Raw genomic sequence first — 131,047 nt, 5'->3', positions numbered from 1 at the left:
CATTGGGAACGGGGTCAATCAGCAAAGACATCAAGTTGCAGCTGAAACAGTACCTAGAAGATCCTGGCATTCTGGACAAAGTCCTAATTGAAAAAATGAATGAGGCAGGTAGTTTGGAGTCAGAGAGCGAACCGAAGTTAAAGAAAGGCTCTGCTCCTAAAATCACCAAAATTAGTCAGCTGAAGTTGGAGACCCCCGGTGGCAAGTCCGAAGATCTTCATGGAGACCCTCCAGTGCCACCTCCGAAAGGGAACCTTAAATCATTAACAAAAGAGAGGACTACCAGCGCTGACTGGGAGGAAGTAATAGGAGAGCTGCAATCTGAGTTGATTGAGGTGAAAAAGTTGATTTGTTCCAGGCCAGAAACTGTATCCCTCAGACCCACGAGTGGGTTCCAAAGCAGAAGATACCCGTATTGTGAAGCGTGCTGTTCATTAAATCAGAGTACGGTGTGTGTCCACTGTCTAAGAAGGACATTATGCCAAGGAATGCCAATGGTCACGGTCATTTGGGTTAAAAGACAGGAGGTTGCCAGTGCGGGGCGACTGGCAATCACGACACGGAGAAGGCCCCATAACCAAATCCAAATCTCACCAAGCCCCAGAACGAAGCATGAGGTAAAACGGCTGCGTCCGTACTATCCCCAAGTGTGTTCCCGTCTAGAACGGCTGCAAGAGAGACAGGGGCATCAGTTATTTAATGCCCAGTATGGAGGTCAAACGATGTACTCCTGGGAGGAGGGTTCCTAGGTCAGTAAAGATAGCCTCATCAGCCTTATCGATGAAAGGTGCTTTAAACAGTGCCAGCTAGATGGACTCCTGGTAAAAGCACTGTGGGACACAGAAGCCCAAGCGAGTCTTTTAAATAAAGAATGGAGAAGGCGCTACCTGCCACATACCTGCCTTCGGTCGCTAAAAGAACTCTTAGGACCAGTGGAACTCCACGGCAAAGCTGTCAACCAGACCAAAATCCCTTTCGTAGGCTGGGTGGAAGTGACTTTCCAACTGAGGGCCACAAAGAACAGCAACACCATTCAGCTTTTGGTACCTTTTCTCGTGACCCGTGATCAGAACGTGGCAGAGGATCCTATCCCTGATTATAATGTAATCAGTGAGGTCATCATGAAACACAAGTCAGGGACTCTGGTGGTGGATGCAATTGCCACATCACTTGCCATACCCAACGCCGTGGCGGAAAATGTGATTCATTGAGTAAAGAAAACGCAGAATACAATTTACCTAAAATAAGTAAAGGTAGGCTGGCGCCCAACCATCATCCCTGCAAACCAAATGGTGGGGTGAGGTGTGGAGTCCGGGTAGAACCAAGAAGAAAAGTCCAGAAAAGACTGTTTGTACCAAAAGACTCCTCAGAACTTCCAGAAGGCCTAGTTCAAGTTGAAACTGTGCTTACGCTTCCTACTGGTGGGTTTGCTTGAGTGACAGTACCGCGGATGAATACTATGAAACACAAAATTAGACGGGATCCAAAGACTGTGTTAGGTCACCTTGAAACCATTAAAACGGTATATCCAGCCAGTGTCAGATCCGCCCAGTGATCTACCGTGAATTCAGTCTCCCAACCAAGGAACAGGAGTTGCCCAGGGGAGGAAATTGCATGACCCACCTCAGGCTCCTGGGATTACCCAGTATCCCTGGAACACTTGTGTGCTGAAGATATAGCGATAGCAAAACACATGCTAAGAGAAGAGTGTCATGCATTCTCTAAAGATGACTCTGATATAGGCTGTATCCCGTTGTTGCAATTGAAAATCAATTTGAAAGCCATGACCCCAGTAACCAGAAGTTACATGTCTGTGCCGAAACCATTACACCGTGAAGTGAAAGAGTATTTACAAGATCTAATCAACAGAGGTTGGGTCCAAAAGTCAAAGTAGTCTTATTCCTCTCCTATTGTTTGTGTTAGGAAGAAGGACCGTACTTTGAGACTCTGCTGTGATTACCGGGAACTAAACCGAAAGTCAGTACCTGATTGGCACCCGATACCAAAGATTCAAGATATGCTGGATAGCCTATCAGGAAGTATTTGGTTCCTTGTCCTCGATCAGGGTAAAGTATACCATCAAGGGTTTGTTGAAGAGTCCAGTAGACCATTGATAGCATTCATCACAACGTGGGAGTTATATGAGTGGATCCGCATACAGTTTGGGCTCAGTTAAGCTCCAGCAGAATTTCAAAGGAGCATGGAGACCTGTTTGGAAGGATTGAGGGACGATATCTGCCAGCTGTACTTCGATGACAATGTGGTACACAGCAAAACCTTACGGGAGCATGTTGAACACGTGAGGACCGTATTACAGCTGTATCAACAACACAGAGTTAAGTTGACCCCAAAGAAGTGTGAACTGTTCAAAAGGCAAGTCCAGTTTCTAGGGAAAATTATGCCCGGAGAAGGATATACCATGGACCCAGCAGAAATCGCTCCGTTACTGGCCTTAAAAGACAAGCGGCCCTCTACTGTCGGGGAGTTGAAGCAGATCTTAGAATTCCTCTCCTACTATTGTACTTGCATTCGGAACTGCTCCAGGATTGCTGCCCCACTATACCTCCTCTTGGGGGGGACAACAGAGTCAACAACACCCACGGAGAAAAAGAAGAATGCGGGTAGGACCGAGCTTAAAAGAACAATGCTGTTTCGTCCCAACAGCCCATACTCTGGACAGCAGACCACCAGGAGGTATTGGAAGAACTAGTAGACTACCTGGTAAAACCACTAATCTTGGGATACCCTGATTTCAACTTACCATTTGTTCTTCATTGTGACGCTTCTCAAGTTGGACTGGGAGCTGCCCTGTATCAGCATCAAGATGTAAAATTGAGAGTCATCGGCTACGGTTCTAGAATGTTGACAGATGCCCAGAAGAATTACCATCTACATTCTGGAAAATTGGAGTTCCTGGCATTGGAATGGGCTATCTGTGAACGATTTAAAGATTATCTCTACTACAGCAAAGAGTTTGAGGTATACACTTGTGGAGGTTTCACCAATTTAAGATACACCAGGTAACTGCTCTCCTCTAAATTAAAGATGTCCGAGTGCATGCAAAGAAACTAATTAACCAAATTTGCGAATCTGCTTGAAAAACTTCACTCAGAGACTGAACCACACAAAATGGCATACTTTATTACATAGACATGGGGTTATATAGTATTCTACTTCTAGGTGGGATTAGTAAAATTAATTGCTTTTTCTGATAACTTGGCACACTGAAATTTGCTCATCCATGTATCTCTTGGCCTCAGTAACACCTTAGGAATTCTGATGGGAGGGGTGAGTTTGTCTCTCAGCGCCATCTTTGCCAACTCGACATGAATCTCTCTGTTATCAGCCATGCACATGCATACGTCATTCCCAGGAAATCATTTAGTTGTTCGTGTCTACAATAAGAATAGAAACTATTAGTTATATATTCATTAACTATTAACATAATCCATGTGCATATACACATTTGCATACATACATACATATAGATTATTCCATCATCTTTATATTAATTCACACTGATTAGGTAATCTATTAAAAGAAACTAATTGATTTTCTATAATATATATATTTTACCTTGACACACTGACAACAACCCTTTGACCTATGTCCTCACTACAGCCAAACTGAATGCAACGGGTCAGAGATGGGTCGCTGAACTAGCTGACTTCAATTTCAGCATCAAGTACAGGCCAGGAAAATGCAATGTTGATGCTGACGGATTGTCGAGAATGCCACTAGAGCCTGAGGAGTTCATGTAAGAATGCTCGGAGGAAGTCAGTCTGGGAGCAATTGAGAGTACTACCCAAGCAGTGCAAGCTTATCAAGAGGAAGACACACCATTGTGGTGTCCGTTGACGGTGGAAATCACCATAAAAGCAAGAGAACAAGATCACCCCCTGTCCATTCAACACACAACGGGAAGGTCAGATAATTGGTAGAATACTACTTTATGTGGACTAAAATCGGTTTTCAAGTAAATGGGAGAGAAATAATGAGTCACCAGCAGTATCTGTTTTAGTTAAAGAATGGACAAAGCTCTACCCCAGTGAAGACAGTATCCTGTTTCGTAAAGGAGGACAAAACTGTCAGTTGGTACTACCCAGAGTATTCCGTAAATTGATCTTCTAAGAACTCCATGAAAACATGGGACATCTGGGAGTGGAAAAAATAACCAACTTGATCCGTGAACGTTTCTTCTTGCCGTACATGCAGAGAGATATTGAGAGGTACGTGACCAGGGAGTGTGGGTGTCTGAAAGATAAACATCCCAACACATCAACCCGGGCACCTATGGGCAACATCAAAACTACGTATCCATTTGAGATGGCCTCAACAGACTTTCTACGTCTCGAGGCGTGCAAGGGTAGTTACAAATACATATTGGTGGTGGTGGACCATTTTACTCGATTTGTCCAAGAATATGCCACCACCAATAAAGCTGTTCGAACAGCGGCAGAGAAGATCTTCAATGATTTTGTACTGAGATTTGGGTTCCCTACGAGGTTACACCACGACCAAGGAAGAGAATTTCAGAACCAGCTCTTTGCCAAGCTAGGAAAGAACTGTAGGATTCAGAGATCCCACACAACACCCTATCACCCAGAGGGTAATGGACAAGTGGAACATTTTAACCGGACATTAATGTCAATGTTGGCACTTTAACAGCTGACAAGAAGAAAGACTGGAAGAGTTCTATGTCAAAAGTGGTACATGCCTATAACTGTACAAAGAGCAATGCAACGGGTTACTCACCCTTCTTCCTATTGTATGGACGATCGCTAAGACTGCCAATCGACATCATGTTCTGTACTCTGGTGTCAGAGATTTACAATAAGTTCATAAATGGAAGGAACGGATGGCAGAGGCACTACAGATTGAAGCTCCGTTGGTGGATAGTGACCTTGAAAGTTCGGATGAAGAAGAGCACACTCTTGTATTTCTCGGACCGGCAAGGAGAAGGATGTACCATCCTCAGGAGAGTGAACTAAGTCCCGAGGCTCCAGAGTTTGTACGAAGGAGTACAGATGAAGTCTAATTCAGATTTGATGATTAAACACCGGTCACTGGAGAGACTGATCGATACTCAGGAGAAGCGGAATTACCAGACCATGTGGAACCAGGCGATTCCGGAGAAGTACAGGAACTTAGAGAGGCAGTTCCAGGAACATCTGAGGAAGCACGGGAAATGAGTGCGGCGGAAGACACTCCTGTGACCGAAGAACCCGTGGTATCTGAGGAACAACCCACCAGGAGAATGTCGACTCGAGAAGTGAGGAGGCCCGTAATGCTGACGTACGAGACACTTGGTGAACTGAATCAAGTGCCAAGGACTGTCGACTGGAAACAGGTATCTCTGCCTGTGGACCAGGTAAGCCCACTTGAGTGGTATTCAGCACCGAGAGGCAGTATGGAAGATGTTGCCTGGTGGAAAGACTTGTTTTCATGCTTTGATTTTCCTTAAAAAACTTTGTAGAAACAAAGAATTGTTAAGGCCTAGTGAGAGAGAGAGCTGGTTGAAGTCATACGAAAAGCTCCAGCTGAAGAGACGCTGATTGTGTTAATTGTTTATTTCTTACAGGAGTACTACAAGAAAAAGGTTGTAGAATAGGTGGTTATAAATGTTTATAAATGTTATGCCAATTTGTATTTAAAATTACTCAACTGTCACCACTGTCTCTATATTGGTCAGATTGACCAATTAAGACGAATGTCAAGGAGACATTCAAAAAGGCGGGAAGAGTGTGACATGCAGAAGTAGTGCTGTTTCTTCAAAAGCATCCAGCAACTGTTACAAATAACACAAGCACAGGAGACGGGAAGTATTGTGCTTCAGAAGCATCCAGCAACTAGAGTGGTTAACACAGTCACAGGAGACAGGGAGTGTTTTAGCAGAGCCCCAGGGGGATTGTGGGGAACTTGTTATTGTAGTTTGGCTGAAGCCGAAGAGAAAGTTGGTGTGTTATCTAGATCTGACAGAAGGCAACTGAACAGGATTCAGATCAGGAGAGAAACTAAACACAGGTCAGATAAACTCCCTGAACTAACAGTGCAGAGTATTATCAGGCAGGAAGATAAGGAATGGAAGGGATTGTGTCACAGGGATCATCTCCCTCATCAAACCCTCCCCCCTCCATCTCCATGCAGGATAAATAATGCTGTGTATTATTGTGTCCTTGTGAAGGAAAGCCTGTGGTTGTGTATGCATAGAATTGTGCTGCTAAGAGATCTAATCTATGCTGAATTATGCTACTGAAGGGACTGTAATACTGTGCCTTGTGAAGAAACTACTGTATTGTTACTGGAGCCAGTTGCTCAAGAAACTCAGACTGTACTGTAATGAAGATTGTTGCTGTAATATCCCTGAATTGCTCTGGCCGTGCTTCAGATTAAATTCCACTGTTAAACTGTTGAAAAAGACTCTTGTCAGATGTGTCTCATCGGCAAGTGAGTTCATCGTGTGCCTAAGAGAAGCTACAGCCTATGGTCGCCCTGAGTAACGGTTCCCCCAGGATTCCAAAGAATTCATGAAACCCATCTCGTCCTATCTGAACCTAGCGGCGTGCGTGTAACAACACTGTATACAGCAGAATAGGGTCTATTGCACGTTCTGTCAGCTGCTGTTACGGATTTCCATACTCGTAGATATCATGGCTAATTTTTTTTGGTCTTAATCCTGATTATTTGCTTAAAAAGCAATAGAGGACACCATTTTACTGCTCCATTTGCTTGTTAGCAGAATACAGATAGATTTTTTTTTTTTATTTTATTCACATTGCTGTATTGTGGACGCCGAGAAACTTGTCCATCATCACATGTGATCCAATATTACTGCTTTAATAATCGCGACACTTTTTGGAGCGTGCCAAATATTACACTCCAGTTAAAGTCTGCCAGTTGTGTGTTATTCAACCTATTCACACTTATTCGCTGACCAATACCATATCTCTAACGCCACTGCCTAAAACCGTGGTCATCAGACGGGATCAGATATTACTGCGCTAATAATCCAGAATTTTTGGGGAGCTTGCCAAATATTACACTCCATAAAATCTGCCAGTTGTGTGTTGTTCAAATCTATTCACACTTGGTCGCTGACCAATATCATACTAATAGAACCCTGCCGAAAACCTTGCCTAAAACTGTGGTCATCAGACGTGATCCCATATTACTGCAGTAATAATTGTGACATTTTTTGGAGCGTGCCACATATTACACTCCAGTTCAAGTCTGCCAGTTGTGTGTTGTTCAAACCTATTCACACTTGGTCGCTGACCAATATCATACTAATAGGCCACTGCCTAAAACCGTGATCATCAGACGTGATCCCATATTACTGCGCTAATAATTGTGACACTTTTTGGAACGTGCCAAATGTTACACTCCATTTAAAGTTTTCCAGTTGTGTGTTGTTCAACCTATTCACACTTAGTCGCTGACCAATACCATATCTCTAACACCACTGCCTAAAACCGTGGTCATCAGACGTGATCCCATATTACTGCGTTAATAATCGTCACATTTTTTGGAGCGTGCCAAATCTTACACTCCATTTAAAATGGGCAAGGCACGTGGCAGCAAGGGATGGGGAAGTGGACATGATGCTGATGGTGTACGCAGAGGCTGAAGCCATGGGCAAGATGAAACTGTGCCTGCTGAGGGAGCACCACAAACACCCACATCATGTCGATCCAGCTTCCTGTCCTAATTTCTAGGGGGCTGCAGAACACAACTATTGAAGCCAGAGTAGTGTGAAAAGCTTGTTGGTTGGATAGCAGATAATGCTTCAAGTCAGTTTGCCACCCCCACTACCCGGTCTTCCACACGGTCCAGTCTCAGTAGCCATGAGTCTTGACCACATATTTCTCACCTTGATCCTCCTTACTTCCACCATGCCAAGTGCCCGGGGACAAGTGATCCCACACTTGGACACTCCGAAGAGCTGTTTACTTTTCCATTTACAGTTGCGGGCCTCTCACCCAGCCCGCTTCAAGCAGGGCAAGAGGAGATCGCATGTAGCAATGCCCAAATATTTTGAGCAGCCACGGTCACATGAAAGCGAAGGTGGGAAAGTGCAATTACTGTCGCAAGAGGTGGATTATGATGATGACACACAATTGCCAGCAAGTCAGGAGGAGCCCCAGGGTGCGTACGTGGAAGACGAGGTGGTGGATGATGAAGTCACTGACCCAACCTGGCAAGGTGACATGCATATCGATGACAGCAGTACAGAGGGTGAGGAAGGCGTAGCACCACAACAGGCAAGAAGAAGCAGTGTGGTGGGCACAGACACAAGGCAGACAACTGTTCCCATGAACACCAACACGAGGGAAGTTGACAGTCCAACTGTTAAGTCTTCCAGAGTCTGGCTCTTTTTAAAAGACTCTCCAGATAACCCCAAAAAGGCCATTTGCAAAATCTGCCATGCCAGCATCAGCAGGGGCAGTAAAACTACCAGCTTGACCACCACCAGCATGCTCAGGCACATGACAGCAAAGCACCTGACTAGGTGTGCTGAACGCCTGGGTTCACAATCAATGTCTGTGGGAGACACCACTGCCTGTTCCACTGCACGCCAGTCCCTGTCCATGGCACAGGCGAAGATGCCTCCTGCCCTGCACTTGTCATTGCACACTCGCAACCACCACCATAAGCAACCACGTCCACGTCCTTGTCGCAGTGCAACGTTCAGTTGTCCCGACTCCAGTTCTTTGAACGCAAGCGCAAATATGCAGCCAACCACCCACAGTCAACAGCGCTAAACTGCCACATTTCCAGACTGCTTGCACTTGAAATGTTGCCTTTTAGGCTTGTGTAGATGGAATCTTTCCGCAACCTCATGACGGCGGCCGTCCCTTGGTACTCGGTCCTCAGGCGCCACTATTTCTCTCGGTGTGCCGACCCCAAATTACACAAGCACGTGTCCCAGAACATTACCCGTGAAATGCTCACAATTAAAGAGGAGGCATTGCAGGCAGAGCACGATGAGATGGAGCAAGGAACCATACAGGGTGATTCCAAACAGCCTAGCCTCAACTCATCACAACGAGGATTGGATGATAAGGAGGAGGAGGAGGAAGAAAAGGAGCTGGTTTCTTGCGCTACAGACAGTACTACCCACACAACTGTCACACCGTCTGTTCAGCGTGGATGGCCTGAGGAGAGGGAGAACAAGGAGGAGGAGGAAGAGGAAAGCATGGACAGTCGTCCTCTTGGTCAAGACAGGGAAGTCTTGCCTGTTAGCAGTCTGGCATACATGGCTGAGTTTATGTTCCGCTGCCTTTCCCGTGACCCTCGCGTTGTACACATTTTGGGTGACCGTAATTACTGGTTGGTCGCATTTCTAGACCCATGCTACAAGGAGAACTTTCTATCTCTCCGTCCCGTGGCGGAGAGGTCTAGTAAAATGTTGCAGTACCATAAGACCCTTGTCGGAATTATTAAAAAAATTCCCATCTGAAAACGCTGGCTGCAGAGGTCACAGTTCCTTGGACAACCAAGGAGTACAGAGTAGAGAGACACAAATAAGATGCAGCTGAGGCAGGGGAACACTGTCAAAAGTCTGGGACAGTTTCCTCCGACCCTCCCAGTTTACAGGCCCTAATGCGCAGGGTACTTTCACAAGGAGGGAACATTTTTGGAAGATGCTGAAGGACTACCTTGGCAACCGTACCAGCATCCTCCATGACTCCTCTCTGTGTCTTACAATTGTTGGGTATCCAAGCTGGACACGTGGCATGAACTGTCTATCTACACCTTGGAGGTCCTGGCAGCTAGCTAGAAGGGCTGGATTGGGCCAGATTTCTCAACAACACCACCAGATGATAGCATCGAACATAAACTCAAATCCAGTGGTTACTTTTTTGGGGATCTATATTCCAATGCACCCCATCACAATCTAACAAGGGTATACGCTTAAAGGGGTTGTCCACTACTTATTATCCACTCCCCAATGTATCCCCCCAGGACCCATAAGTATCTCTGTAAATACCCTGTGTTGCAGATAATGCCTGTGAGCGACGCTATCACTGGCCGCTCACAGGCATCACGTGACCCCCGGCTGCAGCCGGCGCTGACATCCGCTGACGTCATGACAAGTCCAAGCTGCAGCCGAGGGTCCCTCTCCTGCATTCCACTGGTGGATGCTGGGATGTGGGCGGGGTTACCCCGCACGTCACACCCAGCAACCACCGAGCGCTCTCCCTCTCCCCATTCATTGGGAAAGCGGGCGGTGGATGCTGGGTGTGATGCGGGGAATAACCCCACCCACAAAACAGCAGCCATGGCTGGGACCCCAGCTCTGAGTCACGCCTCACTTGTTGTGACGTCAGCGCGGGGTCACGTGATGCCTGTGAGCTGCCGCCTATAGTGCCGCTCACAGGCAGAACCTGCAACAGAAGGTAATTACAAGGACACTTATGGACCCCGGGGGGATAATTTTTTTTAAGGTTACTGATTAGAGACGAACAAATATTTCAATATTCGTTTCGAATTACGATTGCTGTTTTTGCAATATTCGCCAATGTAATTGTCCAATATTCGCCAAACATTGCCGAACGTCATTGGATTCAATGGGGGCCAAAAGCTAACGCATACACCAACTTCAAATGGGACCAAAAGTTGCCAAAACATATCAATTCAGGGGCAGACACCAGGAAAGTGCCATCCATTGACCCAGTAAGTAAGTAGTAAAATTATTATTTATTATTATAGCGCCATTTATTCCTTGGCACTGTACATGTGAAAATAGGTCACCGACTGGTACAAGAAGAGAGAGTACCCTGCCCGTGATGGTGCACCGACAGTCTATAAGGGATGGGTGAGGATACAGCTGGTCATGCAGCGGTATGGTGGAGCGAGGGTTACTGTAGGCTTGTCGGAAGAGGTGGGTCTTCAGCTTCCTTTTAAAGGTTTCAACAGTAGGTAAGAGTCTGATATGTTGGGGTACTACAGAGTTAAAGGGTAGGGGGATGCACGGGAGAAATCTAGTATGCGATTGTTGGAAGATGAGATATGAAGGGAGTAGAGAAGGAGATCTTGTGAGGATCAGAGGTTGCGTGAAGGTATGTACTGGGAGAAGAGGTCACAGATATCTGGAGGAGACAGGTTGTGGATGGCTTTGCATGTCATGGTTAGGGTTTTCAACTGGAATCTCTGGGCAATGGGGAGCCAGTGAAGGGATCTCATAGATTGCAATCTTATAGATTCCTGAAGCTAGTCCACAGTAAAAATGCAGCCATAGAGTGTCCGGGAACCTTCCCACAGACTTTTCTTAGCCAGGGCTGCTGAGCCCACCAGAGAACCAGAGACTTCTCCGGTAGGCCCTGACTTCTCCTTCAGGACAGTTTATAGTGCAAACCTTGCAGGTCGTGTTGGTGATAGAGGCCACCATCTCCTTAGCTTGCTGATGGTACTTTTCTGTGGGAATCTGCTTGGCTCCTACCAGCCTGGAATATTTCCAGTCAACTATGACACGATGTCATGGTATTAGCAGTGCCTCCAGTACCAGTACCAGTAACAATTTCCTTCTCAGGAATTTTATCTAGTAGACTGAGTGGCTGCCTAAATACATTAGTTTCTCACAAAGGAGTTAAAGATACTGAGTGGCAGTAGGTGCAAGTTTCTCCAGTATGTTAGATATAAGAGGGCAGCACAGTGGCTCAGTGGTATCACTGAAGCCTTGTAGCGCTGGGGTCCTGGGTTCAAATCCTACCAATGGCAACATCTGCAAGGATTTGCATGTTCTCCCCGTGTTTGTGTGGGTTTCCTCCTCAGTAAAAAAGCAGCCATAGAGTGGAACCTTGACACAGACTTTTCTTAGCTAGGGCTGCTTCTCGGCAGGGTTGGACCAGAATCCTTCGGTGGGCCCTGGCTTCTCCTTCAGGGAAGTTCATAGTGCAAACCTTTCAGCTGCTATGGGGCTCTTGAACGGGGGAGAAAGGTGGGCCCTCAGAATCAAATCCTCTGGTGGGCCCAATGTTCTTCAGTCTGACACTGCTTCTTGTATTTCACCACAGCCATATTCTTTAGCTCGGTGAAAGGACTGGCATAGAGGGAAACCGTATCTACTCCAGCTGTCATTTCTCCCAGGAAGTCCTCTAATGCAGCTTGTTTCATAAGCGATGGCAGCCCATCCACACAAAGATCTTTCTTTGCGCCTTGAATTTCAATGACTTCAGAGATGGGCAATGGCATGATCTGCTATACGGTTTTGAGAAATAACATGCATAGCACGTCTAATCCACAGTAAAAAAGCAGCCATATAGTGTCTGGGAACCTTCACACAGACTTTTATTAGCCAGGGCTGCTTCTTCTCAGAGAGTTGTATTTCACCACAGCCATATTCTTTAGGTCGGATGAAAGGACTGGCATACAGGGAAACCGTATCTACTACGGCTGTCATTTCTCCGCCACCAGGTTCCAGCCATAGTCACACATTAACATGCCTGGCTGTATGTTCACTAAATTAGAATATCATCAAAAAGTTTATTTATTTTAATTCTTCAATACAAAAAGTGAAACTAATACTGTATATTATATAGAGTCATTACAGAGTGATCTATTTCAAGTGTTTATTTCTGTTAATGTTGATGATTATGGCTTACAGCCAATGAAAACACAAAAGTCATTACTGAACATACATTTCAGTAGGCCAACATTTCGGATTTTAAAAACATTTTTCAAGCTGTTGTTATAAAGTATTCTAATTTACTGAGATGACTTTTGTGTTATGTAAGCCATAATCATTAACATTAACAGAAATAAACACTTGAAATAGATCATGTTTGTAATGACTCTATATAATATATGAGTTTCACTTTTTGTATTGAAGAACTGAAATAAATTAACTTTTTGATGATATTCTAATTTAGTGAGAAGCACTTGTAAGTGACTTGGCAAACTTTAGACTTTTTCTTCAGGGAACTCGTGCAGTTGCAAGCTTTCCTTGATGGTAGCTAGGGAAAACTGGACGTGATGGAAACCCAAACCTTTCTTTTTCTATTTTTTTTGCAGTTATATTTACATTTTTAACACTAGAAATTTGTAAAATGGAGAAAGCTTAGAAATTTTATATCAAGCATTGATGATTTGCAATTCAGAAGCCTGTCGCCACGAAGGGACATAATTGTATTTTTGCTCATTTTTATTGATTTACATCTGCTGCCAAAATAACAACAGAACAACTGTAAAAGAAATTTTCTGCATAAGAAAGCATAGTTTGTCATTTTTGCCTTGAATCCCACATAAGCATTATAAGAGTAATAATGTTTTATCATCCTTTTTATTAAACATACAATATCAGTGTTGCTAAGTTTTCTCAAGCTGAGAATTTCTGTTTTTGATTTTCTATTCTTTTTGCAATAAAAACACAGTGATAAAGTATTAAAATAACTAATAATATTTAAATACAGTTGTTTTATCAATCACATTACAATTGTGCATTTCTTCTGTATCTTAGAAAATGAAAGTATTGAACTACTAAACTAATTTGTAAGAGCTAATTGCAACTTCTCTATAGTATTTAAGTAATGATAATTTAAAAACCTTGCTAATAAAAGTGTTTGCAGACCACGAGGCCGCTATAGGGTCTGTGGGCAAACACAATCTAGTGTAGGAGTTTTAGAGGTGTCTGTAAGCAGCTAGAATTTTATTATTTAGTTCTAGTTGAAAAAAAATGGGATTTACAGATCTCTAACCATGAACGGACATACCATCAACTATAAAATCAGCAAGGAGCTATTGTCATAGATATATATGAGATGCATTATGATTAGCTTTTGGACTGTAAAGGAACTATTTTTTCACAGGGGCTTTTGCTGTCTGTGTCCGCCCCTGGCTCTGACTATATGTCTTCTAATTTGTCAGCACATAATTTTACATCTACTTAAAAAAAATAATAAAAAGGCAGAATGACATTAACACTAACATCTGCCCTATAGACCACAAAAGATGCATCAATTACCTCTTTATTGCTCAAGACCACCCCAATTTATACTTTGTACCCACAGAAAAAGGCCAATTTGCACCACCAACTTAGTGTCTCCATGTAAAAAAGATATGGAAAAAAGACACTGATAAACATTAAAGTGGCAGCAATAGCAAAATTTTACCATGATCCAATGGCAATGAGACAACTGCATTATGATGCATGGACATCATACAGCTGGCACTTTTTATTAGGGACACTCTGCTACCCAATTGTGTATGAAGACTGTTTATAGAGAAACTCTCTTGACATAGCTATGAACAGGAAAACAGTTCAGTGATCGACAGTCTTCCCAGTAGTACTGTGCATGCAGAGATAGCTACCAATCACTAGTATGACCGCCCACTGGACTCTTACATATAAACACCAGGGATTTCAGTGATTAAATTACAAAGTTATACTGACTCTTTCCAACAACTTGGTCTTCCTTTCCTGGTGCGGTCCTCATGTGGGCCAGTTTCTTTGTAGCGCTTGATGGTTTTTGCAACTGCACTTGGGGACACTTTCAAAGTTTGCCCAATTTTTCGCACTGACTGACCTTCATTTCTTAAAGTAATGATGGCCACTCGTTTTTCTTTACTTAGCTGCTTTTTTCTTGCAATAATACAAATTCTAACAGTCTATTCAGTAGGACTATCAGCTGTGTATCCACCAGACTTCTGCACAACACAACTGATGGTCCCAACCCCATTTATAAGGCAAAAAATCCCACTTATTAAACCTGACAGCGCACACCTGTGAAGTGAAAACCATTTCCGGTGACTACCTCTTGAAGCTCATCAAGAGAATGCCAAGAGTGTGCAAAGCAGTCATCAAAGGAAAAGGTGGCTACTTTGAAGAACCTAGAATATAAGACATATTTTCTGTTGTTTCACACTTTTTTGTTAAGTATATAATTCCACATGTATTAATTCATAGTTTTGATGCCTTCAGTGTGAATGTACAATTTTCATAGTCATGAAAATACAGAAAAATCTTTAAATGAGAAGGTGTGTCCAAACTTTTGGTCTGTACTGTACATTATTTGGTACACCTTTTTATCTTCTTTGGTACAGTTTTTTTTATGATGTTATCACCCATCACTATGTCATTTTATGGATTTTAATTTTTTGTCTTAAATTGATTATTTTACTTCAGCACAGTCATTTTTTTTGTAGATTTTGTGTCCAAAAATTCATTTCTAAAATATGAATATGCTCCGTCTGTAATTTTATATGAACAAATGTTTCTGTCAACGATCTCTTCTACTATGGGTAATTTTACACACATAACTTGTTGAAAGAAAATAATACAAAAGTATCCATGTAACATTTTAAATGTTGTCCTTTAAGTGCTTCTATTAGAAGTAAAGGATACAATTGTTCTCAATGTGTATGATGGATTTGTAGCAGTATATTTAACATCCCACTATCATCCATCTATCCGTGCTACTTTTGAAACACCCACTCCACTTCATATTACATAGAACCATTTAAATCAAGTTTTTAAAAATAAAAGTCAGTTTCATCAATACGTTTTCAATTATTCTGCTATTGTACATATAGCTAATAGAAACATATTAATCATGTGGGGTTTGTTATATAAGCTTTTCATAAAATACATGTGAATTATGTAGAGAGAAAGTGTTTAACATTTGCCATTTTAGAGTTTGAATATTGTGTGTGTGGGTGCCTTGATTGCTTATTGCACAACATCTTAGCTAATATTTTATAAATGTGTAGCACTTTTAAATCAGACTATTTAATAATATTCAATAGTGAAACGTCCACCATAACAAAGCTGGCATATGCCTGCACAGCGCCCATGTGGTCAATTTTGAAGATTAGTCTTAGTCATCCAGGTTACCAATGGAAAAAAGAAGACAGATGGAGAATAAGGCTATGTGCACACTGAGTTTTTTTGAGTTTTTGGAGCAGAGACAAAGCGGAAACTCTCCATATCCTCATAAAAAATTTACAGTTTCTGCTCCAAAAACTTCTGAGAAAAGACTTAGTGTGCACATAACCGAAAATGGTAAAAAAAAATGCCACAATGGCTAATATGTACTAGACCAAGTGCACTCACAGCTGAATTTATTTCTAGGTTTCCCCAGGAAGCCCAACCTGGCTACAATTGCTTTCCGAATTTACTACACCCATAGCTATATACAGTAACACACAATGATTTTCTGCTGATTTTGAGCCATTTATTCAGTGGAAAATATTTGCAACATTCACATGACTTTTAGGCTGTGTACTCTTGGCCATGTTACAGATCCATGTTATATAATTCTAGAACTCACTGCCCATAGACTACTATCAGGGTCGGAGTTAGACAAAGAGTGGCTATGGGCAAAATTAACGCAGGTATAAAAATATTTGCTGATTTGCCGCCGATTTTTGCTGCGGATTTGACTGACTCAATAGGAGTCAATGGGTCAAAAACATGTCAAAAACGCACAAAGAATTGCCCGCAAGAGACTTCTCCTCCCATCATCCTACGCCGCTCCTGCTGATAACAGTGGTGCGGCTGAGAGGAGAAGTAGTCTCCTCAGCCGGCGTCTGTGCGCAGTGTAAAAAAAAAAAAAAAAGTTAAAATAAATTGCTATAAAAAAACCCCACTTCATACCTACCGCCGTCATCATGAGTGTCCCACGGCGATCCAATCACCCGGCAGCACTCTATACACGCGATCGCTCCTGGCAGTGTATATTGTTGAACTGCTGGGACAGAAATCACTTGAGTTCATCAGCTGATGATCAGCTGAGAGCTCCGGTGACCTCACGGCACCGGTGCTGCTTGAGAATTTTCTGAAAAAGTGAAAAACTTGAGTTGCAGGCAAGCATAACCTCACTCCCAAATCTTTATAACTTGTGAGGTTTCCCACTTGTCTGCAACTCAAGGTTTTCAGTTCTTCCCCTCGAGGATCAACATGGAACTCATATACTATGAGACGCTGCTAATATATTAATTCTGAAGGAAAAGTTGGACCCCCTGAAGAGGAGGCGGAGTCGAATGCATATTAAAGAGCTTCCTGTTTCATCTGGTGCCCATCCTGTCATGGGTGTGTCAGAAGTGACAGACAGTCGCCCTGCAGTTGGTTGCAAGAGATCTCTACGTTTGGCATTGCAGACACCTTCTTAGAGGCTGTCTCTCTAGGACCCAACGGCTACTTTCCTCTGGCTAATTAACACCTTGGCCTGGGTGTATAAACACCTGCTGTCTGGCAGAGGGAGGTGCCGGTGATACTCACATTACCCTTTGTGAAGGCTCAGAGCAAGTTCTTTACTTCATCCTCTCTGGAGCTATGTGGATGGGTGTTAATCTCTCTGAAGTCAGCTAAAAGCTAAGCTATCTTCCCTTGTTGGTCCCCTTGTTGTCTTTAGTGGTCAGTGGGGATCGACTAGCGCTCATCCCCCTCCCTTCATAAGCCAGGACTCAACGCCAGGGAAAGACAGGGCAAGGTTCGCGTGCGGTGATTGGTGAAGAGCCAATACAGGGACGTTAGTGGAGACAGGGTGATATTAGATCAGCCTAGGAGGTCTCCACTCCCCCCTTTCCCTAGAGTCTGGGCTCCCTTTCCCTCTTCCTTTTATGTTGCACTAAGTCTTTCCCACACTTTGCGTGATATTATCGCCGGCCGAGCACATTTTGAAAAGGAAAAAAAAAAAAAACCTGACACTTTGGTTTCTTTTTTGTGTGTGTTTATTTTTTCCTTTCTCCTTGGAATGGATTCAGTTGCAGAGCTCGCAGATTGGCTGCACAGTCTGTCTCTGGAGGTGAATGACCTTTGCTGTGAGATTCAGCAGCAGCATCAGCGGCTACAGGTCGCCAATGTGAGGGACTCTGCAGGTAGGCCTGTCCAGCCTGAACCCAAGGTTGCCCTCCAGGACAGGTTTTCAGGAGGTAGGGACAAGTTTTTTGTATTCAAGGAGGCCTTCAAACTGTATTTTAAACTTCGTCTTTACTCTTCCGGAAATGAGGAGCAACGGGTTGGAATTGTGATCTCTCTACTGCAGGGAGATCCTCAGTCGTGGGCATTTTCTTTATCGCAGGACTCGATTTGTCTCCAGTCTGTGGAGGGATTTTTCTGGGCTCTGGCCCTCATCTATGATGACCCTGGCCTCGCCTTGGCTGAGTCTAAGCTACGTCGCCTTCAACAGGGGAATCGGTCAGTGGAGCCGTACAGTTCTGAATTCCATGGATGGGCAACGGATTCTAAATGGAATGACTCAGGCCTTAGAAGCCAATTTTGTGAGGGTCTTTCTGAAAGGTTGAAAGATGCCTTGGCAGTATACGAAACCCCTCAGTCCTTGGAGGCTGCCATGTCATTGGCCATACGTCTTGATAGACCCCTTCGGGATAGACAGGTGAGACCACCTTCTCCGGGGCCTGCTTGTTGGGGTTATGTATCTCTACCGGGGGAATGGTCTGGGGGTGAACCAGTACTGAAGGAGGTGGAGGAACCCATGCAGGTGGGGGGTGTCTCTGCATCATACATTTCCCCGGACATTCGCAAGAAAAAAGACTTATTTTTTTTGTGGGAAAAAGGGACATTTTGTTGGGACCTGTCCTTCAATTGCTAAACAAAAGGAGACTTAATTAACTCTTGGTAGTCTGGAGTTAGATAAACAAGGGGTGCATTTGTTGCCATCCTGCAGATCCCGCTTTGACCTGACAGCAGAGGTGGTGCTAGAGAGCAAAACTGATAACATTTCTGTGCTTGTTGACAGTGGAGCCGGAGTCAGCATGGTTGATGCTGAGTTTGTGAAAACTCATGGTCTTGCTTGCTGTACTTTAGCTAAACCTATTTCCATCTTCGCCATTGACTCGGTGCCACTTGCACAGAAAGCATTTACTCAGATTGTACATAATGTAAAACTTAGGGTGGGGTCAGTTCATTGTGAAATAATCCCTTGCAATGTCCTTGACAATCTTCCCACACCTATTGTTTTGGGTATTCTTTGGCTTGTTAAACATAATCCGTTGGTGGATTGGCAAGCCGGGGAGATTCTTGAATGTGGAGATTACTGCCATGAGAAATGTTTAGATATTTCCCTTGCTACTGTCTCTACGGAAATATTACCTGCTCTTCTACCTGGTTTTGAGGAGGTTTTTTCTGAGAAGGGGTGTCAGGATTTGCCTCCTCATTGTGCATATGACTGTCCTATTAACCTGACCCCTGGAGCTAAACTACCAAAGTCCAGACTATATAATATTTCTGGCCCTGAGAGACAAGCCATGAAGGATTTCATTGCGGAAAGTCTGGAGAAGGGACATACCAGACCCCCATCTTCGCTCGTGGCTGCAGGGTTCTTCTTTGTGAAGAAAAAAGATGTCGGTCTACGTCCCTGTTTAGATTTTCGGGAATTAAATCAAATTACCATCCGTGATCCATACCTTCTTCCTCTGATTTCTGATTTGTTCAGCCAGGTTGTAGGAGCTAAGGTATTCTCCAAGTTGGATGTAAGGGTTAGAATCAGAGAAGGGGATGAATGGAAAACAGCATTCAGTACCCCTGAAGGGCATTTCGAGAGTCTGGTTATGCCTTTTGGTTTGACCAATGCCCCTGTGGTATTCCAGCATTTCATAAATTATATTTTTCATCATTTGGTGGGGAGGTTTATGGTGGTCTATCTGGATGATATTTTGGTTTACTCACCTGATTTGGAGACACATCGGGGGCATGTTAAGCATGTGCTCCAGATATTAAGGGATAACAAACTTTATGCCAAACTGGAAAAATGTGTTTTCGCTGTTAAGGAGGTGCAGTTTTTGGGGTACTTGTTGTCATCTTCGGGTTTTCAGATGGATCCAGAGAAGATCCGTGCAGTCCTTGATTGGGACCGTCCCAAGAACCTGAAGGCTCTACGTTTTCTGGGCTTTACTAATTTTTACCTGAAATTCATGCAAAATTACTCTGAAATTGTGAAACCCCTTACTGACATGACTAAGAAGGGGTCTGATTTTTCCAAATGGTCGGATTCCTCTCTCCAGGCTTTTTCTTACTTAAAGAATCATTTTGCCACTACACCTATACTCAGTCAACCCGATGTTTCCCAGCCCTTTATTGTGGAGGTTGATGCGTCGGATGTCGGGGTTAGGGCTGTGTTGCCTGAGGGGTCCGTCCCCTAGTAAATGGCGTCCATGCAACTTCTTTTCTAAAAAATTGTCTTTGGCTGAAAGAAATTATGATGTGGGTAATAGGGAACTTTTGGTGATCAAATTGGCCTCATTGGTTGGAGGGTGCTGTCCATCCTATTACTGTTATTACTGACCATAAGAACTTGTCATATCTCCAGTCAGCTAAGCGTCTTAACCCTAGGCAAGCCAGATGGTCCCTGTTTTTTACTAGGTTCAATTTTGTTGCCACTTTTTGTCCAGGGGTCAAAAATGTCAAGACTGATGCTTTGTCCTGGAGCTTCCCTGGTGGTGGTGACCATGAGAACCCTGCCCCGATATTACAGAAAGGGGTAGTCATTTTGGCACTGTATCCTGAACTGGAGGGTGAGGTGTTGGAGGCTCAGGGGGACTGCAGGCAAAACGGTGGTTTTGGTGGTTGTAGATAGGTTCAGTAAGATGGTTCACTTCGTCGCATTACCTGCACTTCCCAATACCAAGACACTTGCTCAGGTGTTCATAAATGAGATCGTGAAGCTTCACTGGGTTCCCTCCAATGTGGTGTCAGATCGGGGGACCCAGTTTGTTTCCAAGTTCTGGAAGGCATTCTGTTCTCTTCTGGGGGTGCAGGTGTCCTTTTCCGCTGCCTTCCACCCTCAGATGAATGGACAGACCGAGCTTGTTAATCAGAATTTGGAGACCTACTTCAGGTGTTTCGTCTCCAAAAATCAGAGGATTGGGCAACCTACTTACCACTGGCAGAATTTGCCATTAATAATCATCATCAAGAATCCACTGGCAGGTCACCGTTTTTCGGTGCATACGGTTATCACTCACAGTTTGGTACCTTTAGTGGGGGAGGAGCTTCAGGAGTTCCTGAGGACGAACGGTTTGCTTCGTCGCTCTCCTCGGTATGGCAGGGTATTCTGAGTAATTTAAAGATCATGGGAGACAGGTATAAACGTATTGCTGACAGAAAACGCTTGCCAGGTCCGGACCTGAGTATGAATGACTTTGTGTGGTTGTTGACCAGGAATATAAGATTGAAAGTTCCTTCTTGGAAGCTGGGACCTAGGTTTATTGGTCCTTATAAAATAACCGCTGTCATTAACCCAGCAGATTGTCATCTTGAACTTCCTCAGGCCTTTAAGGTCCACAACGTGTTCCACAGGTCCTTACTCAAGAAGAATGTGGAACCTCTTGAGCCCTCACCTCTACCACTGCCCCCAGTAATGGTTGATGGTAATCTGGAATTCCAGATTCCGAGGATTGTAGATTCTCGTCCCCAATGTTGTTCTCTACAGTACTTGGTGCACTGGAAGGGTTATGGTGCAGAGGAGAGGATATGGGTTTCAGAATCAGAGGTGAACACTCCCAGGTTGGTTCGTTCATTCCACGCCTCTTATCCTGAGAAACCCGGTCCTGAGTGTCCAGAGGCCACTTGTAGAGGAGGGGGTACTGTCACGGGTGTGTCAGAAGTGACAGACAGTAGCCCTGCAGTTGGTTGCAGGAGATTTCTACATTTGGCATTGCAGACACCTTATTAGAGGCTGTCACTCTAGGACCCAGCGGCTAACTTCCTCTGGCTAATTAACACCCTGGCCTGGGTGTATAAATACCTGCTGTCTGGTAGAGGGAGGTGCCAGCGATACTCACATTACCCTTTGTGAAGGCTCTGAGAAAATGCTTTACTTCATCCTCTCTGGAGTTATGAGGACGGGTGTTAACCTCTCTGGAGTCGACTAAAAGCTAAGATATCTTCCCTTTCTTGTTTCCCTTGATATCTTTAGTGGTCAGTGGGGATCGACTAGTGCTCTTCCCCATCCCTTCCCTAGCTTAGGAACCTGCTGAAGGTATCATTATATTTCTAGAATATCTAGTCACCTTTTCTTATGTAATTCTTTTTAGTATTAAGCTCAGTGGGATTAGCTACAGATAATTCAGTACTTTTCACAGCATGAGACATTTTCTTCTCCTATATTCATATTTGGAAAAACTTCCAGAAGGTCATGGCTCTTTCTTCTTTTATAAGGAGGTTTAACTGTCAAATCTTGTTTTGCCTGACATTAGGTATCAGTACATATTGCTGCGAATGCCTATAGATATAAGCTTGTTGGCATATCAGCTGAGAAATATCAGTCTAAAGTAATATTTTTTAAATAATGTAAAATCCCCAGTTCAAGACCTTTAAAATTATCACTGCAGCCTATCAATGACATACAATATATAACAAGACAAGTTGACCAACACCATGTTAAATGTTGTGCGTATATTCTCAGAGAATCCAGTTTATTTGATAAAACTCGTACAATAACCACAGAAAAAATCCATATTTTAAGAAATGTAAGACTTTATTTATGGTGACCATAAAACATTTTACAATAATTTGGTTTAGATTTATAGCAATCTTTACTATGGAACCTAAAATCACACTATTTAATTGTTTATATAAGATCAGGTTAACAGTATGTTTGATCCCCACATCAGTGACTCCGTCGGGACTTACTGTATGCTCGTTTGGCCATAATTTTTGGCCAAATATACCTAATTAAGGCAGGCACCAAAACGTGGTTGACTGCGTTTTGATTTAAGAGAACATGTCTGAAAATGATGTCCGACAGAGCATACATTGGCACCATCTGCATCACTACAGTCAGTGGCCCCATCAGCATATACACTCAAATCCAGTGTTCCAGGGATTCAGAAGTAAGGCAAATCTGAGCCACTGACGTCGGAATCAAACGCAATGTGAACTCGGTCTAAAGCATAACTGAGGGGTTCAGTCATGGATTCAGCTTTTAAACCATATTATATTTTTATCAATATACTATGGAAACCATGTATACTGTTGTCAAGCAAAAGAGTTCCCAACTTTGGCGTGAATTGTTAAATGGAATGTGGCTAAACTCACAGGACCATATGAGTAACATTGTAATGACTTACACAATACCTTGTGCAACCCTTGATCTAAGGAGTTAGGCTGTGAATATTAAAGGGGTTGTTCAGTTTATAATGAAAAGTCTGCATTTACTCTGTGTGACTCCAGACTTTTGAATCCTCCCAGAGCAATGCCATTCTCTGCCCCTAGAGTGGCGGTCAGGTATGCGATATACATACTCCCGGGCAGAACCTGTCCAGTGGGCGCGGCTTCGCTCAATACATATGTATCGAGTGAGGCCGCGCCCACTAGATGGATTCTGCCTTGGAATATGCATATCGCATACCTGACTGCCTTTCCCAGGGCAGAGAAGGGCAAATCCCCGCAGTGCACAGTGCGTTGCTCTGGGAGGATTCAAAAGTCTGCAGTCACACAGAGTGACTACAGACTTTTCATTTTCAGACTGAACAACTCTTTTAAGATGATTGATGCCTCAAACAAAATTACCCCTTGATTTGTGGTTTGTCTTCAGTTTTGTGCTGATACTTTTCACAACACAGAAATCTAAAACTGGGTCTAATTAATGATATATCCTGTATAATAAGCCCTATTACATTGTCCTACAAAACTGCAGTAATAGAGGAATACAAATTTTACATTATTTGTGTGAGAAGAAAATTTGAAGGAAGGAACTTTCCATAGCTGATCTCAGTGCTCTGAAAACTGTAATGTAGATTGGAGGTTAACTTAAAATTACATTGTGTGCATATTATTAAATCAAAGGACAATTACTGTTTATCATATTGTATTTTTTCTTTCGTTTACCATCATACAGCCTTGGTTTGAATATGCTTAATGTTTTACATATACAGTGTGATAACTATCCCTATTAGATTGCTCTACAAAAATGTAATAATAGAGGAATATAGGTGTTACATTTAAAGGAAGGTAACATCCCATAGGTGATCTCTGAAAACTGACTGCTAAAACTTACATAGGAAAATAATCCACAGCAGTAGCTGTCAATTTATTAAATCCTTGTTACTCAAGGATGCATACCGTATTTTTCGGACTATAAGACGCACTTTTTTCCTCCAAAATTTTGGAGGAAAATGGGGGGTGCGTCTTATAGTCCGAATGTTGGGGGGGGGGTGTATGTTTATGTGTGGTGTGGGGGGAGCGGTAGCGGTGGAGGAGCGGGGCACAGGAGGCAGCAGCCGCCTGCTGCAGCCTACACTGTCCCCGCTGCTAAAGAAAATGAATATTCATGCTCCTTAATAGCGGTATACAGTGTAGCCGCGTTACGGCTCCTGCTGCTGCCAGCTATCTCCTGTGCCCGCTGTTAAAGGGCATGAATATTCAACCTCTCTCCACGCCCATGGGCGTGGGGAGGGGGTGAATATTCATGCCCTTTAATGAGCGGGCACAGGAGATAGCCGGCAGCAGCAGCAGCCGTAGCGCGGCTCCGCTGTGTGCCGGCTATGAAGGAGAGTGAAGTCACTGCTCCCCGCGCACACAGACCCGGCGTGGTGAGCAGTGACTTCCGGCAGCTGATCTCTCCTTGTGAGCCGAGCATGGCAGTGACATCATGCATGGCTCACATGGAGAGATCAGTGCAGGCAGACAGGACGCAGCGCTGGAGGAGAGAAGAGAGGTGAGTAGGAGTGTTTATTTTTTTATATGCAGCCTGATGGGGATTAGGGGGACCATGCATACTAGGACAGGGATTAGGGGTGCCATGCATACCAGGACTGGGATGAAGGGTGCTATGCATACCAGGACAGGGATGAGGGGTGCCATGCATACCAGGACAGGGATAAAGGGTGCCATGCATACCAGGACAGGGATGAGGGGTGCCATGCATACCAGGATAGGGATGAGGGGTGCCATGCATACCAGGATAGGGATTAGAGGTGCCATGCATACCAGCACAGGGATGATGGGTGCCATGCATACCAGGACAGGGATGAGGGGTGCCATGCATACTAGGACAGGGATGAGGGGTGCCATGCATACTAGGACAGGGATGAGGGGTGCCATGCATACCAGGACAGGGATGAGGGGTGCCATGCATACCAGGATAGGGAGTAGGGGTGCCATGCATACCAGGACAGGGATGAGGGGTGCCATGCATACCAGGACAGGGATGAGGGGTGCTATGCATACCAGGACAGGGATGATGGGTGCCATGCATACCAGGATAGGGATTAGGGGTGCCATGCATATCAGGACAGGGATGAGGGGTGCCATGCATATCAGGATAGGTATGAGGGGTGTCATGCATACCAGGATAAGGATGAGGGGTGCCATGCATACCATGATGGAGAGATGCCAGGCATACCAGGATGGGGATGGGGGCCACGTATAAAAGGAAGGGGGGTGGCATATATACCAGGATGGGGGATATTGTCAGAATTGGGGGACATTACCCCTATACCAGTGTCAGCAGAAGACCCCCTCCCCCTTAAAAGTGCATCATGACCACATTTTTTGCTTAAATTTTTATTTTTTTATTTTCCTCCTCTAAAACCTAGGTGCGTCTTATGGTCCGAAAAATACGGTATATCTTTTCTAGCAAAATAACAGGTCCCAGGAAAAGCACTGGTTGGAATGTTTCAAACATCAATGGTTTTGTATTTGGAACATCAATAGTTCCTACTAAGTTAGAACCAATGAGGTGTTCAAACAAATCAACAAGTGCTTCCCCTGGAACTTATTGCTCTGCTAGACTTGATATTAAAAGTTCAGTTCAAACTTAGAAATATATGTAAGGATTTAATACATTTACTTTTTAACACATACCGCTCCTGCTGTGGATTACCTTCAAGTCTTTAGGATCAAGAATCATGGGCATGTGTAATAACACAGATTAGCAGACTACTTATTTTACTTGTGAAACTTAGATTGGACTATCCTGTAATTTAAAAAGCAACCATATGTTTTCTACTTAATCACCCTTCAATCATTACAAAGTTATGAAGTGCTATTTCAATATACAATTCATGCTCCTTTAAAGCTGCTTTCAACTGCTGCTCAGCAAGATCCCTACACTATATTTAGTAGTCTGGGTATGGGACTTTCCCTATCTGAGCCTCTTAGCTTATATTGGTTGAATATAATGCACAGATCTTGCTAATCAGCAGTCGAAGGGAGCTCCTAAAAGAGAATAAAGTGAACATTGAAACAGTGCCGAAGGATAGTGTTTAAGACAGAAGGAGGCATAATAACATAATGAAGTTTATTGAAAGAATTCATAACTTTGAGACACCTGGAGGATAATTAAATAAAAAAAAGTTGAGTTACTTTTTAAAGGTCAACTTCAAACTACAGTAGGTATATTTTATAAAATATAAAAACAATTACCATTTGTCTTATTGTAATTTTTCCATTTACCATCATGTATTCTTGGTTTTAATGGGTTAATAAAGTGCAAAAATACAGTCAAGAGACAATACAGAGTTATGTACATAATGTATACATTTACATATGTTCAATTTGGCTGAAGATGGTGTTTACAAATGTCCACACTTGACCCCAGCATCTTCAGAATGGTCACAGTTGTGGACATTCCAGCGGATATAGGAGCACTGCAATAGGGAACTTTCATTTCCATGACACTTAACATTGTCAAGGAATATAATGCCAGTGCCCTGTCCATACCATGCTTCTCCCCATGCTGTCATAGCTGTTCCACAGCCTAAAGAACGGCAAACCACTTTTGCCGCCTTTAGGTCCCATGCATCATCACATACAGTTCCCCACTGTAATAAAAAAAATATTTCCAAACGTCCTTCACATCGATGGCTTCCATTCACTAACCGGATAGACCCTGGAAACACAGAGAAAAATGTGTCATTTTGTAATTCTAATGGTTGCATATTTTTGTAAACTTCTATTTCACCTTTAGTTATCTTCTGACATTTCAGAGATGTCACATTAATGCTCTGTATCGGAGATTGCTATGAAAATTTTCTGGAACTGATGGGAGTCACAGCTCACGGACATGTCAGAAGATAATTAACGGTTCAATGCTCCTTAGAGTAAAAATTTTTAAAAGTTTTAATACTTCAACAGCTAGGTTATAAGAATATGTTAATAGTCAACTGTATCCAGAATAAATCATTTTATTGCTATTAACAATTGTGCCTTTATTGTAATTTGGCAATTTGTAAAAAAAAGGAGCTATCACCAGGTTTTTGTCACCTAATCTGAGAGCAGCATAATGTAGAGACAGAGACCCTGATTCCAGCAATGTATCATTTACTGGGCTGCTTGCTGTAGCTTTTATCAGCGGGAGATTATCACTAGAGGACTAGTGAACCTGCTGCCATATAATCCTCCATATTCACGTGCTCTGTATAAGCCGGCCCCCAACACTGATTGGCAGCTTTCTGCCTATGCACAGTTTACACAGAAAGCTGCAGAGAATTAGATCTGCAGCAGATAATACAGTGATTTTAGCAAAACTGCAGCAAACATTAAAGTAAGTGATAGATCACTGTAATCACGGTCTCTGACCCTACACTTTGCTGCTCTGAGATAGGGTAGTAAAAACCTAGTGACAGATTCCCTTTAATAACTATTGATGTCTGTTGGATAACTCAGATCTTTATGTCTACACTTATCTTTACATAAAAGGGGCCTCTCTGTGCCTACATTTGAAAAACGATTAACTTCTTTTAGTAAGAGGCCATGTACATGCCAAGGAGCCTTACCCAGAAGTTTAGACCTGATTCCTTTAGAAAGTCGGGTTATTTAAATAATGTAGTTGGCACTAAAAAGCATTTCTTTTAACATTATTTGAAAGGGGTTGTCAGGACTAAAATATTATCTATCTATATTAGAGGTCATCGATGTCCGATCAGTGGGGGTGCATTCACCTGAATAGGAAAAAAGCGAGAACCAAGGAATGGACATGGACATTAAATAATGTATGGAACCATGCTATTCCGGCTCTGTACATTGTTTACATCAGCTGAAACAGACAAAAGCTGATAAGTAGGATTGATGCTAGACCCGCGACAATCTGATACTGATGTGCTATCCAGTCAAAAGTTCATTAATATGTCAGTTCCGGAAAAGCTTTTCAAATATACTGTATTACATTTAGAAAAGTATTTTTTTTTAGGTTAACAATTTTTAAAATAAAACCCATAGGATCAAGTGGGCAGGTGATCTTGAAACTGTTGATTAGTGATGACAATCTTGGATATAGATATCAGTTGGCATACGATGGGTTCTTGGATTCAGAAGATCTACTGCAGTAATAAGTCATTTCAGATTTAAAATATTATAGAATTAATAATTTTAGCAATGTAAAATAAAATTTTAATTCTCTATAATAGGGACTTTGCTTACCATTTGAAGACAAGTCCTATTTTAGGCCCCCACAACACAATCTTTTTTATTAGTTTTCATCAGATCTTTTGATTGTTTATCATGAATGCATTCTAAGAGCCATCAATTTTTAGTTTTCCATTCACAAAGCTGTTTGAAGGCTTGTTTGCAGAACAAGTTTTAGGTTTTATTCTTACCATTTTAGGCTACAAAAATGCACCCTGCGGTATAAATAATTTGTTAATTTTTTGTTCGTGTCAGTACAATTATACGAATATTAAACATGCTGAGCCTCTAGCTGCCGTCAGAACCCATGGACCCTCTGTAACACAGTGGACTGACCAAGGGAACCAGGTACTTCTGTCAAACCCTTACTTGCCACCTATTCAAGTTAGGTACTCCAAGCATACTCTTTCATTAACTGGTATCTTCTAATTGTCTTCCTAAGGGCCACCACTTCCTCCTGCTACCAAATTCAGGCCACATTTCTGCCATAGGTCACGTTACACTCACCTCCATTCTATCTATATGGCATGATATTGTCTACTTGGACATCAGGACACAAGTCACAGGAGAGAGGAAGCCGGAAACTACTTCACTCAACAATGATGTCAAGTGAGCACTTTGGAATTTGTTCCACACTGCAGACTGAAATGTCAGCAACTGTGATATCGTTGCGGGGCCTACTAATCAGTGGAAATGTCGAGAATTCCGCAGGTAATAGGAAGTACACTGTGTTCTGGTCCAGCTGTGACGGAGTACTGTAGGAGTACTGACCAGGGTCCTGAAAATCAATTTGCTCAACTCTAAGAGACTCCATTCCATACATACCATCTTTTGGAGGTGTTGCTGATTTAGTTGTCACATCAAAACTGCTTTCTTTGAAAAACAATTCAGAGTCTTTCACACCTAAGAAATGTAATATATGGTTATTTTTAGATAGAATAATGATGACTAGATATGTGATTTCAACATTCAAGGTCAGAAATAATTTGAGCCTCTGTGCTCTGAAAGCTTGCATATATATATATTTTTTCTGGTTAGCCAATAAAGGTATCACTCCGTGAATACTTTTGTCATTTTTAAGCATAAAAGTATTTACATTGAAGGCTAGAAATAAAAATATACAGCATATTGTGCTATTCATAATCTGGACATGGACATTATTGAAGTGTGCTTCACCCAAAGCACATTTATTTAAGAATACAAAGAAGATTCATTGAAGGGAATGTCTCACAATGTTTTGTTTTTATTTATAATTATTAATTATATTTGCATTTATTTTTAAAACAAAATAAAATGAACTGTTTTACCATTTATTTTTTTTATCAGTTTCTTTTCTGCAGCCATTGGGGCCGCCATTTTTACTTGCTTTTGTGCAGGTGTCTGAGCATGACATTTACACACAGCAAATACAGCAGCCCCTGGCCATAGAAAACTGTGGGTAGTGTATGACCGGATCTCCTATACTTTGGCTGCATCAGCTGTAAACTGTGCACGCACATTGGGCTGCCCAGTTCACAGATGTCTGAGGAGCAAGGTGCCATTTTATTAGAGCCCAGCACAATGAGCTGAGCTACAATTTCCACATGTCACCGTTTACGCAGTGTTCAGCAGTGTGCAGTGATAGGAGGTCTGGGCAGCGGCGGTGAGAGGAGGTCCAGGGTAGCAGCGGTGAGAGGGGGTCAAGGAGCAGCGGCAGTGAGAGGGGGTCCAGGGCAGTGGCTACTAATGCTATACTATCTAGCTGTTCTCACAGCTGGAGGAAGTTGTTTTACTATATAAGCATACGGAGCGTCAGCTCCATAGACTTACATCGTAATAGCAACTTCCGGCTCACACAAACTGCAATGTGATCCAGCTGGTCTGAATCACCTTCATATGACTGAGGGGACCAGAGCAGCGCTGTGAACCAAGTGAAGACGGCGCTCGGTGAGTATATCAATACATTTCACTACAGTACATACAATTTTACGCTGGTTGAGGGAATAAAAAAATTATTGGGAGTTTTTCTTTACAAATAAATTTAAAAAATGAAAATACTTTCTATCGCCGCAGTCTATCAAAATTTAAATTTACGATATATACTAAAGACAGAAAAATAGTCAAAAAGCCAGAACGGATTTTTCGGTCACCCCGTCCTCCCTAGCAAAGTGCAATAAAACCATCATATGTACCCTAAATAAAAGCATTAGCTTGCCACACAAAAAACAAATTGGCACCCCTGCAATTCTGTCAGATAATACTCAGTTTCTTCCTGAAAATTATTGCAATCACAAATTCTTTGGTATTATTATCTTCATTTAATTTGTCTTCAATGAAAAAACACAAAAAGAATTGTCCTAAAGCCAAATTGGATATAATTCCACACCAAACCTAAAAAAGGGGGTGGACAAAAGTATTGGCACTGTTTGAAAAATCATGTGATGCTTCTCTAATTCGTTTAATTAACAGCACCTGTAACTTACCTGTGGCACCTAACAGGTGTTGGCAATAACTAAATCACACTTGCAGCCAGTTAACATGGATTAAAGTTGACTCAACCTCTGTCCTGTGTCCTTGTGTGTACCACATTGAGCATGGAGAAAAGAAAGAAGACCAAAGAACTGTCTGAGGACTTGAGAAACCAAATTGTGAGGAAAGCATGAGCAATCTCAAGGCTACAAGTCCATCTCCAAAGACCTGAATGTTCCTGTGTCTTCCGTGCGCAGTGTCATCAAGAAGTTTAAAGCCCATGGCACTGTGGCTAACCTCCCTAGACGTGGACGGAAAAGAAAAATTGACGAGAGATTGTGCGGATGGTGGATAAAGAACCTCGACTAACATCCAAACAAGTTCAAGCTGCCCTGCAGTCCGAGGGTACAACAGTGTCAACCCGTACTATCCGTCGGCGTCTGAATGTAAAGGGACTGTATGGTAGGATACCCAGGAAGACCCCACTTCTTACCCTGAGACATAAAAAAGCCAGGCTGGAGTTTGCCAAAACTTACCTGAGAAAGCCTAAAATGTTTTGGAAGAATGTTCTCTGGTCAGATGAGACAAAAGTAGAGCTTTTTGGCAAAAAACATCAACATAGAGTGTACAGGAAAAAAAAAGAGGCATTCAAAGAAAAGAACACGGTCCCTACAGTCAAACATGGCGGAGGTTCCCTGATGTTTTGGGGTTGTTTTGCTGCCTCTGGCACTGGACTGCTTGACCGTGTGCATGGCATTATGAAGTCTGAAGACTACCAACAAATTTTGCAGCATAATGTAGGGCCCAGTGTGAGAAAGCTGGGTCTCCCTCAGAGGTCATGGGTCTTCCAGCAGAACAATGACCCAAAACACACTTCCAAAAGCACTATAAAATGGTTTGAGAGAAAGCACTGGAGACTTCTAAGGTGGCCAGCAATGAGTCCAGACCTGAATCCCATAGAACACCTGTGGAGAGATCTCAAAATGAAGTTTGGAGAAGGCACCCTTCAAATATCAGGGACCTGGAGCAGTTTGCCAAAGAAGAATGGTCTACAATTCCAGCAGAGCATTGTAAGAAACTCATTGATGGTTACCGGAAGCGGTTGTTCGCAGTTATTTTGGCTAAAGGTTGTGCAACCAAATATTAGGCTGAGGGTGCCAATACTTTTGTCTGGCCCATTTTTGGAGTTTTGTGTGAAATGATCAATGATTTGATTTTTGCTTCATTCTCTTTTGTGTTTTTTCCTTGCAAGCAAATTAAATGAAGATAATAATACCAAAGAATTTGTGATTGCAATCATTTTCAGGAAGAAACTGAGTATTATCTGACAGAATTGCAGGGGTGCCAATACTTTTGGCCACCACTGTATCTCCATCGATGGTAAAATACGACGGGTTTCAGAAAATGGTGCCACAAACCAAATTTTTTTATGTATTTATTTTTTAAGCTTCTGATTTAAACTAAAACAAAAATCAGTACAAGTTTGATATCGCCGTAATCATACTGACGTGAAGAATGATAACAGGTCATTTTTATCATGCAGTGAATGCTGTAAATAAAATTCCCCCACAAGGAAGGAATTGTGTTGCATTTTTATACTGCACCATGTGGAAGGGGCGCCATTCTAATTTTCACTTCACTTCGCAGAAAAGTCAGAATCAGCGCTAACTAGAATCTTTAATGATACTGTTCACATATCAATATCACATTAAAGTCACCAACAAAATGACTCCGCACTGTGATCCTAAACTTCATCCTCTCTTATCCTTTTGAAGGGGAGGGGAAGAGTGATGTCACACACGTGACGAGATCCAGCCCACATTTATTGCAGTCGTATTGTGAGTTATCAGTGGACTAGGTTTTCCTGAAAAAAATGAACAGCTGCTCCCCCAGTGTTTAAAAGTTGAAAATATCAAACTTTTTTAAGAATTCAATATTTAAAAAAAATTAATACATTAATACTTTTTTTTCAATTGATATTTTTATGACACATTCCATTTAAATAGAACACTTTTAAATGAGTTTTACCACAATAAAAATGGATCTGATCTAAAGGCACTTGGAAAAATAATACACTTCTCAAATAGAATTCAATCAATACCTGAAAGGCACCCTTTTTCTATGTCAGGCTTGGGGTTCATTCAAATGTCAGTTTTTTCATGTAAAGTGCTATTCGTGTTTCTCACAGATAGCACTTGTACGTATTGATAGTCTGTGGGGCTGTTTACATGTTCGTGATTTTTTGTGGACTGAGTTGTTCATGCAAAATCACGGAGAATGTTCCGATTGTCGAATCAAACTCAACAATATGAGTCTCTGAGCGTGTGAAAAAAATCAGACAGCACTCGGATGCCATCACAGACAGTTTTCATAGACAGTTAGATAGCAGAACCGAACCGAAAAAAGGAGGTCAGTCTCATAATAATGGTGTCAAATAGAATAGTACCTACAGAATATATTAACCAGAAGAGCAACCAAAGAGGAGGAGAAAATGATTTGTGGTGCAGCAATAATTTCTTTATTCAGTATTTAAACAGATGATATATACACATAGTGGACAATCTGCTAAGAGGATATAAAGATCACCCCACTTAATAGCCTCTCCATGTAATTCCTAGTGCAATTGAAGGTTAATACACTGGCAACAATAGTTGTATATCAGACCTAATAGGATTATATATGTGAGTAAGCAAACATACAATCTTAAAGAAGTTGTCCACTACTTTATAAGAAGCCTCCAATGTATTCCCCCGGGGCCCAGAAGTGTTTTTGTAGATACCTTGCGGTACCTTTTCTGCCTCTGAGGGGCGCCATCACTGGCCGCTCAGAGGCATCACATGACCCGTCACTGTCACATCAAGTGAGGCGTGACATCAGTGACGCACTCTCCGCGGTGGACGCTGGGCTGTGGGTGGGGTTACTCCATGCGTCACACCCAGCATCCAACGCACGTTTTCCCAGTGAATGAGGAGTGGGAGAGAGCGCGGTGGATGCTGGGTGTGACGCATGGGATAACCCCGCCCACAACCCAGCAGCCACTGGTGGAACGCAGAAGAGGGACCTCCGGCTGCAGCCTGGACTTGTCCTGACGTCAGCGGATGTCAGAGCCGGCTGCAGCCGGGGGTTACGTGATGCCTGTGAGCGGCCAGTGATAGCACCGCTCACAGGAAGAAAAGGCACCACAAGATTAGAGAAACACTTATGGGCCCTGGCGGAATACATTGGGGGACCATATAAAGTAGTGGACAACCCCTTTAATCTCTGGAGGGGAGCAATTATCTAACATATGAGGACTCTTTAGGTTGTTAAGTTAAATAAAAGAAGGTGGAAAAAAAGTTTTCACATTCAAGAAAAACTGCTGAAAATCGGATTAAAATTTTGATGAAACTTGGATGACCCCTTAATGAAAATCTGATGAAAATCATTGATGAATCTCAGCCCATATTTCTAGCACGTAAAAAAAAATTGATGCCTGAATGAAGCCTTACCTATGTAGCCTGATCACTAGCATTCTAAATTGCTTCAAGACATATGAGAACACATGTGTAGCATGGTGTAGGGCAGTAGCTGTGGGTGAGTTACTCGTCTTCCATGCCGCACCACGCTACATGAAAATGAGGGGCTTGGCTAGGTGTGTGTGCTCTTGTTACCTGAGCGATATCTGAAGACCGCATGCTGTCATTGTATTTGTCAGGCCAGGACCAGATATTACAGAGATGAGTGAGGGAGACCAAAGTCAATATATAAACTTATTTTTACTGAACATGAACTTGATAAGAATTATGTATATCAGATTATAGGCACAATTCTTTACAAATTAAGCAGACATGGGCACTTCTCAGTTACATTTAATGACACTTAATTTTCCTTGCACTTCATACTCCTGCACCTCATGACAATCCGGCAAACTATTATGGAAGACTTCATCTTCCCCTGTAAGGGCCACACGGGTCGATGTGTAACGCTACGGCCGCTCACAGCCACTTTCAGTTTCCAACAGACTAATGTGGACCTTGCTGTTTGAGGTATGTCGGTACGACTCTTCACTAGAACCTTGGAAGTCCACTGCTCTCGGTAGAAGAATTTATGTCCCAATATGGCGACCATAGCTTCCTTTCAATATAGACAATTGAGCTTCCTTTCACGGTAGACAACTGTTCACTGGCGTCCTGCTAATACAATTCGTTCTCTGCCTTCAATCACCTTTAAGTGGGCCTTTAGTTCTGTACCATTTAAATGGCCTCTCTGGCTGCTTCGTCTTCGGCCGGGCCAGCACTGCAGCAGTTAACTTCCCTGTGCTGGCCCGGCCACGTCACTGCTAGGAGACGTCACGCAGTGCGCACCTGGCCTGCAGTGCTGCACCGGAAAAAAGCAGGATGACTGGAGCCGAGCCGAGCCGGGGGATGGCGAGTGTGTGTGTGTCTGCGTGTGTGAGTGTGTTTGTATGTATGTATATGTATGTATGTGTGTGTGTGTGTGTGTGTAGGCAGATATCATTGTATGATGTCTGTTTATATGTATTTTTGTGTTTCAAATGTGTTTATGCGTGTATGTATATGTCTGTATATGTTTGTGTGTGTGCGTGACTGCGTGCGGCCTCCTGCTGAGAATAAATGGCGCCGTGCGGCCTCCTGCTGTCTCTGGGGGGGCGCCGTGCGGCCTCCCGCTGTGTATAGATTGCGCCATACGGCCTCCCGCTGTGTATAGATGGTGCCGTGCGGCCTCCCGCTGTGTATAGGTGGCGCCGTGCGGCCTCCTGCTGTGCATAGGTGGCGCCGTGCGGCCTCCCGCTGTGTATAGGTGGCGCCGTGCGGCCTCCCGCTGTGTATAGGTGGCGCCGTGCGGCCTCCCGCTGTGTATAGATGGCGCCGTGTGGCCTCCCGCTGTGTATAGATGGCGCCGTGTGGCCTCCTGCTGTGTATAGATGGCTACGTGTGGCCTCCCGCTGTGTATAGATGGCGCCGTGCGGCCTCCCGCTGTGTATAGATGGCGCCGTGCGGCCTCCTGCTGTGTATAGATGGCTACGTGCGGCCTCCCGCTGTGTTAAGATGGCGCCGTGCAGCCTCCCACTGTGTATAGATGGCGCCGTGCGGCCTCCCGCTGTGTATAGATGGTGCCGTGCTTCCTCCCGCTGTGTATAGATGGCTACGTGCGGCCTCCCGCTGTGTATAGATGGCTACGTGTGCTCAATATTGAGTCATACAATTAATGTAAGGCTATGTGCCCACGATGCAGAAATGCTCCGGAATTTTTTTGAGCGTTTCTGCATCTCCCTGGCAGAAAAAACGCATGCGGATTATACATGTGGATTGTACATGCGGATTGTACATGCGTTTTTCCTGCCAGGGACTTGCGGATGTGAAGCGTTCTTCACATGCATTTCCGCATGCGGGTTGACAAGCGCTTTCCAAGCTATTTTAGCATCACTTGGAAAGTGCTTGACAACTTGGTCACACTATATAAATCCATGCAACCGGCATGGATTTATATAGTTTGACCGTAAAAGAATGGTAAAAAATAAATATATAATTACCTTCTGATGGCCTGCCGACGTCAGCGGTCGCGTGACCCGTCACATGACTAAATGACGTCACGGCAGGTCCTTTTCAGACCATCGCGAGCTGCCGGCAATCCAGGACGCATTGGATAAAGACACCGGGGGCCATCAGAAGGTAAGTATAATATTTATTTTTTATTTTATTCTTTTTTTACAGGTTCTATGGTACCCGGGTCCGGAGGAGAGTCTCCTCTTCTCCAAACCCAGGTACCATCCGCACATTGAAACGCATGGATTCTGCATGTACAGATGCAGTGATGAGGATTCCATGTGTTCCAATGCAAGTCAATGGTGGCGAAAGCGCCGCGCTTACGCAAAATAATTGGTTGTGCTGCGGATTTTTCCGCAATAATAATCCGCAGCGGAAATCTCCGCAGCATGTGAACAGCACATGCGGATTATCATTGGGGAACATGGCAGGCCTTCTACCATGCGTTTTTTAAGCGTTTCTGCAGCGGAACTGCCGCTGCGGAAACGCTTAAAAAACGCATAGTGGGCACACAGCCTAAAAAAAATTTATTATAATTAATATTGTGCCAAATTAATTTCACGTGAACTATCACATGATCTATCACAGGGGATCATGTGACATGTCACGTGATACATCAGGTGTGTTGTGTGTGTGTGTGTGGGGGGGGCGGCCTGCACCTTCTAAACTGCCCGGGGCCCTTGATACTCTTAATCCACCCCTGATCAAGATACAAAGGTATGCCTGATGTAGAAAAAGGGTGCATTTCTGGTATTGAATTCATTTTCTGAAGTGCATTATTCTTCCAAGATCTTTTAGATGGGATGCATTTTTTATGGTGGTAAAACCCTTTTAAAGCACCACTCCAGTGTTTTTTTTTAATGCAGAGCTGTAGTGGTGTCGCTAATCTAAGTTCCCTGCACTTAGTCTAATATGTACCAGCTGCCATCTTCATCTTTTATCGATGTTGCTCCGGTCAGCCTCAGCAGTTTGTGACCAGCCGAATTGCTCCATTGTTTGTTGGGTGAGCCAGAAGTCATAACTCAGCGTGAGTCTATGAGAGCCAGAGCATGGCTCTCATAGACTTACATTGAGAGCATGTGACTGTTACCTCTGAATTCCAGTCAGTCAGAAGTTGGAGTCATGAGATGGCGGATCAGGACTAGAGCAGCGCCAAGAAGAGCTGAAGACAGTGGCTGGTTAGTACAAGTCTAGGTTAAGGGAATTTAGTTTAGTAGCACTACTCCGGCAGTAAAATTCATATATACATATAAATGCAAGAATGTAGAGTAGTTCACTTATTAGTGTGGTACTGTTTGCTCTAAAGCTACTTTCTTTGTTCTTAAAGTGTTCTTTTTATGTCTGAGCTTGACAGATCTGGCCCTGAAACACCATGACACCATTGAGAAGAACCAGGGGCAGACATAACGCCAGTGCACCCTTGCCAGGGCCTTACATAGTGTATTCTCGTTATTTTTGTCTGTCACAGCGCCCTCTTTTATTACAAAGTTATCTCTTGTTAGTTATAAAATGACTGTTGATGGAGCAGCCGGTGACCAGAAGACCAGTTCATCAGTCTCCTCCATCAGAAAAGAAGTTTTCCCATGCTCCATCAGCCATCATTTCATTATATATCTAACAAGAGAAGACGGTATGTAATAAAGAACAGGGGGCTATAAATAATCCAATAGGTAAGGGACGGTGCTGTACATAACAAGAGAGGGCACTGTGTAATAAGGGGCGGCAATGTACATAATAAAGGAGACTATGTAAGAGGTGTATATGTGTGTGTGGCTATAGATAAATCTGTAGCTTTGTCAACCATAAAAGGTGGGGGGCCCAGACACATTTCTTGCACAGGGGCCCCAAGCAGTTAGTGTCCCTCCCTGAGAAGACACAATATAGTAGGCTACATACACGTTGCCTTTTGGTTATACAACCGGCTTATGAATCATATAAAACATATTTACCTTGACAAATTACACCTGCATCTTCATGATGTCCACAATTATGCTGCCCCCAACCTAAGTTGAAGCATTCGATTAGATCTTTCTCTGTACCAACACAATCTACATTATCAAGGAGGATGGGACCACTTCCATAGCCAAAATAACTAAGAGTTGTAGCCACAATGGCGGGACCACAACCCATCTGCTTGCAAACCACCTGTGCGTTGTTGTAATCCCAGTCATCATCACATACAGTTCCCCAAGTATTCTGATAGAGAACTTCCACTCTTCCTTGGCAACTGCTATTTCCATTTACTAGTCTAATACTGCCACCTGGTGGGTAAAAGTGAAGAACAATTAATATAATACAATATGTTAGTTTTTTTTATACAGAGCTGACAGTTTTTACCTACATAAGAATGTTTATTTTATTTAGAACAATTAGTATTGAACAATTATTCTAAATTTGTGGTTAATTGTTTCAATTATGATTATGCTTAATTAAATGTATAATTATGAAAATGCAACCTTGCATAATTTCCTGACCGCATTGAATACTGTTTTTCCAAAAACAATAATATGCCTTTATTTTTCTTTTGCTTCTGTAATGAGGTTCAGTTGGATGTATGAAAGAAGCAAGACAGAAAATAGGCTAGCCAACGCAATAATTCTGTATATTGCCTTCTTTATATTGTTACTATTCTATGTACAGTATAGACCAAAAGTTTGGACACACCTTCTCATTTAAAGATTTTTCTGTATTTTTATGACTATGAAAATTGTACATTCGCACTGAAGGCATCAAAACTATGAATTAACACATGTGGAATTATATACTTAACAAAAAAGTGTGAAACAACTGAAAATATGTCTTATATTCTAGGTTCTTCAAAGTAGCCACCTTTTGCTTTGATGACTGCTTTGCACACTCTTGGCATTCTCTTGATGAGCTTCAAGAGGTAGTCACCGGAAATGGTCTTCACTTCACAGGTGTGCCCTGTCAGGTTTAATAAGTGGGATTTCTTGCCTTATAAATGGGGTTGGGACCATCAGTTGTGTTGTGCAGAAGTCTGGTGGATACACAGCTAATAGTCCTACTGAATAGACTGTTAGAATTTGTATTATGGCAAGAAAAAAGCAGCTAAGTAAAGAAAAACGAGCGGCCATCATTACTTTAAGAAATGAAGGTCAGTCAGTCCAAAAAATTGGGAAACTTTGAAAGTGTCCCCAAGTGCAGTTGCAAAAACCATCAAGCGCTACAAAGAAACTGGCTCACATGAGGACCGCCCCAGGAAAGGAAGACCAAGAGTCACCTCTGCTTCCGAGTCACCAGCCTCAGAAATCGCAGGTTAAGAGCAGCTCAGATTAGAGACCGGGTCAATGCCACACAGAGTTCTAGCAGCAGACACATCTCTTCAACAACTGTTAAGAGGAGACTTTGTGCAGCAGGCCTTCATGGTAAAATAGCTGCTAGGAAACCACTGCTAAGGACAGGCAACAAGCAGAAGAGACTTGTTTGGGCTAAAGAACACAAGGAATGGACATTAGACCAGTGAAAATCTGTACTTTGGTCTGATGAGTCCAAATTTGAGATCTTTGGTTCCAACTACCGTGTCTTTGTGAGACGCAGAAAAGGTGAACGGATGGACTCTACATGCCTGGTTCCCACCATGAAGCATGGAGGAGGAGGTGTGATGGTGTGGGGGTGCTTTGCTGGTGACTCTGTTGGGGATTTATTCAAAATTGAAGGCATACTGAACCAGCATGGCTACCACAGCATCTTGCAGCGGCATGCTATTCCATCCGGTTTGGGTTTTAGTTGGACCATCATTTATTTTTCAACAGGACAATGACCTCAAACACACCTCCAGGCTGTGTAAGGGCTATTTGACCAAGAAGGAGAGTGATGGGGTGCTACGCCAGATGACCTGGCCTCCACAGTCGCCAGACCTGAACCCAATCGAGATGGTTTGGGGTGAGCTGGACCGCAGAGTGAAGGCAAAAGGGCCAACAAGTGCTAAGCATCTCTGGGAACTCCTTCAAGATTGTTGGAAGACCATTTCCGGTGACTACCTCTTGAAGCTCATCAAGAGAATGCCAAGAGCGTACAAAGCAATCATCAAAGCAAAAGGTGGCTACTTTGAAGAACCTAGAATATAAGACATATTTTCAGTTGTTTCACACTTTTTTGTTAAGTATATAATTCCACATGTGTTAATTCATAGTTTTGATGCCTTCAGTGTGAATGTACAATTTTCATAGTCATGAAAATACAGAAAAATCTTTAAATGAGAAGGTGTGTCCAAACTTTTGGTCTGTACTGTAGGTAATTGGCTTCTTTGTCTTGGGAAATTGAGGTCTGTTTAAATTGATTTATAGTAATTACAAAGACGCTTAGTCAAGCTAAAGAAGACGCCATTAGAAATCCTTTCTGACATGATAATTGATCTTGTAACCCTAAAAGCAGGGATACACATGCTTCAATCTATTATAAGCTCTACAATGTACAGTATAAGTCATTTTATGTATGAATCTCATGAGACCAAATATGGACCAAACAGTTCTCTACAAATTGAAAATTCTGTTTTAAAATAAATAATACCATTTATTATGATCTGGACTGGATTGGAGGTTTTACTATTGCAACCACTAGAGGTAGCAGAGGCAGGTAGCGAAGTTAGTAGGGAAGCCAGAGTTCGGTACTCAGGAGACAGCAGTATGGTATGGTATGGAGAACGACAAGGAGCAGGTCGAGGAGGAGGACTAGGAGATAGCTAGTATAGAGCTGGGAGGTCAATAATCTCACAAGGAAGGAGGTACCAGGCCAGGTTTATATAGGGTGTTCAACAGGGTCGGACTGGCCCACCGGGGGACCAGAGGATTCGCCGGTGGGCCCACGTGCTGGCACTGTTAGCTGTCTACAGCATCAGGCACAGCAGTGATAAAATGCCGGCTGATCGGAACAGTGTTTAGTTCAGGAGACATGAGCTGCAGCCTGCAGGAGAAGAGAGAGATTCACCGACAGCTGCACCGCTCTCCCTGGTTGTTCCAGGTGTGGTAGAGCAGTGATCAGGATCCAGCAGGAGTGATCAGCGTTCTGGTCAGTATGAGGAGTGAGCTGCTGTCTGCAGCAGAAGAGATTCAGTGATCCGTGCACCGCTCTCCCAGGATGTCTGATGCTGCTTGGAGGAGCGGTCAGCAGTACTCAGCGGCACTAGTACATGACCTTCTGCAAGCACGGTAGCTCACATGTGTCAGTGCTACTGATTGCTATTCATTGTAACTCCCAGCATTAGACAGGGGTCACTGAATCTCTTCTGCTGCAGGCAGCAGATCACTTCTCATACTGGTATAATGTCCCCCATCCTGGTATAATGTTCCCCATCCTGTTATAATGTCTGCCATCCTGGTATAATGTCCCCATTTTGTAATAATTTTCACATTCTGTGTCCCTTCCGTTCTTTTCCATCACATTTTAAAAATAAAAAAATGATTATTCTTACCTTCCTCCACTCCCATGAAATGTTTCAATATAACAGTATTGTAGTATATAGAGGAAATAATGATCTCATCTGAATCCAGCCTAATGCAGGACTTCACAGGAGTATCAAGATGGGAGCACACAGCTGCTTGGTAACATGCCCGCTGTATAATGCAGTTGCCATATGTTGTGTGTGACTGACTGAGCTCTCCTGTATGACCCCTGATTCACTGAGCCACCCCTATATCACCCCTGACTGACTGAGCTCTCCTGTATCAACCCTGATTCACTGAGCCCCCCCTATATCACCCCTGACTGACTGAGCCATCCTGGTATAATGTCTGCCATCCTGGTATAATTTCTGCCATCCTGGTATAATGTCCCCCACCCTGGTATAATGTTCCCCCACCCTGGTATAATGTTCCCCCATCCTGGTATAATGTTCCCTCACCCTGGTATAATGTCCGCCACCCTGGTATTATGTCCACCATCCTGATATAATGTTCCCCCACCCTGGTATAACATTCCCCCATCCTGGTATAATGTTCCCTCACCCTGGTATAATGTACCCCATCGTGGTATAATGTCCCCCATCTTGGCATAATGTCCCCCATCCTGGTATAATGTCCTCCATCCTGGTATATTGTCCCCCATCCTGATATAATGTCCCCCATTCTGGTTTAATGTCCCCCATCCTGGTATAATGTTCCACCATCCTGGTATAATGTTCCCACACCCTGCTATAACATTCCCTCATCCTGGTATAATGTCCCCCCACACTGGTATAATGTCCTCCATCCTAGTATAATGTCCCCCGTCCTGTTATAATGTCCCCCATTCTGGAATAATGTCGAACATCCTGGTATAATGTCCAACATCCTGACATAATGTTTCCCCATCCTGGTATATTGTTCCCCCACCCTGGTATAATGTTCCCCCATCCTGGTATAATGTTCCCCCACCCTGGAATAATGTCCCCCATTCTGGTATAATGTCCTCCATGCTGATATAATGTCCCCTATCCTGGTATAATGTCCCTCATCCTGGTACAATGTTCCCCCATCCTGGTATAATATACTCCATCCTGATATAATGTTCCCCCACCCTGGTATAATGTTCCCCCATCCTGGTATAATGCTCCCCCACCATGGTATAATGTCCCCCACCTTAGTATAATGTCTGCCATCCTGGTATAATGTCCCCATTTTGTAATAATTTTCACACTCTGGGCCCCTTCTGTTCTTTTCCATCACATTTTAAAAAGAAAAAAATGATTATTCTTACCTTCTCCACTCCCATGAAATGTTTCAATATAACAGTATTGTAGTATATAGAAAAAATAATGATCTCATCTGAATCCAGCCTAATGCAGGACTTCACAGGAGTATCAAGATGGGAGCACACAGCTGCATGGTAACATGCCAGCTGTATAACGCAGTTGCCATATGTTGTGTGTGAAGTGGGCTCTGCTCCTGAGCCAACTCCACACATGGAGATCCTGCTGTAGACGTACTGGTACTGTACGTTCATCTGTGCCAAGGGATTAATGTTTCAAATAGATTTTATGTACACTGCTCAGAAAAATAAAGGGAACACTTAAACAACAGAATATAACTCCGAGTAAATCAAACTTCTGTGAAATCAAACTGTCCACTTAGGAAGCAACACTGATTGACAATCAATTTCATATGCTGTTGTGCAAATGGAAATGACAATAGATGGAAATTATTGACAATTATAAGACACCCTCAATAAAGGAGTGGTTCTGCAGGTGGGGACCACAGACCACATCTAAGTACCAATGCTTTCTGGCTGATGTATTGGTCACTTTTGAATGTTGGTTGTGCTTTCACACTCGTGGGACCATGAGACAGACTCTACAAACCACAGAAGTTGCTCAGGTAGTGCAGCTCATCCAGGATGGCACTTCAATGTGAGCTGTGGCAAGAAGGTTTGCCGTGTCTGTCAGTGTAGTGTCCAGAGGCTGGAGGCGCTACCAGGAGACAGGCCAGTACACCAGGAGAAGTGGAGGGGTCCGTAGGAGGGCAACAACCCATCAGCAGGACAGATACCTCCGTCTTTGTGCAAGGAGAAACAGGAGGAGCACTGCCAGAGCCGTGCAAAATGACCTCCAGCAGGCCACAAATGTGCATGTGTCTGCACAACCGACTCCATGAGGGTGGTATGAGGGCCCGACGTCCACAGATGGGGGTTGTGCTCACAGCCCAACACCGTGCAGGACGCTTGACATTTGCCACAGAACACCAGGATTGGCAAAGTCGCCACTGGCGCCCTTTGCTCTTCGCAGATGAAAGCAGGTTCACACTGAGCACATGTGACAGACATGACAGAGTCTGGAGACGCCGTGGACAGCGATCTGCTGCCTGCAACATCCTTCAGCATGACCGGTTTGGCAGTTGGTCAGTAATGGTGTGGGGTGGCATTTCTTTGGAGGGCCGCACAGCCCTCCATGTGCTCGCCAGAGGTAGCCTGACTGCCATTAGGTACCGAGATGAGATCCTCAGACCCCTTGTGAGACCATATGCTGGTGTGGTTGGCCCTGGGTTCCTCCTAATGCAGGAAAATGCCAGACGTCATATGGCTGGAGTGTGTCAGCAGTTCCTGCAAGATGAGGGCATTGAAGCTATGGACTGGCCCGCCCGTTCCCCAGACCTGAATCCGATTGAGCACATCTGGGACATCATGTCTCGCTCCATCCACCAACGTCACGTTGCACCACAGACTGTCCAGGAGTTGGCGGATGCTTTAGTCCATGTCTGGTAGGAGATCCCACGGGAGACCATCTTCATCAGGAGCATGCCCAGGCATTGTAGGGAGGTCATACAGGCACGTGGAGGCCACATACAATACTGAGCCTCATTTTGACTTGTTTTAAGGACATTACATCAAAGTTGGATCAGCCTGTAGTGTGTTTATCCACTTTAATTTTGGGGGTAACTCCAAATCCAGGCCTCCATTGGTTAATAAATTTGATTTCCATTGATGATTTTTGTGTGATTATTGTTGTCAGCACATTCAACTTTGTACAGAACAAAGTATTCAATGAGAATATTTCATTCATTCAGATCTAGGATGTGTTATTTGAGTGTTCCCTTTATTGTTTTGAGCAGTGTATATGCATGGAGAGAGGATCGACCTCATCCCAGCCCTGGTGGTCTTAAAAAAGGCATGGAATAAATGAATTTATATTGCAACCTTTTTATATGCAAAAAAGTAGTAATTTGTACAAAATTATATAGTTATGCAAAATTTGACACACTGGACGGCAGCTCTTTTTTTAACATTGAGAAGTGTGCTACCATGCTTAAAATGTTGTGCTTATATAATTTGAACCTGTAACGGGTCTGGGAGGTGGAACCTCTGAGCAACTATACAAGGGGGCAGTCCTTGTAAGGAAGCGGGTGGCTCCCAGGGAAGGCGGGCAGGTAGTCACGGCTAGTGACGGGGACAATCTCTGGGTAGAAGGGCAGGAGGTCACGGCAAGTGACGGGGACAGTCTCTTGACAGGCGGGTGGTCACGGCAAGTGACGGCAGAACCTCCAGGTAGGCTAGCAGGCAGGTAGCAGGTGGACGCTCCCAGGTGAGCGGGCAAGAGTCTCTGGACAGGCCGATGGTCACAGCAAGTGACGGCTCCAGGTAGGCTAGCAGGCAGGTAGCAGAGGAGCTCTCCCAGGTGAGCGGGCAAGAGTCTCTGGACAGGCAGGTGGTCACGGCACGTGACGGCAGAGCCTCCAGGTAGGCTAGCAGGCAGGTAGCAGGTGAGCGCTCCCAGGTGAGCGGGCAAGAGTCTCTGAACAGGCAGGTGGTCACGGCAGGTGACGGCAGAGCCTCCAGGTAGGCTAACAGGCAGGTAGCAGGTGAGCACTCCCAGGTGAGCGGGTAAGAGTCTCTGGACGGGCAGATGGTCACAGCACGTGACGGCGGAGCCTCCAGGTAGGCTAACAGGCAGGTAGCAGGTGAGCGCTCCCAGGTGAGCTGGCAAGAGTCTCTGGACAGGCAGGTGGTCACAGCACATGACGGCGGAGCCTCCAGGTAGGCTAGCAGACAGGTAGTAGGTGAGCGCTCCCAGGTGAGTGGGCAGACTGATCCATAGACAGACTGGCAGGGCTGGTAGGCAGACTGTCGGACCGCAGATAGATAAGTAACAGGCAGGAATCTGGCAGGTGACTGGCAGGTGACTGGCAGGTATCTGGCAGGTAACTGGTAACGGGACCTGAGGGCTGAAGCAGAGTTGAAAGGCTTTGCAACAACATTGCTCGGGCACCTCCATTTTGGAGGAGGTGCCTTATATATGGTGAGGTCCTCCGGCCATTGGCCGGGGACTCCTTAGGACGGCGCGCGCGGCCCCTTTAAGAGAGGGGGAGCGCGCGCGCCCTAAGCACAGAGGCCGGGAAGCAGCGCGCGCTGCCAGCAGAGCGGGAGGAAGCCGCCGGGCACGGAGCGGAGAGGTGAGGGGAACGGCGTCCCTGCCTAGCAGGAGGCAGGGACGCCAACGCTACAGTGCCCCCCCCTTTAGGCCCCCCCTTTTTTAGGCCAGAGAGAAATTTAGCAAGGATGAGATGGGCATGGATGTTCTCCCAGGGCTCCCATGTTCTCTCCTCAGGACCAAACCCCTTCCAATCTACCAAAAAAAAAAGTCTTTCCTCTTACCCTCTTAGTGGCCAGAATACTCTCTACCTCAAAGACGTCTTCAGCGGAAACCGGAGCAGGAGGAGTACCTGGATTGTTGGAAAAAGAGTTAAAGACAACGGGTTTGAGGAGAGATATGTGGAAGGAGTTGGGAATCCGTAAGGTGGCCGGGAGTTTTAATTTGTAGGCCACTGGATTAATTTGCCTGAGGATTTCGAAAGGACCGATGAAGCGAGGACCTAACTTGTAGGAGGGTATCTTGAGCCGTACATGTTCGGAAGAGAGCCAAACCTTGTCTCCCGGACGGAATTGAGGCGGATCCAGACGTCTCTTATCAGCATATCGCTTCATCCGCTCGGAGGACAGAAGAAGTGCAGACCTAGTACTCTCCCAAATGGTAGAAAACTCGCTGACAAGAGACTGCGCGGCAGGGTTGTCCACAGAGGCGGAGACAGGAAACGGAATCCGGGGGTGCTGGCCATAGACAATAAAGAACGGGGACTTGGAAGAGGATTCGCTCTCGTGGTTATTGTAAGAGAACTCGGCCCAAGGAAGGAGGTCCACCCAATCAGAATGGTGGGCATTAACAAAGTGCCGGAGATAGCTGGTAAGGATCTGATTGATCCGCTCCACTTGACCATTGGACTGAGGGTGGTAAGCGGAGGAGAAGTCCAGGGTGACGTCCAGCAGTTTACATGTGGCTCTCCAGAAGCGTGAGGTAAACTGAACCCCTGGATCCGACACGATGTGGAGGGGTAGGCCATGGAGACGAAAGATATGGCGGATAAAGTCCTTAGCCAGCTCAGGTGCAGATGGAAGACCAGGCAGGGGAATGAAGTGGGCCATTTTAGAGAAGCGGTCCGCGACCACCCAAATGACAGTACACCCGGCAGAGACAGGAAGATCGGTAATGAAGTCCATAGCGATGTGTTGCCACGGGGCAACAGGTATGGGAAGCGGCAGGAGATGACCAGCTGGTAAGTGTCTGGGAACTTTGTTGCGGCCACAAGATGAACAGGCAGAGACGAAGTCTACCACATCCTTACGCAGGGTAGACCACCAGTAATGCCGGGAAATGAGTAGGAAGGTCTTTTTTTGGCCGGCATGGCCAGCTAGTTTAGAAGAATGACCCCAGCGAAGAACCCTCTCACGGTCTGGAGGCGCCACGAACGTCTTGCCGGGTGGAAGACGAGTCAAATCCAAGGGGGCCACATTCATCACCTTGGAGGGGTTGATAATGTGCATAGGCTCCTCCTCTTGGTCGGAGGACAGGAAGGATCGGGACAAGGCATCAGCTTTGACATTTTTGTCCGCCGGGCGGAAATGAAGGATGAAATGGAAGCGGGCAAAAAACAAAGACCACCGGGCCTGACGTGGATTAAGTCTCTGGGCATTTTGGAGATATGCCAGGTTCTTGTGATCCGTGTAGATGATCACCGGGTATAGAGCCCCTTCAAGCAGGTAACGCCACTCCTCCAGCGCCAATTTAACGGCTAGCAGTTCTCGATCTCCTATGGAGTAATTGCGCTCAGAGGAGGAGAAGATTTTAGAGAAAAAGCCGCAGGTTACCATTCTCCCGGAGGAAGACTTTTGGGTGAGCACTGCTCCGGCTCCAGAGGAGGAGGCATCAACCTCCAGGTAGAACTGTTTGTTGCAGTCCGGACGGTGCAGCACAGGGGCTGAGGAGAAGGCTTGTTTCAGGGAAAGGAAGGCCTCCTCAGCTTCGGATGATCATACCTTGGGATTTGCTCCTGTTATGTTCTGCTACCAGAGCTAAGGAAAGAGAGGAGATCTGTCCCTACGATAGAACTCAGCTTAATCCCTACGATGTAACAGGGAACCTGATCCTGCGATCAGACCTGCTAAAGTCCTAAGCTAGTCTGTACGGAGACCTATAGATGTGAGGAAGGAATCCCTACAAGTACTAAGGACTGGGAGGAATATGGGACACCTCCTAACAGAAATAGTAGCAGACAGACGAACAAACAAAATATATAGAACATAGAGGTCAGTAGACCAAGCAAACTAACAGAGCAAGACACAGAGCACAGGCTAGCTAGAAAGTAGATATACAATGAAGTCCAGCAAAGCCAGAAGGGCGGAGCAGGATTAAATAGGCCAACAAGGTCATGTGACCAGCAAAGGAAAAAAAACTAAGAGCAAGGTTCTAACAGCTCCCTTACGGGTGAGCGCAGATATGAGCGCAGTCCGTGACGAGAAGTGAGGAATGAAGAGACGATAGTAATTAGCGAAGCCCAGGAATCGCTGTATCGCCTTCAAGCCCTCCGGACGGGGCCACTTTAGGACAGCAGAGAGCTTCTCGGGATCCATTCGCAAGCCTGTCTGGGAGATAACATAGCCCAGAAAAGGAAGAGAGGTCTGCTCAAAAAGGCACTTCTCGTATTTAGCATAGAGGTGGTTCTGCCTGAGCCTAAGCAGGACCTGACGAACATCCCTCCGGTGTGTGGGAAGATCCGGAGAGAAGACCAAGATGTCGTCCAGGTATACCACCACGCAGGAGTAAAGAAGGTCACGGAAGATGTCGTTGACCAGTTCTTGGAAGACGGCGGGAGCATTGCAGAGACCGAAGGGCATCACACGGTACTCATAGTGTCCGTCCCGGGTATTAAATGCTGTTTTCCACTCGTCTCCCTGACGGATACGGACCAGGTTATATGCTCCACGTAGATCCAGCTTGGAAAAGATCCTGGCGCCTTTAAGGCGGTCAAATAACTCAGAGATGAGCGGAAGGGGGTATTTATTTTTAACCGTGATCAGATTGAGTCCTCTATAGTCAATACAGGGGCGAAGCGAGCCATCTTTTTTTTTGACAAAGAAGAATACGGCTCCAGCCGGGGAAGTAGACTTCCGGATGAATCCCCTGGCCAGATTCTCCTCTATGTACTCAGACATGGCCCGGGTTTCTGCCGCAGACAACGGATAAATACGCCCACGGGGTGGAGTGGCGTCGGGTACCAGGTAGATCGGGCAATCATATGGCCTATGAGGTGGCAATGTCTCTGCTTCTTTCTTACCGAAGACGTCAGCATAGGGCCAGTAAGGAGCCGGAAGACCGGGTAAATTAGCTGGGATAGGTGGAGGACGAACCGGACGAACCGGAACCAGGCAGGTCTTATGGCAGGCCGGCCCCCATCGGAGTACTTCACCGGAATGCCAGTTCAACACGGGTTCATGTGTCTGGAGCCAAGGTAGACCTAGCAATAGGGAGTGGGAGAGTCCGGACAACACATGGAAGGAGATTACCTCAGAGTGCAGCATTCCCACCTGCAGGGTTATGGGTTCCGTGACGAGCAGGATGGTCACCGGAAGGAGTCTTCCATCCACGGAGGCGACTGACAAAGGTTCAGCCAGAGACTTGGTGGGAATACGGTATTTCTCAACCAGGGACTGAGAGATGAGGTTCCCAGCGGACCCAGAGTCCAGGTGGGCGAGTTCAAAGTGACGGTTCTCTCCCCAGGAGATAGATACAGACAAAGTCAGGGTTGGAGAGGACTTATTTTTGTCTAGGGCGACCTCTCCGAGCGGTCCTAGACACTGGAGTTTCCCGGCCTCTCCGGGCAGGAACGAATCAGGTGCTCCTTACTGCCACAATAGAAGCAGCTCCCCTCGGCTCGGCGTGACTCTTGGCGAGATTTGACCAACTTGGTCTGGTTGATCTGCATGGACTCGAGTGAGTGCGCCCGGGGAGTGACAGAAGAGGAGACAGGTTTCTGGAAAGTAGGCGCTAGGCGGGGAAACCTTCTCTCACGGGTGGTCTCTTTGGTACGTTCTTGAAACCGGATGTCAATCCGGGTAGCCAGAGACACCAGGTCATCCAGGGTGGTAGGAATGTCCCGACCGGCGAGCTCATCTTTAATCCGAAAGGCCATCCCAGAAGACGGACACCAGGGCCTCATTATCCCAGGCAAGCTCAGAAGCGAGGGTGCGGAATCGTATGGCATATTGGCCCACGGTGAGACTCCCTTGGCGGAGACGTAGCAAAGAGGAGGCAGATGAGGTCTTTTGTCCCGGTTCATCGAAGACCCTTCGGAAAGCAGTGAGGAAAGACGACAGGTCGGACACCAGGGGATCCCCTCTCTCCCACAGAGGGTTAAGCCATGCCAGTGCCTCCCCAGTGAGATGGGACATGATGAATGCCACTCTGGCTCGGTCGGAGATAAACTGGTGGGCCAGGAGTTCAAAGTGCAGGGTGCACTGGTTTATGAAGCCCCGAGCTTGAGCGGGGTCGCCTCCGAAGCGAGGAGGTGCAGAAAGCCGGGGACCGGGGCAGGATGCCATGGTATTGGTGGGCAGCGGCGCTGCCGGGTTGCGAGTCAAGACACTAGCGGTGGTTGCTGGTGGAGCAGTCAGAGTGTCCAGGCGAGAGTTGACGTTCCGCAGGTGGCTCAGGATGGACTCTTGTTGGGACCTCTGACGGGACAGTTCATGGCATAGGTCCGAGAGCGAGGGAGTTTGGGTGCCACCGGGTTCCATGGCCCGAGCAAACTGTAACGGGTCTGGGAGGTGGAACCTCTGAGCAACTATACAAGGGGGCAGTCCTTGTAAGGAAGCGGGTGGCTCCCAGGGAAGACGGGCAGGTAGTCACGGCTAGTGACGGGGACAATCTCTGGGTAGAAGGGCAGGAGGTCACGGCAAGTGACGGGGACAGTCTCTTGACAGGCGGGTGGTCACGGCAAGTGACAGCAGAACCTCCAGGTAGGCTAGCAGGCAGGTAGCAGGTGGACGCTCCCAGGTGAGCGGGCAAGAGTCTCTGGACAGGCCGATGGTCACAGCAAGTGACGGCTCCAGGTAGGCTAGCAGGCAGGTAGCAGAGGAGCGCTCCCAGGTGAGCGGGCAAGAGTCTCTGGACAGGCAGGTGGTCACGGCACGTGACGGCAGAGCCTCCAGGTAGGCTAGCAGGCAGGTAGCAGGTGAGCGCTCCCAGGTGAGCGGACAAGAGTCTCTGAACAGGCAGGTGGTCACGGCAGGTGACGGCAGAGCCTCCAGGTAGGCTAACAGGCAGGTAGCAGGTGAGCACTCCCAGGTGAGCGGGTAAGAGTCTCTGGACGGGGAGATGGTCAGAGCACGTGACGGCGGAGCCTCCAGGTAGGCTAACAGGCAGGTAGCAGGTGAGCGCTCCCAGGTGAGCTGGCAAGAGTCTCTGGACAGGCAGGTGGTCACAGCACGTGACGGCGGAACCTCCAGGTAGGCTAGCAGACAGGTAGTAGGTGAGCGCTCCCAGGTGAGCAGGCAGACTGATCCATAGACAGACTGGCAGGGCTGGTAGGCAGACTGTCGGACCGCAGATAGATAAGTAACAGGCAGGAATCTGGCAGGTGACTGGCAGGTGACTGGCAGGTAACTGGTAACGGGACCTGAGGGCTGAAGCAGAGTTGAAAGGCTTTGCAACAACATTGCTCGGGCACCTCCATTTTGGAGGAGGTGCCTTATATATGGTGAGGTCCTCCGGCCACTGGCCGGGGACTCCTTAGGACGGCGCGCGCGGCCCCTTTAAGAGAGGGGAAGCACGCGCGCGCGCGCCCTAAGCACAGAGGCCGGGAAGCAGCGTGCGCTGCCAGCAGAGCGGGAGGAAGCCGCCGGGCACGGAGCGGAGAGGTGAGGGGAACGGCGTCCCTGCCTAGCAGGAGGCAGGGACGCCGACGCTACAGAACCAAATTTATCAATAGGGGCTAAATTTTATAAATATGGAATAGTGGAGTTGAAGAATACACAAGATTTGGCTCAAATTACACTATTTTTGATAAATGTGAACCATTGTGTTTTTATGTTACACCACAATATTAGCATGTTTTACCACACAATTGGTGGGCTTGTATTATTTCTATGTAGCTACATAGTGGGCCCCAGTAATGATTTTCTCTGGTGGGATCAAGGTACTCCGACACTGGTGTTCAATCAGGAAATTACAAGATGAAGCCTATCAGGAACATCACAGGGTGGAGCCACTCATGAACAACACAGGTACTGGTATCTGAATTACCATGGAACTGTCTAAAGAGCTGAATAGCTCAAGTGGAAGATCTTCTGCCTGGTGCACAGGAGTCGCTGGGTTCGAGTCCTGACAAATTATTGTAGATAATTACATCATGGACACATCTAAAGGCTACCAGTTTGGAAAAAACTTTTTCATATTTAGCTAATATTTTACCACAATATAAATACAGTGACAATCAGCATTTCTCATAGCTGAATGGGCGGTACTATTCTCATCAGTTAAAACTACATTTCGCAGCAGCACCTTGCTTCTCAGTGTTTCAGACCTCTCTTCTCTCTGTTCTGTGATACTGACTAGCCTTATCTCTCTGAATTATAATCAAACAAATCTATATAATTCATCTTACGCTTCTGTGCACTCTCTGCTCCGGTACAGTACTCTGCCTTTACGATTTTATCTTCTGCCGTCTATATCAGTATAGCTGTCTGTGTGGTTTTAGATCATTATTAGCTGGTTTCTAGCAAAGCTCAACTCTCCTGCACTTCTTTTGTTTGCAATTACTTGGTTCTGCAGAGTCTAACTGTGTTTGATGCCTGCTGCCGACAGGTCAGTCGGGTGAAACTCCAAATGCTGCTCTGTTGATGCACATGGCCCTGCCGCTTCCCATAACATCATCCCTCACAGAAGTAGCTCCATTCTAAACACAACCCAGAGAAGAGCTACGCTGGCAGCTGAAAAAATGTGCACTGTGCCTACAGCAGAATGGTTCCAATGGCAACTGGAGAGTAAATAGATCAAAACGGGGCAGATTCAAAACTGAGTTATAATGCCACAAATGAATAAGTATATGTGTACATTATTATAAGACCACGTTGTGATTCTGGGAATAATCCTTTAAGTTTTAACTCAAAGAAAGGGTCATGCGGGAAACACTTCACACCCCCAATCTCTGAAGTCTATATTCCCTAATGCTATACAGGACTTTTATTTGAAGGACTAATAAGGCCTGGGTCATAACCTGGTGATGCTGGGCTCTATTTTAATGTTTCTAATAGAGCCCACAGCTATGACATGTATATTATTGCTGACTTCCTTCATGGCAGACTGGTACCTTAGCACTTTGAAGCAGCAGAGCCTGGTTGCAAATGCTAATTGTCCATACAATTTTGCCAGTATGACAGCACTTTTACCTGCTAAACCACACTAAATAACAATAATATTTTACTGTCAAAATGTTGTGACCAATTAACATTATATTTAACCCCATACCCCATACACGGAATATTATGATTACTATATATCGGACATTATCCACAGCTCACAGATTTCCATCTCATGTCCTTGAATATTTCAGGCTGATTTCTGCATGAAAATCATCAATTGTTGGACTGGTGATATTAGTAAAAGTTGGTAAGTATCCCAATTCAAAAATACAAATATATAGAATAAATGTGCATGTCTCTTAGGTTTCTAATATTATATAGGATTGGAGATATGTCTTTACTTTTTGTATTCAGTAGCAAAGGATAAAAATATTAGGAAAAAAGGTAAAAGATAAAATAACTTACTTATCCTCCAAGGCTGAAAAAATACTGTTGTGATCAAATCTGTCTCTGAAGAAGGTTGACTTCCTCTCCATGTAACTATAAACAGTGAGAAAAAGCAAAGTAAAGTGTGTGTGTTATCAAATATACCATAGAAATACATATAGTTAATATGTCTAATTTACCTGTGGCAGTGTCAGTGAATGACTCTGCAGTGTCATGGTCCATAGGACTGCTGCTTGGAGTTGTAGTTAAAATTCCCAGACCTGGACAATAGTAAATCATTACTCAATATCAAGAGAAAAAAACTATTATGTGAATTAAGATATTTCAGTTGTTTTATCATACAAAAATGGAAATATATTGAATTTATAATTTGCTCTACAGTATGTTTTGTTTATTCTATGTCATGTTTGATAAGAATGTATGCATTGGCAAAGTGTGCGTACAGTTTTAGCGTGCCCTCTACTTTTTTCAATGTTTTGCTGAAGTCTGACATTTTTACCACTTTAATAAAAAAATTATATATTGTTATAATACTTGTGGTAGATCGCTGCACACGGAGGTAGACACAGGTACGCCGTCTCTTTAAATCTTTGGTTGGTTTATTATAATGTGGCATAAACCAACCTTTAGTCTGTAAAAATAAACACAGCCTGCTGGGCAAAACAGGAAAACAAAGCAAAAATGGTAACACAAAGAACACAGTTCTTGTAGTAGCAGGGATTCGCCTGCTGAGAGTTCAGCAACTCCACATGGTTCAGGAACAAACACAAGCTCCCTTCTGGAGCTTACTTCTCCAGACATTGAACTCTGAATGCCTCAGCTGGCCCAGTATTTAAACACCCCCAGACCACACCCTGAAGCGGAGATATGGTGAATGACCTCCCACCCTTCACAATGGCCATTCACAAAAACTACTCCCTTTACAAATGGACTTAACCCCTCTCAACAAATAACATGCTGGAGGAAACTTAATGGTTTTAGTTCACTGAGGCTAACAGCCTCAGGGAAACATATCTCCCCTTCAGCACTTTACCAGTGACTTTGTCACATCCTGTTTTTTTTAGCTTTTTATTTCTAGTATTTTTTTTGTGTTTTTCATGTGACTATTTCATTTCTCTAGCCCTAAATTTAACCCAAAGCCTAGCCCTATACTTAATCCTAACCCTAATCCTAATATTAAACCTAGCCCTAATAATAACCCTAGCCTTAAACCTTAGCCCTAACCCTAGTTACAAAAGTAACCCTAGTTGGAAAAAGTATGTAAAATTTATTGTAATAATCAAGGGGGGAGGATTATGGATGGGGAAACTTTTACATTTTTGGAAGCTCTCTCCAATAACTCTCTCTGTCCTTTCACAAAATTACAAGTCTGAAAGGTAGAAATCTGAAAGAGAGCACAGTTCAGCCAATGTGTAGTCCACATGATTCAATACTGTCTCCTCAACCTCTGTAATCTCAGCAGCTTATACAAAGCACAGAAGTCATGACAAACTCATGTTGACTGCGGCACTTAGCATGGGAACTTGAGGCATCGACTGAGATGACAAAGCAGCAGCTGGTTTCTTTATTCCTTTAGCTTGCCTGCCGCTCTAAGAAGTTGTGCTTCTTCTTAGGGCCGCATCCAACAAGCTAAATGAGAAGAGAAAAATCAAAGCTTACTGCTGGTCTTCTGAATCATCAGTGGAGGTGGTCCAAAATTTTGTACCCCCATGGAATTTGCCAGCTGGAGAAACCACCCGCATGATATCGCACTGTACCCATCAGTATGGCTTAAATTGCTGAATTGCTGCAGTTTGGATACGGCATTGCTTGGAAAATACAGCAGCTCATTATTATCTAGCAAGCAGCTCAGAAGCTATGCCATTTCAATAGTGACATTAAGTAATATAGTAAATACGGTAATTTGTAAATGATCTGCCTTTGCAGCACTACTAATAATATGCAGATGCATACTCCAATGGAAAGAATCATCTCAAATGTGTGGTGGATTTTACTAAATTTGTAAAGATTCCAGTTCTCACACTGGCGGCTATTAGAGCAGTCAGAGTAGACTGACACTAATCTTTGTTGAGCACTTGTTAGTATTTTTGTATAGATTGTAACAGAATGAGAAGTGTAATTTCATTATTATTAGATGGTGAATTTGTTCTTAGATATTTCTATTGTACTGATGGTGGTAGAACAGTAGCTCTATAGAGTATACGCACAGGAAATGCTTCTTTATCGGTGCATTTTGCAGTGTATGTTTACTGTAATTTCTAGGAAAGTGCCCAAAGTATACACTTGACCTTTATTAGGATAGACTATGTTGATGCTTCTATTTTCTGGCTCCATGGGATAGTTCAGCAGCCTATGCTATTCCATAGGGTAGCATGTAGTAAAAAAATATATATTGATTTTATTTTACTATGGGTGAATGATGTCACTGTATTGTATCTGTCTTAGGCCTCCATTATCTCCTTAGCAACATGGAGCGGGCTCAGTAGTTGGACCTGCTCAATGCAAAACTGGCAATGAATACATAGCTACATTCAAGAGTAATGGAAGAGTTCAAAGCTATCTGTGATCACAACAGTTTAAACTCTGAAATGCCACTGTCAAGACTGACAGTGCTATTTGAAAGGCTTTAAAATAGTTGTCATCACTTCTGACAACCATTTGCTCTCATGAGATGCAATTGCAGGCAACCAGAGGCCTACTCACCTACTGAAAGCACCAAGGACTGCCAACAATTTCACAGTATTGTGATTGCGAGAAATTACATGTTCAAGTCTTCTTGGGGATTAATTGAAAAGGGCATTACTAAATATTTTTAAAAATAGCAAAATGTAAACATTAAGAAAAAAAATAGATATTTTTGTCTGTATAATTACCCAACTATTATATATTAAAAATATTTATCCCATAAGGTGAAAGATAAAACAAACAAAAAAAAACACCTGAAATGATTTTTATCAGTCAACACCCCCCCCCCCAAAATGCAATTCAGCACTGAAAATGTCATAGGTACCCCAGAATGGTATCAATCAAAACTACTGCTTAATGCACAAAAAACAAGCTTTCACGCAGATTCATCGACGGAAGAATAAAAAAGTAAAAAAAAAATGTTGACATAAACCAAATTTTTATTACAGTTCAGAATTTGAATTTTTTGTTACTGACATGACCGCAACTGACCTATGCAGCAGATCACTTCTGATCATGTCACTGCTCATCAATCCGGCTCTCACCCTGTACTACGCGAAACCCAGTGGAGTACAGCGTGAGATCCAGCAGTGGCTGCTGCTCCAGTCTATGGAGCCCCGATTTCTGAACGGGGCTCCATATACTGGAAGAGTGAGACTGGGATCGTTGTGGGACCTCCATGTGGACTACGGTGGACCGGTGTGGGTTTTTTAATAAATGGGTGAGAGGGAAATTGTTGGGGAGGTTTTTTTTTCAAATAAAGATTTTTTTGTGTCTGTTTATTTCTTTTGACTACAGGGTTAGTAATGGGGGTGTCTGACAGACGCCTCTCCATTACTAACCCGTGGGCTTGATGTCAGCGCCAGCTGCGGATATCAGCCTCACAATCCCATTAGTCCGATTGCCACCGCACCAGGACAATCAGGAAAAGCCGAGGCTAAGCAACAGAATTGGAGCATCTAATGGATGCGCCATTTCTGGAGTGGCTTAGAGCTGGCCTTATTAGGCTGGGAAGGGGCCAATATTCATAGCATTTCCCAGACCATTAATATCAGACCCTAGCTGTCTGCTTTGCATTAACTGGTTATTAAAAATAGGAGGGACCCCACATAATTTATTGGGGGTCCCCCCATTTTTAATAACCAGCAAAGGGAAAGCAAACAGCTGGGGGCTGATATTAAAAGGCTGGGAAGATCCATGGATATTGGCCCCTTCCCACCATAATAAGACCAGCTCACAGCTGTCTGCTTTTCCTTGGCTTGTTATTAAAAAATAGGGAGGACTCCACGTCGTTTTTTTTATTTATTTATTCATTTTACACTGTCCCTCACTCAAGCAGCGTTGCCACCTGTGAACCAGCAGTTATACAGGCTGGATCACTCGTGGCGTCGGCCAATCACAGCCATGCCAATTTTTGGCATGGCTGTGATGGCTCCGGAAGTGCCCACAGCTCAAAAGCTTGTTGATTGGCTGCACTGCAGCCTTTCAACAAAATTTATTAAGCATCCGGACTCTGAACAATTCTGGGAGAAGTACGTGTTTGGAGTTCAACACCGGACACTAGGTGTCCAGTACGAACCCTGAACTTTACAGTTCGGGTTCACTCATCCTTATTTAATATATTCAATGTGTCACTTACCAGCACAGATGATTCCAGCATCTTCATGGTGGCCACAGTTATGAATTCCCCAGCCAAGACTATAGCAAGCAGATAGGTATGACTCTGACCCATCACAATTCACATTGTCTAGTAGTATTAGACCAGTTCCATATCCAAAGTAAGCATTGCTTTTATAGTCCAGGGCTTCGCCACAGTTAATCTGTCTGCATACAACAATTGTATCCTTCATTCCCCAGTCATCATCGCATATTGTCCCCCAGTTACCCTTGTAGAAGATTTCTACTCTCCCTTGACATGAGTCAGCGCCATTAACCAATCTTATACTGCCATCTCCTGAAATGATATGCAAGTAAAGCAGTTATGGTAATATATAGAATATAAATAATGTAAACCAAAAGTTAACCATAGAACTCACATGTGAACCCAGTTTTGGCAGAGATAGTGGTTACTGAGATAAGTACATATACAGTCACGGCCGAAAGTGCTGGCACCCTTGAAATTGTTCCTGAAAATAAAGTATTTCTCCCAGAAACTTATTGCAATTACGCATGTTTAGTTATACAGTACATATGTTTATTTCCTTTGTGTGTATTGGAACTAGTGATGCGCAAACGTGCTTTGATAAGGTGTTATCCGAGCACACTCGAGTCCTAACCGAGTATCTTTGGCGTGCTCACTAATTGGAACGACAACAAAAAAAACGGAGAAATAAAAAGGCATATTGGACATAATTTCACACAAAACCCCAAAATTGGGCCGGATAAAATTGTTGTTACCTTTCCAAAATTATGGGCAGACAACTTTGTTTCAAGCATGTGATGCCCTTTCAAACTCAAATGTGGAAAGTAACTGGTGTGGCCAATATGAAAAAAAATCACACCTGAAAGCAGATACAAAAGGGAGACATTGACTCAATCTTTGCATTGTGTTTATGTGTGCCACACTAAGCATGAAAGAACAGAAAGAGGATAAGAGAACTGTCTGAGAACGTAAGAACCAAAATTGTTGAAAAATATCAACAATCTTTAGGTTACAAGTCCATCTCCAGAGATCTTGATGTTCCTTTGCCCAACAGTGCGCAACATAATCAAGAAGTTTATAACCCATGGCGATGTAGCTAATCTCCCTGGATGTGGACGGCAAAAAAAAAATTGATGAAAGGTTGCAACGCAGGATAGTCCACATGGTGGATAAGCAGCGCCGGTAAAGTTCCAAAGAAATTCAGGCTGTCCTGCAGGTTCAAAGTGCATCAGTGTCAGTGAGAACAATCCATCGACATTTGAATTAAATGAAATACTATGGCAGTAGACTCAGGAGGACCCCACTGCTGACACAGAGGCATAAAAAGCTAGACTGCAGTTTGCCAAAATGTACACGAGTAAGCCAAAATCCTTCTGGGAAAGTGTCAAGTGGACAAATGAGACCAAGATAGAGCTTTTTAGTAAAACACATCATTCTACTGTTTACCGAAAAAAGGAATGAGGCCTACAAAGAGAAGAAAATAGTACATACAGTCATATATAGTGGAGGTTCAAAGATATTTAGTGTTGTTCTGCTGCCTCTGGCACTGGGTGCTTTGACTGTGTGCAAGGTATCATGAAATCTGAAGATTACCAAAGGATTTTGGGTCACAATGTACTGCCCAGTGTCAGAAAGCTGGGTTGCGTCCTAGGTCATGACTCTTCCAGCAAGATAATGACCCAAAATATACTTAAAGAAGCACCCAAAAATTGATGTAAACTAAACATAGGAGAGTTTTGAAGCAGCCAGCTATGAGTCTAGATATAAATCCCATTGAACACCTGTGGAGAGATCTTAAAATTGCTGTTGGGAGAATGCACCCTTCAAATATGAGAGACCTGGAGCAGTTTGCAAAAGAAGAGTGGTCCAAAATTCCTATAGAGAGGTGCCAGAAGCTTGCTGATGGAGTGGTAGGTTGACTCACTCGGCTTTTTAAAGCGTTAGACACAGGAACCGTTTCAATTTAATGTCCGGCTGGTTTATTGCAGTCCTAATAAATCACATCACCAGAAAACTTAAATACAGTCTCTGTCCGGAACAAGGTAAAACATAAACAATAGTACTAGTTAGCCCACCTGGCTTAGAGTCAAGCGTCCATGTCTTTTTATCAATGGCATTCAGTCCAGGAAATCTGCAGTCTCCATACATCCAGCATGTGTGAGACAAAACAGCTCTCAATTTTCCCAGTGAATCCCACACAGGGGTGGAGATATGGTGAGCAGCAGTTCAGCTGCTCTTAATTAACCTGTCATGGCTGATTAACCACTTTTAGTCCTATATGCACTAAAACATTACTTCAAGTTTATCTCCCAACCACTAGGTATCAAAAAGCTATCCTACAATGGTTATAGGAAGTGATTGATTGCAGTTATTTATTCCAAAGGGTGTGCAACCAAATATTAAGTTGAGGGTGCCAACAATTTTGGGGTTTTGTGTGAAATTATGTCCAATTTGCATTTTTTCTCTCTGTTTTTTTGTATTGTTCCAATACACACAAAAGAAATAAAAACATGTGTATCAAAAAACATGTGTAATTGAAATAATTTTCTCAGAGAAATACTTTATTTTCTGGAAAAATTTCAAGGGTGCCAACACTTTCGGCCATGACTGTATACACTATTGGGCATCTTTATCAATACAGTTTCATCCTTATAGATAAACTTAGGCAAACCGACCATAGTGGTATCTTATTATTAGTGATGAGCGAGCACTAAAATGCTCAGGTACTCTTTACTTGAATTGAGCACATCTTACTACTCGGGTGCTCGACTCGAGTAATGAGTATAATGGAAGTCAATGGGAAACTCTAACATTTTTCCAGCAGACCCTCCCAAGAGGTCTAGGGGGCATTAAAATCACTGAAATTGATAGAAAAAGCAATGGGAACAGCATGGGGAAGATGCCTGGACGCATCTCTGACTCTCAGGTTACTGCTTGGAACAATGTTGTCAGAGTATTATGCCACTTTTGTGGACTCACAATAAAACATACCAAACAGAAGATGGATTTTACATGAAAAAAGGTTAAGAAACATTATTTCCAGTATAATGACTTGTATATAAGGCAAATAAAAAAAGAGAGGAAAAAATACAAAAAAAACAAAAACGCCTCCTCCACCCCTTAGGCCAGGCTTGTCAAACTCAAATATACATTGGGCCAAAATTAAAACCTTGGACAAAGTTGCAGGCCAACCTTGATATTTATTAAAAAAAAGTCTACAACTGAGGAAGTTTTTCTTTATTAAATATAATAAACTTTTTTACATGGAAACAAACTTAAAGGGGTTGTCCCACAAAGTACATTTTAATTAATAGATCTTAGGATTAAATAAACACATAATCACAAATGGGGCATACTGGAATAATATGTTATTTAAAGCAATAAAAAGCATGTGGCCTCATTTAAATACGTAATAATAAAGAATAAACCTTGAAGAATACAGATAATAAAGTATGATGCAAACAAAAGTGCCACCAAGCACAGTATTATACCCCTACAGTGAATTCCTCTGCATACACGGTATGATGACCCTACTGTAGTAGGATTCTCCAACTGTAATCGCCACATAGTGCTCCAAACAGCATAAGTGCCCATATTAAAAAAAACAAAAACAAATACTCATATCTGCCTTTTCCCCCACTGATCTAGTGTTTTCATGGTGTCTTCAGATCCTCTAATCTTCTCAGTACACCGGGTGCATTGTAATGACGTCATTGAGCCCACTGCACTGAGACATCAGACGCGGAGGGGGAATGATGTGAGAGGGAGCATCAGCTGATGCTCCCTCCTCTATCATTGCTTTCAATTGATATAGTTGAAAGTGCGATGACGGGATGGGGACCCACCCGGGTGGGGGACCCACCCAGCGGGACCCACCTGGCATCGCGGGACAAATATACTCACCCTGCGGGCCAGACAGGGGTATCATGCGGCCCTTGCTCCAAATTTTTGGAGGGCCATCAGGCGGCCCTTGCTTCAAATTTTTGGAGGGCCATCAGGCGGCCCTCAGTCATAAATTTTAGAGGGCCATCAGGTGGTCCTCACACTAAATTAATTTTCAGGGCTACGCATTTTATTTTAAAAAATAACACCATAAAGTTTGTAGACGGGAGCACCACAAACACAGTTATCCATGAGACCTAGCTTCCTGTCCCACTTTGCATTGGGGCGCTGGACACCATCTTGAAGCCAGAACAGTGCAAACAGGTGGTCAGTTGGATGGCAGACAATGCTTCCAGTCTGTTTCCCATCATCACCCTGTCTTCCACACGGTCCAGAACACCCACTTGTGCCAAGTTCCCAAGCCAAGGGTTAGGTGTTCCCCAGTGTGACGCATTTTTAAAGAGAGGACAATAAAAGAATTTGAAACCTGTGCCATAACAAGATGAGTAGGGGCCAGACCAATGCCAGCCTGAGCACCACCAGCATGCTCAGGCACATGTCATCAAAGCACCCGACTATGTAGGCCGAACGCCTGGCACACATTCAGTGCGGGTGACAACACTGCCTTTTCCTCTGTGCTAAGTGCTTGCCAATTCCCTGCCCGGGGCGGTGGCGCGGATGCCTCCCACCCTGCACCTGTTGTTGCACATTCACAAGCACTATCAGCAACCACGTCCAATTCCTTGATCCAAAGTGTGTTTTAGGTTGCTCCTGGGGACAGACATTGAGGTAGTTTTCCAGGGCATCCAACAGGGCTTGTGTGAATGGGCACTGCCAGAAGAGATGCAAGGCTGTTTCCTCAGCAAAATGGCATATCGAGCAGTACCTAGTGTTACACAGTCCACGGGCATGCATGAAAGTTCTCAGGGGCAGACCTCCCTGAATAGCCATCCATGTGAGGTCTTTGTGCCCGTTGATTAATCTGCTAGAAGGCACTTTTTTCAACACAGTCTCGGCTGTGGCCGCAGAGAGCCCTGGAATAGACTCCCTTTAGTCCTTGGCTCGGATAAGCTTATGGATGGTCTTTGGTTTCTTTCCACACATCGGGCTTGAATCCCTCCAGTTGGTGTTCCCTGACAAACTTGAGCATCTCCTGATAGTACCATGGGATGTCCCAGTTGCAAGGATAGGAGCTGTCCCACTTTTCCTGTCTGTTCAGAGTGGATGGGCTGAAGAGAAGGAGGAGGAGAGGGAGGAAGAGTAGATGGAGAGTCGTCCTGCTGGTGGGGACAGGGAAGTCTTGCCTATGGGAGTCTGGCGCACATGTCTGACTTTACGTCCCACTGCCTTCCCAGTGACCCTCGCGTTATACGCATTTTGGAAAACAATGATTACTGGTTGTTCACCTTTCTCGACCCACGCTACAAGGAAAACTTTCCATCTCTCCTGTGGCAGAGAGGGCTAGTTAAATGGTGCAATACTAGAAGGCACTAGTCTAACAACTAGTACAAAAATTCCCATCTGACCACGCTGGTGGCAGAGATCATATATCCTTGGGCAACCAAGGAGGAGAGTCGAGGGAGACACACCCCAGGTCCCACAGAGGCAGGGGTACACTATCAAAGGTCTTGGACAGTTCCATTAGATTCTCCCAGCGCCCAGGCCCTGATTCGCAGGGTAGTCTGACAAGCAAGGAAAAGTTTTTGAAGATGGTGAAGGAGTACCTAGCCGACCATACCAGCGACCTCCGTGATTCCTCTGTGCCGTACAAGTATTGGGTATCCAAGCTGTACACGTGGCATGAACTGGCCCTTTATGCCTTGGAGGTGCTGGCCTGCTCTGCAACTAGCGTTTTGTCAAAGCTGGGTTTTAGTGCCACTGTGGGCAGAATAACTGATAGGCTCATCCGCCTGTCAACTGAAAATGCTGACAGGCTGACTCTTATCAAAATGAACCTGGATTGGCCCAGACTTTGCAATCCCACCAGATAACAGCTGATAAAGCCAATTCAAATGTTTATTTTTTTCTGGTGTATTTCCCACCCAAAAAAAGAGTATACGGTTCTTTGTTTCTTCTTTTTCTTGAACTCCTCCTCATCTAATCCAAAACTATCCCTCCTTCAGCACCTGTCCCTACACTACGCTAACAGCGGTATTAATAGGGAAAAGAATAGATGTAACTCTGATAAGGACTTTTGGTTTTAGGTTGCAGCAGTAAGGACTGTAAGGCAAAAATCCCTGGCTAGATACCTGTAATACGCTATCCAGTCTCCGCCAGCTAACCCTACACGAATTGCAGATTGCAGATAAGAGCATTATTAGAGAATAGAATCTATTTAAATTTGTCCTGAAAGGACCTTTTCTTGTATGTGGCAGCACGAAAGACTAATGCAATCAACACTGCTTAAATGTCTCTAAAACACTATCCCTAATTCACCAGCTAACCCTACACAAATTGTAGATAAGAGCAGTATTATTAGGGAATAGAATCTATCTGAATTAGCCCTGAAAAGGACTGTTGGTTTAATGTAGCAGCACCAAGGACTGAAACTCAATCAACCCTACCCTTAGTGCCTCTAATACACTATTCCTACCCCAGCAGCTAATCCTACCCCAATTGCAGCTAAGAGCAGTATTATAGAATAGAATCTATCCGAATTAGCCCTGAAAAGGACTGTTGGTTTAATGTTGCACCAGCAGGTACTGGAATGCTATATAACACACTGTCCCTTCTGCAGCAGAAACTCTCCCTACACTATTTCCATGTACAATGCTCCCAACATGGCATCACCAGGTCTTATATAGATCCGATGACGCTACGCAATCACAGTAATGCCAGTAGACAACATGGCTACGGCAATACAGTGATTGACAGGCAATCCCCACTGGTTTAGTGTCTGAAATTCAGCCATGAAAAATGCGGGATGTGGAATCGAGCATGGTGCCTGAATACCCGGAAACTCGATCAAATACTGAGTGTCTCGAGCACCAAGATACTCGATCGAGTTTTGAGCAGTGCCGAGCACTCTAGCCCATCACTGCTATACTTGTTTATATAGCACAACATTCCACAGCAGTCTATCATCCATGGACAGACTTTGCATAAACCATTTAATTTAGCAAGTCCCAAGAACTCCCTGTTGCTCACCCTTTCACCCCGTACAAAGATCAGGTCTTTCCTGAAGAGGCCCCTGGGCTGCGTGGACAGACTATATGGTGGCTGGTAAGTGGGTAAACGGATAAGAGCCAGGGAGGAAGGGACAGTGACAATATAGTCATCAAAAAATGTAGTCAAAGAAAGTCAGGTTCAATCCTATGAGGTCAGACAGAAATATTAGGTAAGAGAGTGGTGAAGAAGTCCGAGGGTAAAATCCTATAGGGAATCCAGTAGTTAAACAGCAGATTAAAGGTTATTCAATAACAAGTGAGTATGTAACATTCATTTCACTTCCCAGAGAACAATGGTGCACTGACATTGGTCCTACAACAGGCATGTCAAACTCAAATACACAGTGAGCCAAAATTAAAACCTTGAACAAAGTCGCGGGCCAACCTTGATATTTATTTAAAAAAAAGTCTACAACTGAGGAAGCTTTTCTTTATCAAATATAACAAACTTTTTCATATGGAAACAAACTTAAAGGGGTTGTCCCACAAAGTACATTTTAATGAATAGATCTTAGAATAAAATAAACACATAATCACAAATGGGGCATACTGGAATAATATTTTATGAAAGAGCAATAAAAAGCATATGGTCCAGTGGGCTCATTTAAATATGTAATAACAAAGAATAAACCTTGAATAATACAGGTAATAAAGTATGATGCAAACAAAAGTACCAAACACAGTATTATGCCCCACAGTGAATTCCTCAGCGTGCACGGTATGATGACCCTACTGTACCTCCCTCAATCCCCTCAAAAAAGAATGGTGACCCAATCACAGTATGACTCTCCAACTGTAATCGTCACATAGTGCTCCACACAGCATAAGGGCCCCACATTAATAAAAATAAACAAATATTCACCTCTGCCTATTCCCCCACTGTTCCAGTCTTTTCATGGTTTCTTCAGATCCTCTACTCTTCTCAGTACACCGGGTGCATTGTAATGACGTCATTGAGCCCGCTGCACTGAGACGTCAGACGCAGAGGAGGCATGATGTGAGAGGGAGCATCAGCTGATGCTCTATCCTCTATCATTGCTTTCAACTGATATAGTTGAAATGATGTTGCGTGCGGGACCCACGCGGCAGACCCCGCCCGGCGTCGCGGGTCAAATATACTCGCCCTGCGGGCCAGAGTTAGACATATGTGTCCTAAAAGAAGGTAGCACTGACTATTAAAGTTTCAGCTACATAAAGGATCATTGGATTACTGTCCTTTCGTGGATCTTATACATGGCCCACCTTTATGTAATCATTGCCCATTATCAAGCAATGCAGTGAAAGGTCTCTATAGAACATTAAATAGTGTTAGCTAATTGAAACACCAATTCAAACATGTACAACACAACTGTGCAAAACAGAGAATGTTTACTTACGAGGAACATTTTGAGAGTGTGTAGTGGAAGGTTTTGTGAGCTGACCCTTGTTACTAGGAGTTGGCAAAATCTCTGAAAGAAAATCAAATATTATTTAGTAACAAAATGTATAAAATTGTTTAGTTAATAAATAACAGAGTAAGGAGATAAACTAGAGCACATTTTCCCAAAACCAGTCCTCACGGCCCTCTAACACATCATGTTTTCAGGATTTCCCTAGTATTGCACAGGTGAGAGAACCTGTGGCATTTTCTGATGCCTTGATAATAATTCCATCACCTGTGCAATACTAAGGAAATCCTGAAAACTTGATGTGTTGGGGGCCATGAGGACTGGAGTTTGGGAAACACTGTATCAGAAGAATAGAGTGATTTAGCATAGTAATGCACCAAAGATGGGTGACCTCAATTGGAAGATCTCACAATTCTAAATAGTAAATATGTGTTTTGTTTTCCTACGACACTTTGTGGCCCTTATTTTGTGCTGATTGGCCTAGGTGTAGGGTTTTAACCCTTACTACCCAAATGTTAATTGTCATCAATGTTTACATTCTTAAGAATCCCTTTAACTACATTTTAACTATTTACTGTTCATAACACAAATTACATTGAAATCTACTAGAAATACGTTCACATATATGTATATAAATATACAGTAATATATATATATATATATATATATATATATATATATATATATATGCAAACCAGAAATACCTGACCAGCACCTCCTAATGTGAACTGGTGCCAGCTGCCGTAACTATAAAATATATCAAAAGAATGCAGCAGTACTCCATATGACCAAGATACGTCTTAACAATGAAAATATTGGATCTAAACTGTTTTGCTCAGCAACAAGTACTTACAAAAAACAAAGGTTTTTAGCGCATAAATTGGCCAATTCATGTGTGCCCATCAACCGTTTTCATTGTTAAGACTAGTGATGAGCGAGTATGTTCTGTTAACCCTCTCGGTGAGTATGCGCGAGCCGAGCACCGAGTAGTTACAGCTGCTCCTTGTTATGTTTGAATCACTCCCGTGAGCATGATTTGCGACTGTTTGACAGCTTTAGTACATGTAAGGAATGTCTATTTCTTACACATTCCCCACATGTATTAAAGTTGTCAAACAGTCGCAAATCATACACACGGGAGTGATTCAAACATAACACCGAGCAGCTGTAACTACTCCGTGCTCGGCCCGAGCATACTCGCCGAAAAGGTTAACAGAACATACTCGCTCATCACTAGTTAAGACGTATCTTGGCCATATGGAGTGCTGCTGCATTCTTTTGAAATATTTTATAGGTACGGCAGCTGGCACCAGTTCACATTAGGAGGTGCTGGTCAGGTTTTTCTGGTTTGTATTACTATAAGGGGGTGTAACTGCCTCTTAACTGATTCTGCACTCCTCCCATTAACCAGCAGGTGTTGCATAAACAGCTCTGCTTGCCTTTTAAATGTGGGTGTTTTTAGCCCAGAAGAAGACATGTTTGTCCGTTTAGTTGTAGGCTTGTAGCCCAAAAGTGGCATGTAAGGCAGAGTAGTTACCCATCAGGGGGAGGTTACCTTGCCGTGGTTGATTGGCACACATGAATTGGCCAATTTATGCGCTAAAAACCTTTGTTTTTTGTAAGTACTTGTTCCTGAGCAAAACAGTTTAGATCCAATATTTTCATTGTTAAGACGCATCTTGGCCATATGGAGTGCTGCAGCATTCTTTTGATATTGATATATATATATATACAGTACAGACCAAAAGTTTGGACACACCTTCTCATTTAAAGATTTTTCTGTATTTTCATGACTATGAAAATTGTACATTCACACTGAAGGCATCAAAACTATGAATTAACACATGTGGAGTTATATACTTAACAAAAAAGTGTGAAACAACTGAAAATATGTCTTATATTCTAGGTTCTTCAAAGTAGCCACCTTTTGCTTTGACGACTGCTTTGCACACTCCTGGCATTCTCTTGATGAGCTTCAAGAGGTAGTCACCGGAAGAGGATTTCACTTCACAGGTGTGCCCTGTCAGATTTAAAAAGTGGGATTTCTTGCCTTATAAATGGGGTTGGGACCATCAGTTGTGTTGTGCAGAAGTCTGGTGGATACACAGCTGATATTCCTACTGAATAGACTGTTAGAATTTGTATTATGGCAAGAAAAAAGAAGCTAAGTAAAGAAAAACGAGTGGCCATCATTACTTTAAGAATTGAAGGTCAGTCAGTGCGAAAAATTGGGAAAACTTTGAAAGTGTCACCAAGTGCAGTTGCAAAAACCATCAAGAGCTACAAAGAAACTGGCTCACATGAGGACCGCCCCAGGAAAGGAAGACCAAGATTCACCTCTGCTTCTGAGGATAAGTTTATCCGAGTCACCACCCTCAGAAATCGCAGGTTAACAGCAGCTCAGATTAGAGACCAGGTCAATGCCACACAGAGTTCTAGCAGCAGACACATCTCTACAACAACTGTTAAGAGGAGACTTTGTGCAGCAGGCCTTCATGGTAAAATAGCTGGTAGGAAACCACTGCTAAGGAGAGGCAACAAGCAGAAGAGACTTGTTTGGGCTAAAGAACACAAGGAATGGACATTAGACCAGTGGAAATCTGTGCTTTGGTCTGAACGGATGGACTCTACGTGCCTGGTTCCCACTGTGAAGCATGGAGGAGGAGGTGTGATGGTGTGGGGGTGCTTTGCTGGTGACACTGTTGGGGATTAATTCAAAATTTAAGGCATACTGAACCAGCATGGCTACCACAGCATCTTGCAGTGGCATGTTATTCCGTCCGGTTTGCGTTTAGTTGGACCATCATTCATTTTTCAACAGGACAATGACCCCAAACACACCTCCAGGCTGTGTAAGGGCTATTTTACCAAGAAGGAGAGTGATGGGGTGCTACGCCAGATTGGGTCACCAGACCTGAACCCAATCGAGATGGTTTGGGGTGAGCTGGACCGCAGAGTGAAGGCAAAAGGGCCAACAAGTGCTAAGTATCTCTGGGAACTCCTTCAATATTGTTGGAAGACCATTTCCGGTGATTACCTCTTGAAGCTCATCAAGAGAATGCCAAGAGTGTGCAAAGCAGTCATCAAAGCAAAAGGTGGCTACTTTGAAGAACCTAGAATATAAGACATATTTTCAGTTGTTTCACACTTTTTTTGTTAAGTATATAATTCCACATGTGTTAATTCATAGTTGTGATGCCTTCAATGTGAATGTACAATTTTCATAGTCATGAAAATACAGAAAAATCTTTAAATGAGAAGGTGTGTCCAAACTTTTGGTCTGTACTGTATTTATAAATATATATATATATATATATATATATATATATATATATATATATATATATATGCACACACTGCTCAAAAAAATAAAAGGGAACACTCAAATAACACATCCTAGATCTGAATGAATGAAATATTCTCATTGAATACTTTGTTCTGTACAAAGTTGAATATGCTGACAACAAAATCACACAAAAATCATCAATGGAAATCAAATTTATTAACCAATGGAGGCCTGGATTTGGAGTCACCCCCAAAATTAAAGTGGAAAAACACACTACAGGCTGATCCAACTTTGATGTAATGTCCTTAAAACAAGTCAAAATGAGGCTCAGTATTGTGCGTGGCCTCCACGTGCATGTATGACCTCCCTACAACGCCTGGGCATGCTCCTGATGAGGTTGCGGATGGTCTCCTGTGGGATCTTCTCCCAGACCTGGACTAAAGCATCCGCCAGCTCCTGGACAGTCTGTGGTGCAACGTGACATTGGTGGATGGAGCGAGACATGATGTCCCAGATGTGCTCTATCGGATTCAGGTCTGGGGAATGGGCGGGCCAGTCCATAGCTTCAATGCCTTCATCTTGCAGGAAGTGCTGACATACTCCAGCCACATGAGGTCTGGCATTGTCCTGCATTAGGAGGAACACAGGGCTAACCGCACCAGCATATGGTCTCACATGGCGTCTGAGGATCTCATCTCGGTACCTAATGGCAGTCAGGCTACCTCTGGCGAGCACATGGAGGGCTGTGCGGCCCTCCAAAGAAATGCCACCCCACACCATTACTGACCCACTGCCAAACTGGTCATGCTGAAGGATGTTGCAGGCAGCAGATCACTCTCCACGGCGTCTCCAGACTCTGTCACGTCTGTCACATGTGCTCAGTGTGAACCTGCTTTCATCTGTAAAGAGCACAGGGCACCAGTGGCGACTTTGCCAATCCTGGTGTTCTGTGGCAAATGCCAAGCGTCCTGCACTGTGATGGGCTGTGAGCACAACCCCCATCTGTGGACGTTGGGCCCTAATACCACCCTCATGGAGTCGGTTTCTAACCATTTGTGCAGACACATGCACATTTGTGGCCTGCTGGAGGTCATTTTGCAGGGCTCTGGCAGTGCTCCTCCTGTTCCTCCTTGCACAAAGGCAGAGGTAGCGGTCCTGCTGCTGGGTTGTTGCCCTCCTACGGCCCCCTCCACGTCTCCTGGTGTACTGGCTTGTCTCCTGGTAGCGCCTCCAGCCTCTGGACACTACGCTGACAGACACAGCAAACCTTCTTGCCACAGCTCGCATTGATGTGCCATCCTGGATGAGCCGCACTACCTGAGCAACTTCTGTGGTTTGTACAGTCCGTCTCATGCTACCATGAGTGTGAAAGCACAACCAACATTCAAAAGTGACCAATACATCAGCCAGAAAGCATTGGTACTGAGAAGTGGTCTGTGGTCCCCACCTGCAGAACCACTCCTTTATTGAGGGTGTATTGATTATTGCCAATAATTTCCATCTATTGTCTATTCCATTTGCACAACAGCATGTGAAATTGATTGTCAATCAGTGTTGCTTCCTAAGTGGACAGTTTGATTTCACAGAAGTTTGATTTACTTGGAGTCATATTCTGTTGTTTAAGTGTTCCCTTTATTTTTTTGAGCAGTGTATTATATATACACACACAGAATTTTAAATTGTCTACATAAAAAAGTATTTATAGCCTCCTAATCATTTTCCATGGCAGACCGGAACCAAACCTTTTTACCATTACAGGTGACAGCAACATCCTCGTAGTGGTAACAGTTGTGAATTCCCCATCCAAGGCTCCTGCACTGACTCAATGCTGTTTCTGTCCCTTTGCAGTCAACATTGTCTAAAAAAATAGGTCCTGTGCCTTGGCCAAATGCGAGTCGATGAGGTCCAGCAATGGCGTGACCACAGCCCATCTGTCGGCAAACTACATTGGCATCCACAATGTCCCAGTCATCATCGCATACTGTTCCCCAAGTTCCGTTATAAAGAACTTCAACTCGTCCTTGACAGTGGCTTTCCCCATTTACAAGACGAATATCTGAAAACAAGATCAAATGTTTGGCAACAGTTAGTAGGATAAAAGTTAATTATTGAGGTGTGGAGACACAGAAAGCAGCTGTGATAGAACAATCCACATCTAATGAGCATTTTAATTACTGTATTTTTTTGCACTTTAAAATCTTTTATAATATTTATTTTCATTTTGCGGTTTCTGTTAAACAAGTGCTTTTACCCTGTAACATAATGATGATAACTTCTATTTTAGCAGATTTGGAAAAACTGACCAGCGCAAGTTGATCGTTAGAAACCTATATTACTTTGAGCTACAAAGCAATTTTACTGAAAGAGAAAGTACAATCAATTCCATATAAAAGCACAAGAAGGCAGGTAAAAATGAGCATATAAAGCAAGGCTTCAAAAAGCCCTGAACAAAGCAATAGCAATACGTGTGTTGGGGTTTTGTGCTTTAGGTCTATATTCATTTTGCCCTGCTGTTTAAGCATGTTCTTCTGTTGTACTTTAACTGATGGATGTCATTCATTTACTTTTGAAACTGTATGCATACAGTATATCTGTCCTAATACTAGAATCAGGGGGGGGCATATCATAGGTGCAAACTGTGTGGCCACATAGGGGTCCAAGAGTTAAAGGGGTCCACTACCACACTCCAAAGCAGGTGGAATTGTGCATTATGATGAGCTATTAGGCAAAGAGCCCATATATTCTTGCACAAGGGCCCTTTTCTGTCTGTGTCCACCAGTGACTAGAATATACTATATATTCAGAGACTATATGTAAGCCTGTTCTGGAAATGTTAAAGTATATAATAAGTAATGTATCAGATTAGAATAATGGCTATGCCTCTGATTAGGTTATGTTACAAGGCTTGACTCTTCTTGCACAATTATGTTATTTGTGTGGTAATCTCATGTGGTGTAGGGCAGGGTGCTGTACTCCTGGCAGTATACGATGTATCTCGCTGTGGCCAGTTTTCTGCCAGCAGAAGAGTCCTCTCTTCTCAAATTACACACCCACATAAAACTCCACAATATAATGTTTTTCCAGTAAATGCCTCCAGGTAGAGGGTGATGATGGTGGTAGTAGTCTGTGCACCCGAGCCCCAGTCATAAAGAAGCCTTAAGAACTTAAACAGAAGTCTCTTTACTGAGGATAATGGGGCAAATTCTTATTCACAAACGGTAAGGAGCTGAGGTACAGGATTACACTCAGGGTTGAAGACTGCTGTGTACCTGCAGACAGGCAGATCTTGGTAACCTCTGGTTTCATCAACTCTGAATATTTCTCCCTCAGCGCTGTGCTCTGTTCCTGCCCTGAGGTAATTCTTCCTCCTAGAGGTGCAATTGTAATCTTCCTAATATGAAGACTATCAGTTCCCCTTATTGTGTCTGTCCCTTTTTTAAGCACAGCAGTCAGGGGGGAGGTAGGTAACTCCTTTACCTACAAAATGGCTTCCTCTTCTCCAAATGTCTGACCACCAACTGCCACTTCAACCCTTAACTACCTCACAGGATTTAGCTCCTCCCACTCCCATGTGACTGTTAGAGCTGCAGTCATTGGCTGACTGCCCAGAGGCGTTTGTTCCAGAAGCTTCTGCATATTAAACAGAGCTGGGTCACATAGAATCATAGAATCATAGAATCATAGAATGGTAGAGTTGGAAGGGACCTCCTGGGTCATCTGGTCCAACCCCCTGCTCAAAGCAGGATTCACTAAATCATCTCAGACAGATGTCTGTCCAGCCTCTGTTTGAAGACGTCCATTGAAGGGGAACTCACCACCTCTCGTGGCAGCCTGTTCCACTCATTAATCACCCTAACTGTCAAAAAGTTTTTTCTAATATCTAATCTGTGTCTCCTCCCATTTAGTTTCATCCCATTGCTTCTAGTCTTTCCTTGTGCAAATGAGAATAAAGATGATCCTTCTACAATGTGACAGCCCTTGACATATTTGTAGACAGCTATTAAGTCTCCTCTCAGTCTTCTTTTTTGCAAGCTAAACATTCCCAAATCCTGCAACCGTTCCTCATAGGACATGGTTTGCAGACCAGTCACCATTCTGGTCGCTCTTCTCTGAACTTGTTCCAGTTTGCCTATGTCTTTTTTAAAATGTGGTGCCCAAAACTGTACACAGTATTCCAGATGAGGTCTGACCAAAGAGGAGTAAAGACCGATAATGACGATAATGACACATGATCAAGCCTGTGAGAGGAAGATTAACCCTTTTTGTGCTGCCTGTCAGCAGGTCTCACAATGTATTTAAAATGCACAGTTTACACATAAAAAACACAGCATTTATATGAAACACATTATATATCTGGTATCCCATAGGAATGGCCACTTTGTGGGATACCACATTTGCATAGGATTACCAAATAGCCAAATGAATTGGCCATATTGCTCAGGCAGTATGAAATACCTATGTAGGGCCAAACAAAAAAGGGGGCACTTCCGAAAGATAAGATACCCAAAAGGAAATTAAGTAAAAAATACCCAGGTATCAAAAAACATATACATTTTATTATTTTAATGAGAACAATCAATATAAAAACACATAAAAAGGAGAATTTGAGACGCAGAATAACCCCCCCCCAACCCATCCAGTGCTGTACATGCTGTTATAGCTAGTCCTGATACTACACTCTGTTCACTTGAATGAATCTGAGCCACAATACATAGATCGGAGTGTTAAACAGCCATTAATGAAATATTGATGGCCTATCTCATCAATATTCAGGTCCCCGAATATCCTTATAATCGTTTGGTGACTGTGGAAAAGGTGGGTCTACACTCATGAGCAAAATATATAGGGGTATATGGAGGTGGATCCCATAGTATCTGAAGGGTCTTTCTCTATGGTACAAATAACCTTAATTAATACAGATGAGTGGTCATAAAATAATATAATTTATTTTAAATGAATGTGATATTCTACAGAAAGCATCTAATCACATAACATTGAACATGTTCTCTTTAAATGAGGATTAAGCATGAAAAATACATTTACCTTTTTTGCTTTTTACACAGATTAATGGAAAAGAAAAGTTTTTCAGTCATTTAAATGTGCCGACAGTAACCCAATACTGTGCGTCATGCACAATTTTCAATTTTAGTCCCTTAGTCCTAACCAAGGTGATTGGAGCTTTATTTCTGGTAACCTTCTATGTGCTATTATACATAGTATCTAAGCAACAAGTACAGATATGAAAAATGACTGCTTTCAAAAACATCCCCTGTGGGTCTTCTGTATTTCATTAATATAGAGGAAAAATTTCCACAAATGAGGATATAGCATTTCATCCACCACAGATGTCTCTGTTTGGTGACATGAAAAAGTTTTACTGAAAGGTTTCTGTTATTATAATTTTCAGTAATCACCTTCTGAGCATAAATATGGATATATGCACATGAGATGAATGGATTTACTAAGGCTTAGAACTAAGTGCACTTAAACTCTTGAACATAATTTCAATTACAGATATAGGCTACATTCATACAACTGAAATTTTAATCCAAGTACTGTCCGTGGAAAACAAAAAGTGCTGTCAGTTTTTCAATGGACCGTAAATAGCCTATATGATTGTTTTTTTTTTTACAAATGTCTGCATGAAAAAGATTGCATGCACTCTGACTTTTAAAAATTGATGCCATACGGATGACAATACAAATGAAAAATCATCCTTTTTTTTTACACGCTCTTGTGTACTTAGCCTAAGGCTACAGGCACACAACAGTATAAAAAAATCGGTTCAATTTTTATCCAGAAAAGTGGAATGATTTTTTTTCTCACTTGTTATCTGTGTACAATCCGTTTTTTTACAGCTGCAGCTATTAATCATTTACAAGACCATTTACAGTTTCTTATGTTACAGAATTGCAATGTATCCATGAAGATGCTATACTGTGACATCCGTTTTTTTTCTCGTACTCATAGATTTAAATAGGTGAGTCTTATCTGACTTCAGAGTAAAATCGTGCACGCTGCGATTTTCTTCACAGACAGATTCTGTCAGCGAAAAAAAATTGTCCATCTACACTGCCTCATTGAATAACATGGGTCAGTGTACTATCAGATAAAAAAACAGAGAATTAGGAAGTTTTTTGTAATGGAGACATGATTAAAGGGAACCTGTCAGCTTATACATGCTGCTCAAACTGCATATAGGCAGAGACCTGTCAGTCACTGTCAGCAGGCGAGGAGAAGTTGTCGGGGACCCACCTGTATGACTAGTCAATAGCGCGGCTTGGTCCCTGGTGGCTATTAAAAGTATGCTTTTCTCTAAAACGCCACAGCGTTTCAGAGACAAACATACATGGCAGTGGTCGTAGGGCAGTCGCTGAAACATGCTGTATTTTGGGGATGTAAAGAATTTTTCTTCCCTTATTTGTTACAATTTTTCAATAGCAGTATGTTTGAGAATTAAAGTGCTTCTCTCCCTTTTTTTTCTTTTTACTATTTCTTATTTATTATAACTCCCAACTTTTGAAGAACAGAGCGAGAAATCATGCAGCATGCGTAGAATGCTGCAGAAAATTTTGACTATGCCCCTATTCACAACTCTAGCCACACCCATTTACCATTTCTTTCTAGCCTGGCGGGAGGAGATGTCAGAGGGGCAGTGGCAGTAAGGAACATTAAGCAAACACCTGAGATTGCAGGAAGTAGACCTGCAATCTCAGGGAGTAGACCCAAATCCAGACCTGTCACACTGTATCTACAATGTTTGGGACTAGAGTTGAGTGGATCAACTCACGGGGCTCCAATCCAGGTCAGTGGATGTGATCAGTGCAATTACCACGGATTCCGCATCTGTGTTGCGATTCTCTCATGCAAGAAGACTGACACTCGGCTCATGCTCGCAGCAAAGTTTGAGCCGAGTGTCATTAGCATATCTCATCCATTATACTCTCGGATGCTATACGCTAACGTGACCCCGGCCTTACAGAAAGGTGCTGGTTGTATAACATAGCTGGCATAAGCTGTGCATTGTGCAAGCTCAGCTCATTAAGCTGGTCCATACACCTACACCCAACATGCCCTGTATACGTAAGGTGGCTGTTTGGAAGTGATTAATATAGCTTTTAGTTTTGAGATTTGTTTGGCATGGATTTTAAATATTCTGTTTTTCTCTTTTTTAGAATTTGTTAGGTATTGTATATTTGATCCTGTTTCAGAGATTTATAAAGACACAATAGCAATTATACAATATTAATATAAATATACAATACTAACTATATTGCAGCTGAAATTTTCGCAGGAGGTTAAGTAGTAATGCAGTCTTACCTGGTTCTTCTCTTCTCATCACTGATATCATTTCTACAAATAAAAAAATATTACAGAAGATAAATAGTTCATAATAAATTTAAAGTCATACAAATTATATTTACTTAAAATACGTGAAATAATCATTGATGTAATATATCGGTATGAAAAAAAATTAAGAATCAGAGGGAGAATAATAGTACCAATCTACAATGCTATTTGCATCAAATATTAATTATTTTACTGACACTGATGAGTGTATGGGCCTTAACTGACCACTAAAGATCATTAAAGGGGTTGTCCCACCAACAAAGTACATTTTAATCAAGAAATCTTAGACCAATGTTCCTGTGCTGAGATAATCTTAGAAATCTGTCTTTGCTCTATACTGTGTTATTTGCCTTGTCTAACTATGCAGAGCTACTCGAGTTAATGGTCAACGCATACCACAGCTCCTGGCCAGGGGAGGAAGCATGAAAGAGTATACAAATGACAAACACATTTTGTGCTTGTTTGTTTTATAACAGGAGCGAGTGTTTCTCCCATGTCTGCAGCCATATGAACTCATCATAAATCAAGTTAGTGACATATGAGCTCCAGCAACCGATGAGCTTGTATGTCACGTACTTGATTTATGATGAGCTTACAGGACTGGTGACATAGCAGAAATACTCACTCCTGTGATAAAATAAATGGGCAGGGAAATTTGTTAGCTCATAGAAAGCAGCAGCTGCAAGCCCCTGCTGTGCTACATGTGTACTCACTTAGGCTTCCTTCCCTGCCCAGGAACTATGGAATGTACCAACGATGAAGCACATTTTTAATACATCTAATGGTGGAACTTCTTATTATTCCATTCATGGGACAACCCCTTTAACATAATATTACATACATGTACGTGATTGTAGGGGAAATCGCATGTGGAGAGGACTCAGGAGCTGAGCTCCCTCCACACGTGACAAATATTGGCTATATTACATAGCCAGTTTCTGTGTTGCACAGATGCAACAGGAAATGAGCTCTGGCCATGGCTGTTAATCATTTAAATGTCACAGTCAATCTCTGACAACAGCATTTAAAAAGAATGAAAGCAGCTGCTCGCACTTCCGGGGTTCCATCAGCGCTCTGTGATATGATGTGATTGCATGGCACCAATGGATTACCAAAGGAATTCAAGAGAGTAGATTTCAACTGTATTTTATTCCTCTCCTTCTTCCTCCAGCACACTGCATAAGGCTGTGTGCCCACGATGCGTTTTTTTAAGCGTTTCCGCAGCGGCAAAAATGCTGCAGAAACGCTTAAAAAACGCATGGTAGAAGGCCTGCCATGTTCCCCAATGAGAATCCGCATGTGCTGTGCTCATTGAGGAAAAAAACTCAGCACTACCAATTATTTTGCTTAAGTGCTGCGTTCTTGCCGCCATTGACTTGCATTGGAACGCATGGATTCCGCATAACTGTATATGTAGATGAGCATTCCATGCGTTCCAATGCACGGATGGTACCCAGGTCTAGAGGAGAGGAGACTCTCCTCCGGACCTGGGTACCATAGAAACTGTGAAAAAAAGAATAAAATAAAAAATAAATGTTATACTTACCTTCTGATGGCCCCCGGTGTGCTTGTCTTCGCTTGCCGGCAGATCACAATGGACTGGAGGACCTGCGCTGACGTCATAGTCATGTGACGGGTCACGCGATGCTGACGTCGGCAGGTCCTTCAGTGTACCGTGATCTGCCGGCAAGGGAGAACGGAGGGAAGCAAGACACCGGGGGCCATCGGAAGGTAAGTATAGATGAATTTTTTTATTTTTAAACATTCTTTACGGTCACACTATATAAATCCATGCCGTTTGCATGGATTTATATAGTGTGACCAAGTTGACAAGCACTTTCCAAGTGATGCTAAAATCGCTTGGAAAGCGCTTGTCAACCCGCATGCGGAAATGCATGTGAAGAACGCTTCACATCCGCATGTCCCTGGCAGGAAAAACGCATGTACAATCCGCATGCATTTTTTCTGCCAGGGGAGATGCAGAAACGCTCAGGAAAAATCCGGAGCATTTCTGCATCGTGGGCACATAGCCTAACATGTTTTTTTATCAGACTAAAAACTGAAACTGAAAGCCTCCCCAACTCACTTCCTGTCTCCAACTTTCCGGTCACAAGACTTCGTTTTCTTAAAGAGACAGATCTAAACATTATACATTACATTGTCCCTCTTTTTTACATACTAACAACCTAAGAAGAAAATTTATGATGCAACAATGCAAAAGAAGGTCCAAAACCCAAAAAAAACATATATCTGTATTGTCTTATTTGTTAATTTGCAACTCAGGAGAAAAAAAAAAAATCTCTGTTTTTTTTTATTTTTTAATTACATCTCTTCAATGAGTCTCGATGGAGCCCTTCTTTCTCGTGTAGGGTAATGTCTGTGTTCATTGGGGATGTCCATCGCCGACGGAGCAACTACAAATCTTCCATCAGTGGGAGCCCATTACCATGGTTCTGCGGTATGATTTTAAAATGTGAGGAATTTCTGGTTAAGGAGTGTGCCTCCCGCTCAGCCGTGACCATGTTGCCTTTTCTCTCAGTAACATTATATTTTGCAGGACTATATACAGCTGAGGTTTTGTTGGTTGATCTTTGACGCACAACAACGATATCACCTCTTTTGATGGCACTTGGCTGTGCCCTTCGCCGTCTGTCTGCACAATGTTTCATGGCTTGCTTGTTAAAGAAATCTGTTGATCGCACTGAAGAGTCACTTGGTAAGGGATGGCTGGTCACATCAGGGATCCGTATACGAGGCGTTCCGCTGAACATTAGATGAGATGGAGCAGCATTAGTGGTGGAATGTGGCGTATTGCGGTAATTGCGCATGACTTTGTATAATGACTGTTTCAGTGGGGTGTGCTCCAGACTAGCTGCCTTGATTCGCTTCCCCAAAGTGCGCATAAAACACTCTATGATTCCATTGGCTTGCGGCCAGCAAGGTGTGATTTTCCTGTGGCTGAACCCCAAGTATTCAGAAAACTGTGTGAACACATGTCCATTGAATGGAGGTCCATTGTCTGTTTTGACCACTCTTGGAATGCCATATGCAGAGAATATGTCATCCAGTTCTGGTATGACACTATTAGCAGACGTTGTAGAGATGAATGAAATGACAGGATATCTAGAATATTCATCAATTGTTACTAGAATGTATTGGCCATTTGGTAATGGTCCATATATGTCGACTGCCACTTCGTCCCAGACAGCAGTGGGTAACGGAGACATTTGTAATGGCTCTAAGCTTGATGATGGAGTAATTAGTTGACAAGTGGAGCAGTGTCTAATCTTCTCTTCCACCAATTTATCCATATTTGGGAACCACACTTTTTCTCTGAGTAACTTTTTTGTGCCAACAATTCCTAGATGACCTTCGTGTGCTAATTGTATGACTAAGTTGCGCAAGGCCTTAGGTACAACCAGTTTGGTACCTCGAAGGATGAGGTGTTCTTCAGTGACTGACAATTCCTCACGTACATTTGAGAATAATTTTAATTCTTTCAGATCAATCCCAGAACCGGGAAATTTTTCCTTTTGAATTTCACGCCACCAGATTATTCATACCATAACCGACCCTGCGGATCTGGATGTACAAGCCATGGTGAACAGTTTTCCCTCCCTATTTAGTGGGTTGGGAAAACTAAAGGACTCTCAAGTGCATCTTCATGTGGATGACAGTGTTCGTCCAGTAGCCCAGGCTCACACAGGCATATTCCATTTCATCTGAGAAAGAAGGTAGAAAAGGAACTTCAATTGCTCATGGATGAGGATGTTATTGAAACTGTTACTGGTCCCACTCCGTGGGTCTCTCCACTTGTGGTAGTTCCAAAACCAAAGACTCCAGAGCAGGTGAGACTGTGTGTTGATATGCGCCTGCCTAACATCGCTATTCAGAGAGAAAGACATATCTCTCCCACAATTGATGACATCATTCACTTATTAAATGGAGCAATAGTCTTTTCAAAGCTCGACCTCAATAAGGGCTATCATCAATTAGAACTGAGTCCAGAATCCAGATACTTGACAACATTTTCCACCCATGTGGGTCTCAGAAGATACAAGAGATTAACTTTTGAGGCCTGCTCAGCAGCGGAAATTTTTCAAGATACGATAAGAAGCGTCATCCAACACATTCCAAATGCCTTTAAATACAGTGATGACATATTAGTTTTTGGGAAAACTCAAGCTGAACACAATCGTGCTCTATATGCCATTTTCGAATGCCTGCTCTCTGCTGGACTCACTTTAAACAAAGAGAAATGCGAATTTGATAAAAGTTCATTGGAGTTTTATGGTCACATCTTCTCGGCGGAAGGAGTACAACATGATCCCAAGAAAGTGGAATCTATCAAAGCAGCCGCAATTCCACAGAATGCTAGTGAAGTGCGCTCTTTTCTTGGAATGGCAAGCTACTGTGCTAGATATATTCCAAATTTTTCAACAATCAGCACTCCTTTAAGTGAACTTAGCAACAAAGTTGTGTTTTTTAATGACGCTGAACTTAGCTATAAAGAAAACAGGCAGAAAACGACTTTTCACACATTGCAAGGATCGGGAGGCTGTCTTTTCAGCTATCACACTGCCTTGAAACTAGAAGGTGCTGTATATAGTATAAGCAATCGGACCATTGCAGATTCAAGTCCCCTAAAAGGACTAACAAATAAAGTTTAAAAAAAAAGCAGAAATTTAAAAATATATACAATAAAAATATACCAAAGTTCAAATCACCTCCATTTCCTCACATCGAAAATAAAGAAATAAAAAAAAATACACATATGGTGTCAATGTGATCATAAAAAGTTAGATCAATCAAAATATAAAATCAATTAGCTTGATTTGTAAACACCATAACCAGAAAATAAAATCAAAATGCCAGAAACTACTCCTCCCAAAAAAATGCAAAAAAAAACTAGATCAAATGTTGTATATTTACAAAAATTGTATCAATAAAACCATCAGCTCGTCATGCATAAACACAAGTCCTCATCCAGCTCAATGGAAAAACAAAAATGTTATTGGTCGGGGAATATGGCGACACAACTCCCAAATTTTGTTTTTACAAATTTCTCGACTTAAATAAAAAAAATCTTTACAAGTTTAGTATCGCCCTAATCATACTGACCTGGAGAATCATGATTCAGAGTAACTTTTACCACAGAACAAAAAACAAAACACCATGTCGGAATTGCATTTTGCTTTTCCCAATTTGACCACACTTAGAATTTTTTTCCTGTTTTAGTACACTGAATGGTAAAATGAATGACATCATTCAAAATTAGAACAAAATAAAATTCTTCATTCAGCTATATAGACAGAAAAATAAAAAGTTATAGCTATTGGAAGAAAGGGAGGGAAATAAAAGCGGAAAAATGAAAATTGGCTGTGGAGGGTAGGGGTTATATGATGAGGAAACATGTTATGTTGCATAGCCGCAGACAGTCCTCTATGCCCATGATTTATTTCAGTTGGGAGAAGTGTGGCTCTTAAAGGGTTTCTTCAGTAGAAACAAGTTATCACTTATCCACATAATAGCTGATAACTTATTGATTGGTTGGGTCCGATCATTGGGATCCCCAGTGATGGCAGAACAGAATGAATGGAGTGTGCATATTCGACAAACACTCCATTCACTCCCTAAAGGGCTGCCAAGCGCTGCACTTGTTTTTTTCCTGCAGCCTCATAGAGAATTATTGGATTTGTGGCCAGGTATGTGATCGGTCAAGTCCCACTGGTCAAACACCTACCGATCATTAAGTTATTACATATTCTTTAGTTGCCTTACTATTTTCACTCTATGATCGCGCTCACACGTTCAATATTTTGTCAGTCTTTTACCTCAGTATTTGTAAGCCAAAATCAGGAGTGGAACAATCAGAGGAAAAGTATAATAGAAACACTTGCACCTGTAATGGGTCGCAGGTTGGTAGCCATGGTCGAGGGTAGTACTAATGTCACCCTGGCCATCTACAGAAATAGGGGAACCATTGGGTCCCTGGGTGTGTGTGTGTCCTGTGGTGTTTTGGTGGGGGAGATTTCGATACTCACTTCTGATTCGCTTACCGCTGCGCCAATTCTTTTGGTCTTCAGAATGAGGAAGCCACACCAGCTTAAACATGCAAAGTTCTTTTTACTAACAGCAATACTCAAATACAGGGAATAACATGTGATATAGTTTCCTTGATCTTCATACACATACGGCACTTTCCAAGTGATGATGGACACAGACACAGTTCTTGCAATACAGATAAATGCAGAGTGCTTCAACCCTAAGGGTAACTCCATTTGCTTGGGACCTACACATAAGGGAGCTCCTGCTACCACCCTACTGTTCCCGCTACCTGACTTTCCTGGATTCACCTTGCAGATAAGGCTGTCCCTAGCACGCTTGCTACTGCATAGCAGCTGAGAAAGGATGGAGTCAACAAATTGGCCTCTTGAGGTAAAACTGTTCTGCTTGTCCCTGTTGCTCCTATTACCTTGTATTTGCCACACATACCCATCTTCTTCTATTCTCTAGCTCATCTCCTGCTCCTTTCTTCGTCTTCTCTCTCAGAATTACCAACTGGATCCCCACTACCCAGAGATCTCACATAAACTACTCCTTTTCCCCAAGGGCTGGCCTTATCGTAATCCTGTATACAAACTAACAGGAAATCTGCCATGAAGGGTAGACATAAAAACAACATTGCCATTTAATGGCCGTTCAACATATCACAACCTTACATATTGAGTTTACATTAAAGTACATATATTTATTTATTTATTTTACTCACTTATATAGCGCCATTAATTCCACAGTGCTTCACAGACATTATGGGCACTGTCCCCATTGGGGCTCAAAATCTACGTTCCCTATCAGTATGTCTTTGGAATATATGAATACATTAAACCCACGGGAGTTGTCAGAGGCATGGGACGCCATCCTCACCACCCTCACACACCACTTCTGCATTTTTCACCCACTCCTGGTTTTGGCTTCTAAATACTGAGGTAAAAATACTGACTAAATACTCTGTGTGAACGTGGCCTATGAGACTTCCTACTTCTGAGCTTGGTTTTACCACCCTGTGTGGAGAGCCTATGATTGTGCAATATGTATACACAGGGGAGATCTGTGCTTCTGTCTTCATTCATGCTGAGTTATTATAAGAGCTGCAATATAAGATGAATAATTTTAACTTATTGAGAAGCAGGAGGAAGAGGCTATTGCAGCCTTCTCAGTGTGTAGTGGCTGCTGTTGGCTCTACTGTATATATGTAGTTTGAGTTTCAGATCCATAAACTCCTTTATTCATACTGGGTAGGTTAACCCTTTAAAAGCAGCTATGCCCTCCTCTAGGTAAATTTACTCTTTAGGGGCAGATGTGTTCCCCTACCTTAGCTGGACTACATAATACCCAAGGATATATTATTACATAGCTGAAAAATAAAAATATTTGTATAGGTTACTGGCTGAAAATGAAGAGAATTTTCACTTGATTTGCGTTTCGCTGATTTGTTGCTCATTGGGATACATTCAATGCTCATGCGGAAAAAATCACCTCTGCCCTCATAGTTGGTACCTCCCAGATAAAAGGAAGACAAGTTACTTAAAAAAAAAAAAAACTTTCACAAGCAAACCTTGTGTCCTTGTAATACTTATAGAAATAATACGACTTTCTTATTATATGTATTGAGAAGTCCTATAATTTAATTTACTAGTCACTATCTCTGTTTTTGTCTCTTTCTTTTGTTCCTTTCTTTGAATCACAAAAAATCATCAACAGTAACACAGTAAAGTAGAGAATTCAGTCCAAGCATGTGAAAGGTCATAGCATTATGATGTCACATGCGCAGAACCTTCCTGGGCTCCATTAGTGCCAGAAGTCCCAGCCCAGCGTGATAGGTCCAGGGATCTCAGTGTGAGTGGTGACCTGAAGATGCGACAAGAATCGGGCAAATGACGGTGAGGAGTGGAGGGACCATAGAGGTGAGTGGTAAGGTAAGTAAGGAATTCTTCTATTTTTTTCTTATTACGTTTATTATGCTCTGGAGTCTGAAGACACCCCCAGAGCATATTAAGGGGCATTAAATTCACGAACAAGTTCTTTTTTTTGTTTGGTGTAATTTTTTTTAAAACACCTCATTTCAATTATTCTGGTGCTTTTAATGCTTGTTTTTTCATTGAGATCAGTAAGAAAAGAACACATTATTTTCCCACACAGAAAAATGAACATTTTTATATTAGTCATAAAATCTTGTTAAAAGATTTATATATTTTTACATGGATTTTCAAAGTAAGTTCATCATCTTCATAAGGTATAAGAAATGTCGTAAAAATGTGAACGGTTGGTACTGTGAAATCTGGTGACAAATCCCATTTAGGTTAAGTTCACACAATAAAAAAATCGTCCTTTTGTTCACTCAGAAAAAGTGTATGATTTTTCATCAACAATGTCATCTGTATGCAATCCATATGGCATTGTATGGCCGATAATGTCTGTAAATTGTGTGAATTGTAAAGCGCTGCGGAATAACTTGGCGCTATATAAATAAAAAAAATATTATTATCCATTTTTATACATCAGCAGTTTTAAAATTGACAAGAACAAATACAGTTTCCTATGTTAAAGAATTGCACTGTATCTGTAAAAGTTAGTTTCTATATGCTTGATCCATATGGAATCCGATTTTTTTTTTTGCACAACCATAGATTTGAATAGGAAAGTCTCATTCAAAATACAGAGATGACTAATGCATACTGCAATCATTTTCATGTGGACATTTGGTCCATGTGAAAAAAAACAATCATCTCAAAAGCCCCATTGAATAACATTGGTCCGAGTGCTCTCTGATTTTTCCAGATAGCACTGGGACAAAAAAAACTTGTTGCGCGAACTTGACGTTAAAGTGTAACTGAACTTTTCAGAAAAAACTTTTGACATGTCATACAGTCGTGTCAAAAGTTTTGATCTGTCAGAGTCTGGGTGTTGACTTGATCTCCGAAGATCTAAACCTCTGACTCTTTGATGTGTTAAAACATTTTTGGAAAACAGCAGTTATATATTAAAAGTGAAAAGTCCCTTTAAAAATATTTAGTTGAAACAAGGAAATACTAGCTCTTCTGTCAGTAGAGACACGTACAAGATGGTATATACTGAAAAGATTGATGGTGACATTGTATTACCTTGCTACTCCTATGACAATTTGCTGTTATCATAAATTGAAATCGGTTATCTCCTTTTTTTCAAGGACAAGAAAGAAGATGGAAATATTTGATCCACACTCTTATCTGTCAGTGGCTATTTTAAACTAGTTTCTTTCAGTTCTGTTACTAAAAGTTTGAGGCTGGATTTGGAGGTTTCCTATTTGATTAGCAGAAAGTACAGAAAGTATTCCATTTTTCTATGGTCGATTTCAGTATTTATAAGAGAATATCTTCTACTTTATTGTTATTTCATATGTGGAGTAAGCAAATTCATGAGATAAATAACAATGGAATATAATGTATACATTTCTAAACTTGATGTCAGTCAATATTAGAGATGAATCTTTGAAGTTGCAGTTTATAAATTTTGCTGAATTTTTCTAAAAATTTGATCTGCATCGAATCTGTTATGCTCACGCCCAGACTGTTTGGCGTGAGCGTGGTTTGTGGTCCCACTGGGCCACGAACCGAGGAGTGCCTAGAAGGGCGTAACTAGGGGCCTCGCCAGATCGGACCTCGGACGCACGGCGGCTTAACGAATCCGCAATCCGAGGAAGGACGAGGAAGTTGGCCCAGGTGCTACTCCAGGGCAGACCTCGGTTACACAGCTGTTGACCCACACCAGGGTATGCAGGAATGGGCAGGTTCAGCTGGTGTGTAGATAAGCACCCGCAGGTGCGGTAGGTCCAATGGGAATGCAGATAGACAGGTGAGAATTGGCAGGCACAGCTGATAGACAGACATGCGGCCAAGGCTGGTATACAGACAGGCAGGCAGGGGCGTACATAGGAATCATGGGGCCCCATAGCAGAAGTTCTAATTGACCCCTCCCCCCAAAAAAATGTAAATAATTGTTGGGGTTACAGAAGAGCAGATCTCACAACCTTCCAGCCTTTACATAGTAATTTTCCTCCTGCTGAAGTCCTAGACTCCTTTTTCATTGCTCCATAAAGTATAAAGCCAACAAACGTGTCCCCCAAACACAGTATGATGCCCCCATGGTGAATTCCTCCACATACACAGTATAATGACCCTACTGTACCCCACCTCAACTCCCAAGGCAAAGTATGGTGACCCCAACACAGTATAATCCCCTAACTGTGACCCCCACATAGCCCCCCATGCAGTATAATGGGCCTATATATAGTATAATGGCCCCACACTGTATAATGGGCCTACATACAGTATAATGGCCCCACACCTCTCCACACTCCACAAAGTATAATGCACTCGCCATGGTCCTCCACACAGTATAAGGCCCTCGCCATGGTCCTCCACACAGTAAAAGGCACTCGCCATGGTCCTCCACGCAGTATTAGGCACTCGCTATGGTCCTCCACGCAGTATAAGGCACTCACCATGGTCCTCCTCGCAGTATAATGCACTCGCGCCATGGTTCTCCACTCAGTATAACGCACTCGCGCCATGGTCCTCCACTCAGTATAATGCACTCGTGCCATGGTCCTCCACGCAGTATAATGCACTCGCCATGGTCCTCCACGCAGTATAATGCACTCGCCATGGTCCTCCACGCAGTATAATGCAGCCCCCATGGTCCTCCACGCAGTATAATGCACACACAGTACGCAGACGCGCGCGCGCACACACACGCACACAGTATGCAGACGCGGACATGCATGCACATGGTAAGCAGACATACATGCACATGCATGTGCTACACAGATATGCACACATACATTACGCAGACACGCACATACACAAACATATACACAGATACACATACAGACATACGTACATATTTGAACACATTCTTAAAAACACATAAAACAGACATAAATATATATAAATACACAGTCATACACACTGACATACACACAAGACATATTAGAAATATATTTAATATAGGTATTGGGGAATCTGGCGACAAGCCTCACTTACCTGCCTCTGGCCTGGCCTGTGTCCGGTCCAGATGTGCAGGGCTGCTGGCGTGTCTGATAGCCATCACAGACATGGCCCTGGACCATCAGAGGGGCCCACTCGCCGTCGGGGCCCGGACCGCTCCACCAGCATCTCCGCAGGAACTCCGGCGGTGTTTGATTGCCGGCACTTCATCGGGGCCCCCCTTCTGCATCCCCCGCTCCGCCGGCGCTGCAGCTATATTGACAGCACTTCAGACATGGCCACGCACAGTGCGCTGTGTGGCTGTGTCTGCTAGTAATGACGCAGCAGGGGCGACACACAAGCACAATTAAAGGTGCAGTGTCGGCCCTGCTGTGTCATTACTAGCAGACACAGCCACACAGCTCACTGTGCGCGGCCATGTCTGAAGTGCCGGCAGAGCGGGGGGTGCGGCGGGGGCCCCGATGCCGGGGTACAGGGTGCAGGCAACTGCCCCATAGCAGTCACGTGGCCACGCCATTGGTGGTATGCCACTGCAGGCAGGTACTGGCGGGCACGGCTGGTATACAGACAGGCAGGCAGGTACTGGTGGGCATGACTGGTATACAGACAGGCAGGCAGGTACTGGGGGACATACAGACAGATGAGTAGACAGGCTGGATAGGGACCAGTACTGGCGGGCATACAGAAGCAGAGCCGCAGGTGCAGACCGGAAGCAGAGCAGGGCAAAGCTGCAGGTGCGGACGGGAAGCGGAGCAGAGCAGGGCAGAGCTGAGCTGCAGGTGCGGACGGGAAGCGGAGGAGAGCAGGGCAGAGCAGAGCTGCAGGTGCGGACGAGAAGCAGAGCAGGGCAGATCAGAGCCGCTAATAAAGGGAAAAGATTAATATGGGCAAAAGAACACAGACATTGGAGAGAGGAAGAATGGAAAAAGTTTTATGGACAGACGAATCAAAGTTTGAGGTGTTTGGATCACAAAGAAGAACATTTGTGTGATGCAGAACAACTGAAAAGATGCAGAAAGAGTGCCTGACACCATCTGTCAAGCATGGTGGAGGTAATGTGATGGTCTGGGGTTGCTTTGGTGCTGGTAAAGTGGGAGATTTGTACAAGGTAAATGGGGTTTTGAATACGGAAGGCTATCACTCCATTTTGCAACGCCATGCCATACCCTGTGGACAGCGCTTGATTGGAGCCAATTTCATCCTACAACAGGCTAATGACCCAAAGTACACCTTCAAATTTTGTATTTAGGGAAGAAGCAGGCAGCTGGTATTGTGTCTGTAATGGAGTGGCCAGCGCAATCACCAGCGTAGTCACCAGATCTCAACCCCATTGAGCTGTTGTGGGAGCAGCTTGACCATATGGTACGCAAAAAGTGCCCATCAAGCCAATCCAACTTGTGGGAGGGGCTTCAGGAAGCATGGTGTGAAATTTCTCAAGATTACCTCAGCAAATTAACAGCTAGAATGCCAAAGGTCTGCAATGCTGTAATTGCTGCAAAGGGAGTATTCTTTGATGAAAGCAAAGTTTGAAGGAGAAAATTATTCTTTCAAATAAAAATCATTATTTCTAACCTTGTCAATGTCTGGACTATATTTTCCATTCATTTTGCAACTCATTTGATAAATAAAAGTATGAGTTTTCATGGAAAAAAACAAAATTGTCTGGGTGACCCCAAACTTTTGAATGGTAGTGTATGTTGAGATCTCTTTGGCATTACTAAGGCTTTGTTTGTGTTAATGGGCTTGAAAGGTGTTACTTGAACGGGGTTAATCATAGAATCATAGAATGGTAGAGTTGGAGGGGACCTCCTTGGTCATCTGGTCCAACCCCCTGCTCAAAGCAGGATTCACTAAATCATCTCAGTCAGATGTCTGTCCAGCCTCTGTTTGAAGATGTCCATTGAAGGGGAACTCACCACCTCTCGTGGCAGCCTGTTCCACTCATTGATCACCCTAACTGTCAAAAAGTTTTTTTCTAATATCTAATCTGTGTCTCCTCCCATTCAATTTCATCCCATTGCTTCTAGTCTTTCCTTGTGCAAATGAGAATAAAGATGATCCTTCTTCAATGTGACAGCCCTTGAGATATTTGTAGACAGCTATTAAGTCTCCTCTCAGTCTTCTTTTTTGCAAGCTAAACATTCCCAAATCCTGTAACCGTTCCTCATAGGACATGGTTTGCAGACCGGTCACCATTCTGGTCGCTCTTCTCTGAACTTGCTTCAGTTTGTTGATGTCTTTTTTAAAATGTGGTGCCCAAAACTGAACGCAGTATTCCAGATGAGGTCTGACCAAAGAGGAGTAAAGTCCGATAATGACTTCACGTGATCTAGACTGTATGCTTCTGTTAATACATCCCAGAATTGTATTTGCCTTTTTTGCTGCTGCATCACACTGTTGACTCATGTTCAGTCTATGATCTATTAGTATACCTAAGTTGCCTTTTCAGAACAATTGGAAGCTTTGCAGTTATGTAAATTTGTGCCATTTTGATTCTGTAGCATCTCTGGCAGCGTGCTGGCATGGCTTCCCATCTCCCATCGTGCAAGACCGCCAACTTACCCACCAATCCAGGCTGCATGCTGTGTTCCTCTCCTTACTGTGCGCATGTGTCTTGGCTGCTTGTTTAGGGCAGTGGCACTTCCTGAGTTTTAAAGGAACAGTTTGCAGGTTCCTAATCTGTCCCCAGCCTATTGCTATGAGTCACTGGGTACTTAAGGCACCCCCACCCAGTGGGGCTGCCTGAGCAACACTCTATTTCAGTGTGTTCTGTGCAACTGCTGAGTTGCCAGGTCCTGTCATGCAGCTAGTCTGTTTCTGGCACCCTGGGGGCTGAGTACCCAGGCCTGTACCTGTGTCCTGTATCTAACCTGTTTCTGCCACACTGGGGACTGAGTACCCAGGCTTGTACCTGTGTTCTATATCTAGCCTATTTCTGCCACCCTGGGGGCTGAGTACCCAGATCTGTACCTGTGTCCTGTATCTAGCCTGTTTCCGCCATCCTGGGGGCTGAATGCCCAGGCCCATACCTGTATCTCGTTCCTGTCTGAACTGTGTCCTAGCCCTTTACCTGTTTGCCTCTATGTCCGATCCTTCACTTTACATTCTGTGTCAGTTCCAGTACCTTTCTCATATCCTGCAGTGCCTGTACCAGCACTTATCTCCTACCTGTTGTCTCTGTTCTCCAGCTTGTGAGTGTGTCCACTCGCTACTTCATAGCAAGTACCTTGTGTGTGTCTGGCTCTGCTTGTCCCGTTTCCCTGTCCCTTTATCTACCTTTTGTGTTCTAACTATCTTCCTGCACTTTCCTGACCCTGTCTGTTGCATGTGAACAGAGCCCTGTTCTGCCTGGCAGCGCTCTGCGGCATTTCCGCCTGCCCATGCTCTGCGGCATTCCTGCCTGCCCGCACTCTGCGGCATTCCCGCCTGGCCACTCCTGCGCTGCTCTGCCCTGCTCTGCTCTGCTTCCCGGCCACTCCTGCGGCTCTGATCTGCCCTGCTCTGCTTCTCGTCCGCACCTGCAGCTCTGCTCTGCCCTGCTCTCCTCCACTTCCCGTCCGCACCTGCAGCTCAGCTCCTCCCTGCTCTGCTCCGCTTCCCGTCCGCACCTGCAGCTTTGCCCTGCTCTGCTTCCGGTCTGCACCTGCGGCTCTGCTTCTGTATGCCCGCCAGTACTGGTCCCTATCCAGCCTGTCTACTCATCTGTCTGTATGCCCGCCAGTACCTGCCTGCCTGTCTGTATACCAGCCGTGCCCGCCAGTACCTGCCTGCAGTGACATACCACCAATGGCGTGGCCACGTGACTGCTATGGGGCAGTTGCCTGCACCGTGTACCCCCGCATCGGGGCCCCCGCTGCACCCCCCGCTCTGCCGGCACTTCAGACATGGCCGCGCACAGTGAGCTGTGCGGCTGTGTCTTCTAGTAATGACACAGCAGGGCCGACACTGCACCTTTAATTGTGCTTGTGTGTCGCCCCTGCTGCGTCATTACTAGCAGATACAGCCACACAGCGCAGGGAATGCCGCAGAGTGCGGGCAGGCAGGAATGCCGCAGAGCATGGGCAGGCGGGAATGCCACAGAGCGTGGCCAGGAAGAAATGCTGCAGAGCGCGGCCAGGCAGAAATGTCGCAGCGCGCGGCCAGGCGGAAATGCCGCAGAGCGCGGCCAGGCAGAACAGGACTCTGTTCACATGCAACAGACAGGGTCAGGAAAGTGCAGGAAGATAGTTAGAACACATGTATTAAAGCTGTCAAACAGTCGCAAATCATGAGCACGGAGTGACTAAAACATAACACCCAAGCAGGCTGAAGATACTCGGCGAGCACCTGAGCATGCTCGCCGAAAGGGTTAACAGAACATGCTCGCTCATCACTAGTTCCTACATCTCTAGCCATGCTGGTCAGCTATCAATGACTGCTGTCGGCACGGAACTATCACTGTGTTTTCACACAGTGACAGCTCAAGTACATGGCGGGTATAGCACGTCATGATGCGGGAACTAACACCTGCTCATGACGTGTATACGTCATTGGGCTTTAAGGGCTTAAGGGGCTAAGGGTCAGAAAAGATAGATGTCACTGACAGAATTGAAAGTCCACAATCAAAAAGATTAACTGTAACTGAGATAAGTGGTGTGCCATAGATGTGCCACGGGGGCGTTGCTAGGGTCAGAAAAGATCAGGGGCCCAGGCCCCGGGGCATATATTTTGAAGACCATCACCCCCCTTCAAACAAAAAAATGTAACACCACAGATAGCACAGTGATAATAATTCTGGGTACAGATAATGTAGTAGATGTCATCTCCAGTCCTATCTAACACCACAGTTAAAAGTGATTATACTCGTCAACAGAAAAAAAGCAAATTGCAAAGATAAGAACATTGTTGGAAAAAAGTGCATTGTATGTACCGTTCATACAGGGGTGGACTAAGAGTAGCAACGGGCCCCGGGCAGTTTAGAAGGCGCGCCCCCCCCCCACACACACACACACCTGATGTATCACATGTCACATGATCCCCTGTGATAGATAGTTCACGTGAAATTAATTTGGCACAATATTAATATATTAATTATAAGAATTTTTTTTAGGCTGTGTGCCCACTATGCGTTTTTTAAGCGTTTCCGCAGCGGCAACGCTTAAAAATTGCTTGGTAGAACCTCTGCCATGTTCCCCAATGATAATCCGCATGTGCTGTGCACATGCTGCGAAAATTTCCGCTGCGGATTATCATTGCGCAAAAATACGCAGCACTACCAATTATTTTGCGGAAGCACGGTCTTTTCGCCGCCATTGACTTGCATTGGAACGCATGGAATCCACATTACTGCATCTGTACATGCGGATTCCATGCGTTTCAATGTGCGGATGGTACCCAGGTTTGGAGAAGAGGAGACTCTCCTCCGGACCCGGGTACCATAGACCCTGTAATTAAAGAATAAAATAAAAAATAAATATTATACTTACCTTCTGATGGCCCCCGGTGTCTTTATCCGATGAGTCCTGGCTTGCCGTCAGCTCGCGGTAGACTAATGGACCTGTGGTGACGTCATTTAGTCATGTGACGGGGCACGCGACCGCTGACGTTGGCAGGCCATCAGAAGGTAAGTATATATTTATTTTTTACCATTCTTTCGGTCACACTATATAAATCCATGCCGTTTGCATGGATTTATATAGTGTGACCAAGTTGTCAAGCACTTTCCAAGTGATGCTAAAATCGCTTGGAAAGCGCTTGTCAACCCGCATGCGGAATTGCATGTGAAGAACGCTTCACTTCCGCTTGTCCCTGGCAGGAAAAACACATGTAAAATCCGCATGCGTTTTTTGTGCCAGGGAGATGCAGAAACACTCAAAAAAAATCCGGAGCATTTCTGCATTGTGGGCACATAGCCTTACATTAATTGAATGACTTAATATTGAGCACACGTAGCCATTTATACACAGCAGGAGACCGCACGTAGCCATCTATACACAGCAGGAGGCTGCACGGTGCCATCAATACACAGCAGGAGGCCGCACGTAGGCATCTATACACAGCAGGAGGCCGCACGGTGCCATCTATACACAGCAGGAGGCCGCACGTAGCCATCTATACACAGCGGGAGGCCGCACGTAGCCATCTATACACAGCTGGAGGCCGCACATAGCCATCTATACACAGCAGGAGGCTGCACGTAGCCATCTATACACAGCTGGAGGCCGCACGTAGCCATCTATACACAGCGGGAGGCCGCACGTAGCCATCTATACACAGCGGGAGGCCGCACGTAGCCATCTATACACAACGGGAGACCGCACGTAGCCATCTATACACAGCAGGAGGCCGCTCGTAGCCATCTATACACAGCGGGAGGCCGCACGTAGCCATCTATACACAGCGGGAGGCCGCACGTAGCCATCTATACACATCGGGAGGCCGCACGTAGCCATCTATACACAGCGGGAGGCCGCACGTAGCCATCTATACACAGCGGGAGGCCGCACGGCACCATCTATACACAGCGGGAGGCCACACGTAGCCATCTATACACAGCGGGAGGTCGCACGTAGCCATCTATACACAGCGGGAGGTCGCACGTAGCCATCTATACACAGCAGGAGGTCGCACATAGCCATCTATACACAGCGGGAGGCCGCACGCAGCCATCTATACACAGCGGGAGGCCGCATGTAGCCATCTATACACAGCGGGAGGCCGCACATAGCCATCTATACACAGCGGGACTCTGAACGTAGCCATCTATACACAGCGGGAGGCCACACGTAGCCATCTATACACAGCGGGAGGCCGCACGTAACCATCTATACACAGCGGGAGGCCGCACGGCGCCATCTATACACAGCGGGAGGATGCACGGCGCCATCTATACACAGCGGGAGGCCGCACGGCACCATCTATACACAGAGGGAGGCCGCACGTAGCCATCTATACACAGCGGGAGACCGCACGTAGCCATCTATATACAGCGGGAGGCCGCACGTAGCCATCTATACTCAGCAGGAGGCCGCACGGCGCCATCTGTACACAGCGGGAGGCCGCACGGTGCCCCCCCAGAGACAGCGGGAGGCCATATGCAGTCACACACACACAAACATATACAGACATATACATACACGCATAAACACATTTGAAACACAAAAATACATATAAACAGACATCACACAATGATATCTGCCTGCAAACACACACACACACACTCACTATCCCCCAGCTCGGCTCCCGTCGTCCAGCTCCTCTCCGGTGGTAAGTAGCTTTGCAGGGCACGCACTACGTGACGTCACACTAGCAGACACGGCCGCGGACAGGGCCGTTTCTCCTAGCTGTGACGCGGCCAGGCTAGCACACAGGGAAGTTAACAGGTGCAGTGCTGGCCCGGCCGAAGAAGAAGTAGCGGCCGTGCGCCGCTGCTGGGAGAGCGATCCGGGGGCCCCCCCTGCCACTGTCTGCCGGTATGTGCCACGGTGCCACACATATTATAACGAGGGTAATCTGGCCATGGACCCCCTGGCACCCCGGGCCCCCCGGAGCCTCGGGGCCCCGGGTGGTAGCCCAGATTGCCCTCATTATAATCCGCCTATGCGTCCATATAATTGTGCATCGCGTTGGCAAAAACTGTGAATGTAATAAATGTAATTTCAGAGATTACTTAGTCAATTATTTCTCATTACTTTCTATGGGTGAAAAAACACTGTAAAAGCACTGAAAGAATAGATGCTGCAGATTTTAAAAATGCTGTAGTGTTCCAATTTAGTCAGGAAAGAAAACACAGCGTGTGCATGAGATTTCTGAAATCTCATAGCTTTTGCTAGTACTGTAATAAGCAGCTTGCATAAAAAAAGCAGCAAAAACGCAACGCTGGCTATGTTCACACGTTGCATAGTTTTTTTGGGAGTGGTTTACATGTATGTTTTGTCTACAGTGCGTTGGGGTTTTTACAGTGTTTTTTCACTTTTTCATTGCTTCCTATAGGCACAAAAAACGCTGCAAAAATGCTGAAATAATTGACATGATGCAGATTTAAAAAATTATGCAGTTCACAAATTCAATCAGGAAAAAAACTGTGTGTGCATGAGATTTCTGAAGTTTCATACCTTTTGCTGGTACTGTAAAAAAGCAGCTTTTAATTTGCATTAAAAAAGCGGCAAAAAAAACGCTGCATGTGAACACAGCCTTAAAATATCTAAAATTAATCTGTTGCATAACTGATACGAATGGAAGCAGAGAGACGCCACTGATTATTATTGGGTGCCTTGGTTCTGTTATGTTCAGTTTTAGGACGGAAGATAAAAGTTCAACATGATGCTCTTTTTCTGGTTGAGATGTCTAAAGTCTCATGTATACACAGCTTATTTTTTCCTTGCAGATTTGAAGCAGTTTCAAATCTGCAACATGTCAATTCTTTCAGATTTTTTGTAGCGGTTTTTCAAATGAAAGGGGTAAAAAGCACACACAAAAAAAAGCACAGCAAAACATATTTTACCCAACATTTTTCCTGGAAACACTCATGTGCACATACCCTTATTGTTTTTTTTTATAATTTAGTGGTTAAAAGAAAAATTCAGAACCTTGTAAAAAACAGAAAAAAAGACTGGTTGTGTTGCGTTATATAAAAGATAAACTTCAGCAATCACAGCAAACTCCAGTAAGGCTGTTTGCCCACGATCCAGAGCCGCTGCGGGTTTGACACTGCGGACTTCTGCAGCGTCAAACCCACAGCGGCCAGAGGCTACAACATAGTGGATGGGATTTGTAGAAATCCCATGCACCACTATGCGTCTGCGGCTCACCTGTGGAAACTGACATACGGCACGTCTTTCCAGACCGCAGCATGTCAATTTCTCCGGCGGGTCCACATGCGGGCTGTCCCCATAGACCTAACCTTTATGAGGAAAGTCCGCATGTGAAAAAAAATGGCTGCCGCTCATTTGCATAGATGAGCGGAAGCTGCCGCCGGCTCTTCCGCAGCGTCTGGGCCGCAGGCCCGGACGCATTGTGGGCACATACTCTTACAGGCGGTTTTTGGCTATGCAGCATACCCGGCATCTGCTGCGTATGAAGTGGGCTCTTCTCCTGAGTCCATTTCATACAGCCCTTAGAGATCTATGATGAAAATATTTATTATAGGTCATTCAGCTGTTAAAACATTTGGAACTTATTTTTTCACCTAAAAAACTGATTTAAAGGTAATAGTGTAACTTAATGGCAGACACAACAAAGAGGTTATCAGAGCAAAAAAACAAAAACAAAGATCAGATCCACGAGAAACCACAAACGGACATACACTACAAAAAAGGGGATGTAAATGTATTAAAGCAGGCGGCTATGCTTTGTTGTTCCCATTATTAAACAGTGGGTCTCCTATACTGTTATTGCGTATGCAGTTGTGGCGCCCCTGCTGCGCATGAGTGCCACAGATCCTAGAGGGGTGCATAAACGGATTCCTCCACAAGAGGCCCTCACAGCATACACACACCTCCACCTTCCACCTCAGACCACCAGAGGGAGCCCGTTAGGGATATAAATAGGGAAGGGGGAGCTAGGCAGTTCAGTTCCTGCAGAGTGAGACACAGAAACAGGTCAGTCTGCAGTGAAGCTCAGTCTAGTTTCAGTTTGCAGTCTAGCCAGAACACAGCTAAAGGTTCAGCAGTGGAGCACCAGGCTCCTGCAAGCTAGACTCAAGTAGCTCAAGTTAGTGAGCTAGGAGCGTTGCCGACGCTTGGAGAGCGGCAGAAGAAGCAGCCAGCTAGCTGCCAGTGTGTATAGCCTAGTGAGGGCCTCGAGTAGGCCGAAGGCTAGAGGAATGAGTAGCATCGGGGGCAGAGGAGCTTTACAAGCTCACCCCAGAAAACATATACCGGACACCGGTTCCGCGTCTACAGGGTCGTATACCCCCCTGTAGAGACAACCGGAGACCCCTGGAAGACTTCAGGTCCCAGGATCACCCAAAAGCTGATACGTACCAGAGCCAGGAGTCACGGAGGACCCGCAAGCTGGGAACGCGTACTCCAAGAGAAGGCCCTACCACAAAGTCAGCCGGTGCAGGACAAAGACAAAATTAAGCCTAGCTCCAGGCAGGTCAGAAACTTACTACACAAAGGCAAGGAACAGGAGGCCCTATACCCGCTCACTGGGGAGGATCCTGATATGCACCCTTCACCCTACAATGCTCCGGATTGAGCCTTGAATAACATCAGTAAAAGGTACTGAAGTGACTATCGTGTCTGTCCCTGTTCTTGCTCTGACCCGGCTGGGTCCCATCTGTCCTGCATCCTTTCTTCTCCGCTGACCTGAGGCCTAGCTCCACCTGTGGGGAGCTATACCACGCAAGCTGCCTTAACACCGGCCTCAGTGGGCTGCCGCAGCGCTGGTGATTCTCACCAGACACCACAGGTGGCGTCACGAACTTTTAAGTAATAATCCACCCTTTTAAAAGAGAGGCCCAGGGTACGGGCCCGGGAGCCAACTACCGCGACATCCCCCAAGACTAACAATAAGGCCCGGGCGCCGAGTCCTCCCCATCTCCTGGGCGCGACACAGTGACTGGATGGGCTGCCAAAAATTTGGACACACCCCAATACCCCTTTGAAGAGCCATAGAGGAGGGTCTCAGTAAAAAAAATGTTCCCATTATAAAGGAGTGGGTCTCCTATAGTAGTAATGCCCATGCAGTGACTGCAAGGACTGCCAAAATTTGGGAAAAACCCCAATACCAATTTAAAGACACATAGAGCTGGGCCACAGTAATGACATGTTCCCATTAGAAAGGGTCGGGTCTGCTATCCAGTTATAGGGTATGTGAGGCGCCCCTGAGGGTTCGGTCGCCACAGAGGTACTGCATTTCACCCAGTGGTGTGGTATCTCACTCTCAGGTAAGGAAGGAGTACAGCTCGGGACCCTAACACCTGCATCCAACACATACCCGCAGTGGGGGCAGGGCGAGATTTCTCCTAAGGGAGAGCACAGTCCCGGGTCCCTAGCTGTTGGGAGGGGCTATGTAGTGGGTGTGGGTGGAGGAAGTAGCTTAGGGGAGCACATGAAGAAAGGTATAAATAGAAACGCCATCTTGTTTAGACAGAGTAGTCAGAGGAGGAGAAGTGGAAGGAGCAGAGGCTCTGCAGGAGCTCTGCTCAGGAGGAGGGCCTGAGGAGAGGCCCAGGACTGAAGGAGAAGGAGAGAGGAGCAGGAAGGACTCCAGGAACGAAGAAGGGACCCCAGGGGTACGGGCAGTGCTGGAGGCCACCCGTACGCCCGAATTCACCAGGAGGTGGAGGGGTCAGGCCACACAAAGGGGACCGGTCCCTCAACTAGCGGGAGACTGCAAGTCTCAACTAGAAACCGGAGGCTGCAGTATTTCAAATCCTGCAGCCAACAGTCCATATCAGTCTCACCAAGAAGGTAGCTATAGAGGACCCAGGGGACGGAATAGACGTCGCCCGACAAGGCCCGCAGGTACCGGATTGGGACACTTGGTATGAGGTGCAGGGAGACGGCCAGAGAGAACACACAGAAGGGGGTCCCACTGAGTACTCCGTAGATATCAGAGGGTGGACTGAACCCCTCCCTGAGTAAGCGCAGCATGACGAGGGAGGTTACACTGGTACCTGTAGCTTGGACTGCAATAACCGTGAGTAAAGACCCTAAGGACTGCACCCCACTGTCTCTGTGTGTAACATCCCTGGCGGCGTGCTGGCATGGCTTACCATCTCCCACCTTGCAAGACCCCCATCTTACCTATCAATCCAGGCTGCACACTTTGCTCCAGTACCTGCTGTGTCTCTTGTCTGATTGCTTAGGGCGGCGGCGCGGCTACTGCTTGATTCTTATAGTTACTGTGTGCGTACTCCTAATGCCTCCCCAGCCTATTGCTGTGAGTCACTGGATACTTAAACCCCCTCCACTGAGTAGGGGGTGCCTGAGCAACACTTTCCTTCAGTGTGTTCTGTGCAACTGAGTTGCCAGGTCCCGTCCTGTATCTTGTCTGTTTCCGCCCCTGGGGGCTGTATACCCAGGCCTGTTACCTGTATCTGTGACTTCTAGTCTGTCTCCGCCACCCTGGGGGCTGAGTTCCCAGGCTCGTTCCTGTATCTTGTTCCTGGTTCAGTCCCTGTCTGAACTGTGTCCTAGCTCGTTACCTGTTTGTCTCTATGTCCGAACCTTCCCTTTTCCTGCAGTGTCTGAACCTGCACCTAACTCCAACTCGTTGTCTCTGAACTTCTGTTTGTGAGTTTTGTGTACACTCGCTACTTCATTGTAAGTACCTTGTGTGTATCTGGTTCTGCTTGTTCACCGCACATGCTGTTTCGCTCTGCTCTGCTTGTTCACCGCACCTGCGGTTTCGCTCTGCTCTGTTTGTTCACTGCATCAGCGGTTTCGCTCTGCTCTGCTTGTTCACTGCACCTGCGGTTTCGCTCTGCTCTGCTTGTTCACTGCACCTGCGGTTTCACTCTGCTCTGCTTGTTCATCGCACCTGCAGTTTCTCTCTGCTCTGCTTGTTCACCGCACCTACAGTTTTGCTCTGCTCTGCTTGTTCACCGCACCTGCGGTTTTGCTCTACTCTGCTTGTCCACTGCACCTGCAGTTTCGCTCCGCTCTGCTTGTCCACCGCACCAGCGGTTTTGCTCTGCTCCGCTCTGCTTGTTCACCGCACCTGCGGGTTTTGCTCTGCTCTGCTTGTCTACCGCATCTGCGGGTTTTGCTCTGCTCTGCTTGTCTACCGCACCTGCGGCTCCGTTCCTGTGTCCCAGTCTGTACTGGTCCCTATCCTGCCTGCGTTCCTACCTGCCAGTACCCGCCTGTCTGCATGCCAGCCGTGCCTGCCAGTGCCCACCTGTCTGCATGCCAGCCGTGCCTGCCAATACCCACCTGTCTGCATACCAGTCGTGCCTGCCAGTACCCATCTGTCTGTATGCCAGCCTAATCTGCCTGTTCCTGCATTCCCCGGTGTGGGTCAACAGCTGTGACCGGGGTCTGACCTGGAGTAGCACCTGGTCCCTCTGCTCGGTTCTTCCCTGATTCATGGAGTCGACTGAGCCGCCGTGTGACCTTGGTCAGACCGAGTTGATACTTAGTTATGCCGCTCCAGGCACTCCTCGGTTCATGGTCCAGTGGGATCACTAATCATGCTCATGCCAGTGAGTCCAGGCGCGAGCGTAACAGTTTGCTCAGGCCATGGTCCCCGTTGAGCCCCACGGCCCTTCGCTCTCAGAGACATTTGAATCCTTGTCTGGTGAATACATGTACCAAGGAAAAAAAATTTCTCAAGCTGAAGTCCAGGCGATTTACGCACCAGCCCAAATAGAACTATCAGCACTTGTTCCTGTGGATCCACCATGGTACTATGGGGATCCAAAACAAAGCCATGCATTTGTGGAGCAATGTATGCTGCATTTCAAATTCTATGCTCACTATTTTCCCACTGATCGGGTTAACGTAGAATTCATGATGTCCTACTTAGCGGGTGATGCCTTGAATTGGATCACCCCCCTATGGGAAGCATGGGATCCTATCGTCTCTGACCTGCAGGCCTTCCTGGTGGCCTTTCTAATGGTCTTCGATGACCCTAACCCTGAAGCTTCTGCTAAAGCTTCCCTTTCCAATATCCTGGAGCAGTCCCGATGGGTGATGCGTGTAGATAGCCCACCATTTCCCCAGCCAGAAGAGGCTGCTGCCCACACAGAATCCACACAGGATGTCAATGCTCCACAGAATACTTCTCTTCCCAACCTCAAGAGGCATTCCAGACGTGCAAGGCGTAGAGGTAAACAGTCACGCCAGGTTCTGTCCTCCCAAAGACCTCCTGTTCCCCTCTTCCTGTAGAGGCAGCTACCTGCACATAATCCATGAAAGATGACCATGTTCGTCAGGCAAAGCAGAGGCCAGAACTCAGTCACAAAATCGGATTGCGATCCCGCTGCGGTTTTTTGGGACACCCTGACGGTCTTTGTCCGGCGAAGGTTGGAGAATCCCAAGATATTAGGTCTGTATGAGAGGCTGCCCTTGGCGTTAGTGTTTCCTCTCCACAGATGACCGTGACTGTCTCCGTGGCAAGTGAAGGCCTCGGATTAATGAGAAGTTTCGGGCATAAAGCCCTGAAGAGTCGGTGTCTGATTACCGTCCGACAACTCCAGAATCCGGTTTGGGCATTGTTAGCGGAAGGACGAGCCCTACTCAAAAACAGTCAAAATATGTCTGTACAAATTAAGCTCCAGATTGGAGCATTACACATGAAGAAGTTCACATTCCAGGTGCTGTCTGGTTTACCCACACGTCGTCCGGAGCGGAGAGATCTAGTGCCCACTCAGGTCTGGAGATCCTGCATGGTGTTTCCTGGGGGACTGCTGAGGTACAAGGGGTGTCCAGTCCTCATATCTTCAGTAGTGTTGAGCCACCCCCGTAGTGTTCGAGTTCGGTTCGGTTCGTCGAACACCCGTGTGTTCGCCGAACTGTTCGTCGAACTGTTCGTCGAACACCTTCGAACACCGTTAAAACCAATGGCAGGCAAACAAAAACACATAGAAACACATAGAAAACACCTTCAAAGGTGTCCAAAAGCTGACAAACTGCTCAGAAGACACAACTAACACATGGAAAAGTGACAAGTACATATAGTCATGCGAAAAGAAAAGAGGTGGAGGAGTAAAAGGAGGGGGAGACACAGATATAGGCATGTCATGCCCTTCTAAAATCCAAAAAGTGAGAAGCCGAGACGGCCAGTCCGCTCCTGCCCGTGCCACCTCCGTGTCGCCGGGTTTGTGCCAGAGCCGCGGTGAACCCTGACGGCCAGCCCCCCTCTCCCAATACTGGTGCCTGTCCGCTGGTGGGTCGAGAGAGCCCCCCTGTGGTGGAGGCAGCTCTAAGCTTTTTAATTTAAATTGTCCCTCTAATTTAAATGAATACACTTTAAATCCATTTACAAGGATCTATTGGAGGGCAAGTCTCATGCCAGCAGCCGCGTAATTCCAGCTCCAGTAGCGTCCACTAAAGCTGCTGCAGTTAAAAAGCTTTTATAAGGATCGAGCTCGGCTGTCCACCGCAAGGCATCCTAGTGCCAGTCCCAGCCCCTATGCCTTGGGGTGCCTCCTGATGCTCTTCACTAAGTATCCCGTGGTCCCGAAGCATTTCCTTTGAAAAAATTAAGTGTCCAAACTACAGGTGGTGTAGCTTGCTTAACAGCCGGGATAATCCGCTGACTAGCAGACACTGCTACTAGGCACAAAGTATTTCCTGGGCTAGATGCAGTTAAAAATTTGTAAGTAGATACTCTCGTTGGATGCTGAGAAAGCATTCCATAGAGTCTCCTGGCACGCCATATATGATTCTCTTAAAAAGCTTGGGGTAGGGGTCTAGGGGACCCTTTTATAGCCAAAATCACGGCCCTGTATCACAATACGTCACCTAGGCTGAAGATAAATGGAACTGTAGCACCGAGGGCTCGGTTGCTACAGACGTATTGCACCTCACCCAGAGGTGTGATATCTCACTCTCAGATAAGGATGGAGTGTGGATCAGGACCCGACACCTGCATGCATTACACCACATTGCCGTGGGGCAGGGCGACCAATATGCCCCTGAGATGGGCACGACAGTCCCTGTCCCTGGCTGGAGTGGGGGGAGGGAACACTGAGGAAGGGGAACCCTGCAGTGCAGGAGCAGGGAGGAAGCAGTTCCTGGGTGCATTGAGAAGGGAGTATAAAAGGTGGGCACCATCTTAGTTCAGTGCAGAGAAGTCTGAGCAGAAGTGGCAGGGAGCAGGGGCTCTGCATGAGCTCTGCTCCGGAGGCGGGCCTAGTAACAGAGGCCCAGGCCTGCAAGAGGGAGAAGGAAGGAAGAGGAGCGGAGAAGGCTCCAGGAACGAGGAATGAAGGGATCCCAGGGGTGCGGACGGGCGAGTCGCCACCGCACGCCCGAATCCACCTGCGTGGAGGGGTCAGGCCAAAGGGGGAGACCGGTCCCCGAACTAGTGGAGGCAGGAAACGACCCTCAGCTAGAAACCGGAGGCTCTGACATTTTATGTGGCGCAGCCCCTTGCTCCACCCGCTAGGAAGGCACCACATAGGGTCAGGGAAACTGGCGCCAAGTTTACCAAGAGGAGGCCCGAGGCAGCCGGACAGAAGTGTTGGTAAGAAAGGCCAGACAAAGGACACACAAAGGGGGTCCTGTGAAGCGCTCCAAAGTTATCTGGGAGTTGTCTGAGCCCCTCACCTGGTGAGCACAGTACGACGTGGGCAGCCGTTACCTGCAGACGTGGTCTGGATAATAAGAACTGTGAGTAAAGGCCCTGAACTGCATCACTGACTCCGTGTCGTTACTGCTGCTGCCCTGCACCATCACCCCCATCCTCCGCATACACTGCCCTGAGGCTATACTCCTCCCGTGGGGAGTTATGCTACGCTCTGCTGCACCCACAACACCAGCCTTAGCGGTCTGCCCTGTAGCGGCGGTTCACTCTGACCGCAATCCACGGGTGGCGTAGTCGGACATTTAAACATCAAAACCACATAAATAGTTCCGCCACTGGTTTGACCGCCCTGAGCCACGGAACCGGATCGCCGCCACGAAGACTACAACCACCAGCATCCACCAAAAAGGGTCCGGCTCCGGGTGTCCCAAGGCCCAGGGGGTGCGTCAGAACATTTTCATCACCTTTCACAATCACCAATGGGACAAGGCAGGGATGTCCTCTGTCCCCTCTCTTATACATCCTAGTGACGGAGCACCTGCTCTCATCAATTCGCCATAACCCCAATATTAGGTGGATTGAGGTGGGAGGCACCGAGTACAAGTGCTCTCTATTTGCTGATGATGTCCTAGTATATATCACTCAATCACATATATCCATCCCTGCTGTTATGGCTGAAATAGATCACTTTGTTACATGGTAAAATTTTAAAATCAATGCAGCGAAGTCTGAGGCCCTCGATGTCTCCCTCCCTAAATCCATATAGGATTCCATCCAGTCCAACTTTCCCTTTGCCTGGCCCTCACAGGGTATCAAATACTTAGGAATTCCTATTCATAGAGACCTCTCCCATCTATGTTATCTTAATTTGGGCCCTTTATTGAACAATTCCATACAGACCACGGTTGGCAAGTTAGAACTGTAAGATTCACTACGTGAACCACTGGTGTTTTGTGGAAAAGCACATGTACACCGCGTTCCAAATTATTATGCAAAAAGTGTTTAGGAGTGATAAGGGAAGAATTTGTTTGTTTGTCAGTTAAACTCATTGATGGTGATGTGTGTCAGGGATCTTTATATCACTGTAAGCAATTGCAGACACCTGTGCTAATTAGTTTGGCAGGTGTGTCCAATGAAAGGCAAGACTACTTAAGAAGGCTCTCTCACATTATTAAGCAGCCTACATTTTCTGCCAAAATGGGAAAGAAAAAGGATGTGTCGGCTGCTGAGAAGCAACAAATTGTGGAGTGTTTAGGTCAAGGCATGACTACAATCAACATTGTGCGATGATCAGGATGAAGTGTCTTGGCAATCAAGAAGTATGTAGCTGATTCACAGTACACACGTGTGCGTGCTGATAAGGGCAAATTGAGGACTCTTTCCTACAGGCAATTACGTCAGGTTGAAACAGCAGCGGCAAAAAAGCCTTGTCATAGCAGCAGACAAGTTTTTGAAGCTGCTTGTGCCTCCAACGTCCCCCGAACAACAAGATGCAGGGTCCTTCAGAGGTTTGCAGCTGTGCATATGCCATCCTGTCGACCTCCTTTATCCACTTCACACAAGCAGAAACGGCTCCAGTGGGCCAAACATTACATGAAGACTGATTTCAAAACTGTTTTGTTCACGGATGAGTGCCGTGCAGCGCTCGATGGTCCAGATGAATGGAGTGGAGGATGGCTGGTTGATGGACACCCCACGCAAACACGGCTACAGCGCCAACAAGGAGGAGGTGGAGTAATGTTTTGGGCTGGAATCATGGGGAGAGAGATTGTCGGCCCCTTTAGGATCCCTGAAGGCGCTAAAGATGAACTCCATAATGTATGTGGATTTTCTCAAACAGCACTTCCTGCCATGGTTCAAGAAGAAGAACCGTGTATTTCACAGCAAGATCATTTTTCTGCATGATAATGCACCATCTCATGCTGCACATAAAACATCTGCATCTCTGGCTGATATGGGCATAAAAGGGGACAAACTTATGGTGTGACCCCCATGCTCCCCTGACCTCTACCCCATTCAGAACCTTTGGAGCATCATTAAAAGGAGTGTCTATGATGGCGGGAGGCAGTTCACATCTAAGCAACAGCTCTGGGAGGGTATTCTGTCCTCATGCAAAACAATTGAAGCAGAAACCATCCAAAACCTGACAAATTCAATGGACGAGAGAGTTCAGAAGCTCCTTTCGAACAAGGGGTCCTATGTGAAAATGTAACATCACCTAGAATAAAGTTTTGAGTTGAAAACTGTTTGATTTCAGTTTCTAACAACCTGCTAATGCTTATAATTTCAAAAATGACCATTTTTTTGGTCTTTATTAAAATGAAAAGGTTGATCGAAAAGTTTGGGGGATCTAAGAGTGTGGCAACCCAGTAGTCATGATTACTTCGAATTCTGACAATATGAGGGTCATGCTGCAGGTAGTGCAGCAAGAAGGCACTTATGTGTCTTGCGCATCTCGGAGCCCCAAAATTATTTTCCGGGCTAGATGCAGCTAAAAATTATTTTTAATTTTAAATCTGGTGAAGCTTATTATAGATGGCCTAATAGGATCAGTGCTGCACATGCATGAAGTACTCAAACTATGTATTTTTTGGCCTCTACTTAGCTTTTGCTGACAAATGTTACAGATAACACGAGTTGGGTCATCTTTATCGATCTGAAAAAATGCCCAGGCTATGCAAGGCTTAGCACCCATGCGACCTGAAGAGCCACCACGACTTGTGGTGAGAGGCAGAGTTGTGTTTGAGGATGCAGTTGTTGACGTGCTTCCAGTACTACGTCTCTGTCCAGGAAGGCGCAACCTGACCTCGTCGTCACTAGCATCTTCCTCCACCTCCTCTGCTGACCTCATCTCTTGGCTGACTGTGGGTTGACAGTAAGTGGGATCTCCGACCTCATCATCATCACCCTGTGCGTTATCACACCCGTCGTCCTCAGAGCCAACCTGTTCCTGCCCTGACAAAAAACTAAAGTTGTCGATCCAATCAGGTATTTGAGTCTTATCATCGTCTTCCTCATTGTCTCCACCAACAGGAGTTACAGTTTGGGAATGAGGGTCTACATTATGGTCAGAACCTTCTGCGTCTGGTCCTGGATCCGACTCATAAAGATTCTGGGCATCAGTGCAGATCATTTCCTCGTCTGGATTCACAGAAGCGCTGGAGTCGACCTCTGATTCCCAGGCTATGGTATGAGTAAACAGCTCTGCAGACTCAACCATCTGTTCTACCTCATACTCAGACGGGCAGCTGGAGATTTGGGAGCTGTGAGGAAGCAAGTGCGATTTGGGTGACACCTTTGAGGACTGGAGTATTTGTGATGTTGAAGTTGATGTGGAGGAGAGCCCACTTAAAGGAGCACTTGATATCCGTTGAAGCACCTGCTGTTTTTGTGCCTCATCTGGAATTTGTAGCGATTGGCGTGGCCGTAAGAAAGGGATCTTATCACATTGTCCGCTAAAAGAAGTAGACATTTTAGTTTGGCTGGAAGATGGTCTTTCTTGTGCACCTACCCCACGGACACAACCTTTTTTCCCCTTCCCAACACGCCTATTCCCTTTTCCACCAGCAGCAGGCCTTTTTCCACTCATTTTGGTGGTTAACTAATTCACAACTCTGGAGTTGTTTGCACAAAAAAACAATGGATGGTAACCGAGCAGAGCTGAGTGGCCAAACTGTGGTATTAGGCCAAAACTATTGGCTGGGTTAGATGCAGAAAAAAATTATTTTTAATTTGCAACCTGATGGAGGTCAGTATAGATGGACTAATAGACCAAGTCCCACACACCGCTAGAAGCCCAAATATTTTTTCAGAGCTAGATGCAGAAATTTTTTTTATTCAATTTGCAACCTGATGGAGGTCAGTATAGATGGACTAATAGACCAAGTCCCACACACTGCTAGAAGCCCAAATATTTTTTCAGAGCTAGATGCAGAAAAAAATTATTTTTAATTTGCAACCTGATGGAGGTCAGTATAGATGGACTAATAGACCAAGTCCCACACACCGCTAGAAGCCCAAATATTTTTTCAGAGCTAGATGCAGAAAAAAATTATATTCAATTTGCAACCTGCTGGAGGTCAGTATAGAAGGACTAATAGAACAAGTCCCACACACTGCTAGAAGCCCAAATATTTTTTCAGAGCTAAATGAAGAAAAAAATTATTTTTAATTTGCAACCTGATGGAGGTCAGTATAGATGGACTAATAGACCAAGTCCCACACACTGCTAGAAGCCCAAATATTTTTTCAGAGCTAGATGCAGAAAAAAATTATATTCAGTTTGCAACCTGATGGAGGTCAGTATAGATGGACTAATAGAATGATGCTATGCCCAAAAGATTTTACTTCACTAGGTGCAGTAAAAAATTGGTATTCTATACACAGGTGGTATATCTTGCAACACAGATAGGCTACTCCACTGACTAACACACTCTGCAATAGGCCAAAAAGGATTAGCTTTGCTAGATTCAGCCAAATGCTGTGAAAAAAACTTGCACAGCACTGGCACAGACCTGCCTGGCAAAAACTGATAGGAACTGATGTAACCTAGTCCTGAAAAGGACTCCAATTACAATTAGTCTTTACTCCCACAATCTATCTATTTAAGAGCACAGACCTGCCTGATAAAAGTCGTAAGAAATGCTGTAACCTAGTCCTTAAAAGGACTGCAATCACAACTATTCCCTACTCCCAAGCTATCTGTATATTTGTGCGAAAATTGGCTTGAAATTAACAAGGTATAGCGCACACAGCAACAGCGGTGCCGTCTAACACGCAGCTGCAGCAGTGAGAAAATGGTGGCGACGGGGAAAATGGCTTGGTCTTATAGGGCAAGGACATGTGACATACACTGCCAATGACACATGCCCTTGCTTGTGTGAAAAAAAGCACTTCGCTCCGTGTGTGCGCTGCTGATAGGCTGACAGATTGCACCTCCCCACTGCAAATGCGGGAAAGAGAAAAAAAAATGGAGATCTTCATTGTTCCTGCAGAGATCCATCCCCTGCTCCTCCCCCCGCCCCGCTGTACACTCAAACTGCGTATTAACATTAATTTTCATCATTACTGAGAAAAAATCCAGTTATGATTTTGGTGCACGAACAGTTATCGAACATAACCTCGAACAGCCGAATTTTTCTCAAATTGTTCGTGTTCGCCGATCGGCTCGAACACCGCCCAAAACAGCTCGAATTTGAGATTGGCGAACAGTTCGAGTAGAACAACGCTCATCTCTAATCTTCAGGACAGTCAGCAGTGTCTTCTTCTTCTTCACCAGATCTGCTAGTCGCTGACTCGCTGTGCGCTGAAGTCTCTGAAGGAAGGGATGTGGAGGTATTGTCCCCACACAGTCTCAACGATTGTACCAATGATCTGGCTTCAGGTACCGCCCCGCCTTGCAGACGTGTCATCTCAGAAACCAGACTGAAGTTGGTCCCTAAGCAAGGATCCTCCATCTCTAACAAATCTGGCAATAAGTCCATCAAGGTGGTGGCTAACTCCAAGTCTCTGCACCCCTCCAACCAGGCGGAGGACCTCCAGTTGCCTCCTGAATCCTCCAGGATGCTATCTGATAACAAATGGAGAGAGACTTTTCTGCACCCTGTACCTGGTACTTCGCCCACTTCATCCAGTAAGCTTGGTAAAGTGTACGTCAAGGCGGTGGTTACCCCCGAGTCTCTGCACCCCTCCAACCCGGTGGAGGATCTCCAGTTGTCCCGTGAATCTTTTGGGGTGCTATCTGATATTAACAAATGGAGAGAGACTTTCCTGTGTCTTGTTCCTGGTACTTCACTCACTTCATCTGTGGCTGAGGATGGCTCGATGGGAGGAAGCATCCTAGTCACCAAGATGGTGAGACCAGTTTCGTTCCCTCTAGTGGACAGAAGAGGTAATCTTCTTGAAGAGAAGGATCAGCCCCCAAATTCTCTGCAGAAAATCCTTGCAGGCTTGAAGAAGAGGGGGCGTAAAGGGGGGGGGTACTGTAACATCCCTGTGGTGTGCTGGCATGGCTTACCACCTCCATCTTACCTATCAATCCAGGCTGCACACTTTGCTCCGGTACCTGCTGTGTCTCTTGTCTGATTGCTTAGGGCGGCGGCGCGGCTACTGCTTGATTCTTATAATTACTGTGTGCGCACTCCTAATGCCTCCCCATCCTATTGCTGTGAGTCACTGGATACTTAAACCCCCTCTATTGAGTAGGGGGTGCCTGAGCAACACTTTCCTTCAGTGTGTTCTGTGCAACTGAGTTGCCAGGTCCCGTCCTGTATCTTGTCTGTTTCCGCCCCTGGGGGCTGTATACCCAGGCCTGTTACCTGTATCTGTGACTTCTAGTCTGTCTCCGCCACCCTGGGGGCTGAGTTCCCAGGCTCGTTCCTGTATCTTGTTCCTGGTTCAGTCCCTGTCTGAACTGTGTCTTAGCTCGTTACCGGTTTGTCTCTATTTCCGACCTTTCCCTTTTCCTGCCGTGTCTGATCCTGCACCTAACTCCAACTCGTTGTCTCTGAACTTCTGTTTGTGAGTTTTGTGTACACTCGCTACTTCATTGTAAGTACCCTGTGTGTATCTGGTTCTGCTTGTTCACCGCACCTGTGGTTTTGCTCTGCTCTGCTTGTTCACTGCACCTGCAGTTTCGCTCTGCTCTGCTTGTTCACCACACCTGCGGTTTTGCTTTGCTCTGCTTGTCCACCGCACCTGCTGTTTCGCTCCGCTCTGCTTGTCCACCACACCGGCGGTTTTGCTCTGCTCTGCTTGTTCACCGCACCGGCGGTTTCGCTCTGCTCTGCTTGTTTACTGCACCTGCGGTTTCGCTCTGCTCTGCTTGTTCACTGCACCTGCGGTTTCGCTCTGCTCTGCTTGTTCACTGCACCTGTGGTTTCGCTCTGCTCTGCTTGTTCACCGCACCTGCGGTTTCGCTCTGCTCTGCTTGTTCACCGCACCTGCGGTTTTGCTCTGCTCTGCTTGTTCACCGCACCGGCGGTTTCGCTCCGCTCTGCTTGTCCACCACATCTGCGGTTTTGCTCTGCTCCGCTTTGCTTGTTCACCGCACCTGTGGGTTTTGCTCTGCTCTGCTTGTTTACCGCACCTGCGGGTTTTGCTCTGCTCTGCTGGTCTACCGCACCTGCGGGTTTTGCTCTGCTCTGCTTGTTTACCGCACCTGCTTGCTTTGCTCTGCTCTGCTTGTCTACCGCACCTGCGGGTTTTGCTCTGCTGTGCTTGTCTACCGCATCTGCGGATTTTGCTTTGCTCTGCTAGTCTACCGCACCTGCGGGTTTTGCTCTGCTCTGCTTGTTTACCGCACCTGCGGGCTTTGCTCTGCTCTGCTTGTCCACTGCACCTGCGGGTTTTGCTCTGCTGTGCTTGTCTACCGCATCTGCGGATTTTGTTTGCTCTGCTTGTCTACTGCATCTGCGGGTTTTGCTCTGCTCTGCTTGTCTACCGCATCTGCGGGTTTTGCTCTGCTCTGCTTGTCTACCGCATCTGCGGGTTTTGCTCTGCTCTGCTTGTCTACCGCACCTGCGGCTCCGTTCCTGTGTCCCAGTCTGTACTGGTCCCTATCCTGCCTGCGTTCCTACCTGCCAGTACCCGCCTGTCTGCATGCCAGCCGTGCCTGCCAGTGCCCACCTGTCTGTATGCCAGCCATGCCTGCCAGTGCCCACCTGTCTGCATGCCAGCCGTGCCTGCCAATACCCACCTGTCTGCATGCCAGCCATGCCTGCCAGTACCCACCTGTCTGTATGCCAGCCTAACCTCCCTGTTCCTGCATTCCCCGGTGTGGGTCAACAGCTGTGACCGGGGTCTGACCTGGAGTAGCACCTGGTCCCTCTGCTCGGTTCCTCCCTGGTTCACGGAGTCGACTGAGCCACCGTGTGACCTTGGTCGGACCGAGTTGATACTTAGTTACGCCGCTCCAGGCACTCCTCGGTTCATGGTCCAGTGTGATCACTAATCATGTACACGCCAGTCAGTCCGGGTGCGAGCGTAACACTGTGATTTATTATCTGCGCCATCAACCCCTGCACTACAACGCCCAGCACAACCTATAACATCTACACTGTCCTGGAGCTAAGCTCTACCTGTGGAGAGCCACACCAGCTTTGCTGCACTAACATCAACTCTAGAGGACCTGCTCCGCAGCGGCGGCTCCCTTTAGCCGCATACCACCGGTGGCGTCACAAACTTTATATATAAACTATAATTCCCTGTAAATAATTCCCCTAGCAAAGACTGGCCCGGCACCAAGGACCCCACGGCCCAGGGGGCGCGTCATATGCAGTGAGTCCAACGGCTGCCAAAATTTAGGAAATACCCCAATAACAATTTAAAGACACATAGAGCTGGGCCACAGTAATGAAATGTTCCCATTAGAAAGGAGTGGGTCTCCCATACTGTTTGCCTATGCAGTGAATGCAACAGCTGCCAAAGATTTGCAGGAACTCCAATGTCCCTTGTAAGAGACGTAGAGGTCGGAGGGCGTCCTGAAAACAATGTTCCCATTTTTAGGAAGTGGATCTCCCATACTGTTTGCCTATGCATTGAATGCAACAGCTGGCAAAAATTTGGAGGAACTCCAATGTCCCTTGCAAGAGAAGTAGAGGTCAGAGGGCCTACTGAAAACAATGTTCCCATTATTAGGAAGTGCGTCTCCCATACTGTTTGCCTATGCAGTGAATGCAACAGCTGCCAAAAATTTGGAGGAACTCCAATGTCCCTTGCAAGAGAAGTAGAGGTCAGAGGGCCTACTGAAAACAATGTTCCCATTATTAGGAAGTGCGTCTCCCATACTGTTTGCCTATGCAGTGAATCCAACAGCTGCCAAAAATTTGCAGTAACTTCAATGTCCCTTTCAAGAGACGTAGATGTCGGAGGGCCTACTGAAAACAATGTTCCCATTTTTAGGAAGTGGGTCTCCCATACTGTTTGCCTATGCAGTGAATAAAACGGCTGCCAAAAATTTGGAGGAACTCTAATGCCCCTTGCAAGAGATGTAGGTATGGTGATATGGTAGATATTGTTGTGATATGGTGGTGGAGGATGAGGATGCGGAGAAGGAGGAGGACAAGAGCAAATAGACAAAATCAGGAAGCATATACCCATGTCTGGGTGTGAAGACAGAGGTGCATGTGAATAGAGTTAGACCTCCCAAAAAAAGACACTGTATTTGAGTTTATGCTACGCTGCCATCATTCGGTGGTGTTGAGAAGTCTCGCCCAATCCTGCCCTTGTTCATTTTTATAAGAGTCAGCCTGTCAGCATTTTCAGTTGACAGGCGGATACGCCTATCGGTTATAATTCCACCAGCTTCACTAATAACCTGTTCTGACAAAATGCTTGCAGCAAGGTAGGCCAAGACCTCCATGACGTAGAGAGCCAGTTCATGCCATGTGTCTAGCTTGGATACCCAATAATTATAAGGCACAGAGGAATCACGGAGGATGTTGGTACGGTCAGCAAGGTACTCCCTCATCATCTTCCGAAACTTTTCCCTCCTTGTGAGAGTACCTCGTGCCTCAGGGTCTGTGCGATGTGAGGGTCTGAGTAAACTGTCTCAGAACTTTGACAGTGTTCTCCTGCCTCTGCTGGATTGCATTTGTGTCTCTCTCACCTGTACTCCTTGGTTGTCCAACAAACTCTGACCTCTGCTGCCAGCATTTTCAGATGGGAATTTTTTAAATAATTCTGCAACAAGGGCCTTCTCGTACTGCCCCATTTTAATAGGCCTGTCATGCACGGGAATAAGAGACAGAAAGTTCTCCTTGTAGCATGGGTCTAGAAGTGTCACCAACCAGTAATGACTGTCACCCAAAATTTAGACAATGCGAGGGTCCCGGGAAAGGGAGCATAACATAAACTCAGCCATGTGTGCCAGACTGCAAAGAGGCAAGACTTCCGTGTCCTTACCAAGAGGATGACTGACCATCCACGCCATCCACGCTGAACAGACGGTATGACAGTTGTGCAGGTAGTACCGTCTATAGCGCAGGAAACTAGCTCCTGTTCTTCCTCCTCCTCATTGTCACCCAATCCATGTTGGAATGAGATGAGGCTGGGCTGTGTGGAATCACCCTGTATGGTTCCTTGCTCCATCTCATCATGCTCTGCCTGCAATGCATCCTCTTTAATTGGGAGCAGAGAGCATTTCAAAAGACAGAGAAGTGGGATGGTGATGCTAATTATGGTGTCATCGCCGCTCACCATCTTGGTGGACTCCTCAAAGTTTTGGAGTATGGTACAGGTGTCTGACATCCATGTCCACTCCTGAGGTCTAATGTGTGGAGTCTGACCTGAATACCAATGGCCGTGTTGATGCTGGTAGTCAACAACTGACCTCTTCTGCTCACAAATCCTTCCCAAAATCTGCAATGTAGAGTTCCAATGCGTGGGGACATCGCACAACAGTCGGTGAGCTGGAAGCTGCAAATGCTGCTGAAGCGCGGCAAGGGCGGCGGAAGCTGTAGCTGACTTTCTAAAATGGGCACACACATGGCATACTTTGACAAGCAGATGCTACAGATCTGGGTAGGTTTTGAGAAACCGCTTACCCACGAGGTTAAGCACATGGGCCAGGCATGGTACGTGTGTGAGTTTGCCTCGCTTCAGAGCCGCCATCAGGTTCCAGCCATTGTCACACACGACCATGCCTGGCTGTAGGTTCAGCGGTGTCAGCCACAGATCTGCCTGCTCTTTCAGAGCTGTCCACAACTCTTCAGCGGTGTGCAGTTTGTCACCTAAGCATATTAGCTTCATCACAGCCTGTTGCCGCTTGGCCGAGGCAGTGCTGCTGTACTTCCAGCTTCTGACTGATGTGGTCATTTCGGAGATGGAGGAGGAGGAGGTGCAGGAGCTGTAGAATGTGGGGGCAACCCTGATTGACCCAGGGCCCGCAATTTTCAGTGTCAGGAGGACGTGTTCCTTCCCAAGGTCCGACTGAGTCCCGGCGTCCACTATATTAACCCAGTGTGCCGTCAGTGAGATGTACCGTCCCTGCCCACAAGCACTTGTCCACGTGTCCGTGCTTATGTGGACTTTCCCAGTAACTGCGTTGTTGAGGGCATGGCTAATGATGTGGGACATGTGCTCGTGTAATGCGGGGACGGCACACCAGGAGAAATAGTGGCGGCTGGGGACCGAGTATCGAGGGATGGCTGCCGCCATCAGGTTGCGGAATGCTTCCGTCTCCATGAGCCTAAAATGCAACATTTCGAGCGCAAGCAGTCATGTGTGTGAATTTAGTAGTGTGGCATGTGGGGCTTTGGCTGCGTATTTGCGCTTGCGTTCCAAGGACTGGGGTAGGGACAACTGAATGCTGTGCTTAGACAAAGACATGAACATGCTTGCTGATGGTTCTAGTTGAGAGTGTGCAACGACAGATGCAGGGCGAGAGTCAACTTCGCATGCGCCAAAGACAGGGGATTGGCGTGCAACAGCAGAAGAAGCAGTTGTGTCACCCACAGACACTGTTTCTGGACCCTGGGGTTCGGCCCACTTAGTAGGGTGCTTTGGTGCCATGTGCCTGATCATGCTGGTGGTCAGGCTGCTAGTTTTGCTACCCCTGCTGATGCTGGACTGGCAGGTGGTGCAAATGGCCTTTTTGGGGTTATCTGCAGAGTCTTTAAAAAACAACCAGACTTGGGAAGACCTAACAGTTGTACTGGCAACTTCCGTCATGTTGGTGTTACGGGGAACGCTTTCCCACCTTGTGTCTGCGGCCACCACACTGTTTCTTCCTGCCTGTTGTGGTGCTATGCCTCCCTTCCCCTGTGTGCTGCTGTCCTCGTTCTGCATGTTCCCCTGCCAGGTTGGGTCAGTTACTATATCATCCACCACCTCATCTTCCACTTCCGCTCCCTGGTCCTTCTCCTGACTTTCTGGCAATTGTGTCTCATCATCATCATCATCATCATCATCATCTACCTCTTGCGACAGTAATTGCACTTTCCCACCGTTGCCTTCATGTGACCGTGACTGCTCAAATATTTGGGCATCTCTACACGTGTTCTCCTCTTGACTCAGTTGAAGCTGGCCGAGCGAGAGGCCCAAATCTACAAATGGAAAAGTGAACAGATCTTCTGAGTGTCCAAGTGTGGGATCAGTTGTCTCTGGGTACTCGGGATGGTGGGAGGAAGGAGGATCAGGGTAAGGAATATGCGGTCCAGACTCACAGCTACTGACTTGACCGTGTGACCGTGCGTTCATTGAACTTGTGAGTTTTTGGATAGTTTCTGCTTGAATTTTTTTGCAAAATATCATAAAAGCCTCCCAGAGCTGTTGTTTGATGTGAACTGCCGTATACCTTCATAGATCTTTTGCTTGAGGATACTCCAAAGGTTCTCAACAGGGTTAAGGTCAGGGGAGGATGGTGGCCACCCCATGAATTTCTCTCCTTTTATGCCCATAGCAGTCAATTACTTAAAGGTATTCTTTGCAGCATGAGATGGTGAATTGTCATGCATGAAGATGATTTTGCTATGGATAGCAGGGTTCTTCTTTTCGTATCATGGAAGAAAGTGGTCAGTCAGAAACTCTATATTGTCAAGGTTATTTTCACATCTTAAGTGTCCCCAAAGGGGCCTACCAGCTCTCTCCATGATTCCGGCCCAAAACATGACACAGGTACCTCCTTGCTGATGTCGCAGCCTTGTTGGGACATGGTGGCCATCCATCAACCACCCACTATTCCATTCATCTGGACAAACCAGGTTTGCACAGCACTCATCAGTAAACAAGACTGTTTTTAAAACTAGTTTTCATGTAAGACTGGGCCCACTGCAACCATTTTTCCTTGTGACCACTGTTTAGGGGTGGCCTAATAGTAGGCTTATGCAAAACTGCAAGCCACTGGAGGATCCTACACCTTGAGGTACGTAGGACTCCAGAGGCACCAGCAGCTTCAAATATATGTTTGCTGCTTTGTAATGGTATTTTACCAGCTGCTTTTTTAATCCGATGAATTTGTCTGGCAGAAACCTTCCTCATTATGCCTTTATCTGCACAAACCCATCTGTGCTCTGTATCAGCTACAAATCTCTTCACAATCCAATGATCACGCTTAAGTTTTCATGAAATATCTAATGTTATCATATCTTGTCCAAGTCATTGCACTATTTGATGCTTTTCGGCAGCAGAGAGCATTTTTCTCTCCCATATTGCTTGAAACCTGTGGCCTGCTTAATAATGTGGAATGTCCATATTAAGTAATTTTCCTTTAATTGGGCTCACCTGTCAAACTAATTATTTACAGGTTTTTGAGATTGATTTCAGTGATCCAAAGAGCCCTGAGACACAATAACATCCATGAGTATGCTTGAAAACAAAAGATTACATCTTTATGGCACTTAAATCCAATTTGCATAATAATTTGGAACATGGTGTAGAATTGGTTTATTGTTTTATGGCTTTCTATCCCTATCTCTATGGCTAAGCTGTGATGTCCTCTAATTTTTTCAGATTCACCACAAAATGGCTCCTGCATTTCCTGCTTCTGCTTTTATAAAGACTATGATAGTTCCTCATGATTGTTTGTGTTATACTATGTGATTTGATAGATGCATGGAATTATGGGGAAGACTGCTTGGTGGCAACAGAGATCATGGGATCCTTCCTTACCTGATACAATCTTGTGTAATATGTAAAATGATGGCAGCAAATTGCAAATTGTTTGAAACCACTAGATGCAGCAAATTTCTAAATATTTGACACAGACTTGATCATTGAATCAATTTATTCATCTTTAGTTAATATTTCTTTGCATCCCAAATCCTGACAATCACATTGCAAAGATCAAAATGGGCCTACTATGGTGCAAATTTTCTGGTGTTTGTTTTACCTTCCAGGAAATTGCCATGACTATTGGGTTAAATACTAATAGCACCTAATGGAATGTATGTGGTGGATGATGGAGTACTTATTGGTTCGTACAAGTTCTCTTTACCCCAATACAAGGTACTGGCACATAGATTTGTCATTTGCACAAACCCTAATCTTGTAATTATATCTACAGTAGTTTTTTTTTATTGATTTTATGGGTGAACAACTCTTTTCTGCATTACAAGGTATTGCCCAAGGCTCTATAAGACAGAATCATCTATTCTTATATTGTGAGCAACAGTGCTAGATATGACCTCTTTGAATATGTGCCAAGCAAAGGATTATTCCAACAGCCATTCTAAAAAACAGTCTAGTCTCAGCTATTTGCTGTGCTCTGTTGTGTAACCTGTAGGCTTCCTGAACCTGCTATTACATGACTTTGGCTCTTTAGTTTATCATCTAATCGTCTGTCTCTGGTTTCCGGCCTTGGCAGCCGACTCAGAATTTCTCCAATACTTTGCTTGACATTTTCTCAGCCTCTCTGTAAGTTAAAAGAATTCCTGATTTTTCCATTCTGTTATATGATGCTCACTGTGCTATGTCTAGTCCATATTAGTAAACCCTGAGATATTGTATCCAATTAATTTGAACAATTATCTGTTTCCCAGTCAATTTTAACACGTTTTTATAACTACCTTTAGCATTATTAGAGTCACAATGTACTGATATATTTCATTTATGCAGTCAAGTATATAGCTCCCATCAAACGGATGGACACAGACAGAAGAGGGACATTGTGCAGGAACAAAATATGGGCCCTTTGCAGTCCAATAATGTGTCCGTGAAAAAAGAGGATCGCCACTTTGGAGATGGAAGTGGACCCCCCTACCTCTTGGGCCCATATACAGCTGCATAGGTCAATGTTCTATCGGCCCATAACCCATCATATTAAAATGCTTTATATAAAATGTTGTATTTCTATTGCCTCAAATTCCAAAAAGAAAAATAGCTGGAAAGGGCTGGCAAGGCATGAGTCCCTGATGATGGAGCAGCAACAAGCAACTCTTCCTTGATTAGTGTAGTTACATACAGGGTTATATACAGAGTTAGGGTGCTCAGTTGAATTGCTGACAAAAGTATCTTAATCATTACAGATAAAATATTAAAAAACATCACTTAATCTCACAGACAACATAGGTGAAACAGCTGAAAACAATGTCTAGACTGAACAATTTTCTTCATTGATGAAGGTGAGCAAAATAAAATCTAATATCTAATATTGTAAGTAACTATACAGTATATTTAAATCAAACATTGAAATCAGATACTTTCTCCTCTGAAAAACACAAATTTATCTTATGCTTTAGACAAATCTACAACGGTCAGTAGTGTGATACTTTTCTTCTTCCAGGAGTAAAATTGTACCACTCTGCTTCATATTCTGCACTGTAGATTTTCCCATCAATGTCTAGTAATGTTTTCTCCTTGGCTTGGTAAACCCAAGCTTTTATTGGGAATTATACGTAATAAAAGAACAGAACAGTGTATATATTATACAGCAGGTTACATAGTGTATATATCATAGGATATTCTGTAAAATAGCCTTTATAGTCTGTGAACGCTATAAACATTTCCACAAGGAGGCTCCTAACAAATTAATTACTCTGCAATCTACAAACATTTTAATTATCTACATTTTATAGCTTATAATAAAATTATTAGGTACAAACATTTCTTGAAAAATGAAACATGAATGAAGGAATAATCAATGTAGGTTTTACCATTTTACCAGGTTATACATATTTCTGTGTGTGCCATGCATAGAAGAGGTTTCCCAACCACAACCTTGCCAGGAGTTTCAGCTTTCTAAAAGTTAAACTGGGTGTCCATACTTACTATTGCTTGTTTCAAAACTCAGGATTGTTTAATTTTTTAATATGGAGATTGGAGTTTTTTTTTTCAGACATGGGATTCAAAAAATAACATACTAGAATTATAAACTGTAGTGCTGACTGTAGACAGACAGCTTATTCTCCTTTAAATTTATATTTATGTGGGACATTTGGAACTTTGTATAAAAAAAATCGGAGCTAATACTGCTATAAAGATAAACAGAGAAAAGAATCAGGACAGAATTTCAGCTCTAAAAATGTTCTTTATAGAAAGTTGAGATTTACTTTAAGCCATATAGCTTGTTTTATCACTGTGTTTTGATCATATTTGAATATGGGGTTTTATTGTGTTTAGTACATATTTGTCTTTTTTGTCTTTTTTTCAGATTGCCTTCCTGTATATGTTTGACGTCGCTTTTTATTGCTCTAAGACAAATCCCACTGATTACTTAGTTCTGAAGTTTTTTGACTAATGAGACTGCAATTACATATTAAACTGATTTATTATCTAGAAGATGGCTAGACCAGATAGATAATTTGCAGTTTAAGATATGCAGAAGAAATTCGTAATTAGTCTTGTGCAATACATCCTGTAGGAACATTGACTAATAGTAGAGGAAAGTGAAAGAAACTCCATTAATTAATAACCATTGTAACAGACAAGTCTGAGACTTAAAATCATAAATAAATGTAATTACCATATAAATATAGTTTAACATCAGCATTTTCTCAATGGACAGTCACAGAAACGTAAATGTTCATCTTGCTATCATGTAGGAACTAAATTAGTTTGTAAATTTCTGCTTCTAGTATCCATTGTTGCCAACTTGTCATCAATATACATATTACCAATCCATCAACACGACTGTTCTCTCTCCTCTCTACAAAAATGAAATCATCATCAGGATTTACACCCATAAGCTAATATCAGAGCTCTATTTGCCTTGTAATGTTGATTCCTATCACTCCCATAGTATTCATACAAAGTTCTCAACATTTTTGCTAAATTCACTTTTTAATATTTGGCTCCACATAATATAATTACCTGAAAAAGTCCAAGAGGTGCATGCTTAGTGAGGAACAGTTTAGAACATTCTGTTGATATCGCATAAAACAAAGACTTGAATGATGTCCCAGCAAGACCCTCTTCGCCTTCTCCTTGGGCCACAAATCCTGTGCATTTCAGAGGTTTGTCACAGTAAGTCCCTGTGGGCTCTTGTGAGCTGGAGGGCGCCTTACCATCATATCGGCATGATTTGTGGGCATGATATCGGCAGAATAGACTCGGCTGTTTCTCAAATTCAGTGCTGTTATTAGCTTAGGTATAAATTCTGTTGACAGGTTCTCTTTAAGCTGGCCATATGTAATTGGTCTAATGTGTATGGAAGGTCTCCTATTGATCTCCAGTTGGCAGAAGTATGGGGGGGAAGGAAACGTTAACTTTCAAAAAAAGCCTGATTTTTGACTCAAGGAAGACAAGCTACGACCTGAGGTGTCTGTCAGCAGCTTATACACCTCTCAACACTCAGAACACATGTACAATTGGCCAAGTGTACCCATGTATGGGGGTTCAGCTTTTGGCCAACGTTAAAGGGCGAGCTTAGAGGGACCATTGATCATCACTTATATTTTTCAAACGTAAACAATACTTGACCAAAACAATGTTTCAGATGCAATTTAAACAGATTTGAAACATGAACTCCTACCTGATGGACTGATGAGAAGAAGGAAAACAACAGCTGGAACAATGTAAGCAGTCAGCATCCAGAGAGCTGGTCTTAATATTCTATGTTCAGCTAAGTGGTATGGACTTTCTTTCATTTCTCTAGTCATATTATAGCACCAATGATCATTTAACCACCAAATTCTGGGAGAAGTCCCAAAACCTAAAGAAAAGTAGTTATATCTAACAGGATTATTTAGGTTTCCTGCTTTTAAAATTAGAATAATTAATTTTCACATTTGCAAACAAATATATAAAAAATACATTTTAAATATATAGTAAATATTATAGTAGTAATACAGAATTATAACATTGTAAAGTTGTGCAAAAAGATCAAGAGCCTTGTGAACTTCCTCCTACCTATCAACTTCCGATGCACCTCTTCTGATTAGTAGGCCTGGCATTATTTAGAAGAGGCATTGGGGCTACCCGTAGGTAGGATGAGGTTCTCAGGGCTCTGTTACAGCTAACATAGACTACCAATGTGTCAGCTGGACCAGAGTTTTGCCAATACTTCTGCTTAACTCTATAATGTAGATATTACAACCATTGTCATTATGAAATAATACAAATAATCAGTGTCGGACTGGCCTAGTAGAGCATCAGAGGATCTTCCAGTGCCCCTCCCCCCTTGCTTTTGTATGTTTGGAGCTTAGATACTTCAGCTGAAGTCAAGAGCATCATTTAAAATAGCACTGGCATCTACATTGAGTTCTGCAGTACGACCTTAATAAAACTCTGTGAGACCTTAACACCTCCTTCCTTCGGTCTCACACACAAACTTCTATCTTCTTTGCTGTAAGGGCAGAGAGAGTGAAGGGGTCTACAGACTGCAGCTACACAAAGTTGAACCTTTTTACCATCACTCAGCTGTAAAGTAAGGTTTTCTGTGTGTATATTAATTGGGTATGTGTTTATTGTGTACACTGTGTGTGAGTACATGTGTTTATTGTGTAGACTGTGTGTGAGTACTTATACTCATCTATAGTGTGTATAGCTGTCAGTGTGAGGGAGGGGATTCATTCAGTTAGGGGTGATATGACTGGTGGGGGATGGAGCCCTCAATCAGTTATGGATGACTGGGGGCCCCATCCCACAACACCCATATTATCCTTTACTGAATGAGAGCCCCCAAACTCAGAGTGACAGCTATCCAGCATTGTACATGAGTATAAATATTCATAGTTCATATACACACTCACTGACAGCTGTGTGAGTCAAGCTAAAATGCCCTCAGTCAGTTATGACCTCATAGGTGATATAGAAACATAACCTTTCATAAATAGTCTATAATGGTGGAGAGTTAGAGGAAGTTCTCTTTCCAAATTAATAAAGCCATAACTGGTAAAGGACCCTCTTCCATTCCCCATCTTCATCAATAAGGGCTTTTTCACACACCAGATTTTTTGGTAAGTGTGTTATCCATCATTTTTGCACATAGACCACGAAGCCATTAAAGTGAATATGGTCAACGTGGTCCATCTAATCCAATGTAGTCCATATAGTGCTAAAAAAAATGTAAGAAATCTTTGATATTTAGTTTCACATGCTTTATCTTAATGTACACAGCGCTGTCCTCCTTTTTGTTGCAGACTTTCTTATTTCTATAGTAAATGGATGGTGGGCCCTAAGAGGTGGTGGGCTCTGTGTTCTCGAGTTCAACATTGCAAATAATACACAACTGACATTATAGTATAAATTATCATCACAATGAATATTATTCCCATCATTATCACTGTTTACAATTGATACAGTTTTCTATTGTATAATTTAAAAAAACCTGGACATTGTTTGTATGCTGTTTTGGTATTTTATACTGATAAATGATTATATTTATTATAATGATGCTCATGCAGTCAGGGTGAATCAGTATCAAGGAGGTAGTCTCCTCTCCAGCCTCCTGAGCAAGCCGTACATGTCACCCCCCCTTTAAATCCCCTTCCCTTCAGCTCCTCCAATGCATTGTGTATTACTGTTACTGTCATCAGTAGTAGCAGTATAAAGAAGCCAGTGTGGACCCAGTGCCTTTCCGTGTTACATGAGAAACTATCATGTTGACAGGCAGCGATATCTAAGTCTGTGCTCCACTCTTTTCTGATCCTGCACTGCTGGATCCAGAGGTGTAACTTGAAGCTTCTCGGCACCAGTGCAAAATCTGTAACAGAAACTCCAACCTACTGTGTACAAACTTATAATACTGGGGTCTTTCTGTGTCCTAAAAAGAAGAATGACCCAACTATCATCAAACAGCTGAAACCCATTTTAAGACATCAGAGTTGTTTGTGTTTTGTCTTAGATTAGAGTTTATCGCCCCCGACATATGACATAATAGTATGTAACATATTGGATGCTGGTATATGAAGAGACACCATACCCGGCAGATGACGACTGTGTCACACAGCTGGCATCTTCCTGTATCAGTAAAAAGATGCCGTTTTACAATTTGAATGCCACTTTCAATAACAGTGGCATTAAAATAGTGCAATTGCTAGTGCGCCTGCTCCGGGTCCCATTCACCACCCTGTGATGCAATAAAAAATAAATCACTTGTCAGAAAATGGAGACACAAATGAAATTTTTTTTACAAATTTACGGATTTTTTTCATGATTTAAATAATAAAAAAACTATATAAGTTTGGTATTACCACAATCATTCTGACTTGGATAATCATATTGCCAGGTGATAATGAATACCATAAAAATGAACTCCCACCCCCCAAAAAAAGCAATGTCAGGTTTTGTCAATGTGTTTGTTTTTTTTTCATCATTTTACTGCACTTGGATCTTTTGCTATTTACCAATACAATTATTAGGCTATGTGCCCACGATGCAGAAATGCTCCGGATTTTTTCCTGAGCATTTCTGCATCTCCCTGGCAGAAAAAACGCATGCGGATTGTACATGCGGATTGTACATGCGTTTTTCCTGCCAGGGACAAGCGGAAGTGAAGCGTTCTTCACATGCATTTCCGCATGCTGGTTGTCATGCGCTTTCCAAGCGATTTTAGCATCACTTGGAAAGTGCTTGTCAACTTGATCACACTATATAAATCCATGGAAACGGCATGGATTTATATACTGTGACCTTAAAGAATGGTAAAAAATAAAAAAATAAATCTATACTTACCGTCCGATGGCCCCCACAGTCTTTATTCGCTCCGTCCTGGCTTGCCGGCAGCTCGCGGTACACTGAAGGACCTGCCGTCACATAACTAAATGACGTCAGGGCAGGTCCTTCAGTCCAACGCGATCTGCCGGCAAGCGAAGACAAGGGCACCGCAGGCCATCAGAAGGTAAGTATAATATTTATTTTTTATTTTTTATTTTATTCTTTTTTTTACAGGTTCTATGGTACCCGGGTCCGGAGGAAAGTCACCTTTCCTCCAGACCCGGGTACCATCCGCACATTGAAACGCTTGGATTCCGCATGTACAGATGCAGTCTTGCGGAATTGGCGCGTTCCAATGCAAGTCAATAGCGGCGAAAACGCAGCGCTTCCACAAAATAATTGGTAGTGCTGCGTTTTTTTCCGCAATGATAACCCGGAAATTTCCGCAGCATGTGCACAGCACATGCGGATTATCATTGGGGAACATGGCATGCCTTCTACCATGCGTTTTTTAAGCATTTCTGCAGCGTTTTTGCCACTGCGGAAACGCTTAAAAAACGCATCGTGGGCACACAGCCTTAGAAAAATAGATGACATTCAAAACTACAAATTGTCTCACAAAAAAGAGGCCCTCTGTCTATGACAAAATAAAAAAGCTATCATTCTTGGAAAAAGGGTATGAAAAAAACGAAAGCACAGAAACTTTAAAATTGCCTTGTCATGAACTGGTTAATTTGTTTGACTGTGTATATTCTTTTTTATGGGTCTTTGCAAGAATCATATATATTTAATGCCAAGAACACGATGGGATCATGGTCTGTTAGCTGGAGTTTAGATATAAAGGTGGCAGAGATAGCAGTCACTCCCAAGCTCTGAATTACAGACAGGCACAGAGGTCCTCCTGATTCATAAGAAGACACAAGTGGGAGCCCTGTTAGTAATTTGCATTGAAGTTATTCATATAGCTTAAAAGAAAAACATTTATCAATCCCAAAAGATAGGATCCCATCCTTGCACAAAGTCTCAATTGTAAGACTTGTAGAATTGGAGTAAATCTTAAATTTTATACTACATGTAAGCAAAAAATTCAGTTTAAGCCTATGTTCACACATCATGTTTTTTTCAGCGTTTTTTGATGCCTTTTTTTATGCAAATTTTCAGCTGCGTTTTGCAGTATCAGCAAAGTCTATGAGATTCCAGAAATCTCATGCACACATATTTTTTTTTTTGTTCAGGATTTTATGCTTTGCATGTTTTTTTGCAACATAGAGCATGTCACTTCTTTCAGCGTTTTTTCACCCATTGGAAGTAATTGGTAGTGAAAAAAACACTGAAAAAACGCACCAAAAACACAGATGTCAAGTTTTCAATGTTTTTGTGCCTAAACCAGAATGAGATTTTTTTTTCACTGAACTTTATGTACATGCAAAACAGAGACAAAACGGCAGTGAAAAAATGCTGAAAAAACAATGAAAAAAAACACACCAAAAAAAAAAAGAAAAAAAAATCAAGAAAACAGCAACAAAAATCCTGAACAACCTACTGGTTTGCCGCAGAAAAAGAAAAAAACATGATGTGTGAACATAGCCTAATTACAAACATATGGTAGCTGGAACTAATGTAGCGCAGGTTGCACCCTTGGCACAAAATGGTAAAATCTCTTTTCCTTTTTTCAGTAGAGACATTCTTGCTGTAATATTCTTTTATCCACTAGGCATTGATGTTCAAGGTAAACTTACTTCAACACCAGTTCTGTCCTTCCAAAAGCATTTGTTCTGTGTTTTCTCCGCAGTAGACACATTTATGATAGGGTAGAGAATCTTTGCTTAAGGGTGCCTAAGGTCTAAAAAAAAAGTCAGAATCAAAGAAAAGAAATAAAATATCAATAGTTTTCAAATGGATCCTTCTTTTTGTATCTATAGTCTCTGAATACAAACATCCTCTTTTATTTCTGTGTCTATGATATCTGTTAGATTCTGCTATCCATATCAACATAAACAGATAAATACCAAAAAGTGCAGCAGCACATTCTGATATATGCAAATATTGAATATATGAAATGTAAACTGCACAAATTGACCAATTTTAGACCATAATTTTAGAAATATAGTCAATAGGGCAGTAATGCAGTTTAAATTTCGTATATTCAATCTTTGCATGCATCTTGGTGCACACAGTGCGCTGCTGCACTCTTTGGCATGTATATAATACAGTAGTAACAGCTTTCATCTGTTCACATTTGCTTCATTCTGTTAGGAAGCGCTGGTCACATTTGTTTTGTTTTCTAATATGCATTTGGAGGTGATGACTGCCTCCATAGTTGGCTGTACACTCATCCAATAAGTTGGCTTAGCACTTTCACATGGCCAATTTGTGCACAAAGTTACTTATTTTTATAACTATTGTGGTACAGCGACTTGCTCGGCACTCCAGAGGCAGACACAGGACACACGGTTTGGGTTAACTTCTTGCTGGTTTATTCTGTGACATAAACTCCAGCAGTGTCCCATAAAAATAAACAGACCCTCTCGAGGTTAACGGAAAAACAAAAAGATAAGGTATGACAGAGTCCAATAGTAAGCGAGGCTCTGCCCGCTGCAGGTAGCACAGTGAAGTCTTCAGCAACACCAGTCCTTCAGTATTGCTCTCTGGTTTCACCCAAACACAGCCTGGAGAATTCACTCTCCAGATCACACACTCCAGAGAAAAAAAGCTGACTGAGCATTTAACCCTGAACAGCGACACCCTGAGGGGAGGTAGGGGAATGGCCTCCCACCCTCTTTGCCATTCCCATAAAACCACACCCTTTTAAGAGAGTTAACCCCCCAGCATATAACATGCTGGCAGAAATTCAGTAGGTTTCAGTTCACACAGGAGAGCATCCTGAGTGACACATACCTCCCCTCATATATCAGAGCAGTGACTCTGTCACACTATGTTCTATATGGCATTAATTCAGTTTCAATTTCATATCATTTTATTCTGTTAGGAGGTGCTTCTCAGATTTTTTTTTTCTAATATAAATAGAAGATAGATAATCCAAGTAAAAAAAGGCAGCTCTCCATCGTCATTCAATAGCTTGAGGAAGGCTCAGAATTGTGTTTGGAGCAGAAATGTGCTATAACACTGTGGGTGGATAAAAATAACAAGTCCACTTTTTTACTTGAAGATAGAGTGCTGCCTTTTTTCATTGGGTTATAATTCTTTGGATAGCTGGGTAATTGACTTGAGATGTGAACTCATATTACTTTATACTAGTACTTCTTTCATTCTTGTGGAGATAGATAAATAAAGATTAAGAAGGCACTTTCTATGTTCCATTCTTTGTTCTTGATACTTTACATTTTGTTGTTAAATTAAAAGGACTTGAATCATCCACAACGGCTCTTTTGACGTGTCCGATCTTGCCAGTCTCTACACTTCAGTATACCATCAGGAAGACAAAAGCAGCTGTATATACATATTTATTTATATATTTGGTATTGTATTATTAGTCAACTACTTTATTTTTTGTGATAATTAAGGCAACTAAGATGGACTGTGATGGGCTTTAATTTTGTGTCGACCTATGTCAGTATCTACAAAGTCTAAGATAAAAGTCTATTCATGTGCCACATCACTTTGTCAAAGTGCTAAGGTGGTGGCAATACATAGATGATGTTTCCTTCATCTGGTTGGGTACCATTGAGCAAGTAATGTCTTTTCATACTTTTCTGAACTGTAAAGACCCAGATGTGAAGTTCACATTGGTGAACTCTTAAATGTCAACACAGTTTGTTTTATACTATACTACTTTTGCAAGGTTGGCAACTGATCTTTATGTTAAAAACAACCTGCTTAAATTGTCATTCTAGACAAATATTACATTCTCTTCCATACAGGCAATAATTTTGTTGAGAACTTGTGAGAATTAGAAAGATGTATAGTTGTATACTCTTTATGTCCAAGCACTCTGAGAATAGTGTCAGGAAGCTATTTGGGGTGCTGTATAACATTAGTTGCAGTCCTACCCTTGTAAGAATCTTCTAGATCCCCTACATGCTCTTGGAGATCACAAATCTGTTACTAGAATTTGGGTGAGATCAATCCATTTATTATCATTCACTGATTTCCCTGAGCAACTTTTTGCACAGTGTTGGGCTGATTTTGGTAGCCACAGTTTGTTACTTTGTGAATCAGCCCCTTCCAGGAACACTGGTTTGGTTACTTTTAACCATATCTGTAACTTTTAACAGGCCTTTAAAGCGCCACTCCAGCATTTTTTTTATTATTTTTACCTCTGGAGTCGTGCTACTTATCTAAGCTCCCAGCCCCTAGTCCCATACTTACCAGCCACTGTCTTTTTCTATCGGTGCAATTCTGGTCAGTCTTCTGCAGGTTGTGACCTGCTGGATCGCTCCAGTGTTTGCTGGGTGAGCCAGAAATCACAACTCAATGTAAGTCTATGAGAGCCAGAGCAAGGCATTCATAGGCTTACATTGTGCACTTATGACCGTTACCTTTGACTTCCGGTCAGTCAGAAGTTGCAATCACAAGAAAAAAAAGTAGCTGCACTGTGGTTAGATCTCGATGAAGAAGTCGGTAGACTTTGAAATGTGTAGATTTTAAAAACCAGCAGCTCAGAGGAACCACTTTATCTTTCCCTTGGCATGTGTGATTTTACCGGTGCATCTGTAGAAGCTGATTACTTCCAAGCTTTAATATTGTTGTGTAATACACAACTGTACCAGGTGAGCATGTTTTTTGTCGCATTTACCATTTCTCACCACTAGATAAGACCCTATTGTGTTTTCTTTGCTTCCCAGTTTAATCTCTACTATAAAAAAAATCATGGACAGACAATAATTTTTACGGACACATTGGAAAACCACCATTAATCATTATGATCATAAGTCATACATAAGTCATACAGCTCATAATTCTGATATGAAGACATCAGCTGTAATCTGTAAAATGATAATTAGTCAAAATAATCTGTGTAAGTTTCTTCAGTTTCAAAAAAAATCACGGACGTGTTAATTTTTTTTATGGAGAAGGCAAATAAGTGACCAATTTTTACGGACTGTTCTGGAATTTCTGGCAAGCCGACACTGCGATTATGTTTAAATATTGCTGTCAATGATTTTAAGCATCACTTAAATAGTTAAGCGTCAATTGAAGCTAGCGCCGGTCACTGCTGTTCCTGTAATATACATCTGTTTGTGATAACCTGGCATCTCTTAATAGGGTTTCCACGGACAGGCTTTGCAGTAGGCACTCTGTCTATCAGGTCCCAGAGGAACCCTTGCTTTAACCATTTAACCATTGTACAGGCATCTGGACTTACGCAGAACCCCTCAGATTGGGTCGATAGAGAGTCTTTTAGCTTGCGGAGCAGGCTGACAGAAAAGGGTCATATAAGTCAGAAACCAAGTGAGAATCCTCAGGAAAAGGTCAAACAATATGAGGTCAGCAACTGAATAACACAGATAATCAGGGCAGCAGATACAGGTGCTTCTCACAAAATTAGAATATCATCAAAATGTTCATTTATTTCAGTTCTGCAATACAAAAAGTGAAACTCATATATTATATAGAGTCATTACAAACAGAGTGATCTATTTCAAGTGTTTATTTCTGTTAATGTTGATGATTATGGCTTATATAGTGTGAGCCCCACCTAAGGCTCTTAGAAGGGAGATAGTGATAAGCAGGGCCGGACTGGGTCAAAAAAGCAGCCCTGGCACACAAACCCCACCAGCCCACATACTGTAACGGTAAGTGCACACAGTCGGTATTGGCAGCGCTTTCAACGCAGTATACCTTATGCTGCATCCAAAGAGCTGCACGCAGGTGAATCCGCATGTGTCCATTAAACCATGCGGATTCACTGCAATCAATACATTGCACTGATTTAATTTCTCTTGTGGAGACTAGCGTCTCCGCAACAGAAATTGACATGCTGTGGTCTGGAAAGACATGCCACATGTCCGTGTCCGCAGGTGATCCCCAGGTGCATGAAGATGAATAGTGGACATTGGATT

The 131,047-nt window shown here is 44.2% G+C and overlaps 1 protein-coding gene across 1 annotated transcript; it reads right to left on the bottom strand.

The window, feature by feature from the left end:
- Window positions 1–26,058: 26,058 nt before the first annotated feature.
- On the bottom strand, window positions 26,059–122,014 carry SSC4D (scavenger receptor cysteine rich family member with 4 domains). The gene is made up of 9 exons (XM_073669114.1): window positions 121,900–122,014; window positions 71,666–71,971; window positions 66,618–66,689; window positions 58,190–58,504; window positions 54,045–54,125; window positions 38,250–38,561; window positions 29,132–29,209; window positions 26,480–26,792; window positions 26,059–26,119 (listed from the first exon to the last, which is right to left on the bottom strand). Exons 1-9 carry the CDS (start codon window positions 122,012–122,014, stop codon window positions 26,059–26,061), a joined length of 1,653 nt encoding a protein of 550 aa, XP_073525215.1.
- Window positions 122,015–131,047: the final 9,033 nt, after the last annotated feature.

This window comes from Phyllobates terribilis, unplaced genomic scaffold (genome assembly GCF_046119375.1).
Source record: "Phyllobates terribilis strain yellow unplaced genomic scaffold, ASM4611937v1 Scaffold_2__4_contigs__length_985480577, whole genome shotgun sequence".
Lineage (NCBI taxonomy): Eukaryota > Metazoa > Chordata > Amphibia > Anura > Dendrobatidae > Phyllobates > Phyllobates terribilis.
The sequence above is the reverse complement of the archived record's forward strand: the minus strand, read 5'-3'. Positions and strand labels throughout refer to the sequence as shown.

Bases quoted from the DNA above. Each gene is read 5' to 3' on its own strand.
- SSC4D (XM_073669114.1), bottom strand. From the start codon at position 122,014: ATGAAAGAAAGTCCATACCACTTAGCTGAACATAGAATATTAAGACCA. The intron at 26,793-29,131 runs GTATGTATGGAA...CTGTGTTTCCAG, and splicing joins AGCAACACCTCCAAAAGATG to GGTCTATCCGGTTAGTGAAT. The intron at 26,120-26,479 runs GTAAACACCATC...ATTCTCTTTTAG, and splicing joins GGGGTCAAGTGTGGACATTT to GAGCTCCCTTCGACTGCTGA.